The 127,820-nt window shown below is 52.3% G+C and overlaps 1 protein-coding gene across 1 annotated transcript; it reads left to right on the top strand.

The window, feature by feature from the left end:
* Window positions 1-7,719: 7,719 nt before the first annotated feature.
* On the top strand, window positions 7,720-98,108 carry LOC144735997 (growth arrest-specific protein 7-like). The gene is given in 15 exon segments (XM_078618620.1): window positions 7,720-7,936; window positions 67,044-67,167; window positions 74,464-74,538; window positions 76,194-76,258; window positions 83,395-83,442; window positions 84,116-84,205; window positions 85,236-85,351; window positions 87,503-87,577; window positions 91,197-91,275; window positions 93,446-93,574; window positions 94,262-94,385; window positions 95,285-95,364; window positions 95,774-95,872; window positions 97,893-97,916; window positions 97,918-98,108. Coding segments are annotated over 15 exon segments (1,401 nt in total). The 5' UTR covers window positions 7,720-7,753; the 3' UTR covers window positions 98,008-98,108.
* The last annotated feature ends 29,712 nt before the right edge of the window (window positions 98,109-127,820 follow it).

The raw sequence follows: 127,820 nt of genomic DNA, 5'->3' as shown, positions 1-127,820 counted from the left end.
GGGGGTTGCAACCGCAGCGGCCGCCCTGGTTAATCATTAACCTGCTGTCTGTTAGCCGTTAACACAGGCACGCGCGTAAGTGGTAGTAGTAGTAGTGCTTTCGTTAACAATATTATTCACAATAAGAGTTTTTTTTTAAATAAATGTGTGTCGTTAAACCCGCCACCACCCGACACAGCCAATTAGTAAGGGTTTGTGTCACGTAAGGGGCCGTCCATAAATGACGTCACGCACCTAGGGGGGGGGGGTCAGACATTTGTGGCGATGTGTGACGAGGGGGGGGGGTGAGAAATGTGACGTCACATCAAAATGCGCAACTTTAAATAAATATAGACAACACGTTCTACTTAATTAAATATACTTTTAAATAACTGTTTTCTCCTACAACATTAGAGTGCAGCGCCACATTAAATACGCACTACAATGACAATAGTTTAAAGCGATTTGAAGCATGTTTTATTTTCAAAATGGAATTTTTTTTGGGGGGGTGGGGGGCAGAGCTTTGTGACGTCATTTTTAGGGGGGGGGATCTGACTTTTTGTGACGCCGTGTGATGAGGGGGGGGGTCAAAAATCGTCCAAAATCGCGTGACGTCATTTATGGACGCCCCCTTATTACAGGGCACAACGCACGCGAGACGCGACACAGCAGCAGCAGCGCGCAAGCAAAAGTCCCGGCAGTGTCCGCTAGAGGGCGCTGCACTCTTTCTATGATTTATTTTTAACTTAAAAAAATAAAATATTTTTTCTATTCTTTATTTTCTTATTTTTAACAAAAAAGTAAATAAAACATATTATTACTTTTATTTATTTTTTATTTTTTACTAAAAAAACAAAAATAAATAATAAATAGAATATTGAAATTTCTATTATTTTTATTATTTATTTTTATTTTTACCTACGTGACTTTACCGAAAAAACCTAAGAGTATGAATCATTGCAGTCACGAAAGCTTCAAATCTATAATATTATATTCTTGGTTATTTCGGTAAAGTCACGTAGAAGGGAAATAATAAAGTAATAAACGTCGTGAGAATGTTATTGTTTATATATATAAAAAATATTTCCCTTCTACGTGATGGAGGGCCACGACACATTTATACTAACGCGATCTCACCCAAACAACATTTATTGTGAATAATATTGGTCGCGAATGCCTGCAACGTGTTCAACCGATTGGGAATAAAGTTCATCGTCGATTATCAAGGTTAAATACTGGTAGTAACCTCCTGGTTACACCAGCCCACAGGGAATTATTCTGTCCGTCCGTCGTGCATCCAAAAATGGGAGGGGTGGGGCTGGGTGGAGAGGGGAGGGTGGGGAGGGGCTGGGTGGGGAGGGTCGGGCTGGGTGGGGAGGGGAGGGTGGAGAGGGGCTGGGTGGGGAGGGAAGGGGCTGGGTGGGGAGGGTGGGGCTGGGTGGGGGGTGGGAGGGGTGGGGCTGGGTGGGGAGGGGCTGGGTGGGGAGGGTGGGGCTGGGTGGGGGGTGGGAGGGGTGGGGCTGGGTGGGGAGGGGCTGGTCACCCCGTGGTGCCCTTATTTGCGGAATACACCACGCCGCCGTTGACCCTGGCCATTGACCGAGCAACCCAACGTTCCTACCAGCTCCCTCCGCAGGAATATGTTTTGGATGGGGATGGTTTCATTTATTTGCATGAGCCTGGGTGATTTTGGTTATTTCGGTAAAGTCACGTAGGTAAAATAATAATAAATAAAAATTAAAGATAAAAATAAATAAAATAAAATCACGACGTTTCGATTGCAACACAATCAATCATCAGGTGTGAACACCACAGCAAGAACATTTATACAGTATAATGATGAGTATGTAATGATGATTGCTTGTGTTGCAATCGAAACGTCGTGATTGAATTGTATTTATTTTTATCTTTTATTTTTTTTTCATTTCTAATTTTCTTTCACCTACGTGACTTTACCGAAAGACCAACAGTATGGATTCTTGCAGTCACGAAAACTTCAAATCCAGAATCTGGGTGATTTGTTTACCTTAATTGTACTTTGGAGCCGGCCATAAATGACGTCACGCACCTGGGGGGGGGGTTAGACATTTGTGACGATGTGTGACAATGGGGGGGGGGGGGGGGGGGTTGAGAAATGTGACGTCACATCAAAATGCGCAACTTTAAATAAATATAGACAACACGTTCTACTTAAATAGACTCTTTAATAAATGTTTTCTCCTACTATTGCAGCGCCGCATTAATTACGCACTACAATGACAATAGTTTAAAGCGATTTTAAGCATGTTTAATTTTTTGGGGGGGGGGGGCGGGGGCAGAGCTTTGTGACGTCATATTTGAGGGGGGGTCTGACTTCTTGTGACGCCGTGTGACGAAGGGGGGGGGTCAAAAATCGTCCAAAATCGCGTGACGTCATTTATGGACGCCCCCTTGCCCTGTATTAAACTACAACGTTGGTTCAGGCTTCTGTCCATGATGACCTCTGGATATATATTATTTGAGCTACGTTAGCTCTTTTTTTTCAGAGGAGAGCTTGGCCATCACAAGTGATGGCTCAACGAAGGTGAATTATGGTCACCACGTGGAAACATAAACGCGTGTCGTTGAACCCGCCACCACCCGACACAGCCAATCAGTGAATATCGAGTCGCGCAAAAACGAAACGTGGCCAATTCGTTACCTGCACGACAACAACCGGCTTTTATCGTCGGTAAAAGAGCGAGAGAGAGACTTTTGACTTTTAAACAACTTGTATTGCCGCCAGCAACAACAGCACTGGAGGCGATTTCGATATGAAATACACAAAGTCACCAGCAACACAAATTAAAATAAACGCGACAAATCCACGCGCTGTGGCGCTAAAAGCACCGCGCACAACACGAAAGAAAAGTCACGTGGTGGTGGTGGTTGTGGTCATCGCGCACGCCACGGTGACGAGCGAGCGCTTCAGAAGGTGAACACCACGAGGGTGCCGTCCACGCTGGTACAGAGAGGGGCTTGTCCGGCTCCCCAGCGTTCGAAGAAGACGCTCCGCACATCACCGGCATGTGTGTTGTACATGGCGTGCTCCAGCCGGAGCCGCGCCTTGAGCAGGCTTCTGAACACTGGATGCACAGAGCAGCCAGCGACATGGAGTAGGAAGAGAGGGGGTAGAGAGAGAGAGGGGGGACAGAGAGGGGGGTAGAGAGAGAGAGGGATGGGGTAAGGAGAGCAGAGCGAGAAATATGAGGACGGCTGCTTGCGTTGTGGCCGAAACGTCGTGAGAATTGCATTTTATTATGTTTTATTTTTATTATTTTATTATTTCCCTTCTACGTGACTTTACCGAAAAAACCAAGAAGAAGAGAAATATTTTGTAAAATATTTCATTTAAAAAGGGGGAGGGGGGGGTACATGAAGCAAAGCATTAAAAAAAACGAAATGATGAACGAAGCAAAGTGCCGACTACACCGAGCATCTTCTTGTTTCCTCTGATCGTAAAACAATACAACAGTGAACTCACGTGGTGTCAATCGCCGGGCTGGTTACCACACCGTGTCAACCCCCACGGCTTAACCCGGTCGTCTTGTACAGGGACATTGAGTTGTCATGTCTATACGGCGTACAGCCGTTTCAATACGGGCAACAACACAAAACTGAATGTGTGTATATTGTTTGTGGTTCTCCCTTGTGATGGGACTTTTGTAGGATGAACGTCGACACACACAGAGACCAATAGACTCACACAGAGACCCATAGACTCACACAGAGATCCATAGACTCACACAGAGACCCATAGACTCACACAGAGATCCATAGACTCACACAGAGACACATAGACTCACACAAAGACACATAGACTCACACAGAGACCCATAGACTCACACAGAGACCCATAGACTCACACAGAGACCCATAGACTCACGCAGAGACCCATAGACTCACACAGAGACCCATAGACTCACACTTAGACCCATAGACTCACACAGAGACCCATAAACTCACACAGAGACCCATAGACTCACACAGAGACCCATAGACTCACACAGAGACCCATAAGCTTGATGTCCTTCCCCCGCACCTCCGGTTAGCCACGCTTGCCTACGTACGGTGCGAAAGAAGTTCAACAAGCACACAATAGTTCATTTGGCGGGGCGAGTTTTCCCTTGCACGCACGTGGCTGGCTACTCGATTGCGGTGTGGTCAGTGGTTCGTTTCCGTGCCCACGGTTCGGGAGCTCTGGGGGGGGGCGGGGGGGGGCCCTGCTGCCCCCTCCTGCTGCTGTTGCTGATCCACTGCCCCCCCCCCCAACGGTGGGGCAGATTTTTGTCATCACGGATGGGGTGGGGGGGGTTGGAGGAGGGGACGCAAACATGACGGGGATGGGTAGGAGAGAGAGAGGGAGGGAGGCAGTAGGACTGCGAGAGGGGCTGGGTGCAGATGCAGCACTTGTCGTAGTAAACAAAAATTACGTAGAAAACAGGGGGAACATAATCATAGACTAGGGAGGGGGGGGTAGAGAGAGAGGGGGTAGAGAGAGGGGGGGTAGAGAGAGGGGGTAGAGGGGGGGTAGAGAGAGAGGGGGGGGGGGAAGAGAGAGGGGGTAGAGAGAGGGGGGGCGGGTAGAGAGAGGGGGGTAGAGAGAGGGGGTAGAGAGAGAGGGGGGTAGAGAGAGGGGGTAGAGAGAGAGGGGGGTAGATAGAGAGGGTAGAGAGAGAGAGGGGGGTAGAGAGAGAGGGTAGAGGGAGGTAGAGAGAAAGAGGGGGGGTAGAGAGAGAGGGGGAGAAGAGAGAGGGGGTAGAGAGGGGGGGGGGGTTAGATAGAGGGGGGGAAGAGAGAGGGGGTAGAGAGAGGGGGGGGTAGAGAGAGAGGGTAGAGAGAGAGGGTAGAGGGAGGTAGAGAGAAACAGGGGGGGGGGGGGTAGAGAGAGAGGGGGAGAAGAGAGAGGGGGTAGAGAGGGGGGGGTTAGATAGAGGGGGGGAAGAGAGAGGGGGTAGAGAGAGGGGGGTAGAGAGAGAGAGGGTAGAGAGAGGGGGTAGAGGGGGGGTAGAGAGAGGGGGTAGAGAGGGGGGGTAGAGAGAGAGAGGGGGGTAGAGATAGAGGGAAGGGGTAAGATGAAGGAGCAGAGCTTGACATTTTTCGTGAAATATTTCGTTTAAACACGAGGGAGGGGGGGGGCACATAAAGCAAAGCATTGAACAAAAAAACGAAATGATGAACGAAGCAAAGTGCCGACTACACCGAGCATCTTCTTGTTTCCTCTGATCGTAAAAAAAGAGAGAGATAGGGAGAGAGAGAGTGGGAGAGTGGAAATAAGACATGCTTCAAATCGCTTTAGACTATTGTCATTGTGGTGCGTGTTTGATGTGGCGGCGCTGCGCTCTGTTTTTGTAGGTAGAAAACATTTATTAAAAAGTATATTTAATAAAAAAAAGAGAGAGAGTGGGAGATAGGGATAGAGGGAGAGAGTGATAGATAGATAGTGTCAGATAGAGAGAGAGAGAGAGAAAAAAAGAATAAAAAAACGAAAATAAAAAAATAAAAAGATAGAGTGGGCGTAATCTCTGTAAAGGAGGGGCCGGGTTTGCAAAAGGCGGTCTTGCGTGAATTTGTTTTGGGCACGTCACAGACGCGTGTAGAGGGCAGAGCGAGAGGGAGGGAGGGAGGGGAGAGAGCGAGAGAGAGGGAGGGAGGGAGAGAGAGAGGGAGGCGAGGTGAGAGGCGGAGTTGAATTTTCATTGCGCTCTGCGCTGCCGATGTGGGTGAGGAGGAGGATGATGACGACGAGTCGTCTGGGTGGATGTGGATTGGAACGCGTGCCGGGAAGACGCAGAGCTGCGTGCTGCTAAGGCTACTCACTACTACAACTGCTGCTGCTGCTGCTGATACTACAACTGCTGCTGCTGCTCCGGCTGGATGTATACACTGAGAGAACGTCTCGGCAAGCCGCACGGTTCGAGAGGAGGGAGCGAAAACACGACAACAACATTGACCAGCAGCGGCAGCGGATAACACGCTGCGGGGCAGAAGAAGAAGATCCAGACGCGATTTCTCTTCTTTGGGATTATTATCATCGAAGTGGCGATGCGTGGACTGCAGGCGCCTTCCGGCTGATGTGTGTCGCTGTGTGCGCGCACCATCACACACACCACCATCATCACACAAACCACCACCATCATCACACACACCACCACCAACATCATCACGCACACCATCATCGCCATCGCGCAGACGTGAGCGGACGCTGATCACAGCGAGCATCGCAACGCGTTCGCCGGACATCATCACCATCATCACGCTCGGCACGACATCACCATCATCACGCTCGGCACGACATCACCATCATCACGCTCGGCACAAACATCACCATCATCACGCGCAGCGAGTGGGAGCGCACAGCGCATCGCGTGACACCACCAGCAGCAGCAGCATCACGACGCCACGCGCGCACGCAGAGACCACATCACACCCGCAGCACACACACCACACACACCACCCACACACACCACACACACACACACCACACACACCACACACACCACACAAACACAAACCACACACAAACCACACACGAAACACACACACACACAAACCACACACACACCACACACACACCCCACACACACACACCACACACACAAACACAAACCACACACAAACCACACACGAAACACACACACACGTGTACATACCACATCATACCCGCAGCACACACCACACACACAAACCACACACACAAACCACACACACACGTGTACATACCACATCATACCCGCAGCACACACCACACACGCGTAAATACCACATCACACACACGCAGATACCACATCACACCCGCAGCACATACACACGCGTAAATACCACATCACACACGCATCATATCACACACATACACCAAACTAACCATACACACCAGCTACCACCAAAGACAAAGACCCCCCTATAGCCTTCACAGATCGTCGTGGCGGCGGGCAAGTGCTGCTAGCGGAGAATCTAATCGCACACAACCCACCCCCACACACACACAGAGCTAACCACCCACATAGTCACCCACCCACCAACACACCCACCAACACATCCACCCACACAGTCACCCACCAACCAACACAGTCACCCAGCCACCCACACAGTCACCCACCCACACAGCCACACACCCACCCACACAGCCACACACCCACCCACACAGCCACCCACCCACACAGCCACCCACCCACACAGCCACCCACCCACACAGCCACACACCCACCCACCCACACACCCACCAACACAGCCACCAACACACCCACCCACACACCCATCCACACACCCACCCACACACCCATCCACACACCTACCAACACACCCACCCACACAGCCAGCCAGCCAGCCACCCACCCACCAACACATCCACCAACACACCCACCCACACACCTAGCAACACACCCACCCACACAGCGACCCAGCCAGCCAGCCAGCCACCCACCTCCCCACACACAGAGTCACCCACCCACCCACACATCCACCAACACACCCACCCACACATCCACCAACACACACATCCACCAACACACCCACCCACACATCCACCAACACACACATCCACCAACACACCCACCCAGCCACCCACCTCCCCACACACACAGTCACCCACCCACCTCCCCACCACCCAGCCACCCACCCACCTCCCCACCCACCTCCCCACCCACCTCCCCACCACCCAGCCACCCACCCACCCACCCACCCACCTCCCCACCACCCAGCCACCCACCCACCCACCCACCTCCCCACCACCCAGCCACCCACCCACCACCTCCCCATGGAGGCGGGCTCGCTGTGCCGCGCCGTCTACGCGTTCGCGGGCGACGGCCACCCGAGCGGTCTGCGCTTTGACGCGGGTGACACGATCCGCGTGCTGCAGGCGCTCGCAGACGGCTGGTGCGAGGGCGAGAGGGGCGACGACAAGGGATGGTTCCCCGCCGCCTACGTACGTCTCGTGGAGGTGAGGAGGAGGAGGGGAGGGGTGGGTGGGTGGAGAGAGATGTTGACTCCTTCGCCTGGTACACAGGAGGTCGTGGGTTCGACCCCGACCCTGACGATGCCTGCTGCTGCTGCTGTATAGTTGGAGTTTGCGGGTCTCTCTCTTATCATGGTCATCACGGTGGCTAGGGGATGTTGACTCCGTCGCCTGGTACACAGGAGGTCGTGGGTTCGAACCCGACCCTGACGCCTGCTGCTGCTGTATATTTGGAGTTTGCGTGTCTCGGTGGTCGAGTGGATTTTTCTCCGGGTCCTCCAGTTTTTTTTTGTTGCCTCCACATTTAGAATCACGCGTTTAGAATCGGAATATTTATTCATACTGGAGGAATCCGGTGAGCTAAAAATATTTTTTCCCCACAGATGTCCATTTGGGGCGGTTTCGACTATTTTTCTGCTGCGATCAATTCCCACCCGATAAGCTACTTTTGTTGAGCTGTCATTTGTGGCCACATGCCGCTTCTGAAACAGAACAAAAAACATAGTTTAGTTTTAGTAGCAACTAGCGAGGAGGCAGGGGGGGGGGCCTTGGCCCTACCCATCCACGTGGCCAAAGCTACGAATTGGGGCTCCCCGTGACAACCACGATGAGGCTTTCATATCTCAACAAAATATTGAAAACGCGGTTAAATGATTAATATGGAAGTGATTTAATTTACGTTTTACGTTTTTTTTTTCTTGCAATGCAATTGTAGCAGTAACGTAATCTTTCAATGGGGTTAACTACTCGGAGCTGGTAGTGGCTGCATTGTTGCGAGGATTGGCGCGTGCTCCCCCTACAGCGTTCAATGTTCGAGACCGTGAGAGCGTAACGACGATGTGGTTAGGGCCAAGATGAGCCCACGATGTATAAATAATAGCCTCTAGGTGCCACCGTGCGAAGAGACATCACAATATTGGGGGTTGGGGGGCATCCTGATCCCACCCTGACTGATTGCCGGACCCCCTGAACTGATCATGTAGTGACTAGGCCACTGATAGTGTAGTTACTATGCCACTGATGTAGTTACTACACCACTGATAATGTAGTTACTACACCACTGATGATGTAGTTACTACACCACTGATAATGTAGTTACTACACCACTGATGATGTAGTTACTACACCACTGATAATGTAGTTACTACACCACTGATGATGTAGTTACTACACCACTGATAATGTAGTCACTACACCACTGATAATGTAGTTACTAGGCCACTGATAATGTAGTTACTACACCACTGATAATGTAGTTACTATGCCACTGATGATGTAGTTACTAGGCCACTGATAATGTAGTTACTAGGCCACTGATAATGTAGTTACTATGCCTCTGATGATGTAGTTACTAGGCCACTGATAATGTAGTTACTAGGCCACTGATGATGTAGTTACTAGGCCATTGATAATGTAGTTACTAGGCCACTGATGATGTAGTTACTACACCACTGATAATGTAGTTACTATGCCACTGATAATGTAGTTACTACACCACTGATAATGTAGTTACTACACCACTGATAATGTAGTTAGTACACCACTGATAATGTAGTTACTAGGCCACTGATAATGTAGTTACTAGGCCACTGATAATGTAGTCACTACGCCACTGATAATGTAGTTACTACACCACTGATAATGTAGTTACTACACCACTGATAATGTAGTTACTACACCACTGATAATGTAGTTACTACGCCACTGATAATGTAGTTACTAGGCCACTGATAATGTCGTTACTACGCCACTGATGATGTAGTCACTAGGCCACTGATTATGTAGTTACTACACCACTGATAATGTAGTTACTAGGCCACTGATAATGTAGTCACTACACCACTGATAATGTAGTCACTACACTACTGATAATATAGTTACTAGGCCATTGATAATGCAGTTACTAGGCCACTACTCTCCCTCCCCCGGTCCAAAGGAATGTCACATTGTTCAGGCCCATTGTACGCTCATCTCCTGTTTACAGCCCCCACAGCCAGTGCAGGAATAGCCACATTGCCACGGTAGGGGGGGACGGGAGTCATTTGATGCCACCACTGTTGACATCCCTACAAATTCATTGCTGCTTGTCGTTTTATCGACCTCGGGAGGGAGAAAGGATGATGATAGGCTGAGCCCCCCACCCCCCCCCGCAACCAGGACTTGAACTCGCCCTAGCTCTGCTGTGCCCGTGTGTTTGTGTGTCGAAATAGCTTCGCACCGTACGTGTAAGCCAGCCGTGCCAATTGGAGGTTACCTGGCCTTGAGCCCAGAGAAGATATTTCACAAATTAACCACGAGCTTCTCGCATGTAACTGGGACCCCACGTGTGTAGCAGGGAGGGGTTCCTCGCTTACGTACAACATCTGGCAGTTCGCCGGCATTGATTCGAGCAGCCAGACTGCTGATGAGACGCTAAATGTGGAAACCGGTCCACGCACGCACAGTCTTGCTTGTGTTGAACTAACGCTGCTGGAATTATGCGCTCCCAAAAGGCCGTCTTGCCGATGGGATGAGGGACAGATACGGGGAAGGAGGCGACTTGTCTTATTTTTTGTTGCGTATTTTACCTGTCAGAGCCATCTCAGGTGGGATAGCCACGTGACCTACGGTGGCGAGATGTTAACTACCTCCCCTGGTATGCAGGTTGTCGTGGGTTCGATCCCAACCATGACGCCTGAATATTTGGAGTTTGCGGTGTCTCTCTCCCAATGGTGGCGTGGATTTTTCTCCAGGTCCTCCGGTTTTTTCCGTCACGTTTAGAAACATCGCGCGTTTAGAGAATTCGTCTGCTATAAATGCCCACGTGATGAAACGCCGCTTCGTTGGGCTATCAAGTGTGCCCAGGTTCGCATCTGAGAAAGAAGCTAATATCTTTTTGGTTCTTTTGGTAAAGTCACGTAGAAGGGAAATAATAAAATAATACAAATAAAACATAATAATTCATATTTTGTTATATAATATTATTATATTATTTTATTATGGTTTATTATTATTATTTTTTATTTTATTTTATTATTTCCCTTCTACGTGACTTTACCGTAAGAACCAAGAAGATGAATCCCTGCAGTCACGAAAGCTTTAAATCGAAAAAAAGAAGCTAATAGTTCAGTGGGCCTTACCTGGTGAAAATAAAAAAATATATTGTTTAGTTTAGAGTCGTTCTGTTGTGTTCGTGAGGACAATAACAGCGGACGATCGAATACCCCGCTTGAAATGAGCCGAGTGGCCATACACATCGCTACAACTGAAGTTGCTCGGACCACGCACACAGGCGTGTGTGCCTTGCCAGGGCCCCGTGGTGCATGAGTGCAGTCTCCCAACTATTATTCACTCTGTCTCTCTTTACGCCCACGTGCGTATGTGTGATGTGTGTCGAACTTTCTTTCGCGCCGTACGGAACCGACCGCGCTGATCGGACATGCGGGGGACGGACAACTAAACACAACAAGCGGTTCTGAAATAAAACACATTCCTCCTGCGGAGGGAGCTGGTAGGAACGTTGGGTTGCTCGGTCAATGGCCAGGGTCAACGGCGGCGTGGTGTATTCCGCAAATATGGCCGACTGTGAGGGTGGGCACAAGCCGGCGTGAGTAGGTTAAACGTTGAGTTTTATAAGGGCACCACGGGGTGACCAGCCCCTCCCCTCCCCACCCAGCCCCACCCCTCTCACCCCCCACCCTCCCCACCCAGCCCCTCCCTCCCCACCCAGCCCCTCCCCACCCTCCCCTCCCCACCCAGCCCCTCCCCACTCTCCCCTCTCCACCCAGCCCCTCCCCACCCTCCCCTCTCCACCCAGCCCCACCCCTCCCATTTTTGGATGCACGACGGACGGACGGACACAATAATCCCCTGTGGGCTGGTGTAACCAGGAGGTTCCTACCCAGTATGAGTTTTCAATCTAGATTTTTTAAATCAAGTGCATAGCTCCAGTGGCTTCCTAATACCACCACCATGGGCCAGAGGTCGCAACCGGGTACCCGATACCCGTACCCTACCCGATACCCGGCTACCCGTACCCGGCCGGGTACGGGTACCCGTTTGCGACCCTGGTGCGGCCGGGTACGGGTACGGGTAACGAATCAAAACCCGTTTGCGACCGCCCTCCGGCTATTTCTCGCCGCGTCTCTCTGGCTCTCGATCTATCGACCCAGGCCTATCCTCGGTGCTGGGAAATCAAGACCATCGCCCGACAAATCGTTGCCCCTTTCACGCGTCGTCTTCCCTTTCAAGGTGACGGGGCGTTTGTTGTTGGCGAACGTGTTAAGTTGATTGATTGTTGTGCCGTTGTGCTTGTGCACTGCCGGCAAACCAGCGGGATCGCCACGCGCTGGCGTTTGATGTTAAACACATTTGGTCTCTGACAAAAAAAACAAAGATCCCCTCCCCCCCCCCGTGTAGCCTTAACAGACTGTTGGGGCAAGTGCTGTTAGCGATCACCTATGAAGGCCGACACGGCACACGAAGGGGTGGGTGGCCAGCACCACGCCCGACCGCCTTTGTCTCTCCCCGGTGGCGATGTTTACTACACACCGCAGCAGGTACTCATTTGAGGCCGAGTTGACCAAGGGGAGGCCCATGACCAATTCAGATAATCGTCACCGGTGTTGGCCGCGAGTGGGAATCGCCGGGTTCGCAGCGCGGCGTGCTGACTGATGCACACCTGCGGGATTAGAAGATACAAAGATAAAAACAAAGATAGCCTTAACAGACTGTAGGGGCAAGTGCTGTTAGCGAGCACCTATGAAGGCCGGAACGGTACACGAGGGGGTGGGTGGCCAGCACCACGCCCGACCGCCTTTGTCTCCCCAGTGGCGATGTTTACACACCGCACCAGGTACTCATTTAAGGCTGAGTCGACCTAGGGGAGGCCCAGGACCGGTTCAGATAATCGTCACTGGTGTTAGCCGTGAGCGGGAATCGAACCCGGGTCGCCAGGTTCATAGCGCAGCGTGCTAACCGCTGCACTACCGCTCCCCACACACACAGACACACGCACACATGCAGGATTAGAAGACACACACACCCAACTTTTGCTTTCACATCCAGCACCCTTTGGGTGTCAGTCACTCCCATCCCTGGTGCTGGGTAGTCTTGAGTCACCTGGCGCCTTGTATATGCCGCAGGTATTGCCACTGCACGTTGCTGAATCAGGAGAGCCTCACGGAGTCTCAAGGCTCGGTGAGGTTCCTGCCAGATCTTCGCAATAGAGTCAATTAGAGGTATATTTTCAGCATCGAGATGTATCAGCCAATACCAGTTTACACTGTGTGTGTATATGTGTGCGGTGTATATCTGCATTGGCTTCCGTTTGCCGAATGATAGGGGAGGACGCATTCGTCGCACACAAAGTGCTCGCCACAAATGAGCCGCAATTACCTTGGCCGATCTTGTCGAGGAGCGATAAACCATCGCGCAAACTCCGGTCATCCTCGCTGCAGCAGCAGCAGCAGTAGCAGCAGCAGCAACAGCAGCAGCAGTAGCAGCAACAGCAGCAGCAGCAGTAGCAGCAACAGCAGCAGCAGCAGTAGCAGCAACAGCAGCAGCAGTAGCAGCAGCAGTAGCAGCAACAGCAGCAGCAGTAGCAGCAACAGCAGCAGCAGTAGCAGCAGTAGCAGCAACAGCAACAGCAGCAGTAGCAGCAGTAGCAGCAACAGCAGCAGCAGCAGTAGCAGCAGCAGCAGTAGCAGCAACAGCAGCAGCAGCAGCAACAGTAGCAGCAGCAGCAACAGTAGCAGCAACAGCAGCAGCAGCAGTAGCAGCAGCAGCAGTAGCAGCAACAGCAGCAGCAGCAGCAACAGTAGCAGCAGCAGCAGTAGCAGCAGTAGCAGCAGCAGCAGTAGCAGCAACAGCAGCAGCAGCAGCAGCGGCGGGTTTTGGCTCAGCCGTCGAACAAAGACGGTGGTCACCGCATCAGGCGTGCTGCTTCTGTGGCCGTCTGGAACGCTCTTCCCTTCCGATATTAGGAAGCAACTGGGAGCTGCCCAACTTTTAAATCATCGTCTCGATTGACAAACGCATTTAATTAGAACTGCTTGGTTTGTCTTCTTGGTTCTTTCGGTAAAGTCACGTAGAAGGGAGGTAATAAAATGATAAAAATAAAACATAATAAAATAATTCTCACGACGTTTCGGCCACAACGCAAGCAGCCGTCCTCAGGTGAAGACCAGGTCTGTCGGGGAGACAGTGTCTGTGTTGAGTTTGCCGTCCTTCCCCCTCCGCACCTCCGGTTAGCGCGCGGTGCGAAAGAAGTTCAACATACAGAGCTGTTTAGCTGTGGCTGCGACACGGTTGTAGGAATTCCGTACCTTTGGAAAATTCGTTTATCCGATAATGTGGATACTTTAAAGTCACGTCTTGAAACACATTTTTTTAAAGGCAGGTGATTTAATCGTAATCATTTTTTTTGGGTTAGATCGCGTAAGTATGTGTCGTGAAACCCGCCACCACCCGACACAGCCAATTGCCCGATGAAGCTGGTTGTAATTACTGGCGAAACGTCGTACTACTCGCATTGTAAATGTTGTGGATTTACTCTCCAACACAGCGGTGGGCTGTACTAGTATACTACATTATACACTACACTATACACTACACACTAGTACTGTACTAGTATACTACACTATACACTACATTATACACTACACTATACACTAGTGCTGTACTAGTATACTACACTATACACTACACTATACACTAGTGCTGTACTAGTATACTACACTATACACTACACTATACACTAGTGCTGTACTAGTATACTACACTATACACTACACTATACACTACACACTAGTACTGCACTAGTGCTGTATTAGTGACGATATAGCACCTTCTGTTTACGTGACGAACCTCACTAATTGGCTATGTCGTGTGTTGGCGGGTTTAACGACACATTTACATATTTACGCGAAAAAATCTTGACTTAAAGCTTCCGTGAGTGCAGGAATGAATATTCTTTGGGTCAAAGATTACGCGATAGAACGTAAAAAAATTACCTGTATTGTGGCTCAGTTTATTCTATTTAACTCCTCATTCTCTCTTGGCCCGTCCTTATTCTTACAGGGCGCCTTGAGACATTAGCGGAAGGCGCCTTACAAAAAATGTAAATTATAATTAATACACCAACGCTACATGGAGAAGGGGTCCGAGTTGGAAATCGAACCCAGGCCCTCGTTTGCTGCGAGACGCAGCCACGATCCACTGTGCCACCGCTCCCCATGTGTATACACACGTGTTCCGTATTTAAAACGCAGACGCGTACACCAATAGCCGCCGTTCGCCACCAAAGTGATGGTGACGACGGTGCTTGTGCCAGGCTAGGTGCGCTCCGAGGCTATTGTGGAAGGCTTCAGTTGATGGCAGGAGGTCACGGGACAGAGCCAGGTGCTCCGGGTTGACTGATATTGGTGGGCAGATGCACCACCTGTGCTACCCGCTGTGCAAACAGTTACACGCGCGAGCACACACACACACTCACACGCGGGACGCATTCGAACAATAACGTTTCTGTCCCAACCTTTGGTGTTCTCAAAGCGAGCAAACTGTAGCGGTGGGAATATTTACAAACAAACACATTCCTCGGATGACATGTGGCCCCTGCCATTGCACAGCGCCACGATTTTCATCGTCATCATCATCGGTCAGCTGACTGACAGGTGACCGATGATGACGGGGGGGGGGTGTCTGTTGTCCGTGCATCGAGTCCAGAGCCACACCGTGTGATTGGCACGTGTTCAACCCTGTCCACGGATTTGTGTCCGGGCGATCCACGCACAGACAGCCCACTCCGTGAGAACAAATTGTCGAGAACAGAGCGACATCGTTCGATTTTGATGCCCCTGCAAGTCACCCGGAATTTCGATGAGCTGTAAAGTATTGTTTTTCACAGGTGCGTAGTAGGGGCACAGGGTTAGAACGTTGAAACAACAACAACAACGCACAGTACAACAACACGATAGGAGTGTCACGTATCGGAAAGGGCAGTACAAATCGTTCGAAACATCCACGACGCAACAATAAACTGATTTAATTTCACCAAGGTCAAAGCCCACTGAGCTACGAGCTCGTCTTTCAGAAGCGACTTGGTCACCCATTGATCGCTCAACGAAGCTGCTTATCACCACGTGGAAATTCCTAGGCAGCAGCCAGATATAAATCCGAGTAATAATGGTAGGAACTCACTGGTTCCACCAGCCTACAGGGGATTATTGTGTCCGTTCGTTTGTCGTGCAGGGAGGGGCTGGGTGGGGAGGGAGGGGCTGAGGGGAGGATGAGGAGGATGGGGAGGGGCTGGGTGGGGAGGGTGGGGAGGGGCTGGGTGGGGCTGGGTGGGGAGGGGCTGGTCACCCCGTGGTGCCCTTACAAAACTCAACGTTTCTCCTACTCACGCCGGCTTGTGCCCGCCCTCACAGTCGGCCATATTTGCGGAATACACCACGCCGCCGTTGACCCTGGCCATTGACCGAGCAACCCGACGTTCCTACCAGCTCCCTCCGCAGGAGGAATGTGTTAATCTTGACACTGCCTGCGACGGAACGCCCAGCGGGGCACCGGCCTTGCAATCCGGGGGTCGTCGGTTCCACTCCATCTCCCCCCCGAGCGGTACCATGGGACAACGAGGGCGAGCGTATTCAATCTCGCGACTCTAAATCTCATAGGCTATCCGGGGGATCTTTGTCTTTGTATGTACGTACGTCAAGCTTCTTCCGCACCGCACGTAGAACAACCGTGCTGATTGTATCGGAGGTGCATTGGTTGGTCCCTGCGATCCTGACTGCTGCGAATGAGACCCTGGATGACCAAAGCTCGGTCGCTCCAGAGTTTGCTTGTATTGAGTCAATGCTCCTGACAAGATGATGGGTTGTACAAAAGACACGTACGCGTGTGCGTCGAACTTCTTTCGCACCGTACCAACTGCGCTAATTGGAGGCGCGGAGTTAAGGACAACAAACTTGACTTAAAGCTTTCGTGACTGCAGGAATTCATATTCTTTGGGTCTTTCGGTAAAGTCAGGAAGATGACTACCGCTTGTGTTGCGATCGAAACGTCGTAGTTTTTTTGTTATTTTTGTTATTTTCTTTGAACCTATCCACGTGACTTTACCGAAAGACCCAAAGAATATAACAACAAACTGAACACGAAAAGCAGTTTCTAAAGAAATGAGTTCTCAATCTCGACGATGATTTCAAAGTGTGCAGCTCCCGGCGGCTTCCTCGTATCGGGAGGAAAGATCTCGCGTCCCAGAGCAGAGCGGGGAATCATCGCCTACGCGCAGAGAGCGTGGTGGGGGAGATGGGGTGGCAACTACAACAACGACGACGATGATGATGATCGCAACGGCGGTCGGCCGGCTGAGTCATGTAACACCAATCGGTGCGTGGGCGGATAATCCCGTACCGCTCCCGCCGCGTGCCCACCCACAGTCGTGGCGACATCCACAGCCAGAAGAAAACTCCCCACCACCTCCCCACTAAACCGGAGCCGCTCACAAGACCACGGGGAGGGGGGGTTGGGGGGGGGGCCCGGCTTGCGGCAATGATCAAGATCCGCCGCTGCGAAGCGACGGACTGGGACAAAGAAAATCGGGCAATTTTGTAAACGCGGCGGCCACCAACCCCCCCCTACCCCTCCCCCCCCGTCCTTAAATTGCCGTGCAATCCTCGTTGGGCCAATTTGGGGCTGGCTCCAAGCAACAAATTGGGGGGGGGGGGGGGTGCCGTGTGGAAGAATATTTGGGGCGAAAATAAGCAACGGAATTTACACATCGGCGGTAATGAAATATCTGGATAAAAACACTTAAAAAAAAAAGCTCTGATCACATTTCCAATTTCCCCCACGCACCACCGGCCCTCGCAAATGGAGCCGGCCCACCGGGGATTCGGCCCACGGACTGCTGCCCTATGACCCCGGACCGGAGCTTGCCGCTGCAGCTCAACGCCCCCACACCCCCCCCCCCCACGGGTAGGCCGGGACAAATTGCGGCGGCGTTTCAAAAGCCAGAGCCAGAGCCAGGCTGTTAGTGGAGAACACTTAACAACCGGATCCCCCGCGTCTCGGGCGCACGCCAGAGGTCGCCAACGGGTTTTGATTCCTTACCCGTACCCGTACCCGGCCGCACCAGGGTCGCAAACGGATATCCGTACCCTACCCGTACCCAGCCGGGTACGGGTAGGGTACGGGTATCGGGTACCTGATTGCGACCTCTGGGATGAAGCCATGTTGCAGGCGCGGGTGTGTTGATTCTAGGAACTTGAATTGTGAGAAGAGACAAGACGTTGGGAAATGAGTGACAAACAGTTACTCACCAGTGACTCACGGTCTACCCGTACCCGGCCGCACCAGGGTCGCAAACGGTTAGCCGGGTATCGGGTAGGGTACGGGTATCGGGTACCCGGTTGCGACCTCTGGCGCACGCCGGCCCCGTGACCCCCCCCCCGCCCCCCCCCCCCCTCGGCGATGGCCCGGGGGCTGCCGACGCGCCACGGACGTTGGCGGTTCGAGCGCCCGGGGGCCGCCCCGGTTAACGCTCCGGGGGAGGGGGGTGCGTCTCGGCGCGGCCTAGCGTCGCGACAGACGCGGCGGGGAGATGTTAAACGCCTCGCTTGGTGCGCGGGAGGTCGTGGGTGCGATCCCGACCCACACTTGACCGCAACCGCACGCGACCTGCTGGGCGGAGAGTCGGGTTTGCGGCGGCGGCAGGTTTTGAGAAACTTTTGCCAGCTGGTTCCCTCTGGATTGGCTTGCTCGGGGGGTGGGGGGGGGGCTTTGACCACGAGGGACCCTGGGGGGTTGGTGCTACGCCACCTTGCGTGTGACCCTCTAACCCTGGGGGGGGGGGGGGCAATCGGTGAATGTGGCCGAGATCAGGAGGATGAACTTGAGATGCACGCTGTCACCGGGTGAAGTGTTCCTCGACATAATACACCGTGCGCGTTCATTGCTTTTCATTCGCCAGAGGAAGCGACCCAACTGAACCGGCCGCAGGATTTCCTTTCGAAGCCGCAGGTTCTTCTATAACAAAACCCTCCCCCCCCCTCCACATAGCCAACGTCGCATCAGAGGCCGGCTTGAAACTCTGGCCGTGCATTTGCAAACGCTAACACCGAGATCACCACGAAGATGTAAGTGAATATAAGTTAATATTGACTTGAAAACGACAAACTCGTCAGGCGGGTATCCCTTGGGCTGTGCCCGCATTGATGATGGTCAGCGTCAGTGAGAAATATCACAAAGACTGCTCGTCCTGGAACACAAATAAACAGTCATCTGTGGCAAATCACCCAAAACTGCAGGCATGGACATAAGTGGGGGGAGGAGGTGGAGGGGAGGTGGTGAATGTGTGAGATTCATCTTCTTGGTTCTTTCGGTAAAGTCACGTAGAAGGGAAATAATAAAATAAAAAAAATTAAACATTATAAAATACAATTCTCACGACGTTTCGGCCACAACGCAAGCAGCCGTCCTCAGGTGACGCTGTCTTTCCGACAGACCTGTTCTTCACCTGAGGACAGCTGCTTGCGTTGTGGCCGAAACGCCGTGAGAATTGTATTTTATTATGTTTTATTTTTATTATTTTATTATTTCCCTTCTACGTGACTTTACCGAAAGAACCAAGAAGATTAATCCCTGCAGTCACGAAAGCTTTAAATCGAAATGTGAGATTATTATTTCATGTTATTATTTTTTATAAATGTTTCAATTTATCCTTTTTTTTCAAACTATTCATTAACATTGATTTTCCAAAATGTATTTGTAATGTAAAACATTTATTACATTTTTATATTCTTTTATTTAATGACATTATTTTAATGTTATTATTTATGAATTCAATGTTCCTCATCAAAGCGTTGAAAGTGTGGCGGGGCACGTCCGGTCATGTGGGCCGATCGGGAGAAGATCTGGACCCATTCTTCAGCAGCGCTGTGGGCCACGCAAAAAACAGAAATTACGAGAAGCGGCAAAGCGATACAAACGCGCCCCTTTGAAAGCCCTCTTGGCATTGCGAGCAGGCCGCGACGCTGGAGTTCATCTCCCGAATGCATCGCCTTGAACGAAAGGGCGCTTTAGAATAAAAAAAATGTATGATTACAATGACACCGTGGCCTTAACGAGAGAAGCTTACGACACACACATCTGAGCGATAAAGATTAAAAACTTATACTGGTAGGAACCTCCTGGTTACACCAGCCCACAGGGGATTAGTCCGTCCGTCGTGCATCCAAAAATGGGAGGGGTGGGGCTGGGTGGAGAGGGGAGGGTGGGGAGGGGCTGGGTGGGGAGGGTGGGGAGGGGCTGGGTGGGGAGGGGAGGGTGGGGAGGGGCTGGGTGGGGAGGGTGGGGTTGGGTCGGGGGTGGGAGGGGTGGGGCTGGGTGGGGAGGGGCTGGTCACCCCGTGGTGCCCTTATAAAACTCAACGTTTAACCTACTCACGCCGGCTTGTGACTGCCCTCACAGTCGGGCATATTTGCGGAATACACCACGCCGCCATTAACCCTGGCCATTGACCGAGCAACCCAACGTTCCTACCAGCTCCCTCCGCCGAAATGTGTTTTTATTACAATGAAACTGTGGCCTTAACGTGAGAAGCTTACGAGAGATGATGTCCCGGGCAATGACCACCCCTTCTTCGTAAACACGCACATCTGAGCGATAAAGATTAAAAACGTATATTTTTTTAATTTGCACATTTCCTTTTACCCAAGAAAGCCTCAAGAGTCCTGTTATGTTATGTTGAATTTTTAATATTTTATTATTTCCCTTCTACGTGACTTTACCGAAAGAACCAAAGAGTATACGACTCCGCAGTAGGGGAGGGCGCCGTTGCACCCGTGTGTGATCCCAGGCGCAGGTGATGTTTTCATCACTGCGACGTTTGGTCAACAGGGCAAGTCGCTCGCTGCGTGTTTGGCTCTGCCGCTGAACCGCAGAGTCTCGGAGGAAGCCCTCGCAGAACGCGGAGAGAGAGAAACCTGCACAGCGCACACCCCACGCGGGGTGCCGCCACTCCGCGTGGGGTGCAAGCCGCACCGTGACAAGCCACGCGGTTTAACCCCGTATGGGGCCGTCCATAAATGACGTCGCGCGATTTTGTACGATTTTTGACCACCCCCCCCCCACCAACCCCATCGTCACATGGCGTCACAAAAAGTCAGACCCCCCCCCTCCCTCCCTCAAATATGACGTCACAAAGCTCTGCCCCCCCCCAAAAAAAAACATGCTTCAAATCGCTTTAAACTATTGTCATTGTAGTGCGTATTTAATGTGGCGCTGCACTCTGATGTTGTAGGAGAAAACATTTATTTAAAAGTTAATTTAATTAAGTAGAACGTGTTGTCTATATTAATTTAAAGTTGCGCATTTTGATGTGACGTCACATTTCTCACCCCCCCCCCCCCCTCGTCACACATCGTCACAAATGTCTGACCCCCCCCCCCCCAGGTGCGTGACGTCATTTATGGATGGCCCCCCCAGAAACACAGAAGAGAAATCTCGCTGCGTCGCTGTGGGGGCACGGGGGAGGGGGGGGGGTGGTGCGTTAATTCTAGATTTGAAGCTTTCGTGACTGCAAGGATTCATACTCTTAGGTTTTTTCGGTAAAGTCACGTAGGTAAAGAAATAATATTAAAAAAAAAAATGAAAATAACTCAATTAAATCACGACGTTTCGGAGGCAACACAAGTCTCCGTCTTCAGGTGGGACCGTCACAGCCAAATTTACTGTATCAATCACAACCAAATTTACTGTATCAATCACCGCCAAATTTACTGTATCAATCACAACCAAATTTACTGTATCAATCACCGCCAAATTTACTGTATCAATCACAACCAAATTTACTGTATCAATCACCGCCAAATTTACCGTATCAATCACCGCCAAATTTACCGTATCAATCACCGCCAAATTTACTGTATCAATTTGACTGTGACTGCCCCACCTGAAGACGGAAACTTGCGTTGCCTCCGACACGTCGTGATTTAATTGAGTTATTTTCATTTATTATTATTTATTTTAATATTATTTTTTTACCTACGTGACTTTACCGAAAACAACCTAAGAGTAGGTGGTTGGGGGGAGCGTTCTTGGAATTTTCCGAGAAGCGAGAAATCTCGACGCGTGACGCCTCCTAATTAGGCCGCTGTGTCTCTAAGACGCAGTCCCCCCGGGGAGAAGAAGGGGGTGGGGGGGGGAGTTCGTATGAAATCATAATTCATCAACGCCACCTCCCCCCCTCCAGCCCAATGGACTCACGGCCGCTGTCTTTTGCACGGCCGAGTGTCATCGCTTCCCCGGGATGTTTTTTTCCGCCCGGGAGGTTTCCCCTCTCTCTCGCCGGGCGCGGCGTCCCGACGTTTCGCTGGCAATGGTTCTCTCCGCTTGGGAGCGGAACGTCGGACGTGTTGCGGTATGTGTGTGTGTGTACGTGCATTGAACTTCTTTCGCACAGTACGTAGGCAACCGCGCTAATCGGAGGTGCGGGCGGGGGGCGGGTAAGGCCAACAAACTATGGGTCTTTGTGAGGATCTATGGGTCTCTGCGTGGGTCTGTGTGGGTCTCTGTGTGAGTCCATGTTTGTACGTGTGTTGAACTTCTTTCGCACCGTACGTAGGCTACTGCCGGGGGATGGACAACAAACCAAACAAATAAAGCAGTTGTCAAGAGATAATTAAATCCTTTATATTAATTTCGCTTGCTTGCGTGCTTGCGTGCTTGCTTGCTTAGGACCGTGCACATTTTTCGGTCGTGTTTTAACCCACTTCCCGTGATCCAATCGAGCTGACATTTTCCACACAGACTCGTTGTGCGTGACAATTAATTTTCGTGAATTTTTTTTTCAACATTTTACACTGTTTAGGGAATTTTTTAAAAATATTTAATTACCAATTGCTTAATGCTGGCAGACAATCATCTGACCCATAGGTGGCAGCCATCTCAAGCCAGAGGACGAGAGGACTCTAGCCGCCACGCATATAAAGGATTTAGAGTGAAAAACTTTGTTTTTACGGGTTAATTTTTTTTTCAATCTAGATTTAGCTTCCTAACAGCTCCAGTGGCTTCTTAATATATCCAGCGGCTCTCCAGTACGTACGTACGTATGGTGAACTTCTTTCGCACCGTACGTGGCGAACCGTGCCAATCGTAGGCGCGCGGAAGGACAACATGAGTGTTAACACGCAGGCTTTCGCGACCGGTGCTATCCATGATGAGGACAGCGTGCCGAACGACGCGCCGTGGTGCCAACGGCACGGTCGGGAGAGAACCGGGAGGGCAGAAGGAAAATAAGTATAACCCGTAAAAAAAAGTTTTTCACTATAAATCCTTTATATGCGTGGCGGCTAGAGTCCTCTCGTCCTCTTGCTTGAGATGGCTGCCACCTATGGGTCAGATGATTGCATGGCAGCATTAAGCAATTGGTAATTAAATATAATATTTTTGTCCTAAACAGTGTAAAGTTATGGAAAAAAATTTTCACGAAAATAAATTGTCACGCACAACGAGTCTGTGTGCAAAATGTCAGCTCGATTGGATCACGGGAAGTGGGTTAAAAAACGACCGAAAGATTTGCACGGTCCTAAGCAAGCAAGTGAACTTAATATTAAGGATTTTAAAAAAAGAAAAAAAAACAGCCTTCGATTTCAAAATGTAACCATGGATGCAACTTGACAAACGGAGAATGCGCTGTAGCCCTTATAGCGGCGGGGACGGGCGGCTGCGTGAGCACATTGGTTCGAATGTTACGCGGTTTTAACTCGCGATCGGGAAAAGGAGACTTTCCAGCTCTTCGGAATTCTTCCGGTAGAAACAAACATTCTCGCCCTCATTCGGGGGCGACTCGTGAGGGCATGGGAAGTCGAACGCCGTCGCTCTGTTCTCGACAATTTCGGGTGTCTGAGCGTGGATCACCCTGACAAATCCGTGGACAGGGTTGAACATGTGTCAATCACCCTCCCCCCCGATCGGCACAGCTGTCAGTCAGCTGACCGATGATGATGATGATGATTATCAAGGCGTGGGGCTGTTCTGTTGCAGGGAGCACATGTCATCCGAGGAATGGGTTTGTTTATAAACATTCCCCAGCAGCACACTCTGCTGATTCTCCGCCCTCGCCCCTCCTCCCAAGACCAGCTGATCGGTGGCCACTTAAAAAAATAAATAGTCGGACGTCTCCGTATGTCCCTTTCCCCGAATAAAAATAAATAAAACGTTTTCTCTCACAGTCCATCAGCCACACACGCGGCCTTCTGGGAGTGCGGTGGCTATGAGATGTTAACTACCTCGCCTGGTATGCAGGAGGTCGTGGGTTCGATCCCCACACTGACGCCTGCGTTGCATGTTCTCCCCGTGATCACGTGGATTTTTCTCCCGGGTCCTCCACGTTTAGAGCATTTGGCTGCTGGTAAATTTCCACGTGGTTAGCAACTCCGCTGGGCTATCACTTGTGGCCAGGTCGCTTGTGACAATGAGCTACATAGCTCAGTTGTGCCTTACCTGGTAAAATACAAAATAGTTTTTATAGTATTTTAATCTGCACAGTAACTCTGGCTGTTAAAACCACGACCCGGTAACCGCGTTCAGGATTAGTTACCGCATCCCAGAGTCTGTAACGGTGGCCTATTGCGTTGGAGCGTGAGCAATGGACGCACCGATAGACACGCGCGTGGACGGACGGACGGACGATCCGCACGGTGACCTGAGGGTCACCGCGTGTCAAAACTTGCACCCCCCCCCCCCCCCCCGGTCCCTCTCAGTTACAAGATAAAGGTGCAGCACCTGCAATTGCTCGCTCACGCCAACGCTTGCGCCACCGCTTGCCAAGAAGGGCCTCCACTACAGGCAGCTCCAGAGGGTATTTGGTCTACTCTTCCACGCTGCCGAGACATATTGGAAGTGGTGGGTGGCATTCCACACTTTACCCCAGCCCACGCGGCCTGTTGGGTGTCGAGTTGGGTTTAGTATGGTGGGGGGGGGGGGCGGAGGGGCAGATTCGAGGAAGGTTTTTCCATCGTTTCGACTGCCACGCCGTGAGATGGAGTCCAGCTGGTTGCCTCTGGATTTGTAAGTCCAGTGAGCTAACCACGGCCGCGACACACGCCAACAGGAGAAGCGACGTCACGTCTTTCGGGGGCCAAATTACGAAATGTGACACAAGTTTTTTTTGGGTTATTCCCGGACCGTCCTGAATTTTGTCACCTAAGCGGCAAATCGTTCAGATGACGAAAAAAAAATCTTTCGGAAAAGATTGATCCCGAAAATCCGGGCGACGCATCGCAAACTCGCGGACAGCGCGGAAGGCGCCGTCTTGCAGCGTGGCCGCTGTTCCAGCGCGCCGAGCGAACAAGCCGAGCGAGCGCAAGTGGAGCGGCGGTAGCAGCGGCGCTGGCGCGCGGTGGCTTTCAGGACGCCGCTCGTTTAATTGGGCTCCTTATCTGCCGCTGCAAGTGCACTCTTGGCCCAATGGGTCAATAAATCGACTCGCCCGCGATATTTAAAGACAAAAACAACCGCCCCTCCTCCTCCCCCCGAGTATGTTCATGGGGGAGCGGGGGGGGGGGTGTTGATTCCATCTCCCAGCAGAGGCAGATGCCTCCCCAGCGGCGATGTTTTTACTCACCGAGCCAGGTAATCATTTGAGGCCGAGTCGACCTAGGGGAGGCCCAGGACCGGTTCCGACAATCGCCGCCGGGTGTCGGCCGTGAGCGGGAGTCGAACTCGGCGGTGGCAGCGGCGGGGGGAGCGCCGGGTTCTTGGCGTAGCTTCTCGCTAACCCGCTTACACCACCGCCTCTCCCACCTCTCTGTGAACGCCATGGCCAGCGAGAAATACAATCGGGGGGGGGGGGGGGCCTCTCCAAAGGGCCTTCGATGGGAGGGCCCCCATCTGCCAGCAGTGGTGTTGGGCGAGCGATTGCAGGGCTGCCCCTGAATCTCTTTACGGAGGACAAGCGGCGGCGGTGTTGATGTTGATGCCGCTTGTTTAAATGCCGCAGATGAAATGTCGCGGAAACGTTGAACAGGATATGCATTGTATGAATCTTGTATTTGGGAGCGGTGGCACAGTGGTTTGCGCACTTCGCAAACTTCTACGCCACGCGCCTTCGTCATCGTCCACTGATCAGAATCTGAATATTATTTGAAACTGGAGGAATCCGATGAGCTATAAAGCTGGGCGCGAGATAAGAACGTTGCAACAAAAACACGATCGGAGTGCAAAGTACAATGAAGGTAAATAAATTACCCAAACACATACAAATTAAACGAAACCATCCCCCATCCCAGCAGACAAAGCCCACCGATGCATTAACTTATTTTTCAAAAGCGACCTGGCCACAAATGATAGTCCAACAAAGTTGGCCAATCATTTGGACATTTGTCGCGGCAAAAAACAATCGATATAGTCTAAATGCACGTTTCTGAATGTGGAAGGGGTAAAACGGGAGGATGTGGCGGGAAAAACCGGAGGAATGCACAGTGTGGTCGATCAGCCTCCAACAACCAATATTGCATGTGGGGGGCCTTTGCATTGACAAAAGGGCCATGAATTTATATCAATTATAGTATGCCAAAACGGTCATGCTTTATAGCCCTTTATCAATCCACTGCTGGATAAAAACCTCTCCACGCCACACCTGCTGAAGGAATGTTTAAACCATACTTCACCATTCTGGTCAATGCAGGATAGCGATGGAGGAGAGGGGGGGGGGCATGCTGCCAGCTCGCAAGCGATGCTATAGCCGTGGCCTGAAACCCAACTCAGGCCGTTGGGTTCACAGTGCAGCGCGCTAACCACTGCGCCACCGCTCCCACAACTAATGTCGCCCATACGGCAGCAGTATATCGCATCATACTGCCGCTGCCGCTAATCACCCTGCTGAGATTAATTGCGGCGTGGGGGGGGGGGTGCGGGTGGGGATACACTGCCTCATTAATTTGTTGGATAGGAAACTAAAATTCACAAATAGGGTCCCGGTGGTTTACGGGGGAATATGAACAACATTGACCGGTGCGGAGTTCATGTCTTTAATAAAATAAACGCGCTGGGCCAATTTAAAATCGCCCACGCGGCTTCGGCTGCGTTTCCGCTCTCACTAAATCACTGTCTCACTCTAAGCCGCAGAGATGTGTGCAGTAAATTAACGGTAACTGCGCACGCACACATGCATTTGCGAATAAACTAGAGCTAAACAATTATTTTTTTATTTTACCAGGTAAGCCAGGTAAGGGCAACGTGAGCCATGAAGCTCTTTGCCAGAAGCGAGCTGAACACGAATGATCGCTCGATGAAGTGGCTTAACCTGTGGACATTTATAGCAGCCCAATACTCTAAACGCGTGTTTCTAAATGTGGCGTGAATAACCGGAGGACCCGGAGAAAAATCCACGCGACCACGGGTAGAACACGCAAACTCCAAATATACAGCAGCAGGTGTCAGGGTTGGGATCGAACCCACGACCTCCTGTATACCAGGCGAGGGAGTTAACATCTCATAGCCACCGTGATGATGATGAGAGAGAGAGACACACAAACTCCAAATATACAGCAGCAGGTGTCAGGGTTGGGATCGAACCCACGACCTCCTGTATACCAGGCGAGGTAGTTAACGTCTCATAGCCACCGTGATGATGATGATGAGAGAGAGAGACACGCAAACTCCAAATATACAGCAGCAGGTGTCAGGGTTGGGATCGAACCCACGACCTCCTGTAGACCAGGCGAGGGAGTTAACATCTCATAGCCACCGTGATGATGATGATGAGAGAGAGAGACACGCAAACTCCAAATATACAGCAGCAGGTGTCAGGGTTGGGATCGAACCCACGACCTCCTGTACACCAGGCGAGGGAGTTAACATCTTCTAGCCACCGTGATGATGATGATGAGAGAGAGAGAGACACGCAAACTCCAAATATACAGCAGCAGGTGTCAGGGTTGGGATCTAGCCCACGACCTCCTGTATACCAGGCGAGGGAGTTAACATCTCGCCACACGTTTTGTCGCTGGTTCGTGGCCTTTCTATCACTTCAGCAGTTGTTTCTTACTGTGGTTGTCCCACCTGCTGACGGACGCTTGTGTTGCGCCCGAAACGTCGCAATTTAATTTATTTAATTTTCTACCCACGTGACTTTACCGAAAGAACCAAAGAGTATGGATCCCTGCAGTCACGAAAACTTAAAGTTGCTTCCTCTGACATGGCATGTGACCCATACGGTCCATTGCTGGACGAGGGGTCTCCCCGTACCGTTCTGGCCGGGGGCTTTATACGGCCATACTTCACCGTGCTGGTCAGTGCGGGTGACTGGAAGGTCCGAGGGCTTGAACAGGCACAGGTCGAATCCAGGTTTCCGTCGCCCGTGTTTAGACCGGGTCCTCCCCCAAACGACAGAGTCCTCTCGTCCTCTGGCTTGAGATGGCTGCCACCTATGGGTCAGATGATTGCCTGCCACCATTAAGCAATTGGTAATTAAATATCATATTTTTGTCCTAAAAAGTGTAAAATTTTGGAAATTGTTTTTTCACGAAAATTAATTGTCACGCACAACGAGTTTGTGTGGAAAATGTCAGCTCGATTGGATCACGGGAAGTGGGTTAAAAAACGACCGAAAGATTTGCACGGTCGTAAGCAAGCAAGCGAACTTAATATAAAGGATTTAAAAAAAGAAACCCATCACGTAAAATTGGCTTTTGCATTTAATTGGGCCGATTTGCAACGTTGAGAATTTAAAAAAGAAAAATCCGTTTCACACGTAGGATTTTTATGAGATCGCGTAAATACAAATGTGTTGTTAAACCCATTTGACAATAAATATATGAATGTGTTGTTGGCTGTCGCCTCATGAGCCCAATTGTACTCGAACTGTAAATGTTGTGGGATTACTCTCCAATACACGGGTGTGATTTACTCGCAACAAATCTCCACGTTTTGATTGCGTGACAAACCTTGCTGTTTTGACGTGCCGTGTGGCGGCGGGTTTAATGACACTTTTATAATGAACGCGATCTAACCCAGAAACCTCTGTTATGGAAAAAAAAACATACATATCCTCTTCTTAGTTCTTTCGGTAAAGTCACGTAGGTAAAAAATGAAAAAAAAAATGAAATTAAAATTAATTAATTTATTATGAAATAAATGAAATTAAATGAAATTTTTTTTTATTAATTTTTTTTTATTTCATTTTTTACCTGCGTGACTTTACCGAAAGAACCAAGAGTATGAATCCTTGCAGTCACGAAAGCTTCAAATCTAGAATAAATATACATATCCGTTCGACTGCGTGCAACAAACAATGGGATAATTTAGCGATAAAATCTCGGCAAAAGTCGCGACGCGATTTCCATGGCGAATAAATGCGACCGCATTTCACGAGCAGGTGGGGGCGGGCGGGGGGGGGGGTGAGAAAGTGCCAAGACGTTGAGTCGTCTTCCTCTTATTGATTCTTCTTCTTTCGCGCCGCTGATGTAGACGCAGAGCACAGGTCGCAAACGGGTTTTGATTCCTTACCCGTACCCGGCCGCACCAGGGTCGCAAACGGGTACCCGTACCCGTACCCGGCCGTACCTGTACCCTACCCGTACCCGGCCGGGTACGGGTAGGGTACGGGTGTCGAGTACCCGATTGCGACCTCTGGGATGAAGCCATGTTGCAGGCGCGGGTGGGTTGATTCTAGGAACTTGAATTGTGAGAAGAGACAAGACGTTGGGAAATGAGTGACAAACAGTTACTCACCAGTGACTCACGGCCTACCCGTACCCGGCCGCACCAGGGTCGCAAACGGGTACCCGCACCAGGGTCGCAAACGGGTACCCGTACCCGGCCGGGTACGGGTAGCCGGGTATCGGGTAGGGTACGGGTATCGGGTACCCGGTTGCGACCTCTGACGCAGACCAGCAACTTAGTTTCACATTCAGGTGGGTCAAGCCAGACAACGGCGCTAGATTCAGCGGAGCTGCAGTGTATCCCCTTCGTATTTGTGGATCGGGGCATTGCGTCGTCATACGTTGTTACTACGGCCCATTCTGGATGACCCAGAGAGTTTTTCTTTCCTACTCATTTGTGCATCGGGTATCATCCGGATCTACTGCCATGGCCTGGTGCAGTGGGTTGCTGCTCAGGCTTTGGAGGCACCAGATTTGAAGCTTTCGTGACTGCAAGGATTCATACGCTTAGTTTTTTCGGTAAAGTCACCATGTAGGCAAAAAATGAAATAAAAATTAATAAAAATAAAATAATAAAAAATCACGACGTTTCGGAGGCAACACAAGTCTCCGTCATCAGGTGGGACCGTCACAGCCAGATTTGCTGCATCAAGTGAGGCAGAGATTCCAAGATGCAAGTTCTTAAATACAAGTTAAGGGGGAGGAGAGGAGGGGGGGAGTTTATCAAAGAGACCTCAGAAGTAGTTCTGCGTTAGACACTTCCGCGGACCGCTTCGTCGCACGACTTGACACCACGGGACCGCGATGACGTTCGGGTTGAGGTGGTGGTGGTGGGGGGGGGTTGTAACAAAATCACGCACGGACAAAGCGGCTTCAAGCGGTGGCGAGCCGGACAGACCCGCGTCGTTACGTAACGGGAGGAAGCCGCGTGCCGGGTGATGGCGCGTGATTTTTTGTTACGAGAACGGAGCCTTTCGCAACGCCGGCGTGGAATAGTGCCCGGGGGGTTAGGGGGGGGGATATTGTATTTCGTAGCAGTTGTGTGGGTGGCTGTAGCTGTAAATCGCAGTGGGGGCGCGTGCGTCGCGTGCCCGTGCCTTGCCAAGGGACACAGGACGTCCCTGACACACGGCAGGGCCAGCTGTCTGTCCCAGGGTGCCCTCGCGTTCGCGTTGGGAACGAATTCAGTTGTGCCACGCACGCGCGGGCCAGGCGCCGTGTCACGACGTTTCGCTACCGCGCGCTCTTCGCGAAACCGAAGATTTCGCGTGCCGGGAGCGGGAGAACGTGGGAACATCGGCGATTACGTTTCCGCGGCACGCCGATGCCGCCGCTAGGAGCGAACGGTGGTGCGGGCGCGTGGCGCGGCAAGGATGATGGGTGCAGCATCTCATTGTTCGTCGCGACGAGGGATACGTTCCGGAGATGCTCGTCGATATCAAATTTCGTGGACAGTGATACTGGCCTTTTTGAATTTCCTGAAATAAATACGTAAATAAGCTATTAATTCAATGAAGATGGTTATATTTGTATTATTTTGGGTCTTTTTCGGTAAAGTCACGTAGATAGGTTGTTATTTTCTTTGAAACTATCTACGTGATTTGATCGAACGACCCAAAGAATGTGAATTTCTGCAGTCACGAAAGCTTTAAGTTGAGATGAAAATATTTCGCAATATTTTATCTAATCACATGCCCTCTCATCACTTTCTCTCATTACTTTATCCGATCAGTTTCTTTCTCTCTCTCTCGATGCAGTAGCCATGTAGAGTTCCAGATGCGATTCACGGCTAGCCAGAAATCGTGGATGGCGAGTTTGCGAATAACGACGGAATGCTGGAATTGTAATGGCGTGTGGCGTGCGTCACGCTCGAACGCACTGGGATGATTGTCAGAACCGTTCACTCAACAGTCGTTAGCGCTGGACCCAAACGTGTGCCCTTCGGGCGCTCACAGCGATGCATTTCTCAAATGTTTCTGCCACCGTTTGCAATTCCAGTCATCCGTCATCAAACTTCAAGGCCGTCATCATCAACACCACCATCATCATCACCGCCGCTGCCTGCGTCACTGTCATTTCCATCATTCGCATAAACCATCATCACGCAAACTCCGGTCATCTTCGCAGCGGCTTTTGGCTAAGCCGTCGAACAAAGACGGTGGGTCACCCCGGCGCGTGGCGCTTTCAGATGCGCTTCTGCGGCCGTCTGGAACGCTCTTGCCTTCCGAGATTAGGAAGCCACTGGAGCTATGCACTTTTAAATCGAACTCGATTAAAAACGAATTTTTTTGCAGCTGCTTTTTGCGTTTAGTTTGTTGTCCTTCCCCCGCACCTCTGATTAGCACGGTCGGCTACGTACGGTGCAAAAGAAGTTAAACGTACGTACATGATCAGTGTCTTCGTGGGTTTCACGACCGGCATCGTCGCGATTGTTGTTTAAAGCTTTTTTAGCAAAATAAAAACAATCGATATCATGGGACCTTTTTGCCAGTATCAAAGTGTGCAAAATAATAAAAAGTTTTACCCTTTCTAGCAATAAAACAGGAGGTGTAACGATGTTCAAATACCACGTGGAAACCTTTTGTAAGGAATAGAGTCTGCATTAACCACACACTCCTTGTGGTGAGCATGCAGACAAACACGTGGGTCTGATAACACTGGTCAACACACTTTTTCTGGCATAAGGTATTCCAACGGTTTTAAGGTAATTTTGATGATTCCAAATCTGGCATCAGTTTTTGTCCATCAAATATTGCATTTTCAATAAAAACTGCAGAAGAAAAATATGAAATAAATGTGGATATCTACATAAAATGATATTATAAACACACTATCCAAAAAATACAGCACCATATTGTAACACTAAAGCAGTCACCGACTCGCAATAACTTGCAATCATAAGTGACAGAGTTAATTTCGGGTAAAATCAATTAAAATGGGGTATACCGATAGCATAAAAATGATATGTGATAGAGCAAATCTGAGATCAGATTTGGAATCGGCACTCTGAAATTAGTCTAAAACAGCTGCAAAAGTCCAGGCCAGAAAAAAATGAAATTGTTTTTGTTGACCAGTGTAATCATCTATGGCATTGTCTTTGAAACTGATTGGCCCACACCAGAGACGGCAGCCTTGTTCATGGCCTAGCCTCCCCACCAGTGTCAGACCAGAGAACATCGCCAAAATGCGAACAGCACGCAGACAACGCCACGCGTAGCAGAGCATTTCGAGCTGCAGGGCGAGCAGCTGCATCATGGGATACCTTTTTTTGCCAGTATCAACGTGTGAAAAACAACAATTAGGTTTTACTCTTGGTACCTATTCGGATGCTTTTCCATCGCGACAAAGCGGGCGCGTCTACGTATCGGCCCCGCGGGGCCTTGCAAGGAGTTCGTCACGAAGGACGACGGATGGGCCGCTGTAGTTTCACGGTGGGGGGATGGGGGGGGGAGAGGCGGTGTTGCTGCCGTGCGCGGGATCCCAATCGAGTAATTTGCCGGTACGTTGTTCGAGCTTTTTGGCGAATTTTGAACCGTGACGGCGGCGGATGTCCACAGGTGTCCAGTTGGGGTGAGTCGGGAAGTCATGGCAGTTAACGCTCCATATTCAAGTCTTCGTTGCTGAGTTCAGATCGCGTAAGTGTCAATGCGTCGCTAAACCCGCCGCCACCCGACACGGCCAACTTGGCGAGGTTTGTCACGTAAACAGAACGTGGCAATTTAGACGCGGCTCCAGCGCACACACACACACCGGTGGTGTTAAACACGTAGGCTTTCGCGACCAATATTATTCATAATCAACGTTTTTGGGTTTAGATCGCGTTATTTATAAATGTGTCGTAACCCTCCACCACCCGACACGGCCAATCGGTAAAAAAGTGTCACGTTGACAAAAGACAAATAGTTCACTGCTTTAGCCCACCGGTGTGTTGAAGCGTGAAACCACAACATTTACAATTTGAGTAGTACAACGTTTCGCTGGTAATTGCATCCAGCATCACCGGTGGTGTGTTGGAGAGTAAACCCACAACGTTGACAATTCGAGCACAGCGACGTTCTGCCGGCGATCACAACAACCAGCCTCACGAGGCGATGGCCAGAATTGTTCATTCTCCTCCGGTTCTAACCCGGGGCGGCCTGCTGGATTCGCACCACGGACCTCGGCAAAGGCTGCACCGCTGGGCCCCGTCACCGCCACCAACCACGAGGGAAGGCCGATGCCTGCGGGGACGCCTTAGTCCAGCAGTGGCTTGACCGTGGCTGGTGATGATGCGTGACCACAGTCAGACATGAAAGCCACCGTGAATTTCCTAATCCCTGCTGCTGCTGCTGGGAGGAGAAGCCCCCTCCGGCGATGATGCATCGTCGTAATTGTGCGTTCGGCCGCCTCGGTTTAAAGGGTGAAAAGGCGCAGAGCCTGCAATCGCTCACTCGCACCGCTGCTGGAAGAAGGATGCTCGAGTTGAAGTGGCGCTTTAGCCGATGTGGGGTGGAGGGGGTGAGTTGGTAAAAAATGAACCCGTAAAAACAAAGTTTTTTACTATAAATCCTTTATATGCGGGGCGGCTAGAGTCTTCTCGTCCTCTGGCTTGAGATGACTGCCACCTATGGGTCAGATGATTGCATGGCACCATTAAGCAATTGGTAATTAAATATTATATTTTTGTCCTAAAAAGTGTAAAATTTTCGAAAAAAATGTTCACGAACATTAATTGTCACGCACAACGAGTCTGTGTGGAAAATGTCAGCTCGATTGGATCACGGGAAGTGGGTTAAAAAACGACCGAAAGATTTGCACGGTTGTAAGCAAGCAAGCAAGCGCGCAAGTGAACTTAATATAAAGGATTTAAAAAGAAACGAACCCGATGCAGCGATGGGATTCCTGCTCAGCTTCTTCTCATGCTCTCCGCGACGGCTCCGTCACGCAGTAGCCGCTCGTTTATTACGGTTTGGAGGCGAGATGTTAACTACCTCGCCTGGTATACAGGAGGTTGTGGGTTCGATTCCGACCCTGATGCCCGCTGTATATTTGGAATATGAATGTCTGTCTCTCTCCGTGGTGAGATGTTAACTACCTCGCCTGGTATACAGGAGGCCGTGGGTTCGATCCCAACCCTGACGCCCGCTGTATAATTGGAATATGAATGTCTGTCTCTCTCTGTCGTGAGATGTTTACTACCTCGCCTGGTATACAGGAGGTTGTGGGTTCGATCCCGACCCTGATGCCCGCTGTATATTTGGAGTATGAATGTCTGTCTCTCTCCGTGGTGAGATGTTTACTACCTCGCCTGGTATACAGGAGGTTGTGAGTTTGATCCCGATCCTGATGCCCGCTGTATATTTGGAGTATGAATGTCTGTCTCTCTCCGTGGTGAGATGTTTACTACCTCGCCTGGTATACAGGAGGTCGTGGGTTCGATCCCGACCCTGACGCCCATTGTATATTTGGAATTTGCGTGTTCTCCCCATGGTCGCGTGAATTTTTCTCCGGGTCCTCTGGTTTTTCCCTGAACATTTTAGCATCACCGTGTGTTCAGAGTATTTGGCTGCAATACAGTGGGCCTTATCTAGTAAAATAATTTTTTTTGTTTAGTTTCAGTATGGGTCGCGATGAATATCATTCAAAACGAGTCTCTGGCTATCCGTGGCTCATTTTGAGTCTCTATGAGTATGAGTCTCTGTTGTTCTCCATGATTGTGGGTCTCTGTAATCCTATGGGTCTTCACGAGTCTGCAGAAACGTGCTTTTCGAGCACGCGGCTGCTGTAAATGCCCACGTGATCAGGATAAGCCACTTGGTGGAGCTTCCATTTGTTCCTATGATTACTGTTTCATTGCTTTTATGGCTTTATTTTGGTGATTTTCGAAAAGTTTTTTTGGTTTGGCCATGTTTGTTGTAGTAGTTTCATTTTATTATGTTTTATTTTTATTTTTATTATTTTATTACTTCCCTTCTACGTGACGTTACCGAAAAAAAACCAAGAAGATGAATCCCTGCAGTCACGAAAGCTTTAAATCGAAATGTAGTACAGAGTTAGACTGATGGCCTTAATCTAAGTTGTCTTGTGGTTGTTGTTGTTTGACTTGCATCCCACTGGGATATTTGCACAGGGTTGGTGTACGGTGATTTTTTCTGCAATATTTTTCTGTCTTTTTTTGGATTTTCTGTTTGCACATAGTCACTTTAAGATGTTTTCTTGTTCATGTTTTTGTTTTTTGTTTGTTGCGGTTGCACCCCCGATTCAAGAGCCGAATGGCTCACAGGGCTATACCTAATAAATGAACTTTGAACTTTGTGATGGGCAGTGTCGCCTCTGAAAAAAGAACTACAAAGCTCGGTAGGGGCCTTCCCTGGTAAAATAAAAAAAATTGTTTATGGTGTGCAGTAGGATGGGTAGAATAATACATAGTGTAATATTACATAAATATGTTAAAATTCCTCTTGATATGCAAATTATTTTGTCAAGGCGCTCTTCCTCCTCCCTCCCAGCTTAAATAGACGCTCCAAGCCCAGGACGTGTCATTAAGACTCTGTCTTATCGACAGACCTGTTCTTCACCTGAGGACGGCTGCTTGCGTTGTGGCCGAAACGTCGTGAGAATTATTTTATGTTTTATTTTTATTATTTTATTATTTCCATTCTACGTGACTTTACCGAAAGAACCAAGAAGATGAATCCCTGCAGTCACGAAAGCTTTAAATCGAAAAATGTTTATTTAATATCGATTTAAAGCTTTCGTGACTGCAGGGATTCATCTTCTTGGATCTTTCGGTAAAGTCACGTAGAAGGAAATAATAAAATAATAAAAATAAAACATAATAAACGTCGTGAGAATTATTTAACGATGTTTTATTTTTATTATTTTATTATTTCCTTCTACGTGACTTTACCGAAAGAACCAAGCAGATGTTTATTTAATAGTTGGCGAGTTAGCCCGGGCTGCTCCGCTTCATGTCCGTGGCCCCAAACTCGGGTGAGACACCGCGGTCGGGGAGCTGTCACCGCTGGGGGTGGGGAGGGCGGTCGCATTCCTCGCGTGGCAGACGTAGCGGGCCACGTGGTCCCCGTGCCCAGCGAGGCGCGGACAATCCCCAAATCTCCCGTTAATCGCCCGGCCACCGCTCGCGCCCACGGTGACAGGGGGTGGGGGGGCGAGGGGGCTGGCGGAATTCCGCGCCGGTTGAGGCTCGCTACTACATGTGTAGTAGCTGCACGTGTAGTAGCAGCTGCACGTGTAGTAGCAGCTGCACGTGTAGTAGCTACTACACGTGCAGTAGCAGCTGCACGTGTAGTAGCAGCTGCATGTGTAGTAGCTGCACGTGTAGTAGCAGCTGCACGTGTAGTAGCAGCTGCACGTGTAGTAGCTACTACACGTGTAGTAGCTGCTGCACGTGTAGTAGCAGCTGCACGTGTAGTAGCATCTGCACGTGTAGTAGCAGCTGCACGTGTAGTAGCAGCTGCACGTGTAGTAGCAGCTGCACGTGTAGTAGCAGCTGCACGTGCAGTAGCAGCTGCACGTGCAGTAGCATCTGCACGTGTAGTAGCTACTACACGTGTAGTAGCATCTGCACGTGTAGTAGCAGCTGCACGTGTAGCAGCTACTACACGTGCAGTAACAGCTGCACGTGCAGTAACAGCTGCACGTGTAGTAGCTGCTGCACGTGTAGTAGCAGCTGCACGTGTAGTAGCAGCTGCACGTGTAGTAGCAGCTGCACGTGTAGTAGCAGCTGCACGTGTAGTAGTAGCTGCACGTGTAGTAGTAGCTGCACGTGTAGTAGTAGCTGCACGTGCAGTAGCATCTGCACGTGTAGTAGCTACTACACGTGTAGTAGCATCTGCACGTGTAGTAGCAGCTGCACGTGTAGCAGCTACTACACGTGCAGTAACAGCTGCACGTGCAGTAGCAGCTGCACGTGCAGTAGCAGCTGCACGTGTAGTAGCAGCTGCACGTGCAGTAGCATCTGCACGTGTAGTAGCAGCTGCACGTGTAGTAGCAGCTGCACGTGTAGTAGCAGCTGCACGTGTAGTAGCAGCTGCACGTGTAGTAGTAGCTGCACGTGTAGTAGTAGCTGCACGTGTAGTAGTAGCTGCACGTGTAGTAGCATCTGCACGTGTAGTAGCAGCTGCACGTGTAGTAGCAGCTGCACGTGTAGTAGCAGCTGCACGTGTAGTAGCAGCTGCACGTGCAGTAGCATCTGCACGTGTAGTAGCTACTACACGTGTAGTAGCATCTGCACGTGTAGTAGCAGCTGCACGTGTAGTAGCAGCTGCACGTGCAGTAACAGCTGCACGTGCAGTAGCAGCTGCACGTGCAGTAGCATCTGCACGTGTAGTAGCTGCTGCACGTGCAGTAGCTGCTGCACGTGCAGTAGCTACTACACGTGCAGTAGCTGCTGCACGTGCAGTAGCATCTGCACGTGCAGTAGCAGCTGCACGTGCAGCTGCTACTGCACATGTAGTAACAGCTGCACGTGTAGTAGCATCTGCACGTGCGGTAGCAGCTGCACGTGTAGTAGCATCTGCACGTGTAGTAACAGCTGCACGTGCAGTAGCAGCTGCACGTGCAGTAGCAGCTGCACGTGCAGTAGCAGCTGCACGTGCAGTAGCAGCTGCACGTGCGGTAGCAGCTGCACGTGCAGTAGCAGCTGCACGTGCAGCTGCTACCGCACGTGCAGTAACAGCTACATGTGTATCAGCTACACATGTGTAGTAGCTACACATGTGCAGTAGCTACTACATGTGTATCAGCTACATGTGTAGTAGCTACACATGCTACGGTCCCCGCACTTTCAAGGGCCCCGCGCTAAATGCTTTCAAGCTATCAATTCCAGTTTAGTGATTAATGCACTTGCTCTTACTATAGTACTATACCGCCTTCAACTTTTACGAACGACCGGGTGTTTAAGGTTAGCGCTTTGTCGTATTATCCGGCTGTATAGCAAATGAAAAAAATACAATTACTTTACTGTGCAATTATTCTTTGGTTCTTTCGGTTAAGTCACGTCTAAAAATAAAATAATAAATTAAAATAATAGCGACGTTTCGATTGCAACACAAGCAATCATCATCAGGCATAAAAGAAATAGCAATAAAAATCTAACTAGAAAACTATAGACAGACATAAGCAGACAGACATCACAAGGACACACAGAGAGAGGACACATATCGGCACAGAGAGAGGGGTCGTTTCTGTGACGGTCCCTTAAATATAGAGAGGGGGGGCGGGGACGGAGAGAGGGAGGGGGCAGAGACAATTAGCATATCAATGAGTGTACGGCAACGTGTTGCTGCTGCGCAAGTAAGATGACGACGTGGCACGGCACACAAGCTTGAAATTAGGAGAAAGGCACACTAAAATTAAATAACCTCGCAAAATATCGAAATGTGATGTAATACAACACAGAGAGTCGGTCAACACACAATTAACGCATAGCCTGGTTGATTACTTAGCAATCTTTGAAATACGTAATCAACCAGGCTATGCGTTAATTGTGTGTTGACCGACTCTCTGTGTTGTATTACATCACATTTCGATATTTTGCGAGGTTATTTAATTTTAGTGTGCCTTTCTCCTAATTTCAAGCTTGTGTGCCGTGCCACGTCGTCATCTTACTTGCGCAGCAGCAACACGTTGCCGTACACTCATTGATATGCTAATTGTCTCTGCCCCCTCCCTCTCTCCGTCCCCGCCCCCCCTCTCTATATTTAAGGGACCGTCACAGAAACGACCCCTCTCTCTGTGCCGATATGTGTCCTCTCTCTGTGTGTCCTTGTGATGTCTGTCTGCTTATGTCTGTCTATAGTTTTCTAGTCAGATTTTTATTGCTATTTCTTTTATTCCTGATGATGATTGCTTGTGTTGCAATCGAAACGTCGCTATTATTTTAATTTATTATTTTATTTTTAGACGTGACTTAACCGAAAGAACCAAAGAATAATTCCTGCAGTCACGAAAGCTCCAAATTAAGATTTTACTGTGCAAGTTAAAAATGAATGTGTTTTAATAGTTAAGTGTTTTATTTTAATTTTATTTAGGGCCCCTTCATAACATATGCTACAGGCCCCGCACTAGATTCATCCCACACTGCCACGGACCCGCTCTCGAGCACTAAGTCCAACACGCTCGCTCTGCGTGATGCTCGCGAATGTAATTGGGTGAAAAGAGACATGCAGAGGGGGAGGAGCCTGGGACGTAGTCTTCTCTGTGTGTGCCTTAGCCTCTCCGTGAACTCTCTCCACCTGATGAATTCTTAATCATTTATGCCACTCGTAAGGCAATCATCAACCCAGCAGCAAGGCATTGTTTTTAAATGTCTCCTGGCTGCGCGGTTTGGGTCTGCAGTGGTAACGTGTGAAGGCTTGCGTCTGGGGTTTATCGACCAGAACTTTGCGAAAATAGGAATAGCTGCGTCCAGGCTGTTGTCAATCCACTGCTGGATGAAGGCTACACTGTGTACCCTGTTGGCCATGGGGGTTAAACTATAAACTATAGAAATATTTTTTTTTATAAAAAAAAAAGTTTTATCGGGTAAGGCCCAAAAATGACAGTAGGTCAATCAAGTGGCCTTTCACGTGGACATTCATAGCGGCCAAAATTCTCTTCAAGACGCGTGATGTTGATTCTAAATGTGGAGCAAAAAAAATCCGGAGGACCCCGGATAAAAATCCACGCGACCCACAGCAAGAGAGAACATGCAAATTTCAAATGTACAACAGGCGTCGGGGTCTGGATGGAACCCATGACCCCCTGCATACCAGGAATGGTTTTGGCATCGCTCACCGTGGCTGGCAATCAAACTCGGTTCGCCGATAGGGAGTGAGATAGACACTGCCGCCGCCACCACTACACCATGCTGGCTGTACCCACAGTTAAGCGCTGTTAATCACATGGTGGCTATCCCGTGTTGCTCAGTCAACAGATTCATGTTTTGCAAGCAAATAGACACTGGTATCCAATTGCTATGTTTTGTTATTGCTATTTATTTTGTTTCACCAGGCAAGGCCGCATTGAGCTGCGTTGCTCTTTTACAGAAGCGACCTGGCCACATTTGATAGCTCCACGAAGTGGCTTCTCGTGCCAAAATCGGTAGCAGACAAATACTGTAAACGCGTGACGTTGATTCTGAATGTGTGGTGAAAAACCGGAGGAACCGGAGAACAATCCACGCGACCACGGGAAGAGAGAGAGATACACCGCAAACTCCAAATACAGCAGCAGGTGTCAGGGTCGGGATTGAACCCACGACCTCCTGTAGACCAGGCGAGGTAGTCAACATCTCCTAGCCACCGTGATGATGATGAGAGAGAGAGACGTGCAAACCAAAAATATACAGCAGGTTCCAAGATCGAGATTGAACCCACGCTCTCTTGTACACCAGGCGAGATAGTTAACATCTCCTAGCCGTGGCGCCGCTGCCACAGCGGTGGCGTCGTCGGTTCGTGCTGCGTGTCGATCGGCACGACGTCCGACGTTTCGCCACCGCGAGCTTCTTCGTTTCGGTTCCCGAAGATCCCCCGGCACGTGGAGCGACAAATCTTGGGACGCAACGACGGATCCACTGTGGGCGCGACGCGAACTGGCGGCGGACAAACACGCAGCGTTGACCGCGTTCGATCGAACCTTTGATTCCGCTTCCTCGAGAAGTTCTCACGGCCCCTTGGAGCGAAACGTCGGACAATGGCGCCGAACGGCGCGTATCGGTGCCAGCCAAAGAAAACCTCGCGCGGCGCGATTGCCGTAACAACGCGGGGGGGGGGGGGGGGGACGACGTTCCGCGTTTGGCTTTCGCAGCCGTACTGCTTCGTACCAATCGTTTACGTCGATTCATTTCGTCCGGCCTTCACCCAGCATACACGGCTGCCACGTGTGTGTGTGTGCTGGACCACGTGTGTGTGTGTTGGGTCACGTGTGTGTGTGTGTTGGGTCACGCGTGTGTGTGTTGGGTCACGTGTGTGTGTGTGCTAGGCCACGTGTGTGTGTGTTGGGTCACGTGTGTGTGTGCTGGGCCGTGTGTGTGTGTGTGTTGGGCCACGTGTGTGTGTGCTGGGCCGTGTGTGTGTGTGTTGGGCCGTGTGTGTGTGTGTGTTGGGCCGTGTGTGTGTGTGTGTGTTGGGTCACGTGTGTGTGTGTGTGTGTTGGACCACGTGTGTGTGTGCTGGGCCACGTGTGTGTGTGTGCTGGGCCACGTGTGTGTGTGTGTGTGCTTGGCCGTGTGTGTGTGTGTGTGTGCTGGACCACGTGTGTGTGTGTGTGCTGGGCCACGTGTGTGTGTGTGCCGGGTCACGTGTGTGTGTGTGTGTGTGCTGGGCCACGTGTGTGTGTGCTGGGCCACGTGTGTGTGTGTGTGCTGGGCCGTGTGTGTGTGTGTGTGCTGGACCACGTGTGTGTGTGTGTGTGCTGGGCCACGTGTGTGTGTGTGCCGGGTCACGTGTGTGTGTGTGTGCTGGGCCACGTGTGTGTGTGCTGGGCCACGTGTGTGTGTGTGTGCTGGGCCGTGTGTGTGTGTGTGCTGGACCACGTGTGTGTGTGTGTGTGCTGGGACGTGTGTGTGTGTGTGTTGGGACACGTGTGAGTGTGTGTGTGTGCTGGGTCACGTGTGTGTATGTGTGCTGGGTCACGTGTGTGTGTGTGTGTTGGGTCACGTGTGTGTGTGTGCTGGACCACGTGTGCGCGTGTGCTGGGCCACGTGTAAAGCGGTGGAGACCGGCGTGGTCAGATCTGCCCAGTTGGGTGTTTGAAGCAAGCGGCGGTTGCAGCTGCAGCCGGCGAGATGTTAACGCCCTCGCCTGGTGCGCAGGAAGTCGTGGGTTCGATTCCGGACCCTTGGCACCTGAGTTTGCGTTGTTCTCACCGTGATTTTTCCCTCCGGGTCCGCCGGTTTTTCCGGTTTTACCCTCCTCCTACCCCCCGCATTTTATGAACGCGCCGTTCCGCTGGCTGTAGATTTCCACGCGATGATAAGTCCCCAAACTATCGTCAGCGGTAAACAGATCCGTCTCTGAAAGAAGAGAAAAAAAGAGCTACAGTCTATACAGCTCAGCGGAGGGGCCTCACCTGGTTAGATAAAACAACAAAAAATGGTTTGTAGTTGACGCTCTGGAGCTAATGTACACCATGTGTGTGTGTGTGCTGACATTTATACGGAACGATGTGCTAATGAGAGCGTGAAGCAGAGGTCGCAAACGGGTTTTGATTCCTTACCCGTACCCGGCCGGGTACGGGTAGCCGGGTATCGGGTAGGGTACGGGTATCGGGTACCCGGTTGCGACCTCTGGCGTGATGGCATCTGATTGCTGCTGGAACGTTCTCACGCCGAGCCCAGACTGGACGGCTGTGAGAACAAGAGCTTTGTAGCTCCTCGGATTCCTCCTCCAGTATAGGGACCGTCCATAAATGACGTCACGCATCTGGGGGGTGGGGGGGGGGAGTCAGACGTTTGTGACGATGTGTGACGAGGGGGGGGGGGGTTGAGAAATGTGACGTCGCATCAAAATGCGCAACTTTAAATAAATAGACTTAATTAAATAGGCTTTTAAATACATTTTTCTCCTACAACATCAGAGTGCAGCGCCACATTAAATACGCACTACAATGACGATAGTTTAAAGCGATTTGAAGCATGTTTTATTTTCAAAATGGAAATATGGTTTTGTGGGAGGGGTGGGGCAGAGCTTTGTGACGTCATATTTGAGGGGGGGGGTCTGTTTGTGACGCCGTGTGACGAGGAGGGGGGGTCAAAAATCGTTCAAAATCGCGTGACGTCATTTATGGACGGCCCCATAGATACATATTCTGATGCTGCGAGGTTGTCCATGCAAGTTGCCTGCAAGCCCCCCGCCCCTCCCCCGCTACTCTAAAATACTTTAATGCATCGCGCGGATACAAAACCCGTGAAGACGGAGATTCGTTTTTGGTGACTCCCCTCGCTGCTACTGTCGACTGCGATGGTGGCCACTCGCTGTGATGTCGACGCCTTGTGGTGGAACCAACACAGTGGGGAAGTCGAGAGAGTCAGGGGAGAGTCTCATTGGCAAGAGTGACCCTCCCACCCACCAACACCCCCACTCCGACCGCCACCACTACCACCCTCAGCACCACCACCACCACCACCCACCCACCCACCACCACCCCCACCAAACCACCCACTACCACACCACCCACTACCACCCCCAGCACCACCACCACCACCCACCACCACCCACTACCACCCACTACCACCCATCACCACCAGCACCCCTACCACACCACCCCTACCACCACTACCACCCCTACCACCCCCACCACCACTACCACCACCCACACCACCCACCACCACCACCCACCACCACCACCCACCACCACCCATCACTACCACCACCACCACCACCACTACCACCACCCACGACCCCCACCACCCCCCCGTACCACACCACCCCCTACCACCCCCAGCACCACCCCTACCACACCACCCACTACCACCTCCAGCACCACCACCCCCACCAGCCGACACAGCCAATTAGGAGTACGGTTCGTGACGTAAACAGAACGTGGCCAATTCGTTACTAGTACAGCAACACCGCTTGTGTGTTGGAGAGCAAATCCACAACATTCACAATCCGAGTACGACGTTTCGCCAGTAATTACAACCGGCATCACGAATTGGCCACGTTCTGTTCACGTGACAAACCTCGCTGATCGGCTGCGTTGGGTGGTGGCGGGTTCAACGACACATTCATAATCACGTGATCGAACCCAAAACAAGAAAAAGCTCCCCTCTATTGTGGACGATATTGGTCGCGAAAGCCTACTTACTTACTCGGTGTTAAACTCCGTAACAGAGGTCGCAACCGGGTAACCGATACCCGTACCCTACCCGATACCCGGCTACCCGTACCCGGCCGGGTACGGGTACCCGTTTGCGACCCTGGTGCGGGTACCCGTTTGCGACCCTGGTGCGGCCGGGTACGGGTAGGCCGTGAGTCACTGGTGAGTAACTGTTTGTCACTCATTTCCCAACGTCTTGTCTCTTCTCACAATTCAAGTTCATAGAATCAACACACCCGCGCCTGCAACATGGCTTCATCCCAGAGGTCGCAATCAGGTACCCGACACTCGTACCATACCCGTACCCGGCCGGGTACGGGTAGGGTACGGGTACGGCCGGGTACGGGTACCCGTTTGCGACCCTGGTGCAGCCGGGTACGGGTAAGGAATCAAAACCCGTTTGCGAGCTCTGCTCAGTAATATCTGCACACATTGGGGGAGGCGGAGGGATGGGGGGGGGGAGGACATCAGTGGGGGATGACGTACGAGGAGGCCAATGGCTCAGAAGCCCTCGGCAGGAGTAATAACAAGACAGACGTTATGAGACTTGAGGCCGCCGAAATTCTAGTTGGATCAAATTTACATGTCTCTCTCTTTCTCCGTGCCCCCACACACAACAACAAACAAGAATTTCGATTTTAAGCTTTCGTGACTGCAGGGATTCATCTTCTTGGTTCTTTTGGTAAAGTCACGTAGAAGGGAAGTAATAAAATAATAAAATAAAATAAAAATGTTTTATTTTTATTATTTTATTATTATTTTATTACTTCCCTTCTACGTGACTTTACCGAAAGAACCAAGACTAAACAAACAAGAATATTTATTTTATTTTTGTACATCACCAGCCCCACAAGCCATTTTGTCCAGTTCAGCACTCTCTGTGTTTTTTTTGTGTGTTCTGGAAGATTAAAAAACAAGAGAGAGAGAGAGGAAAATGGGGGGGGGGTGGGGGTGGTCTCGCTGTTGTCCCGAGCTACGGATTAGACCCCGAGTAAGAAATGTCAGGAATTTGGGAAGTCAATAATGTAATCATCGTGTTGAACTGGAGGGGCTTTGTCAGTGAACCTCTCCCCTCTCCTGTCACTTCCCGTACGCACAAGACACCCAGAGCCACTGCCTGACCCCATATCCTCCTCCAGCACCCCCACCCCCCCATCTCCTAGCAACACGAGGGTGGGGGGGGGTATGAATGTGTGTGTACGTATGAGTGTGGGTGTAAGTATGAGTGTGTGTGTAAGTACGATTTTGTGTGTAAGTACGGATGTGTGTGTAAGTACGGATGTGTGTGTATGTATGAATGTGTGTGTAAGTATGAACGTGTGTGTGTGTATGTATGAATGTGTGTAAGTACGGATGTGTGTGTACGTATGAATGTGTGTGTAAGTACGGATGTGTGTGTATGTATGAATGTGTGTGTAAGTACGATTGTGTGTAAGTATGAACGTGTGTGTGTAAGTACGGATGTGTGTGTACGTATGAATGTGTGCAAGTACGGATATGTGTGTAAAAATGAATGTGTGTATGAATGTGTGCGTCAGTATGTGTGCAAGTATGAATATATGTAAGTATGAATGTGTGTAAGTATGCATGTCTTTGTTATGCATCTGTGTATGAAAGTGTGTGTGTGTGAGTGTGCATGTGTTCATGTGGGTGGGGAGCGGTGGTGCAGCAGTTAGCGAGCTGCGCTACGAACCTGACGATTCCCGCTAATGGCCAACCCCAGTGATGATTATCTGAATCAGTCCTGGGCCTCCCCTAGGTCGACTCGGCATCAAATGAGTATCTGGCACGGTGTGTAAACATCGCTACTGGGAAGACAAAGGCGATCGGGCATGGTGCTGGTCACCCATCCTCTCGTGTGCTGTGCCGGTCTTCATAGGTGCTACTCGCTAACAACACTTGCCCCAACACTCTGTTGAGGCTATACAGGAGAGCTTTGTCTTTGGACATGTGTCCATGTGTGAATGACTGTGTATGTATGCATAGGGGAGATCTTTGTATGTATGTTTAACTTCTTTCACATCGTACGCAGCCAAGCGTGCTAATCGGAGATGTGTGGGGGAGTGTTGCTGTGGAGGGGGAGGCTCGTGAAGGACGCTGCTACTGGGCAGTTGGAGGCAGTCGCCCTCCAGCAACAACGGAGGGCAGAGGAGCGACGCTCACAACAACGAGCGGAGCGCCGGGTGGCTAAAGCGCAGAGAGTTGACACAGCTGGTGCATCTGCCAGCCATCTCAGTGGGTCAACCCATGGCACTTTGGGTCTGTTCCGTTGAGCTCCTGCCAGCGGGCGTTCGACACTTCACGCGGCCTCAAAGTGTGCCTAGCCTGACATGAGCGCTGTGCTGATGTCACTGCCACTTAGTGGTGAACGGCGGTTGTTGTTGTTGTTGCTGTGTTCCTGGCCACACCGTCCGCTCGTGTGCAGTGCCGGTTGCCTTCATAGGTGGTCTCTACCAACACTTGTCCAAAAGGCTGTTAATAGCTATGCAGTGGCGGGTCTTAGTGTGCGGTGGGGGGGGGGGTTGGGGGCGTACTAGCACAATGGCTAGCGCAATGTGATGCCGTGAGCTCGAAAAAGAAATAATACGATTACGCTTGTTTACGCTCACAACCACAAAGAGCCTCATGGCATTTTTTTCGGTGGGGTTCCTGCCAAGTTGCTTTGCAATCGGTATCAATAATGGCCACGTACTCCAACATCGCGATGGAGCGATCTGCATGTGGCAATGTTGTTCAACGTTGGAAAATTCGGACAGTGACGCTCAGTGGCTTCTATATTCTTCTTGGTTCTTCATAGGTTCAGATTCAGAATTCAGACTCTGTCTCCTCGACAGACCTGTTCTCCACCTGAGGACGGCTGCTTGCGTTGTGGCCGAAACGTCATGAGAATTATTTTATAATGTTTTATTTTTATTATTTTATTATTTACATTCTACGTGACTTTACCGAAAGAACCAAGCAGATGAATCCCTGCAGTCACGAAAGCTTTAAATCGGCTTCTATATTCTTTGCTAATGAGGCCACGGCAGCTTGAACGTCCTCTGTGAAGCGGGACTGCGCGTAGCGGTCAGTACATTTTTGTTACGGATAACAAAAAACGGCAGGTATTAACCAGAGCGGCCGCTGGACTCGAACTGTTTAAACTTCTGTAACGGGGGCGGCAAACGTTCTGCCCACTAACCGACTTATCGGTGTGTCCCGCAAGTGGCCACGGCTGACAACCACACCGGCACGTGGGGTGTTAGCCACAAAACAGACAAAGACAAAGATCCCGTACAGCCTTAGCAGACTGTTGACAAAGATCCAATAGGCATGTGACTATTAACTCGCTGCTGCCCCCGTTCCCCCCCCCATGAAATTTTAATTCCGTCAATTTTTTAGATTTGAGGTCAAGATTAGAATCATGAATCAACACGTTTCTTGAGTCTCATTTCCATTGTCTCGTTTGTTCTGCCTCGGGGTTTCCATTCGCCTCGGTTCTACAGGGCCTAAGTTCTACAGGATTGTAGGTTATACAGGATTGTAGGTTATACAAGGCCTAGGTTCTACACGATTGTAGGTTATACAAGGCCTAGGTTCTACACGATTGTAGGTTATACAAGGCCTAGGTTCTAGAGGATTGTAGGTTATACAAGGCCTAGGTTCTAGAGGATTGTAGGTTATACAAGGCCTAGGTTCTAGAGGATTGTAGGTTATACAAGGCCTAGGTTCTAGAGGATTGTAGGTTATACAAGGCCTAGGTTCTACACGATTGTAGGTTATACAAGGCCTAGGTTCTAGAGGATTGTAGGTTATACAAGGCCTAGGTTCTAGAGGATTGTAGGTTATACAAGGCCTAGGTTCTAGAGGATTGTAGGTTATACAAGGCCTAGGTTCTAGAGGATTGTAGGTTATACAAGGCCTAGGTTCTACACGATTGTAGGTTATACAAGGCCTAGGTTCTACACGATTGTAGGTTATACAAGGCCTAGGTTCTACAGGATTGTAGGTTATACAAGGCCTAGGTTCTACACGATTGTAGGTTATACAAGGCCTAGGTTCTACACGATTGTAGGTTAGACAAGTCCTAGGTTCTACACGATTGTAGGCTATACAAGGCCTAGGTTCTACACGATTGTAGGCTATACAAGGCCTAGGTTCTACAGGATTGTAGGTTATACAGGACTGTAGGTTCTACAGGGCCTGAGTTCTACAGGATTGTAGGTTATACAGGGCCTCGGGTTTTCCATTATCCTAGGCGCTCATCCAATGTTTACATCCCCTCTGCCAGTGATGGAAATTCCACTTTCAGCCAGTGATGAAATTCCGTCCCCTGGCTGCCGCTCCATTATTATATTTGACCATCGCTCCTTCTCGCCGTGCCGTTCCCTGCCGAAAGGCCCCCATCCGCTCCTCCGAGCAACTTTGAGTCTCGCGTGCCTCTGACCTGCCTGCGTGGAGGCTCTGTAAATAAATGCACGCGTGGCTTGCGGTTGTGCCGCCGCTAAAGAAACGCGTACGAGTCGCCACTCCGTCGCCACTCCGGTGCCCGTCATCGTGGCACCCTTTGCGAGAGCGTGGCGTTGCCACCCGAGAGATTCAAACGCACTGGAACATATCGTGAGAATAGTAAAACTAACACCGTGGTATCTCACAATGCCGGAAAAGCCATTGTCTTTGGACGGTGTTATGATGATTATTCCCCGCAACTCTCAACGTTCCAGGAAGACAGATTTACCCCAGAAGGACGACCGCTGGGAAAACCGGGACCGGCATGCCGGTCAATCCACACGGTTTACCCCGTATTCTTGTACAGGGAAATTGAGTTTTCAGGTCCATACGGCGTACAGCCGTTTCAATACGGGCATCAAAAATGAATTTGTTTGTGTTTCTCCTCTTGCGGTGGCACTTTGTAGGATGAACGTTGAGATTTATTAGGGCACGGAGTGACCAATAAGGTCTGACTTGTCTTCTTGGTTCTTTCGGTAAAGTCACGTAGAAGGGAAATAATAAAATAATGAAAATAATAAAACATAATAAAATAATTCTCACGACGTTTCGGCCACAACACAAGCAGCCGTCCTCAGGTGAAGACCAGGTCTGTCTTTTTTTTCGGCCACAACGCAAGCAGCCATCCTCAGGTGAAGACCAGGTCTGTCTTCACCTGAGGACGGCTGCTTGCGTTGTGGCCGAAACGTCGTGAGAATTAGTTTATTATGTTTTATTATTTTTATTATTTTATCATTTCCCTTCTACGTGACTTTACCGAAAGAACCAAGAAGATGAATCCCTGCAGTCATGAAAGCTTTAAATCGAAAGGTCTGACTTGGTCTGCAATAAGGTACGGAACTGGACAAGGGGGTTGACAGGTGTGGGCAGGTGGCAGCCCAGTCTGTGCACACAGCGACGAATCATCTCTCGTTTGCCAGGGTGGCACACGCGTCGGGGACATCAATGGGCGGCATCCATTCAAGGGGCAGAGACGACCGCTTCCTTTGTGCCGCTGTACAACCGCGCCCAGGTCACAGGTGGGCGGCGGCGGTGGTGGTGGTGGTGCAACTCCTGTCCCTTAACGGTGCTGTCACGTGGCTGCACCCATTTTTTTCACCGCCAATTGTGCCGCGGGGGATGCACGCCTCGCTTTGAAAGCCGACACTCGCTCCGTGTCACCTTTGAGAGGCCCTCCATCCATCCATTCACTCGTTTGTTCGTTCGTGGGCGGTGATTGCAAGGTCCTGCCATACGACCCCCGGCAGGGCGGCAAAGTCTGCGGTGGCGGCTCTCGGTCAGAACGACTTGGGTTCGATTGCAGGACTCGGGCCCATGTCTGCGCGGAGTTTGTTACGCTCTCTCTTTCTCCTCCTCACCGATCTGCGTGGGTTTTGCTCCGAGATCTCCGTTTCTCGGCCAAAGCCAGCAACAACGACGGCGACAACAACAAGGACATCGCAAAACGTTGCCGTGTATCGGCCGAATTTTCTCCGAATGCTGGAAAAGTTGCTTGCAAATTACTCATTTGGGAATCGCAGCAGAAGCAGCAGCAGCAGCAACATCGGCCCCTCCTGCGGGAAACTTGGCAGGAACCTCCTGAAAAGTTTCGAGAGCAGTGATTGTCAAACCTGTTTATAGCCCGCGGACCACCCAGCCCCACACCCCTGGAGACATTTCTCTCTCTGAATGCCACTTCAAACAAAATGACTTGTATTACAGGAACATTAGAAATGTATTTTAACGCAGCTATAAGATTTTCATGTTTATGTATTCTAGATTTGAAGCTTTCGTGACTGCAAGGATTCATACTCTTAGTTCTTTCGGTAAAGTCATGTAAGTAAAAAATGAAATTAAAATAGATAAAAATAAAATAAAAATCACGACGTTTCGGAGGCAACACAAGTCTCCGTCATCAGGTGGCACCGTCACAGCCAGATTTGCTGCATCAAGATCTGGCTGTGACGGTCCCACCTGATGATGGAGACTTGTGTTGCCTCCGAAACGTCGTGATTTTTATTTTATTTTTATTAATTTTAATTTAATTTTTTACCTACGTGACTTTACCCAAAAACTAAGAGTAGTATGTTTATGTATGTTGAACTTCTATTGCACCGTGCGATTGCACTGTACGTAACCGACCGTACCAATCGGGTGGCATTTAGATCTCAGATGTTAGGGTGGTTTAAACCGGTTTGTTTACCTCGCGAGTTAAATATGAATTTAGTGTCCGGAACAAAAAAAACGTACAATTAACTTTTTGTCATCATTGTCCGGTTCAAACCCCACGTTTGCATCGCAGCCACAGCAGGACTACACGTAGAGGATGCCAGAGCTCATCTTCTTGGTTCTTTCGATAAAGTCACGTAGAAGGGAAGTAATAAAATAATAAAAATTAAAACATTATAAAATATTTCTCACGACGTTTCGGCCACAACGTAAGCAGCCGTCCTCAGGTGAAGACCAGGTCTGTCGGGGAGACCTGGTCTTCACCTGAGGACGGCTGCTTGCGTTGTGGCCGAAACGTCGTGAGAATTAAATTAAATAGTTTTTATTTTATTATTTTCCTTCTATGTGACTTAACCGAAAGAACCAAGAAGATGAATCCCTGCAGTCACGAAAGCTTTAAATCGAAAGATGCCAGAGCTGTCAACCCCTTATCAGTGCCCCTACTTGATTACAGACCAAACCAGACCTTATTGGTCACCCCGTGCTCCTTATAAATCTCAGCGTTCATCCTACAAAGTCCCATCACAAGGGAGAAACACAAACAAATAGACACAATTATTATTGTTTTGCCCGTATTGAAACGGCTGTACACCGTATGGAACTGACGGCTCAATTTCCCTGTACAAGACTACGGGGTAAACCGTGTGGGTTGACACGGTATGGTAGTATATTGTGTATAGTAGTGTATAGTGTAGTGTATATCAAACCTGTCAACCCCTTATCAGTGCCTATCTTATTACAGACCAATTCAGACCTTGTTGGTCACCCCGTGGTGCCCTTATGAATCTCAGCGTTCATCCTACAAAGTCCCATCATGACACGGCTGTACGGCGTACGGATCTGAAAACTCTATTTCCCTGTACAAGAATCCGGGGTAAGCCATGTGGGTTGACAGGGTGTGGTATCGTCACGGACTGCCTGCTGGTCACCAGGCACCGCACTCTGAGAATCACCGCAAATCCAGAGACTCAGTGAGGGTTTCCTGGGTAAAGCAAGCATATTTATCATCATGATAATAACAATAAGCGATGAAGTATCGTTATATCATAATGATTATTTCCATATTCTTAGGTTTTTTCGGTAAAGTCACGTAGGTAAAAAATTCAAATAAAATTTTTAATTTTAATTAAATTTTTTACCTACGTGACTTTACCGAAAAAACCTAAGAATATGAATCCTTGCAGTCACGAAAGCTTCAAATCTAGAAATGATATTCGTAGGTTTTTTCACGTAGGTTAAAAATAAAAAAATAAATTTTAATTTTTTACCTACGTGACTTTACCGAAAAAACCTAAGAATATGAATCCTTGCAGTCACGAAAGCTTCAAATCTAGAAATGATTATTTCCTCCCGCTGCTACTGCCACGTGGAAAGGTCGCACGTTCGACGAGGAATTTGTCACGCCCGATATTCGTCTGTCGTACGATTTGGGAGATCGCCCCGCAGCGAAATGCGATTTTCTTTCGACGGAGCTCACTCGTTAATAATTCATCACTCGCTTTCGGCAATTAAGCGCGAGACCGCTGGAAGAGAACGAGCGGCCCGGTAAAAATAACAACCGCGTGCGGCAGACAGAGTCGTGTGAATCACCGGCTTCGTCGTGAACGCGCTGCCCCTTTTACAAATATGCTAGCTGTACTACCCGGCTTTGCCAGGGACTTGGATCCACCACGCCCGGCCGCCTTTGTCTCCCCAGTGGCGATGTTCACACAGCAGAGCAATTACTCGTTTTGAGGTTGGGTCGACCTAGGGGAGGCCCAGGAGCGGTTAAAATAATCGTCACCAGTGGTGGCCGTGAGCGGGAATCGAACTCGGGGTCGCCGGATTCGTTGCGCGGCGCGTTAAACCGCTACACTACAATGCGCCACGCTTCCACATGCGGGGGTCACGTGACAGATGTGACGTCACAGCTCACTTGCCGTGCAAAAAAATTCTGCATTATTGAGCTCCCCCCCCCCCCCCCCAAAAAAAAACAGAAGTGTATTTTCAGAATGTTTGCATGGTGTACAGTCTGGAAAGTACCCACATGGCAAATTTCAAGTTTGTTACATGTCGGGAAGTACGCTAAATATTTATTTTGAACAGACACACATAATCACAACTTTGCCTTTTATATATACGGAGACGAGATTTTTCTTTCGAAATCTACAATCGGCACCATGTCTTAGTGCAGAACGGCAGAGGGCAAGCAACGTTTACTGGCAAGAATCGGCGCAGAGGGGATGTCGCAGCTGCGTGAACCTTCAGCGCACACGACTCGCCTCCCCAGAGGTCGCCGGGTTTGACTCCCATCTCGCGGCGTGGCAGAGTGAAGCAAACAGTGGAAGCGTCTCAAATGTGGAATCTTTATTCAGGCCGGAGGAATCCGATGAGCTGTGAAGCTCTTCGAAGCTCCGCAAAGCCTCTACGAAGCGTCTCGTCCGCCCAGCGGTGTCGATCGGTTCAAGCGCAGCGAGTGCGGTGGGGTAAGGAGTGGGTACCCCGAGCTCTTACGAGACGTCTTGCCAACTTGGAAGAGTAGGCCAACTACCCTCTAGAGCTCTCTCTGGTGGATGTCCTTCTGACAGCAGTGCCGTTACCAAGCATGCATGTGGGTATGGATGTTGAACTTCTTTTGCGCAGTACGTAGCTAACCGTGCTGATCCGAGTGTATCGTAGTGCAGTGTATAGTCGTGTAGTGTGTAGTGGTGTATAGTAGTTTGTATTTATGTTTAACTTCTTTCGCACCGTACCAAGCCAACCGTGCTAATCGGAGGCGCGGTAAATCGGAGGTAATTGCAGGGCTGCGCCTTCGCCTACCGCACCGCCGCCAGTGCCAGCGCCGGTCCCGACTTGAACCGAAAACGAAGTGAGCGTCAAAGTGCGACGTGGCGTGGGCGACGATTGCGAGTGCCGGGAAGGGAAGGGGGGCGCTGGACTGGCCGGTCTCTGCCCGCTGCGGGCTGCGTGTTCCACTTTTTAACAAAAAATTATCATCAAAAATAAAAAATTAACCCGTAAAAACAAAGTTTTTCACTGTAAATCCTTTATATGCGTGGCATCGGTTTTATTTGTATTATTCATTTCTGTTTTTCTTGAGTAAGAGTTTCATTTTTATCACATTGGTATTTTAAATTAAATATGAATTTTTTTTTCCTAAAAAGTGGAAAATTTAGGAATTTTTTTTCATGAAAATAAATTGTCACGCACAACGAGTCTGTGTGCAAAATGTCAGCTCGATTAGATCACGGGAAGTGGGTTAAAAAACGACCGAAAGATTTGCACGGTCGTAAGCGCGCAAGCAAGCAAGCAAGTGAACTTAATATAAAGGATTTAAAAACCCTCTCGAGTCCGAGCGTCCAGCTTCCTGCGAGGGCGCACGCAGTGAACCACGGGGCCATCTGGACACGGCCTTGCGAGGAGGAAGGGCCCAGGATGCCACCCGCCACCCGAACGCGCAGCGGTCAGACCGGGACACCAATGGGGTGGAGACGTGGGGGAGACGTGGGGGAGATGCGGGTGAGACGCGGGGGAGATGTGGGTGAGACGTGGGTGAGACGCGGGGGAGGCGTGGGGGAGATGAGGGAGAGACGAGAGGGAGATGTGTGGGGGAGATGGGGGGGGGGGGCGTGGGAGAGACGTGGGGGAGAAGTAGGGGCGATGAGGGGGAGGCATGGGGGAGATGCGGGGGGAGGCGACATAACTGGGTGCAACCACAGGTCATCTATGATCGGCAGGTCGTGAGTGGTGTGGTCAAGTGAAGGTTATCGCGTGGGGAGCGGTGGTGCAGCGGTTAGCACGCTGAGCTACGAACCCAGTGACCCGAGTTCGATTCCCGCTCACGGCCAACACCGGTGACGATTATCTAAACCGGACCTTGGACCTCCCCTAGGTCGACTCGGCCTCAAATGAATTACTCGGTGCTGTGGTGCGCTTTGCGTCGCCGAGGCGATATTTACGCTCTTGCGGCCCCCCCCCCTCCATTAGCATGTGGTAGTATTTCTATTGGGGAAAAGTCCCCCGTTATACCTTGTTTCGTTATACGTCGCAAGCTATCCAGTCCCCCAACCCCGACGTAGATCGGGGGGACCCCCCCCCCCCCCGGGTACCCGGTTGCGACCTCTGACCTCTCCTATGCTTCTGTCCGCCGGTGGACGGCCGTGGGGCGACACGTCAGCGCAGAGACTTCCCCGGCGGCGAAGCCGATCCCCTTTCCAGATCTGGGACGAGTGATCCCCTCTGGTAGCGGTCCCATCTCCACCCCCGCCCCCCCCCCCCCGCACAGACGAAGCGCCATCGGCCACAGTGCTCCCTTGTCTCCTCGTCTGCGTCTCTCTCTCGACGGGGGCAAACCTCGCAGGAAACACAAAGGGGCCACAGTCTTCGCCCCGGAACCTTCGCATGAGGGATCTGCGCTGTTGCTGTTGCCGCTGCCGCCGTGATTTCGTGCTCCCAGCGTGGGCGGGGGCTGCCTTGGGATCGGCTTTCTCCGGCCGGCCGCGGCTGGCATCGGTGGCGAGTCGTATTGGAACTGGTCCCGTGGACCCCTCTCTGTCTCCGCTGACTCGTTACATCCGAGGGCCGCTGTCACCCTACGTCTGTTTCGTGCCAATTGTACCACGATTGGTCTGAAATAATATTCCCCGGGGTTAACTTACGAGACACGTGGGGGGGGGGGGGGTTAATTATATAAACGTTCGTTGATGGTTGTGCAATGTTTTCCATTCTTCTCCTTATTTTGTCGTGTGGCATTTCTGGGGATTGCAACAGATTACAAATTCACGTCGGGATTTTGACAGCCATTCAACTGCTTCGGGGGTAGCCGCGTGGCTTTGTTTCAGATCGCCGCTGATGCTTCCCATTTCTCAATGATGCTTCATCACCGTAGCATTTCTTTATTTTTAAATCCTTTATATTAAGTTCACTTGCTTGCTTGCTTGCGCGCTTACGACCGTGCAAATCTTTCGGTCGTTTTTTAACCCACTTCCCGTGATCCAATCGAGCTGACATTTTGCACACAGACTCGTTGTGCGTGACAATTTCTTTTCGTGAAAATTTTTTTCCAAAATTTTACACTTTTTAGGTAATTTTTTTTTATATTTAATTACCAATTGCTTAATGGTGGCAGGCAATCATCTGACCCATAGGTGGCAGCCATCTCAAGCCAGAGGACGAGAGGACTCTAGCCGCCCGTTTCAAAGACCAATGTGGGCTGGGTTGTGGCCCATTGAACACGCATATAAAGGATTTATAGTGAAAAACTTTGTTTTTACGGGTTAATTTTTTAATGTTTTATTCGCCTTTTGTCATTTCTGTTACCCAGGCCCACACCACCCCCCCGCTCGGCACAAATGAGGCCCCCTGTCCCGGTCTCTTGAGCTGTCCCCGACCCGTTAAAACAGAAGTCAACTTGAGCTTTTGCAGCGAGACTGCCAGTCGCTCATCACAGGAGCCAAGGCCAGCCAAGCCAAGCCAAACCACCAAGCCAAGCCGTGGCTCCAGAATCCATCAGTCCATGCCGCGGGGTCCGCTCAGCCGCCACGCTTATCTCCGCCACCACATAATTGCAAAGCCAAGGCCCTCCTTTGAAACATATAAAAAAATATCTTTCAGCAGCTTCCCCCCCCCCACCCTGACCCTTATCTGTTCGAACATTACCCAAGCAAGCGGCCCCGTGGTCTTTACCCGAGCAGTGACGGTTCCGTGGGCTTGGCGGGGGATGCGTGTGTGGGGTGAGTGGGGCGCAGGGCTTGTGCTACCAGTGGGGTGCCATTGTTGGTGAGATGTTAACTACTTCGCCTGCTATACAGGAGGTCGTGGGTTCGATCCCGACCCTGTGACGCTTTCTGTATATTTGAAGTTTGCGTGTTTCTCTCTCTCCCTGTAGCCGCGTGGATTTTTCTCCAGGTGCCCTGGTTTTTCCCTCCCACGTTTAGACTCAACAGTGTCTGGCTGCTGTAAATGTCCACGTGAGGTCAAGCCAATTAGTCGAGCTATCTTCTTGCGATAAGCCGGTCACTTCTGAAAAAGAACCAAATAGCTCAGTGGGGGTCTTGGCTGGTAAAATATTTTTTTTTACATTTTAGTTTTAGATTGCCATCGTGAGACACCTCTGCCCCGCCCACCACAGTAACGGGGAATTTCCACCACTCGTCCAGGGCTGTAAGCACGAGATAAGCGTCAACCCCCGTCCCCCCCCATCATGCCCATTAGAGAAGGAACTCACCACGGAGTCCCATGCGGACACAGAGACAAACACCGCCCAAGCAGCAGAACGTTACTCGCAACGGGCAGACAACCTCGGCATCACGTGATGCTTTTTTTCTTTTCCGGAAGATTTGCTGGTTTTTCCAGGATGTTTCTGTTTTGCGCGTCGTCGCTTTAAGATGTTCTCCGTTCATATTTTGTTTGTTGCGGTTGCACCCGACTCAAGAGCCACATGGTTCACAGGGCTAGTACCTAATCAATGAACCTTGAAAACTTGAAACTTGAAACGTAACCATTGCAACTGACCGTTGTTAAGGATTCTATTTAGGATTATATTCATTTAGGACCGAAACAGGAGGATTTCTCCACAAATCTGTCAGGTGCCTGATGATGCTGGATTTTGTAATTGCCTGCTAAACGTCACGGTTCACTCGAATTGTAGATGTTGTAGTGGGTTTACTCTCCAACACGCCACCAGTGTGCTGGACTAGCAACTAAATGACCACGTTTTGTTTATGCGACAAACCTCACGAATTGGCCGTGTCGGGCGGTGGCGGGTTTAACGACACATTTATACCATTGGAACCTCATTTGCCAGTATATTTTTTTACTGGCAAATGAGGTTGCAATGGTGTAAATGCTTACCCCGAGCTCTCATACTCTGATGGTGCATCGTCTTTGAGTTGTGCGCCTTTTGGCGTCATCTGGTCCAACACCATGTGAGACTAGGCTCTAAGGAAAGCTGTCTCGGGTGTGGACCAATCAACTTCAAGGACAAGTGCGTACATTATCAGAGTTATGTTTTTTGTTTGCATTCCGACCGCAGGTATTGTGGTCTATGCAAACATGACTCCTTGTAAAAAAAGGTGTCAGTTTTGTCGCCAGATAGAAGGGTAAAAAAAACCAATTATGACGCATTTATTTTTACGCGATCTCACCCAAACGCCTCTGTTATGGATTATTTTTTATACGGGCCATACTTCACCATTGCGGTCAGTCCGGGTTGTGGAAGGGGCCCCCCGGGGTGGGGGTCAGGAGATCGCTCGCCAGTGAAGTTAGCCGTGGCCAGGAAGTGATCGGAGGGCTTGCCGCTCCACCGCTGAACGTGCGATAAGGTTTGCACGCAATGGATCCTCGCAATGCACGACGTAGCGGCATGCATCTACGATTAGTACGGTTGACTACAGAATAAGTTCAACATACATACTACACACTACACTACTGTGAGCTACAATTCACACGACACTTTACACTACATTACATTTCTATACATTACTATACACTACACTATACACTACACTATACACTACACTATACACTACACTATACACTACACTATACACTATGCACACCACGCTATACACTATACTTTACAGAACAATACATTTCTATGCATTACTATACACTACACTATACGCTACTATACACTACACTATACACTACACTATACACTACACTATACACTACACTATACACTACACTATACACTACTATACACTATACACTACTATACAATATACTCTATGCACACCACGCTATACACTACACTTGTACACTACAATACATTACTATACACTACTATACACTACACTATACCACTATACACTATACTCTACTCTACACACTACACTATACACTACTCTACACTACAATATACACTATGCACACTACGCTATACACGACAATAAATTCTTATTCACACCACGACTAAACATTACACTATACACTACACCACTATGCTCGATTGAACACACATTTTTTTGAGGTTAGTGTTGTTGTCCTTCCCCCGCACCTCCGATTTGCGCGGTCGGCTTAATGGTACACATGTAGAATTACATTTTAACACACGTGCGAATGAGTCATTACACCCGCGGACAATGACATAAGAACGCGTGATTATGCTCAAGTGTGTGCTCAGTTTTTTAAAAAATGGAACGGAATTGTAATGTGTTACAATATTCCCAAAAGTGGTGGCTGCAGTTCGTGTTTTTCGTACATTATCTTCTTTATCAAAAAGGACGGGGTGGGGGGGGGGGAGTGGAAGTCAAGGCGACGTGACATTTGCAATAACAACGAGTCATTCAAGGAACACTTCTCCGAACTGCAAAGCCGTATTGCAGCCCAAGTGCATCGGCGGTTGACGGTCATCACCATCATCGCCATCATCATCATCATCATCGCCATCATCATCACCATCATCGCCATCATCATCATCATCATCGCCATCATCATCATCATCATCGCCATCATCATCATCATCATCGCCATCATCATCATCATCATCGCCATCATCATCACCATCATCGCCATCATCATCATCATCATCGCCATCATCATCACCATCATCGCCATCATCATCATCATCATCGCCATCATCATCATCATCATCGCCATCATCATCACCATCATCGCCATCATCATCATCATCATCGCCATCATCATCATCATCACCATCATCATCATCATCGCCATCATCATCGACTGCGTGTACAGCACGCCATCAGATTCTCACACAATGGCATGGCACGTGTTCGAGCACTGGACCGAAGGCCCACGGTTGCGTTGCCGCGGCCATTCGATGTACGCTGAACTTCTTTCGCGCCGTGCGTAGACACAACCGCGCTAACCCGAGGTGCAGGGGAAGGTCAACAGGCGAAACGCAAAAAGCAGTTCTAACGAAAGTAGTTTTTGTAAATCTGGATGATTTGAAAGTGTCATTGCTCCCGGTGTCTTCCTAATATCGGAAGGGAAGAGCGTTCCAGACGGCCGCAGAAGCGCATCTGAGAGCGCTGCGCGATGTGCTGACCGCCGTGTTTGTTTGACGGCTTAGCCAAAAGCCTCTGCTGCTGCCGCTGCCGCTGCCGCTGCCGCTGCCGCTGCCGCTGCCGCTGCCGCTGCCGCTGCCGCTGCCGCTGCCGCTGCCGCTGCCGCTGCCGCTGCCGCTGCCGCTGCCGCTGCCGCTGCTGCTGCTGCTGCTGCGAGGTTGACCTGATTTCGGTTTTATTTCTCCTTGAAAGATCAGCTTTTTTTTCGTGCAATTTTGAGGCTAGGTCGACCTAGGGGAGGCCCAGGACCACACACACATTAACACAGACGCATTGATACACGCACGGTGACACATACACAGTAACACACACAAAGACAAAGATCCACCGTATAGCCTTACCAGACTGTAGGTGCAAGTGCTGTTAGCGAGCACCTATGAAGGCCGGAACGGTACACGAGGAGGTGGGTGGCCAGCACCACGCCCGACCGCCTTTGTCTCCCTAGTGGCGATGTTCACACACCGCACCAGGTACTCATTTGAGGCTGAGTCGACCTAGGAGAGGCCCAGGACCGGTTCAGATAATCCCCACTGGTGTTTGCCGTGAGCGCGAATCGAACCCGGGTCGCCGGGTTCGTAGCGCAGCGTGGCGCTAACCGCTACACCACCGCTCCCCACTGAGTGGGGCGGTGACGTCACTGCAGGCTTGGTGCCAGGCCAGGTGCATGGAGTTTTCAGTGTTCACCGTGCGCGAGCTACGGGATGGAGCAGGCGGACCACGTGGGGTGGAGCCGGTGTGTGGTGGCATTCAGATCTCTCTCCCGGGTGAGCAACTTCAAGTTCATTTATTAGGTATAGCCCTGTGAGCCATTCGGCTCTTGAAACGGGTGCAACCGTAACAAACAAAAAACAAAAACACGAACAAAAAACATCTCAAAGTGATATATGTGACTTAAGTGCAAACAGAAAATCCAAGAAAAGACAGCAAAATATTGCAGAAAAAATAACACCGTACACCAACGCTGTGTGCACAAATCCCAGTGGCGTGAGGGGATGGCACCGCCACCGAAACGGACATCACGGAGGATTGCCTCTTGAGAAGCCAATCCTTCGATTGGCGTCTGGTCCGTGCGCGGTGGAAGGGGCAGCACTTTCCCGCTGAGCCCTGCCGTACGAGAGCAAATGTAGCGCGACGGAGGTTGTTTTTGGCTTTGCTGCGCACGTGCGTGTGCGTGTGTGTGTGTGCGCAATTATTATTATTATTCACTAGGCTGAGACCATCACCTCGCCCACACTTTAACTACAGGCCTCTGGAACGTGGGATTTGAACCCACAATCCCATGCGGTGTCAGCTCAGCGCTCTGATCTTTCAGCCGCCCGGCCCCTCCCCGTGAACCCTGAACTTGACACCAGCAATGACCACGTCCTGACCCCGCTGAGTACTTTCTGGCATCTGTCGCAGCCAACTTGTCGGGGTGGCGTGTCATTGGGGTGCCGCAGTGGCTATGAGATGTTGACTACCTCGCCCGGTACACAGGAGGTCGTGGGTTCGATCCTAACCCTGATGCCTGCTGTATATTTGGAGTTTATGGTGTCTCTCTCTCTCATCATCATTACCGTCGCTATGAGATGTTAACTACCTCGCCTGGTATGCTGGAGGTCGTGAGTTTGATCTCAACCCTGATGCCTACTGTATATTTGGAGTTTGCGGTGTCTCTCTCTCATCATCATCATTACCGTGGCTATAAGATGTTAACTACCTTGCCTGGTATACAGGAGGTCGTGGTTTCGATCCCGACCCTGACGCCTGCTGCTGTATATTTACAGCTTGTATGTCTCTCTCTCCCCGTGGTCGCTTGGATTTTACTCCGGGTCCTCCAGTTTTTCCCTTCAACATTTAGAAACATCCATTTGGAGTGTTTGGCTCCTGTGAATCTCCACATGATAAGCCACTTCACCGGGCTTTCATTTGTGACAGCCAGGTACCTTCTCATAAAGAGTCACGTAGCTCAGTGGGGCCTTATCTGTTAAAGAATAAAAAGTTCAGTTTTGGTTTTGGGGCCAGCGGATTTGGCCCCAAGGATATCCATCGAGTCGAATTCTCCTGGGCTGCCCTGCTGAGATTTGCGAGTCACGGGACGCAGGCTACTTTGAAGTTCACCGCCTTTGGAGAATCTCCGAGACCAGCTGTGGCAACAGCACGAAGCCGGAATGCGCCAGGGGGAGCAATCATCGCGACGGGCCGCGGAAGCCTTGCAAGCGCTTGCCCACGCGGCGTCGGTGGCCGGGGTCGATGGCCGGGGTCGCGGTCGATGGCCATGGTCCGTCCGCTGCTGGATGAATGTCTTGACATGGCCGTCAGCGTCTCTAGCGTAAAATTGCGTTGGGGGTTGGTGGGAGGGAAATGCGTTTTTTTAATGAAAGAAACAATGAATGCACCTAAATTTCGATTTAAAGGTTGTGAGAATGATTTAATTATGTTTTACTTTTATTATTTTATTATTTCCATTCTACGTGACTTTAACGAAAGAACGAAGAAAATGAATGCACCTCTCCATGATGGAGGTTTTTGTTGGTTTAACATGCAGTAGGGCTTTCGCGAACAATATCATCCAGAAGAGAGTTTTTTTGGGTTGGATCGCGTAAATATATAAATGTGTCGTTAAACCCGCCACCACCCGAAACAGGCAATTATTCTAGATTTGAAGTTTTCGTGACTGCAAGGATCCATACTCTTTGGTTCATTCGGTAAAGTCACGTAGGTGAAGAGAAAAAAAAATCATATACGTGACTTTACCGAAAGAACCAAAGAGTAACAGCCATCTTCATGGTTCTTTCGGTAAAGTCACGTAGAAGGGAAATAATAAAATAATAAAAATACAACATAATAAAATACAATTCTCAAGACGTTTCGGCCACAACACAAGCAGCCGTCCTCAGGTTAAATATACGCTGCCAAGCTTGGTGGTGTTTCATTCAGATGCTGTCTTTCCGACAGACCTGTTCTTCACCTGAGGACGGCTGCTTTACCGAAAGAACCAAGAAGATGAATCCCTGCAGTCACGAAAGCTTTAAATCGAAAAGTAACAGCCAATTAGTAATGCTTGTCACGTGAACAAAATTAGTGACTCGCACAGCACACACCGGTGGTGCGTTGGAGAGTAAAACCCACCCACAACAACATTGACAATCAATGTGCCGTGGCGTTTCCACCGGTAAAGTCACAGCCTCGTCAGGCGACGGCCGGAGTTGCATGCTGTGGATGGCGTTGGTTAAAAACCCCTTCACACCTCGGCCCGAGTTCTTGACACCGGCCGAAGCGTCGATTGGCGGGTGAAAGAGCAGGGCCCTTTTCGTACGGCAGCCCTCGCTCGCTCGCTCGCTCCACGCTGCTCCATGCGCATCCCTCACCGCCTCCTGTTGGCACCGAGATGGAAAAAGAAAAATTCGCAAATCCGAAAGAATAAAAACCACCGCGAACATTAAATGAGCCGGGAATGAATCCGGTTGGAGTGGAACCCAGGACGGCGCAAATCCATGACGTCAAAGGGGAAGCAAGACGTCTTCGAAATCCGCCAAGGGTTTGCGGTAAGAGGGGGGAGGAAAAAAATATGTCAACAACGGCGATGGATCTCGGCCGGGGCGAACAGACGTCATCGTTTACGGAGGAATTTGGTTTCTCTGCCACTCGTCGGCAGTCATGGAGGAGGAGGGCGGTTTGGAATGTTTGCAGCGTTCCCACGACGATTAACACCCGGGACCCAAGCCGTGCCGACCCTGTGTGTGTGTGTGCGTTGAACTTCTTTCGCTCCCGTAGGTAGACAAGCACGCTAATCGGAGGTGCGGGGGGGGGAAACGACAACAAACTGAACGAACGAAGCAGTTCTAAAGAAATGAGTGTATATTATTGGTTCTTTCGGTAAAGCCACGTAGAAGGGAAACAATGAAATTTAAAAAAATATAAAACAAAAGAAAAAACACCTCGAACATTAATAGCCGAGAATATCAAACAATTTTGTTTTATATTTTTATCATTTTATTGTTTCCCTTCTCCGTGACTTTACCGAAAGAACCAAGAATATGAATCCTTGCAGTCACGAAAGCTTTAAATAAAAAAGAAACGAGTGTGTCAATGTAGATGCTTTAAAAATCGCTTAGCTCCCAGTGACTTCCTGATATATCGCAAGGGAGAGCGTTCCAGACGGCCACGGAAGCTCACCTCATCCGAAAGCGGCGCTTTCGGATGAGGTGACGGCCCAAGACAGCCGTGCCGGCCGTCGGCTGACGCGTTTGCCGTACGGCCACACACGTGACCACGCACATGCGTGTCGCCGCGCACGCGATCGGACGCGCGTGATCGCCGCGTGAACGCGCTCGGCGTGGCGAGGCGGCTCCGCCACAGCCGGCTGAAGACGGCGGGCGCCGCACGGCCGCCGAGTTCGTCCCGGCCGCCGCCGGTAAGGGCCGCACGCACGCGAGCGTCACGCCGGGTGAACGTTCTTCGCGTGACGGGCGGCGAGTCGACGCGACGGTCCTCAGCTGCGCGACGTCCGGCTCTCCCCGCCGCTCGTTTCTGCTTTCTGTGTTCAGTTCGTTGTCATTAACTAGTGGGAACTGATATTGTTGGTTCTTTCGGTAAAGTCACGTAGAAGGGAAGCTATGAAATAAGAAAAATATAAAACAATAAAATTCTCACGACGTTATTTCAATTCTTTAGGACTACTTTTTAGTGTTTAGTTTGTTATCCCTGCTTGCGTACCTCCAATTAGCAACGGTTGGCTACGTACGGTGCGATAGAAGTTCAACATAGGCAAAGATCCCCCGTATAGCCCTAACAGACTGTTGGGGCAAGTGCTGTTAGCGAGTAGCACCTATGAAGGCCGGCACGGCACACGAGGCGGTGGGTGGCCAACACCACGCCCGGCCGCCTTTGTCTCCCCAGTGACGATGTTTACACACCGCACCAGTTACTCATTTGAGGCTGAGTCGACCTAGGGGGAGGCCCAGGAGCGATTCAGAATATTGTCACTGGTGTTGGCCGTGAGCGAGTATTACACTCGGGTCACCGGGTTCGCAGCGCGCTAACCTTCTACGCTGCCCGCTCGCCACATTTTAACACACAACCACAACAACCGCCATTCACCGCCAAGTGGCCGTGACATCACCACGACGCTTGTGCCAGGCTACGTGCACTCTGAGGCCACGTGAAGTGTCGAACGCCCGCCGGCAGGAGGTCACGGGGCAGACCCAGCAGGTGCCGTGGGTTTGACTGACTGAGACGACTGCCCGATGCACCGCCTGTGCCCTCCTCCTATGCCAACTATACATCCACGCACACACGTACACACGTACACACGCACACACGCACACACGTACACACGCACACACGTACACACGCACACACGCACACACGCACACACGTACACACACGTGCACACGCACACACGCACACACGTGCACACATTCTCTGGCAGGTGGCGTGGGTTCACACACCCACTAACGCGTGGCCGGAGTTTGCGTTCTTTTTTGTCGTAAAACAAACAAACTGCGAGCCAGGAAGTCGGCTTGACCCTCAAGTTAATCTGTGTGTGACCTCGTGTTAAGCATTTACCGAGATTACACATTTACAGTTGGCAAGGCGGTGCCACCGGCCGTCGTAATGCTTGGCACCACGATGGCTAGGAGATGTTAACTACCTCGCCTGGTGTACAGGAGGTCGCGGGTTCAATCCCGACCCTGACGACGCCTGCTGCTGTATATTTGGAGTTTGCGTGTCTCTCTCTGTCATCATCACGGTGGCTAGGAGATGTTAACTACCTTGCCTGGTGTACAGAAGGTCACGGGTTCAATCCCGACCCTAACGCCTGCTGTATATTAGGAGTTTGCGTGTCTCTCTCTCTCATCATCATCACGGTGGCTAGGAGATGTTAACTACCTCGCCTGGTGTACAGAAGGTCACGGGTTCAATCCCGACCCTGACGCCTGCTGTATATTAGGAGTTTGCGTATCTCTCTCTTTCTCATCATCATCACGGTGGCTAGAAGATGTTAACTACCTCGCCTGGTATACAGGAGGTTGCGGGTTCAATCCCGACCCTGACGCCTGCTGCTGTATACGCGGTTGGCTACGCGCTGCGCGAAAGAAGCCCTACACACGCACAGCCGTACACGCCGAGCAAATGAAAACCCCGACTCCTACTACCGAGCAAAATAAAAAAAATGAATAAACGCATTTAGATATTACACCGAAACAAAACAAAGCAGCGCAAACGACGGCAAATAAATTCTCGCAGCAAAGAAACGTAGCCCACGATGGTTTACTGCCACATCCCACGGTGGTCTACCTCAACATCCCAGAGCGCAATCACCAACTTCCCAGCCAAGCCAGGCAACCTTCACAGGGAGCGGCAGCGGTGGCCGAGTGGCCAAGAAAGTTACGCAGAATTCGTAGCAAACGATCCAGTGACCAAAAAGCGACCGCCTGTTATTCAGCGTACGCTTCGGATGAATGAACGAATAACAAAAATGAGAAGGGCTTCAGTTCAGACTTGTCGAGTACTGCGCTATCGATACGCGTCCGGCAAACGTCATCGTAACGAATCGCCTGTCCCCCTCTCTCTCAGTCTCTCTCTCTGTGTCTCCGCTGGGGAGCCGGTAAAGCCCCTCTCTGTACCAGCGTGGACGGCACCCTCGTGGTGTTCACCTTCTGAAGCGCTCGCTCGTCACCGTGGCGTGCGCGATGACCACCACCACCACCACGTGCCTTTTCTTTCGTGTTGTGCGCGGTGCTTTTAGCGCCACGGCGCGTCGATTTGTAGCGAGTATTTTCATTTGTGTTTGCTGGTGACTTTGTGTGTTTCATATCGAAATCGCCTCCAGTGCTTTTGCTGCTGGCGGAAATAAAAGTTGTTTGAAAGTCAAAAGTCTCTTTCTTGTCCCTCTCTCTCTGTGTGTCCCTCTCTCTCTCTCTCTCGCTCTGGACGCACGCTGGGCCACAGATGTCAGCTCCGGGGAGTCCGCAGGGCGGAGGCGAGGAGCGATGCAGCACGCCGCTGCCCCAAGGCTGGCAGTGCTACATCAGCCCGCAGGGACAAAAGTACTACGTCAACACCTTCACGCACGGTGACCTCATTGCTACCACCACCACCACCACCGCTATTTGATTACTAATAGGGGTTTTCCCCTTTTTTCTGGCAACAAAACTGACACCTTTTGCAAGGAATCATGGTTACATCAACTGCAATACTTGCAGTCAAATGCAAACAAAAAAGGTGTCGGTTTTGTTGCCAGAAAAAAGGGGAAAACCCTATTAGTATAATTCTAGATTTGAAGCTTTCGTGACTGCAAGGATTCATATTCTTAGGTTTTTTCGGTAAAGTCACGTCGGTAAAAACATTAAAATTAATAAAATAATAATTTTATTTTATTTTACTTTTATTAATTTTAATGTTTTTACCTACGTGACTTTACTGAAAAAAACCTAAGAATATGAATACCTATTAGTATATTTTGGTACTGGCAAAGAAGGTCCCATGATGTAGCCACTATTTGATTGTTAACTAGCTCTACAACCTGGCTCCGCCCCGGGACTTCGGGACTTGGATTCTTGTCTTGGATGAACACGCGGCCTACGCGGAGGGTGGGGGGAGGGGGGGATGCGTGACGTCAGCAGGCACCCTGCGTGACGCTGCAGCATGCGGGTGACGTCACAGGTGTGTGACGTCACCCGTCACAGGTGTGACGTCACCGCTCACTTGTCTTGCAAAATATTACATCCATTATTGCGCCCCCCCCCCACCCCCCCCCAAAATACAAAAGTCTATTGTTATACTTTTTGCATTGTGTACAGTCTGGAAGCTACCCACATGCCAAATTTCAAGTTTTTTGCATGTTGGGAAGTACACTAAACATTTCGAACAGACACACATATTCACAAATTTCCCTTTTACATATATATAGAGATGGGGGGAAAAACCTCTCCAATGGTATGCGACTGTGGGCCATCCAGAGCAGACCGTAGTCACAACGTGCGTGGGTGGAGGGGGGTTAATGAATGCATATGAGTGACTACGGGTATCCATTGCCGTTTTAATAATTTTTTAAAGTAAACTTTAATTTTTATTGTTCACGTTTTCACCAAAGCGGCCGCTGTGGTGAAAGTTAGATTTCATTTGAACTCTCGGACTCCCGAAACGTTTCTCCGTCGCAAGCTGGCGCTCACCGCACCCCTCGTGAATGCCGCGTGTTACGATCGCGGCAGAAGACTTTAAACTCTGTCGCGGAAGTTTGAATTAAACTCGCGAAACAAACGGCTATTATGGGGATAATGTTAGCATTCATTGGGTGCTTGAATGCACCCGCTTCTTCACAGAGCCGGTGACATCTCATCTCAGGCATTCCGGGGGACGGCACCCCCTGACGGAGATTTAGAGAGAACGGAGAGATAAGAAAGGTCAGAGACAGAGAGAGAGAGAGGTCAGAGAGGTTAGAGACAGAGACATAGAGACACAGAGACACAGAGAGACAGAGAGACAGAGAAAGACAGAGAAAGACAGAGAGAGACAGAGAGAGACAGAGAGACAGAGTGAGACAGAGACAGAGAGAGACAGAGTGAGACAGAGTGAGACAGAGAGAGACACAGAGAGACACAGAGAGACACAGAGACACAGACAGACAGAGACACGCAGACACGGAGACACGCAGAGAAGCAGAGACAGATAGAGAGACAGAGAGACACAGACACAGAGAGACAGAGAGACAGAGACACGCAGACACGGAGACACGCAGAGAAGCAGAGACAGATAGAGAGACAGAGAGACACAGACACAGAGAGACACAGAGACAGAGAGAGACACAGAGAGAGAGACATAGAGAGAGAGAGGCAGAGACACAGAGACAGAGAGACAGAGAGACACAGAGAGAGAGAGAGACAGAGAGAGAGGGAGGCAGAGACACAGAGACACAGAGACAGATAGACAGAGAGACACAGAGACAGACAGAGAGACACAGAGACAGACAGAGAGACACAGAGAGACAGAGAGGCAGAGAGACAGAGAGGCAGAGAGAAAGAGTGAATCATCATTGGGGGCTGCACGATGCACCATATGCACCATTGGGGCCCTAATACGAAGAATGTTGTTCGGTGAACTGCCCCTACACGGGCACGTAAACATTCACCAAAGTTGAAAGAAGCATTCTTCAAAGGAGGCGACTGTTTGCGAGATTACTGATTTCTATCAGGGCCACATCGTGTGCACCGTGCAGTCTCCAAATATTATTCACCGCCAACCCTGTGGACTCTGTCTCATTTTTTTTTAGATGAAGAATTCCCATTGCCCTACCGAACTCAACATCACCTATGACCTATATTCTCCCAGCACCGCCGGTGGTTAGAAGATGTTAACTACCTCGCCTGGTATGCAGGAGGTCGTGGGTTAGATTCCGACCCTGACGCCTGCTGTACATTTGGAGTTTGCGGTGTCTCTCTCTCTTTCTCCGTGATGAGATGTTAACTACCTCGTCTGGTACGCAGGAGGTCGTGTGGATTTTTCTCCGGGTCCTCCGATTTTTTTCCTCCACGTTTAGAATCAACATCACGTGTTTTTAGAGTGCTCGGCTGCTAGAAATGTCCACGTGACGATGATCATCCTCTTCGTTGAGCTATCATTAGTGATAGCCAGGCCGCTTCTGAAAAAAATCTACACAGCTCAGGGGGCCTTACCTGGTAAAATAAAAAAATCGTTAAGTTTCATCCATAACAGAAGTTGTATTTCTTGGGTTGGATCGCTTAAATATAAATGCATCTCGATTTAAAGCTTTCGTGACTGCAGGGATTCATCGTCTTGGTTCTTTTGGTAAAGTCACGTAGAATGGAAATAATAAAGTAATAAATAAAACATAGTAAAATAATTCTCACGACGTTTCGGCCATAACGCAAGCAGCCGTCCTCAGGTGAAGAACAGGTCTGTCGGAAAGACGCTGTCTTTCCGAAACGTCGTGAGAATTGTGTTTTATTATGTTTAATTTATTTTATTTTATTATTTCCCTTCTACGTGACTTTACCGAAAGAACCAAGAAGATATAAATGCATCGTTAAACCTGCCACCACTTGACACGGACAATTAGTAAGGTTTATCACGTGAACAAAACGTGCCAAATCGTTACTGGCACAGCAAAAACGGCGCGTTGCAGAGGAAAACCCCACAACATTTACAATTCGAGCGCCGAGCCGTTTCGCCGGTAATTGCAACCGGCGTCGTGCATTCATATTTTACGCGACCAAGGCCACTCCGTGTTAGTTTAGATGAAGTTCATTGCAGTGCTCCGGACGACTTTCCTTCCACTCGTTGGCGCTCGTCCCGAGGAAGCCGTCCGTCCGTGCCGACGGCGGCTGCCAGGAACGGCGGCGGTGGCGGAGTTTCTGGCCGGAGTGACCCGAGTTTACGTTCCAGAAATGATTCACATTTTCCGTGAGACCGTCCAAGCGGCTGTTGTGGGGTGCATCCCTGCCAGCGATGCTGCCCCGGGGGGTGGTGGAGGGCAGGGGGAGGGGGTAGGGGGGGCAGCTTGGGGCATCGGCGCAGCGCTGTAAATCATTGCCTGTAGGGATGAGGCCGTACATTTTATTTTTTCCTCTCTTCCCTGGATTTCCAACACGAGGCGGCGAGTTGAAGTGAGCAAACCCTTGTGGGGGTACGGTCAATCGCAGTTAGTCTTGTGTGGTCCGTTTACTACTTCTCATTCAATAACCCGGGTCACAAGCACCGCGTGACCTGGCTCCAGTTGATCTCGGATGGGGGGGGGGGGGTGCAGTGTGGGGCAGTGGGCCCCTCGTGCCCGAGCTAACTCAACATCATCCGTGGCGTATTTTCTATTCTCGTAGCGCCACGGTGGCTCGGAGATTTTTGACTCCTTCGCCTGGTACGCAGGAGGTCGTGGGTTCGATCCCGACCCTGCCGCCTGCTGCTGTATATTTGGAGTTTGCGTGTCTCTCTCTCTCCTCGTGGTTCGCGTGGATTTTTTTCTCCGGGTCCTCCGCTTTTTTTTTTTCCGTGTCCCCTCCAAACACATTTAGAGTGTTTCGAGGGCTGTGCCACGAACTTCCACACGACGCCGACGATGATGATGTGGACACCTGCGTGGGCGCAGCAGAGACAACGGCGATTGCTTTACCATCACGTGTCCGTTTCCTGGCTCGGGGGATGGGCCCTCGCTGGGAATACTTGGGCCCTCGTGTTCGTTCTCGAGCCGAAACGTCCGGTGCGTCTTGTTCACGCGTCGTCGGCATCGTTACGGTGCACTTGCCCCCGCGCGTCTTGTTTGGGGGGGGGGGTGGTGGGGCCGGTGGTGGGGCGGTCGATTTCCTCCGGGTTTTATCGCGGTCGCGTGACGGGGAATCCGTTCGGAGCTCTGGCGGAGGAATGCGAGATGCTGCGCGCGTTAACGGAGGGAGCCCGCCCCGCGGAAAGTCTGGAATCACGGAGCTGATTTAGAAAATGTGACCTCGAGCTTAACCTCTTGACGGTCAAACCGATGTGGTGGTGGTTTTGTTTTTAAATCCTTTATATTAAGTTCACTTGCTTGCTTGCTTGCGCGCTTACGACCGTGCAAATCTTTCGGTCGTTTTTTAACCCACTTCCCGTGATCCAATCGAGCTGACATTTTGCACACAGACTCGTTGTGCGTGACAATTTATTTTCGTGAAAAATTTTGTCCAAAATTTTACACTTTTTAGGATTTTTTTGTTATTATATTTAATTACCAATTGCTTAATGGTGGCAGGCAATCATCTGACCCATAGGTGGCAGCCATCTCAAGCCAGAGGACGAGAGGACTCTAGCCGCCACGCATATAAAGGATTTGTTTTTACGGGTTAATTTTTTTGACTCACTCTGGAGATGCTGGAAATTAGCCGAATTGAGCGCGGGACAAAATTCGCAGATGACCCGGAGTCAAAAATCCGCGTGACCATGCACGGTGGAGAGAGAGAGAGAGACACGCAAACTCCAAATATACAGCAGCAGCAGCAGGCGTCAGGGTCGGGATCGAACCCACACGAAGCACACCGCCCTCTGTCTGCATCGCGTGAGTGACCTCATCAGGATTCGGCCTCCGCCGGGAGGTGGTCAACGTGAAATCTGTAGCGCGGTTTGCTACGCACGGTTGCAGAAGAAGTTGAACGAACATACATACAACCGCGTCAGGAGCTAGTTGCGGAGTGGATCACCGCCGTGATGTCGTTTTTACTGATAATTGTTTTTTTTACCCTTCTATCTGGCAACAAAACTGACACCTTTTTACAAGGAGTCATGTTTGCATAGACCGCAATACCTGCAGCCATAATACGAACAAAAGACATAACTCTGATAATGTGCACTGTCCTTGAAGTTGATTGGTCCACACCCGAGACAGCTTTCCTTAGAGCCTAGTCTCACATGGTGTTGGACCAGATGACGCCAAAAGGCGTACAACTCAAAGACAATGCACCATCAGAGTATGAGAGCTCGGGGCAAGCATCTACACTATGGGAACCTCATTTGCCAGTAAAAATATGATAATTAGTTAATTTTTAAAAAATGTTTTACTGTTGAACGGTTTTCCCGTCGTACGCGAGCTTACTCTGCTGCTTCGGAGCTGTGACCCCCCCCCCCCGATTCGGCTTCCCCCACGATTTGCCCCACCACGGCCTGGCCACTGCTGCCCTCTAGTGGTGCTGAAGTCATCAAGTTTCAAGTTTTCAAGTTCATTTATTAGGTATAGCCCCTGTGAAGCCATTCGGCTCTTGAATCGGGTGCAACCGCAACAAACAAAAAAAACAAAACATGAACAAGAAAACATCTTGTAGTGACTAAGTGCGAACAGAAAATCCAAGAAAAGACAGCTGAATATTGCAGAAAAAGCACCGTACACCAACGCTGTGTGCAGTGTACGTCGTCATCCGCTGCTGGATTAAGGCCTCCCTAAGTCGTAGGCGTCTCTCTCACGGTCCTGGGCGTTATCCCAGGCGCCGTGGTGGCTCGGCGATGTTAACTCCCTCGCCTGGTGTGCAGGAGGTCGTGGGTTCAATCCCAACTCTTGACGCCTGCTGCTGCTGTATATTTGGAGTTTGCGTGTCTCTCTCTCTTTCTCTCATCATCATCACGGTGACTAGGAGATGTTGACTACCTCGCCTGGTGTACAGGAGGTCGTGGGTTCAATCCCAACCCTGACGCCTGCTGCTGCTGTATATTTGGAGTTTGCGTGTCTCTCTCTCGCTCTCATCATCACGGTGGCTAGGAGATGTTGACTACCTCGCCTGGTGTGCGGGAGGTCGTGGGTTCAATCCCAACCCTGACGCCTGCTGCTGTATATTTGGAGTTTGCGTGTCTCTCTCTCTCATCATCATCATGGTGGCTAGGAGATGTTAACTATCTCGCCTGGTGTGCAGGAGGTCGTGGGTTCAATCCCAACCCTGACGCCTGCTGCTGTATATTTGGAGTTTGCGTGTCTCTCTCTCATCATCATCACGGTGGCTAGGAGATGTTGACTACCTCGCCTGGTATGAAGGAGGTCGTGGGTTCAATCCCAACTCTGACGGCTGCTGCTGTATATTTTGAGTTTGCGTGTCTCTCTCTCTCCCCGTGTGCGGTCATGTGCATTTTTCTCCGGGTCCTCCGGTTTTTCCCTCAACATTTCCAAGCAACGTGATGCGTTGAGAGTTACGCGGCTGCTGCTCTACATTTCCACGTGATGATGATGAGCCACTTTGTTGAGCTATCATTCGTGCGGCCTTACCTGCTGAAATTAAACTAGTGATAGTGATACTAGAGGAAGCTCTAGAGCCGTGGTTCTTAACCTTTACTGCACCCTCGCACCCTTTAGTTCTCAGTCGTTATATTTTTTATCACGCTAATCAATACAAACAAAGTAGTTGTATTCTTGGTTCTTTCGGTAAAGTCACGTAGAAGGGAAATAATAAAATAAAGAACCAAGAATATGAATCCCTGCAGTCGCGAAAGCTTTAAATCGAAATTAAAAAAGTAGTTGTACTTACGCGCTCGTGCTAAATTTGTGTTTTCCATGCTTTACCTTCTAAAAAAATCTGGCCAATACCTCGCTTACCCCCCCAGAAAGGTCATCTCGCACGCCGGGTTAAGAAGAACCACTGCTGTAGACAGCCCCTTGAGAGACAATAACTCGCCGACTCTTCCACACTGTGCCAGACTTCTCGGACGAGGTGGCAGGACCCACACTTTTTAACCACCAAACCCCGTGACCTTTTTGACCCTGCCGGGCGGACGGACGCGGATGGGGGCTGCAGGTCCGGTGCTCTGCTCCCGTCCCGCCCGCTTACCCCACGGCCCCGACCCCCCCTCTGTGATGGTCCGGCCGCACGGACCACGCCCCGACCGTTCCGCTTATTTTTTTTTCCCGTCGCAGAGACGACCTGGGAGAGGCCGACGGGCGAAGCCTCCAACCGGTCCGTGTCGACGCCCTCCACGCCGTCTCCCACCGGTGAGTCGTGGGGAGGGCAATCACGTGATGGGGGGGGGGGCGAGTGGATTTAACCCTTTCCCGTTCCGATGACGTGCGTCACATCCGTTTTTTCTTCCGATTGCGTTTTCCGATGACGTGGGCGTTCGTCATCGCAACGGAACCAGAAGAAAAATGACAGAACTTTAACGGTGCCGAGGCTCCCACGAGGTCACGCGGGAGGGTTACGTGCGGCACAGTTTGACGCCGGCTTATTGATCGTTGAGCGTGGCGGTCGTGTCGCTACGGTTCTCTGCGGTGAGTAACGATGTCTTTTAAAAAACGACGGCGCTGCTCAATAAAATTGACGCGGAGCCGCTTGTGTGTTCCGAGATTCAGCGGTGAACGGGACATCCGTCCACGATGTGACTTGCAGATGTCTCAGAATTCTAAACGGTTACGGAGCCGCCTGATTGTGACCACGTGAAGTGCGATCCGTCAATCGCGTTGCACCGTATGGCGCGGCTCTCTTACGTGAGTCTGTGAGTCTCTACGCGAGTCTGTCGGTCTCTTCGAGTCTGCGTGAGTCTACGGATGATCCGTGCGAGCCTACGGGTCTGCGCGTCCCCATGTGAGTTCGTGGTGTCTCTCGGTGATTCTTTGGGTCTCTGTAAGCCTTTGGGTCTCTACGTCCGTCTCTGGGGGAACGGGCAATTCGCGGTGGATCGGCACGTCGCGTATGGTGGTGCAGTGCGCGGGCGGGTACTGTCACCGCTACCAAGACGTCTGGCCGGCTTGGCAGAGGAGGCCCACGTACCCTCGACGGGCTCCTTTCAGCGGAGGCCGCTCGCGGCTTGAGGAGTACAGCGGAGGCCGCTGCCCCTTTGACCCCACAAAAGGGCGGTGGCCGCGCTCCAAGATGGGCCGGGGCTCGGCTGATCTCACCCACCCCGGGCTCGCGGGAAGTTTCCCACCGGCGCACGAGGCCCGGCGCGAGCAATTCAAGAGCCGCTCCCCCTGCCCTTGCGTAACCGCGGTGACTTAACGGGCTCCCGGCCAAGACCCAACCGCGATCAACCGTTCCGTCCTTAATTGTCGGCGTTAGGGATGGTAATGATGGCGATGACGACGTAATTATTGGGCGCGTGCGGTGCTCGCGCCGATCCCGTGACCGCGAGGTCCTTGCCCGTGCGCTCCGCAGAGCGGGACGCCGGCGTGCATCAGGGTCGGCACGCCCCGGCGGTTGTTAACCGGGGCGGCCTGCCGAGGTCGAACCGCAAGAGTTGTGGATAAATCCTCCTCCTGTTTCGGTCTTAAATAGACGGAAGGACAAATGTGACGTCGTCATTTGTTAGCCAATCATCTGCGAAGACCAGAGGCGGGGGGCGGGTGGTTAATGTGCGCATATCAAGTACAATGGATATCGATATAATATTGGTCGCGCAAGCCTACGTGTTAAAATAACCACACAGATTTGCCCAAACAGTCTCCCACATTCGATCTTAGGGGTTCCCCTTGGCCGCTGGGCTGGGTGGTGACCACTCCACCGCCCGTGTTGGCAGTCAGCCCCCCTCGCCCATCCGGCGACAACTGCGTGGGGCAGTCTCTTGGCGTGGAGGCGGAATGAGTGGGCGAGCGAATGAGCGAGCGGATTATTTTAAATTGCCTGGCAGGTGAACCGGCTCTCTTGTTTGCAGGTGAGGCTTCCTTGTCGCCCACCCCATCGCAGAAGAACATGAGGAAGTCCAGCAGCGACATACAGGCAAGAGAAAAAAACTTGAGACAAATGTCATTCATTATGGTGCGTGTGTGTGTGTGCGTGTGTTTGTGTACATGGGGAGCGGTGGTGTAGCGGTTAGCGCTACGCTGCGCTACGAAGCTGGCCAGCCGGGTTCGATTCCCGCTCACGGCCAACACCGGTGACGATTATCTGAACCGGTCCTGGGCCTCCCCTATGCCGACTCAACCTCAAATGAGTACCTGGTGCGGTGTGTAAACATCGCCACTGGGGGAGACAAAGGCGGTCGGGAGTGGTGCTGGCCACCCACCCCCTCGTGTGCCGTGCCGGCCTTCATAGGTGCTGTTAGGCCTCGGCAAGGTAAGGTAATTGTACCATTTTTACCGGGTAAAAGGGTAAAGGGTAAAGGTGTCGACATGCCAAGGGGTAAGGGTAAAGGGTAGGGTAAAGTTAGGCTCGTTGTTTTTACACTTTTACCTTACCTTGCCGAGGCCTAGGCGCTGCTAGCGGCATTAGTCTGTGAAGGCTACACGGTGGGGGTCTTGTGTACGTGATCCTGGCACGAGTGTTTGATATTAAGCGCCGATTCACCAACAAACATGCTCTTGGCGAGTAATGAACTCGAGTTGCCGGGATGACCTCTGGGCCGGGGAGGGTATTCATTGATTGGTGACCTTGCCGGAGCAGCACAGCGTTCGGCACGTTCACTCCCACGCCCAGAGTCATCTGCATTGCACACGCACACACACTCATGCACCACCAGTGTTACACACACACACACACCACCAGTGTTACACACACACACACACCACCAGTGTCACACACACACTCACTCACGCACCACCAGTGTTACACACACACACACCACCAGTGTCACACACACACTCACTCACGCACCACCAGTGTTACACACACACCACCAGTGTTACACACACTCACACCACCAGTGTTACACACACTCACACCACCAGTGTTACACACACACACCACCAGTGTTACACACACTCACACCACCAGTGTTACACACACACTCACACCACCAGTGTCACACACACTCACACCACCAGTGTTACACACACTCACACCACCAGTGTTACACACACTCACACCACCAGTGTTACACACACTCACACCACCAGTGTTACACACACACACCACCAGTGTTACACACACTCACACCACCAGTGTTACACACACACACCACCAGTGTTACACACACACACACCACCAGTGTTACACACACACTCACACCACCAGTGTTACACATACACACCACCAGTGTTACACACACACACACACCACCAGTGTTACACACACTCACCACCAGTGTTACACACACACACCACCAGTGTTACACACACTCACCACCAGTGTTACACACACACACACCACCAGTGTTACACACACACACCACCAGTGTTACACACACACACACCACCAGTGTTACACACACACCACCAGTGTTACACACACACACACCACCAGTGTTACACTCACACCACCAGTGTTACACACACACCACCAGTGTTACACACTCACACCACCAGTGTTACACACACTCACACCACCAGTGTTACACACACTCACACACCACCAGTGTTACACACACACCACCAGTGTTACACACACACACACCACCAGTGTTACACACACTCACACCACCAGTGTTACACACACACACCACCAGTGTTACACACACACACCACCAGTGTTACACTCACACACCACCAGTGTTACACACACACCACCAGTGTTACACACACACACCACCAGTGTTACACACACTCACACCACCAGTGTTACACACACACCACCAGTGTTACACACACACCACCAGTGTTACACACACACACCACCAGTGTTACACACACACCACCAGTGTTACACACACACACCACCAGTGTTACACACACACCACCAGTGTTACACACACTCACACCACCAGTGTTACACACACTCACACCACCAGTGTTACACACACTCACGCACCACCAGTGTTACACACACACACACCACCAGTGTTACACACACTCACACCACCAGTGTTACACACACACCACCAGTGTTACACACACACCACCAGTGTTACACACACACACACACCACCAGTGTTACACACACACCACCAGTGTTACACACACACACACCACCAGTGTTACACACACACCACCAGTGTTACACACACACCACCAGTGTTACACACACACACACCACCAGTGTTACACACACTCACACCACCAGTGTTACACACACTCACGCACCACCAGTGTTACACTCACACCACCAGTGTTACACACACACACACCACCAGTGTTACACACACACACACCACCAGTGTTACACACACACCACCAGTGTTACACACACACACACCACCAGTGTTACACACACACCACCAGTGTTACACACACTCACACCACCAGTGTTACACACACACACACACCACCAGTGTTACACTCACACCACCAGTGTTACACACACACACACCACCAGTGTTACACACACACACCACCAGTGTTACACACACACCACCAGTGTTACACACACTCACACCACCAGTGTTACACACACTCACACCACCAGTGTTACACACACTCACGCACCACCAGTGTTACACACACACACACCACCAGTGTTACACACACTCACACCACCAGTGTTACACACTCACACCACCAGTGTTACACACACTCACACCACCAGTGTTACACACTCACACCACCAGTGTTACACACACACTCACACCGCCAGTGTTACACACACACACACACCACCAGTGTTACACACACACACACACACCACCAGTGTTACACACACACCACCAGTGTTACACACACACACACACCACCAGTGTTACACACACACACACCACCAGTGTTACACACACACACTCACACCGCCAGTGTTACACACTCACACCACCAGTGTTACACACACTCACACACCACCAGTGTTACACACACACACACACCACCAGTGTTACACACACTCACACCACCAGTGTTACACACACACACACACCACCAGTGTTACACACACTCACACCACCAGTGTTACACACACACACCACCAGTGTTACACACACACACCACCAGTGTTACACACACACACCACCAGTGTTACACACACACACACACCACCAGTGTTACACACACTCACACACCACCAGTGTTACACACACACACACACCACCAGTGTTACACACACTCACACACCACCAGTGTTACACACACTCACACACCACCAGTGTTACACACACACACACCACCAGTGTTACACACACTCACACACCACCAGTGTTACACACACACACACACCACCAGTGTTACACACACTCACACACCACCAGTGTTACACACACACACACACCACCAGTGTTACACACACTCACACACCACCAGTGTTACACACACTCACACACCACCAGTGTTACACACACTCACACACCACCAGTGTTACACACACACACACACCACCAGTGTTACACACACACACACACCACCAGTGTTACACACACACACACACCACCAGTGTTACACACACACCACCAGTGTTACACACACTCACACCAGTGTTACACACACACACACACCACCAGTGTTACACACACACACACCACCAGTGTTACACACACTCACACACCACCAGTGTTACACACACACACACACCACCAGTGTTACACACACACACACACCACCAGTGTTACACACACACCACCAGTGTTACACACACTCACACACTCACACCAGTGTTACACACACACACTCACACCAGTGTTACACACACACACACACCACCAGTGTTACACACACACCACCAGTGTTACACACACTCACACACCACCAGTGTTACACACACTCACACCACCAGTGTTACACACACACACACCACCAGTGTTACACACACTCACACCACCAGTGTTACACACACTCACACCACCAGTGTTACACACACACACACCACCAGTGTTACACACACTCACACCACCAGTGTTACACACACTCACACCACCAGTGTTACACACACACACACACCACCAGTGTTACACACACTCACACACCACCAGTGTTACACACACACACACACCACCAGTGTTACACACACTCACACACCACCAGTGTTACACACACACTCACACCACCAGTGTTACACACACACACACACCACCAGTGTTACACACACTCACACCACCAGTGTTACACACACACACACACCACCAGTGTTACACACACTCACACACCACCAGTGTTACACACACACACACACCACCAGTGTTACACACACTCACACACCACCAGTGTTACACACACACACACACCACCAGTGTTACACACACTCACACACCACCAGTGTTACACACACTCACACACCACCAGTGTTACACACACTCACACACCACCAGTGTTACACACACACTCACACCACCAGTGTTACACACACACACACACCACCAGTGTTACACACACTCACACCACCAGTGTTACACACACACACACACCACCAGTGTTACACACACTCACACACCACCAGTGTTACACACACACACACACCACCAGTGTTACACACACTCACACACCACCAGTGTTACACACACACACACACCACCAGTGTTACACACACACACACCACCAGTGTTACACACACTCACACACCACCAGTGTTACACACACACTCACACCACCAGTGTTACACACACACTCACACCACCAGTGTTACACACACACTCACACCACCAGTGTTACACACACACACACCACCAGTGTTACACACACTCACACCACCAGTGTTACACACACTCACACCACCAGTGTTACACACACACACACCACCAGTGTTACACACACACACACACCACCAGTGTTACACACACTCACACCACCAGTGTTACACACACTCACACCACCAGTGTTACACACACACACACACCACCAGTGTTACACACACACACACACCACCAGTGTTACACACACTCACACCACCAGTGTTACACACACTCACACCACCAGTGTTACACACACACACACCACCAGTGTTACACACACACACACACCACCAGTGTTACACACACACACACCACCAGTGTTACACTCACACCACCAGTGTTACACACACTCACACCACCAGTGTTACACACACACACACCACCAGTGTTACACACACACTCACACCACCAGTGTTACACACACTCACACCACCAGTGTTACACACACACACACCACCAGTGTTACACACACACACACCACCAGTGTTACACACACACTCACACCACCAGTGTTACACTCACACCACCAGTGTTACACACACTCACACCACCAGTGTTACACACACACCACCAGTGTTACACACACACCACCAGTGTTACACACACTCACACCACCAGTGTTACACACACACACACCACCAGTGTTACACACACTCACACCACCAGTGTTACACACACACCACCAGTGTTACACTCACACCACCAGTGTTACACACACTCACACCACCAGTGTTACACACACACCACCAGTGTTACACACACACCACCAGTGTTACACACACTCACACCACCAGTGTTACACACACACACACCACCAGTGTTACACACACTCACACCACCAGTGTTACACACACACACCACCAGTGTTACACACACACACCACCAGTGTTACACACACTCACACCACCAGTGTTACACACACTCACACCACCAGTGTTACACACACACACACCACCAGTGTTACACACACTCACACCACCAGTGTTACACACACACACCACCAGTGTTACACACACTCACACCACCAGTGTTACACACACACACACCACCAGTGTTACACACACTCACACCACCAGTGTTACACACACACACACCACCAGTGTTACACACACTCACCACCAGTGTTACACACACACACACACCACCAGTGTTACACACACTCACACCACCAGTGTTACACACACACCACCAGTGTTACACACACACACCACCAGTGTTACACACACTCACACCACCAGTGTTACACTCACACCACCAGTGTTACACACACACACCACCAGTGTTACACACACTCACACCACCAGTGTTACACACACACACCACCAGTGTTACACACACTCACACCACCAGTGTTACACACACACACCACCAGTGTTACACACACACACCACCAGTGTTACACACACACACCACCAGTGTTACACACACACACCACCAGTGTTACACACACACACCACCAGTGTTACACACACACACACCACCAGTGTTACACACACACACCACCAGTGTTACACACACACACCACCAGTGTTACACACACACACACCACCAGTGTTACACTCACACCACCAGTGTTACACACACACACACCACCAGTGTTACACTCACACCACCAGTGTTACACACACACACACACCACCAGTGTTACACACACACACCACCAGTGTTACACACACACACCACCAGTGTTACACTCACACCGCCAGTGCTGTAACCAGCACCGCACGCTGGCGGTGGGGTAAAGAGAGGGTAATTTCCACCTTTTCCTAAAACAATATTTGATTTATTTTTACGGGTAAAGGCCCCAATGAGCTTTCCAGCTCTTTTTCCAAAGCGACCTGGCCATCAGCAATGAGAGCTCAACCATGTGGGCTTATCTTCATCCCTGCCAAATACTCTAAACGCACGTCGATTCTAAACGTTGAGGTAAAACCGGAGGACCTGGAGAAAAGTCCACGCGACCACCGGGAGAGAGAGACGCGCAAACTCCAAATATACAGCAGCAAGGCGTCAGGGTCGGGATCGAACCCACGACCTCCTGTATACCAGGCGAGGTAGTTAACATCTCCCGACGGAGAGACACGCAAACTCCAAATATACAGCAGCAGGCTTCAGGGTCAGGATCGAACCCACGACCTCCAGTATACCAGGCGAGGTAGTTAACATCTCCCAGCCACCGTGGCACCCAACCGCTTCACGCGAGTCGGAGTGAACGGTCGCGCTGCAACCAGCAATGGCCTTGCCGATGTGGAAGAGTAGGCCAAAAACAGACTCCGGAAGGGGCTCCCTTGAGTTCCCTCTGGCGGAGGCCCTTGCCGGCAGCAGCGGTGGCGTGAGCGAGGCATTTCGGCGCTGCGCCTTGGCTCGCCGCGACTGACCTCCGCTCCGTCTCCTCCAGGGCTCGCAACTGGAATCTCCGTCGAAAAAGTCAACCACGACGCTCACGGTAAGTGCCACGGCCCCCCCCCCCCCCGCGGCTTCCGTCTGCTCCCACGGCCGCCCACGATGCCCGGCGTTTGCGCTCCGCCAAACTCGGTGGGCCGAACGCCGAGAGCCCGTCACCGAATTCCGTCACCCCCCTCCCCGCCGCCCCCCCCCCCCCCGAAAGGAACGCCGAGTGAGCGCGCGGCACGACCCGGACGCAAGCGCGAGTCGTTTGTCCGATTTTCACGGAAACAACTGCAAACTCCCCCCCCCCCCCCCCCCCGAACGTGTCTGTGGGCGTCCGTGGGCCTCTCCGTTAGCCTCTTAGGGGGGGGCCTATCCGTGAGTCAAATACAGAATCAGAATATGTATTTGTACGGGAGGAATCCGATGAGCTATGAAGCGCTTTTTCGCAGATGTCCAATAAGGGGGGTGGGTAAGAAAGTACAAGAAAATTAAACAAAGCACCCAAACTCTTTGGTTTTTTCGGTAAAGTCACGTAGGTAAAAAAAGGAAAATATTTTCGTCACCGGTGTTGGCCGCGAACGGAAGGTTGCCGGGTTGGTAGCGCAGCGCCGCCGCTCCCCAACGCAACCGTGAACTCGAGCGTGGGCAACGCGAAAAACCTCGCCGGGGGAAGAGGAGCGACGTTGATCGGGATGCTCGTCCTTCCCCCCCCCGCCCCCCCCGTGCAGATCAACGGGGTCACCTTCCCCCACCCGGACGCGCTCTGCGAGCAGACGCTGCTCAAGCCCGGAGAGTGGAGCTACTGCGACTACTTCTGGGTGAGTTGCCCACCCCCCCGCCCCCCCCGCCCTGCCCCACCCCCCCCGCCCCGCCCCCCCGGCCCCCTCTGCCCCCTCTCGCCCCCCCCGCCCCGCCCCGCCTCCTCCACCCCCCACACCCCTCCGCTCCCCCCCCCTGCCCCCTGCCGCCCCTTCCGCCCCCCCGATTCCCCCCGCCCCCCCGACCCCCGCTCCCCCGACTCTCCGAGCCCCCTCCACCTCCCGCCCCGCCCCCCCCCTGCTCCTCCCCCCACTCCCTTCGCACCGCCACGTATCCCGCTCATCGGAGGTGCGGGGGGGGGGGAAGGACAACAAGCTGAAGAAGCGAGTTTTAAATTTAGATCACTTAAAAGTTGCAAAGCCACAGTGGCTCCTAACATCGGAAGCGAGAGCGTTCCAGACGGCCGCAGGAGCGCATCTGAAAGCGCCGCGCGATGCGGTGACCACCGCCTTTGTTCGATGCTTGGCCAAAATCCGCGTGATGGTGGTTGATGCTCCTTGGGTGAGATCGGCAGGGCGACGTCGTTCATTTGCGTCAAGCGCTTTGTGTGTGTGTGTACCGAGCGCGAGCTGGCAACGTGTTCGTTCGGTGACCGGAAGCCAACGGCAGCTTCGGCGAACACCGGACGGACGCGCTCGGATCCTGCAGTCCCCCGTCACGAACGCGTGCTGCTGTCAATGTCCACGCTACGACGATCCACTGCGCTGAGCTCTGTGCGTGATATCCAGGCCAATTCTGAAAAACGGCAGTACAGGGACTGCTCTACTTACGAACGAGTTCGTTTCCAGAGGCCTGTTCGTAAGTCGATTTGTTCGCAAGTCCAACATTAGCTCCTGTCGATTCCAAACGTGTCGAACGTTGCACACGCCGCAGCCCGCTAACGTGTTTACCAGACGTCCCGTAGAGTTGCTTGCGATGAAAAACCGCTCGCTTCGAGGCGCTTTCCCCCGCCCCCCCCCCCCCCCCCGCCTCCCCCCCCCCCTACGGCCACGCGCGGTGACTTGTCTGCCGCCCGTCGCGTGCGTCCAGTCGGACAGGAAGGACGCCCAGGGCAACGCGGGGCCCAGCGGCTTCGAGGTGATCGTCTCCAAGCAGCTCAAGGGGCGCCAGATGTCCAAGGAGATGGCCGAGTTCGTCAGAGACCGGTAATGGTCCATGAGTGTGTCTGTGGGTCTCTGTGTGTGGGTCTCTGTGTGTGTCTGTGTGTGTGTCTGTGGGTGTCTGTGTGTCTCTGTGTGTGTCTGTGTGTCTCTGTGTGTGTCTGTGGGTCTTTGTGTGTGTCTGTGGGTCTCTGTGTGAGTCTGTGGGTCTCTGTGTGTGTCTGTGGGTCTCTGTGTGTGTCTGTGGGTCTCTGTGTGTGTCTGTGGGTCTCTGTGTGTGTCTGTGGGTCTCTGTGTGTGTCTGTGTGTCTCTGTGTGTGTCTGTGGGTCTCTGTGTGAGTCTGTGGGTCTCTGTGTGTGTCTGTAGGTCTCTGTGTGTGTCTGTGTGTCTCTGTGTGTGTCTGTGTGTCTCTGTGTGTGTCTGTGGGTCTCTGTGTGTGTCTGTGTGTCTCTGTGTGTGTCTGTGGGTCTCTCTGTTAGTCTAGAGGGGTCTTATCTGTGAGTGACTTAAATATATAAAAACGTCTAATCCCTCATTGCTTCAGGCTCATTTCCACCACTCGCTAAGAGGCACATTGTGTGCTTGTCGTTGGCAATTTTAATTAACGAGATCAAAACGTCTATTTTGGTCGGTTCGACGCCAAGGAACAAATCAAATTCGCTCTCTCTCCTCTCAACATCATCGCGTGGTGACAGCGGCGTGCCTACATCTGGTGACAGGATGTCATCTGCCTCGCCTGGTGTGCAGGAGGTCGTGGGTTCGATCCCGACCCCTGACGCCTCCTGTATATTTGACGTGCGCGTGTTTTCTCTCTCCCCTGTGGTCGCGTGGATTTTTTTCCTCCGGGTCGTGCGGTTTTCCCCTCCACTTTTAGAATCGACGTCAGCGCGTTCCGAGTCTTTGGCTGCTATCTGTAAATGTCCACAATGCGCTCAGCTCTGTGTGATAGCCAGGCCACTTCTGAAAGATTGGCAGTACAGGCACTGCTTTACTTACGAACGAGTTAGGTTTCAGAGGTCTGTTCGTAAGTTTTCTCCTGTCGATTCGACACATGTCGTATGACATGTGCACTAAACACGGCGGAATGGCTTTAAACATTGTATAGTCTCCTGTAGATGTAGATGCCACTGGTTCTTCACGATTTGCAGATGTTGATTCCACTGGTTCTTCACGTTCTGCAGATGTAGATGCCACTGGTTCTTCACGTTTTGCAGATGTAGATGCCACTGGTTCTTCACGTTCTGCAGATGTCGATGCCACTGGTTCTTCACGTTCTGTAGATGTAGATGCCATCACCGCTATCTATCGCACGGCGGTTAAACTTACGACTCTCGGTCCGAACAGGCAACTGGACATACGGACAAGGGTTTGTTCGAATCTCTGAAAGTTCGTAAGTCGAATGTTCGTAAGTCAAGGAGTTCCTGTACAGCTCAGTGGGCCTTACCCGGCAAAATAAACAATCGTTTAGTTTTAGTTTCCATCTGCTGCTGCTGTTGCCCCATGGCGAGCGATTAATTGTTTGTAACGGCTCGTCGTTACGTAACGCTCATCCTGAGCTTCCGTCAGTTGCCCGAGATCAAGATCACCCCGAGTAGCCTTCACCAGGCTGCTGGGGCAAGTGTCCGCTAGCGAGTATCTGCGCCTACGAAGGCCGGCACGGTGCCACACGAGGGGGTGGGCGGCTGGCCGGCGCCGTGCCCGGCCACGACTTGTCTTCCCGGCGGCGATGTTTTTAACACACCGCACCAGGTACTCATTTGAGGCCGAGTCGACCTAGGGGGAGGACTAGGGACCGGTTCGGGATAATCGTCGCTGGTGTTGGTGGCCGTGAGCGGGAATCGAACTGGGGCAGTCGGGGTCGGGGGGGGGTTCGTGGCGTGGCACGCTGACCGCTGTGTTGGCGCTCTCTGCTTACACAGTCGGCCTGTAACAAACAGTACAGGCACATCCGCCTCGCTGGACGAGCGAGATATGTTCCGAGAAAACGTCGCTCGGTCGGCTGAAAAAATCTCGGCGAGCGACGGCCCTTAAAAGCCGCGCGACGTTTCTTCTACTAGAAATGTTTCGAATCGATTCCGTCGGCAAGCGATGAGCGGGTCTCGCGATCCCATTGGTTGGTAGAGCGTCGTGCGGCTAATGTCTTGCGCGATTCGTTTCTCCCCCCCCCCCCCCCCCCCCGTGAAACACGCGCGCAGGATACGGATCGAGGAGGAATACGCCAAGAATTTGTCCAAGATGTCACAGAGCCCCCTTGCACTGCAGGAGGAGGGGTAAGGGCACCCCCAACCAACCACCACCGCCGCCACCACCACCACCACCACCACCGCCACCACCACCACCTCCACCGCCACCACCACCAGGGCCTTCAACCCCCCTGCACCATCGCCTCATTCCCCTGCTGCCACATCTCATTCCTTTTCCGAACCCGATGAACTAAGGGCCGTACTACCGCGCCCCCCAAACCTTCCCTTATTTTTGCCGTTTTGCACCGTGGTCAGTAAGCATTGTCAGGCGCCTAGGCGAAGGGCGCCTTTATAAATGCGGCAGAGACTAGAACAGGGCCCCGTCCGGAGTGGGGAGTGCGGCGAGACCAGGGACAAACCACGCCATGCGGGCCCTCCCCCCACCTCCCCCGACACCTTCTGACTGACGCCGTGACGTCGAACCACGGGGGGCCCCCCGAAGCGCGGGGCCTGGGGCTGACTACCTTAATCGTCGTAACCCTTGTGACGGCTCTGCTCACCACGACCACCACCGCCCTATGAGTTTTATTGTTACGATTGTAACAATACCGCTTGTTTACACAGGAAATGCTCGCTGAGTCTCGATGCTCTGGTGAGCACCACCGTGGTGAGATGTTTACCGCCTCGCCTGGTGCACAGGAGGTCGTGGGTTCGATCCCGACCCTGCCTGCTGTACATTTGGAGTTGCGTCTCTCTCTCTCTGTCTCTCCCCGTCGTCTCGTGGATTTTTTTTCTCCGGGTCCTCCGGTTTTTCCCTCCACATTTAGAATAAGCATGTGTTCAGAGTTATTTGGCCGCTATAAATGTCCACGTGATGATAATCCGCTTGGTTGAGCTCTCATTCGTGGCCAGGTCGCTCCTGAAAAAAAGAGCTACATAGCTCTGTGGGTCTTACCTTGTAAAGTAAATTCAGTGGTATAATAATAGGGGTTTTTCCCCTTTTTTCTGACAGTTCGACCGAGATGGAGAAAAATTAACCCGTAAAAACAAAGTTTTTCACTATAAATCCTTTATATGCGTGGCGGCTAGAATCCTCTCGTCCTCTGGCTTGAGATGGCTGCCACCTATGGGTCAAATGATTGCCTGCCACCATTAAGCAATTGGTAATTAAATATAATTTATTTTTTCCTAAAAAGTGTAAAATTTTGGAAAAAAAATTTCACGAAAATAAATTGTCACGCACAACGAGTCTGTGTGCAAAATGTCAGCTCGATTGGATCACTGGAAGTGGGTTAAAAAACGACCGAAAGATTTGCATGGTCGTAAGCGCGCAAGCAAGCAAGCAAGTGAACTTAATATAAAGTATTTAATAATGAAAAGGGACGTCCCTTGGTGTGGACCAATCAGTTTCAAGGACAATGCATATATTATCAGAGTGTGTTTTTCGTTTGCATTTGACTGCAGGTATTGTGCTTAATGGAGACATGAATCCTTGTAAAAAGGTTTCAGTTTTGTTGCCAGAAAAAAGGGGAATAATCCTATTATTATATTTTGGTACTGGCAAAGGAGGTCCAATGATATAAATTCAGTGTTGTTTTCTAGGGCAGGCTTTTGCCACGTTTTCGCAGCAGGGGGCGATCCCAATTGAGTGGAATTTGCAGGTGACTTTTCAGCGTTTGGGTTCGTTCTTGGCCAATGCCGGCTACGTTGTTTTGACTTTCGCGATGGGAGGGAAAAACGGAGAACGTGCAGGAAACCCCACGCAGAACAGGGGGAGAGAGAATCTGAATCGGAAATCTGTATTCAGCCTCGAGGAATCCAATGGGCTGTGAAGATCTTTTTCACAGACGTCCAAACTCCACGCGGAAAGGCGCCCGGCTCGGCAATCAAACCCCGGGGCGGCCAAATGAGACGGAACGTAGGGGGGGATGGTCAATAGGCCGATGAGACAAAACCGAACGAGGTAGCAGGCGCGAAAACAAACGGGCAGTACAAACGAGACGTAATGGTATGAACACAGGGCGGGTGCGGATGAGGAGGACTGCACCGAGGACACGGCTTACACCAGGTGGACAATTCGACCGGGACGGAGATAATGAATTGGACAGAACCAACCAGGTAGACAGAACAAATGGCCACCCACCCTCTCGCCTGGCACGCAGGAGGTCGTGGGTTCGATCCCAACCCTTGACGCCTGCTGCTGTATATTTTGAGTTTTCCGTGTCTACTCTCCCCGTGGTCGCGTGGATTTCTTTTTCCGGGTCCTCCGGTTTCTCCCTCCACGTTCAGAATCAACGTTGCGCGCTTAAAGTATTCGGCCGCTCTAAATTCCCGCGCGATGAGCCACTTCTTTGAGCCGCCATTTGTGTCGGCCCAGGTCGTTTATGACAAGGAGCTACGTAGCTCAGTGAGGCCTGACCTGGTGAAAAAAAAAAATTGTGCAGTAGGAAATTAGTGCTGGAGTGGGTACAGACGGGGTGGACAGGACCAGTGCCCTTCATTGCGTGGTCACTGGTGGGCCCCCGGTGGTCTTTAGTGCAGGGGACCCCTGACGTGCTTCCCCCCCCCCTCCCCGACAAATACTACAACTTGTGACACCCCTCCCCCATCATCGTCATCGTGCTGCTGTCACAAACCCCCAATTGTTTCAAATGTGTGTCGGCCTCCTCCTCCTCCTCACACTGCTGCTCGCTAACATCACTTGTCCCAACAGTCTGTTGCAGGCTATACGTCGCATCTTTGTCTTTGTAGTTGCAGGAGCATGCTGCACTCCAGCCTACCGGCTTGTAACCCCAGGGTGGCGGCACAGAGACGAGAGGCCTGGGTTCAAGGCCGTAGCCGTGGAGTCAACATTGGGGGGGACCAAATCTTCCAGGGGGTCTGGGGGTCCCGCTCCCAGAAAAAAAAACTAAATTTGAAAACTAATTTATTGCCATTTCCTGCCTAAAATATTTTAAAAATTCACTAACACTTAGGATGGACTTTATTTTTACCAGTAATGTCTAATAGTGTATTTTATTACATTGCTCTGTTTGATCTTTTTTTACCTTTTCTTGTTTCATTGTATGTAATGGCAGAGATTAGGGATTTATAAATTACAACCATAACCACAATCATATATACAGAAATCTATTTTATAGCAATATATTGGGGGGGACATTTTGAGCATATTGGAATATTGGTGGGGGGGATGTGTCCCCCCCCCAATATATATTATAATTACGGCCTTGCCTGGGTTCAATTCCCGACTGGGGCGTGTTTCTGCGTGCATTCTCTCAATTCGCCCCCCCTTTAACTAAATGTTTATTTTATTTTACCATGCCCAGTGTGATGGCTCAACGAGGTGGGCTCATCATCATCATCGCGTGCAAATTTATCGCGGCCAAATCACTCTGAACGCACGCCGATTCTAAACGTGGGGGGGAAAAACGAGAGGACCCGGATATAAATCCACACGACCACGAGGAGAGGTCGATAGAGACACCGCAAACTCCAAATATACAGCGGGTGTCTTCAGGGTCAGGATCGAACCCACGACCTCCTGTATACCAGGCGAGGTAGTTCACATCTCAAAGCCACCACGGCGCTTGCTCCCCGCGTCTGTGGCAGCAGCTGGGCGGCTCGTGCCCGTGCCACGGCCGAGGCCGGGAGCCGAGCTGCGGCTCTGACTAACGGCGACCTCCGTGGTCTCCTCTTGTGCGTGCAGGACCCTGGGGGAGGCGTGGTCTCAGCTCAAGAAGAGTTTGTCTGACGAGGCGGAGGTCCATCTCAAGTTTGCCGCCAAGGTTTGTTGTTGTTGTTGCTTTGCAGTCACGTGACCATGCGCTCAGTGGAGGTGGTCGGGGGGGTGGGGGGTCAGGGGGTCAGGGGGGTGGTGTGATCAAGGGGTGCCCAGTTTGTTGAGATTTTATTAGCGGCGGCAGTAGCAGCCGTGGTCTATCCACTGCGGGATGAAGGCCCCTCCCCAAGTCACAGCCATCTCGCTCGCGTATCCCGCGGTGTGACGATGCACTGAGCGGCTTCTGCGCGCCGGCCGATGAGTCCCCGATGCGGCGTGTGGTAAACACCGCCACCGGGCGGTTGAGGCGTGGTGCCAGCCACCCACCCACTCACCCCCTCGTGTGCCACGGCGCCGGCCTTCGTAGGCGCTGCTACTCGCGAACGGCACTTGCCCCAGCAAGGCCACCGGCGGAAGCTCACGATCAGCTGGCACGGGCGGAGCCCACGCGTGAACAAGCCCCCCACACACAGCGTTACGTAACGACGAGCCGTTACAAATAATCGCCCACGCCCTCGCGATGGGGCAACAACAGCAGCAGCAGATGGAAACTAAAACTCAATTTTTTTACAAATTATTTTACCAAGTAAAGCCCAGTGAGCTGCCGTGTAGCTCTTTGTCAGAAGCGACCTGGCCATCACAAATGACAGCTCAACGAAGTGGCTTATCATCATCATCATCATCACTTGGATTCTAAATGTGGACGGGAAAACCGGGGGACTCTGAGAAAAATCCACGTGACCACCACGGGGAGAGAGAGAGAGACAGAGACACGCAAACTCCAAACATACAGCAGGCGTCAGGGTCTTGTTAGAACCCACGACCTCCCGCATACCCAGGCGAGGTAGTTAACATCTCGCCACGGCACTCCCAACCGCCGTGTCAATGATTGACCAGAGCGGGCAGACGGCGCGTGGGAAGCTGCGTCCACCGCTGGGATTTTTCTCATGGAGACGCCAAATGTTTCCCGTGGGGGGCGTTCGTTACAAAGACGAGGGAGTGGCAACTTTCCTCCTTTTAATCTTGATTTGAGGCTCCTCCTTTTGCAGCGCTGCTCGGAGGTCAAGTGGCTTCAAATGCGGGTTGCGGTCGCCCGTGGCGTGCGTTATTTAGGGTTGTTTGGCTGCTTGCTGTCAATTTCCACGCGGCGTTGATGATGAGCCACTTCTTTGAGCATTTGTGGTGGCCGGGGGGTCGCTTCTGAAAACGAATTACGTAGCTCAGTGATGGGGGCCTCACCTGTTAATTTTTTTTATAGTTGTAGAGTGAAGAGACGTACAGCCGGCAGCCATGGATCTTTCCGCCGTCAATATCCAACAAACAAACAAACAAGAAAATCGAATTCAACGTGTGCACATTCACCCACCACGTGCTTGGCAGAAACCCACCCCACCAGGTGTGACCTAGCCACCGAGCGACCTTGCCACTGAATTTTCTCAGTGAAGCAGTCGCTTAGAAATCCTCGAAAGCGTTTTTCCCGCTAAACTCTTGCCGCTCGGCGGACGCGGAGAGATCGGTGGGGACGCGTCCGTCGGCACGGCTTACACCGTAACCGAGATCCGGGCGCGTGGGTGGAGGCGTTCTCCCCCAGGCTTTGCTCGTGGCGAGCTGCGACTGATGGACTGCCGGCTGTTGCAGCTCCACGGGACCGGTGCGGCCCGGCAGACGTAATTCAGCGTCGTGTTTTACGGCCGCTCTTCACTCCCTCCTCGCATTTATTCACCGCGCGCACTCGGCGAAGGGTCCGCACCCGCAACAGCGTTCGCTTCGGTCGACACACGGATCGCGGTGGGGCGGGGAGGAGGAGGGGATGGGGGGGGGCAGTCACGGAGCGGGCGGCGCCATTCATTTGAGGGCGGTCGCGGTCCTCGATTTGGGAACGTTGACCGCCAACCGAAGTGACCGCGGTTCGCTCAGCAGTGGTGATGTGGGGGGGGGGGGGGGGGCTCAGTGGGGATAGGGGGGGGGGCGACGTCGTCCTCCGACCTGAAGACGTACCGATGAAATTACTTTAGTTTAGCGATGACGTACGTGCGTGCGTGCGCGTCATCGGGATGGGGAAAGGTTTAATCGCGGCTGAAAACCTCAGCATCTCTGACCCTTGGAGTGTGATCATCGCCAACTTGACTCCGCCCACCCTGGCATCTCGCCCCTCCCCCCCCCCCGTCCCTCCGCAGCTGCACACGGAAGTGGAGAAGCCGCTGCTGAGCTACCGAGAGAACCTCAAGAAGGAGCTCAAGAAGTTCGAGCACCACATATCGGAGCACCGCAAGCAGCTGCTTGGGCGGCTCGCCAACGTGGACAAGGTGAGGTCTTGGGGCCACGGCCCGGCCCGGCAAGCCACGCCGGTTAACGCCACGGGGGGGGGAGGGGGTGGGTGGGAGGGTGTGGGGGGGGTGAGTGGGGGTGTGTGGGGGGGGGCGGTGTATTCACAGGGGACGTTGGATTATACCGCGAAGTTAGCCGGCGGTTGACGCAACGGCCTAACTGGGGGGCAAAGCCGCTTGGCTACGTCGCCCCCCTCGCTCAGCAGTAGGGATGGGGGGGGGGTGCTCGGCAGTTGGGATGGGGGGGGCGGGCTCGGCAGTTGGGATGGGGGAGGGGCTCGGCAGTTGGGATGGGGGGAGGGGCTCGGCAGCTGGGATGGGGGGGGGCCTCGGCAGTTGGGATGGGGGGGGGGCTCGGCAGTTTGGATGGGGGGGGGCTCGGCAGTTGGGATGGGGGGGGAGGCTCGGAAGTTGGGATGGGGGGGGCTCGGCAGTTGGGATGAGGGGGGGGGGGGCTCGGCAGTTGGGATGAGGGGGGGTCTCGGCAGTTGGGATGGGGGGGGGCTCAGCAGTTGGGATGGGGGGGGGCTCAGCAGTTGGGGTGGGGGGGGGCTCGGCAGTTGGGATGGGGGGGGGCTCGGCAGTTGGGATGGGTGGGGGGTGTGCCCATCACCCCCTCCGCATGTCTTCCACGAGTGACCTCCTCCTCCTCCTCCGGTTGTCCAGGCCAAGAAGGTTCTGGCGGAGCGGCAGCGTGACCTGGAGGTGAAGTCGCAGCAGCTGGAGATCAAGCCCACCAACAAGACGGAGGAGGACATCAAGAAGGCGCGACGCAAGTCCACCCAGGCTGGTACGGCGACGGTGGGGGGGGGGGTGCGGTGGGGTGAAACGGCACCTAACATCATACAAAGATCCCCCGTGTAGCCTTGACGGGCTGTAGGGGGCGAGTGCCGTTAGCGAGCAGCGCCTACGAAGGCCGGCACGGCACACGAGGGGGTGGGTGGTCAGCACCGCGCCCGGCAGCCTTTGTCTTCCCGGTGGCGATGTTCTTCTCGCATCGCGCCAGGTGCTCATTGGAGGCTGGGTCGACCCAGGGGGAGGCCCGTGACCGGTTCAGATAATCGTCACCGGGTGTTGGTGGCCGTGAGCGGGAATCGAACTCGGGTCCCGCCGGGTCCGTAGCGCGGCGGCGCTGTGCCGCTAACGCTGCGTACACAAGCACGTGCATTGCGCTCTGTTGCTCTCCATTCGCTAGAAATACGCTGGTCGGGTCAATCCTGTTTGCAACACGGACGCACGCACACTCGCGCAATCCGCTAAACAAAGCAAAAAAATCATCCCCTTCGCAAAAAATTCCAGTGAGCCGTTCGTTCGTTTTCTTTGAGAGGGGTTTGTGGATTGAGCCCCGGGGGGGGAGCGCTGTGACCACGGCGATGCTCAGCCGGCGGCAACAGGGGGGGCCGTGCAGGTGCCATCGCCGGGCATTAGCAGGGGCAGTTGGCGTGCCCGGCAGTCATCTCAGTGGGTCAACACACGGGCACGTGGGGCCTCGTCCCGTCCCCCCCCCCCCCCCCCCGTGACCCCGCCGTCAGCGAAGCCCTTCGACGCTTCCACGCGGCAGCCTAAAAGCGCGCCCGGCCTGGCGCAGGCGTTACGGTGACGTCACCGTCGCTTGGGGGCGGACCTCGGGGTGTTGCCGGGAGCATTCCACGTCTCTCGGGCCTGACCGGGCCCGTCCCTCTCTCGCAGGAGATGACCTCATGAAGTGCGTGGACCTCTACAACCAGACGCAGTCCAAGTGGTTCGAGGAGGTGGTCACCACCAGCCTGGTAAGGCGCCGCTAGACCGGCACACCCCCCTCACCGCCACCCCCCCCCCCGCACCGCCTTTTTCACCGGCGCATGAATGCCGTGCCAGTGCCGAGGTGGTTTTCCAACAGCGACTTTAGAATTTTTTTATTTATCCTGGATTTGAAAACTCACTTTCTTGACAACCGCCTGTTGTTGCGTTTAGTTTATTGTCCTTTGCCCGGCATGTATGTTCAACTTCTTTCGCACCGTACATAGCCGACCGCGCTAATCAGAGGTGGCGGGAAGTGGGGGGGGTGGAAGGACTGTGAAACTAAAGACGATGACAACAACAAGCAGTCCCGTAAAGAAACGAGTTCTCAAATCCAGGTGACTTCACACTGCGTAGCTTCGCCGTTGGCTTCCCAATTATCGTCCCTGCCGCCCGCAGGAGCTGGAGCGGATGGAGAGTAGCAGGATCGAGATGGTGCAGGAGCACCTCTGCCGATACGCCCAGCTTCGCCACGAGACGGACATGTTCAACCAGAGCGTGAGTGCTCGCGCGGGCGGGCGAGCGGGCGAGCGGGCGGGCGAGCGAGCGGGCGGCGAATATCGACGGCGATCCTCAGGCTCGCGATGTCCGCCGTCGATGTCGCCGCCCGTCTTATTCGAGAATCGCTGCGTTTTCAATTCGTGTGTAGGCAGTCGGTTCGACTTCAACTAAAAATAAACGTATATTTTTTATTTTATTTAAAGCTTTCGTGACTGCAGGGATTCATATTCTTGGTTCTTTCGGTAAAGTCACGTAGAAGGGAAATAATAAAATAATATTGATATAAAGCAATACAAATTCTCACGACGTTTCGACTGCAACACAAGCAATCATCAGGTGTGAAATCCACGGCAAGAAAATTTGCTGTGGAATGCACACCTGATGATGAGAAAATTTGCTATGGATTTCACATCTGATGATGGTTGCTTGTATTGCAGTCGAAACGTCGTGAGAATTTTTTTTTTATATTTATATTATTTTATTATTTCCCTTCTACATGACTTTACCGAAAGAACCTAAGAATATTATATATATATAAAAAAAAAAATTTTACCAGTTAAGGCCCTGCTGAGCCAAGTGACCTGGCCATCACAAACGATTGCTTAACGAAGCCGCTCATCGCTTGGAAAATGTATCGCAGCCAAATCCTAATCACCTGCAAATTACTCGCTTGGCATCGCACAGCAGCAGCAGCAGCAACATCGCCCCCTCTGCTGTGAAAACTTGGCCATGACCCTCCTGCAAAAAAGGGGTTTGAGACTCACCGAGCCTTTCCTGAGATCATGAACAACAACAGCAGCAATAATAACAACAATATCCATGACCACTGTTTACCTCCGTGACAAAATGGCAACATTAACCCTTTAGAGCAGGGGGTGAGGAACCTTTTTTCTGCCAAGGGCCATTTGGATATTTATCACATCATTCGCGGGCCATACAAAATTATCAACTTAAAAATTAGCCCGTTATATTTGGTCAAACATTTAATTAACTCGCCCCTAACGCGATGGCTGGAACTGCTTCTCTTTGGCGAGGCGTGTGATGTTAGCTGGTATTGATGATGTTGCTACTCGCAACTGCTTTTCCAGGTTTGCTCCGAGATTTATTGAATTTCGAGTCCCGCCTGCGGTTGCTTTGGCAGGGCCACACCAAATGATTTTGCGGGCCTCATACGGCCCGCGGGCCGGACGTTCCCCACCCCTGCCTTAGAGACTGCCTGCGAGTTTGCAGGGTCGGTGCCCCGTTCGCCGCTGAATCTCGGAACGCTCAATCGGCTCGCCCTTAATTTTATTTAGAGACGCGAAGCAGCAGCGCCGTCGTTTTTAAAGACGCCGTTACTCACCGCGGAGAACCGACCGATCGATCGCCGGCGTCAAACTGTGCCACACGCCCTCCCGCAAGGCCTTGCGGGAGCCTCGGCGCCGACGAAGTTGATTTGATTTTAGTTTTTTCTTCCGGCTTCGTTCCGATGACGTAAGCGTCAATAATCGCAGGCAGCGGCTCAAACCTGGACTTGAACCCGGGATATCTCGGCGCTGCCGGCTGAGCGTCTCTGACCCTCTTGAGTGCGATCATCGCCACTCGACTCCCCCGACCGTGGCACCTCACCGCCCACACAGCTGCGCACGTACGTCATTGGAACGGAATAAAAAAAAACGACGATGACGATGATGATGATGATGCACAGTACGTCATCAGAATGGAATAAATAAAACGATGATGATGATGCACGCGTACGTCATCAGAACGGGTACGTGTTTACGAATCAGAATATTGATTCACACTGGAGGAATCCGATGAGCTATGAAGCTCTTTTTCACGGATGTCCAGTAGGGGCACGGGGGTAAGAACGTGACAACAACGAAACAATAAACAAACACGGAAGGAGTGCAAAGTACAAGAAAGGTAAACAAACCACCCAAACACATACAAACAAAACGAAACCATCCGCATCCTCGCGGAGAGACAGAGAGACGAGATCAAAGTTCCCCGTCGTTCTCCCCACTCTCGTTGCCAGACGATGGAACCCGTGGACCAGTCCCCTGCAGAAGGTGGACCCCACGAAGGATCGCGAGCTCTGGATCAAGGACCACAAGACCGGTCACGTGCAGCCCATCAACATGGAAGTCTGACGCCTCCTTGTTCACCAGCGACGCCGTGCACAGCGAGCAACGCTCAGCGGCCGCCGGTGCCCGGCGCGTGCGTGCCGATCGTCGGCGTGTCGCACCCCTCCCCTCCCCCCGCCCCACCTCCTCCCTCGTTACGCTTTGATGGCGGCAAAGTGACTTGGTGCCGTTGTGAGCCGTCGTGTTTTTTTCCTTCCCCCCCCCCGCCCCCCCTTCTTCTGTTCGTCGTCTCTCGACCGGGGGCGTCGTCGTCGCCTCGTCACTCTCGCCACTGTTTTTGGCTCCTCGCGCGATTTTTTGGGCCGTCCGCGAATCGCGTCTGGAAGTCTACGAGGCTCCCCGCTGCTGCTGCTGCCGCTGCGTCGTCGTCGAGAGAGAGAGATAAAGTGACGAGGGGGTAAAGCGATGAGAGGTAAACGGGTGAAAGATGAAGCGATCAGAGATGAAGCGATCAGAGGTAAAGTGATGAGAGGGAAACTGATGAGATAAAGCGATGAGAGGTAAAGCGACGAGAGGTAAAGGGATGAGAGAGAAAGCGATGAGAGATCAAGCGATGAGAGATGAAGCGATGAGAGAGAAAGTGATGAGAGATCAAGTGATGAGAGATCAAGTGATGAGAGATAAAGGGATTAGAGAGATCAAGCGATGAGAGAGATCAAGCGATGAGAGATAAAGCGATGAGATAAAGCGATGAGAGAGAATGCTTCTTTACGTATTCATTCAAGGTGCTTCATCGTAGGCCGACGTCATTATCCGCGTGCTAGTCACGCGCATCTCCAGAACGTATCCCGCATCTCCAATCCAAGGGGTCGCCAAACTTACGTTAACCCCCCCCCCCCCCGCTTCACCCCTCCCCCCCACCACCAATGCCTTTTGCAGGGCCCCAAGGCATTTAAACATTTTTTGCCGGCGACCGACCGATCGTCACCGGACGGAGGCGGTGCGATCGCTTCACCGCCACCGCCGCCGCCACCACCACTACCTGGGCCGGTGGGAGGGTGCAGGCACCACTTGGCGACAAGGAGGAGGGGGGAGGAGGAGAGAGGAGGGGGGAGGAGGGAAGGAGGGAGGGAGAGAAGGCGGGAGGGAGGGAGGGGGGGGGGAGGAGAGAGGAGGGAGGGGGGAGGAGGGAGAGAAGGCGGGAGGGAGGGAGGGGGGGGAGGGGGAGAGCAGGGAGGGGGGGAGGAGGGAGGGAGGGAGGGTTGGACAGGGAGTGGGGCCCAAGTCATCCGTTGTACCGACCGACGGACCTACGAGACTGGTCGGCTGAGTCGTGACCCTTGCCCCGGGGGGCGGCGTGTGAGCCAGGGGCGCAGCGTGGCAGCTAGAGACCACGGCAAGCAGCAACCGCAGCCGCGTTGAGCTCGCGGTTGCCACCTTTTGATGTACAAACAACCCCGGGGGCATGTCGTTACGGGGGAGAGTATCTCACAACATACGGGGAGAGCGGAGGGACTGCTTTAATGCATCGTGTTGAACGGATTTTTTGTATCGTGATTATCGCGCAACTGGCAAAACCGACACCTTATTAAATGTCCTGGGAGAGACTCGCTTATTTCCCCGGACAGCAGCTGCCCTGAGTGGGGCAGACGATCCTGCCGAAAGCCAGGAGTGGTGGCAACCCCCCATAACAGGTTCCGTGGGTTAGATCGTGTAAATATAAATGTGTCGTTACGCCCGCCGCCACCAACACGCAGCCGATTGGTCAGGGTTTGTTCAGCACACCGGTTGTGTGTCGGAGAGTAAACCCACCGCAACGTTTACAGTTATAGTGCCGTGACGTTTCGCCGGTAATTACAACAAGAACAACCTCCTGCTGGGGGGGGGGGGGGATAAATGTGACGTCATCACTTGTGAGCCAATCAGGTGCGAAGGCCAGAAGGGTGGGGGCGGCGGGGGGGGGGATTAATGTTCGCATATTCTCTTATGGATAATATTGGTCGTGAAATGCGTACCCGGTGTTAATTTGCTAAATACTTTCGGGGTGCTACGGTTGAATGTCCTATTCGGGGCCGTCACCCTCGCAATAGATCTTCTATCGAATGTCCGCCGTGCGTGGCCGTCCTGCGCGTGTGCCCGTGGCACCACCACCCCGAGGCAAAGACTCGATCGTTTTGGCGCACGTTTTTTAATCGGTGGGCCTATCGATCGGACGATTTCGCCCGACCTAGCCCGACCTCGCCCGATCTCACCCCCACCACTCGCCCGATCTCAGAAGCTGAGCAGGGCAGAGCCTGGCTAGCGCTCGTGTGGGTGAGCTCCGGCGTTTGCCGGGTGCTGCGGGCGCGGGACCGCGAGCCTTAGCCAGGAGGTGGCGGTTCCAGGGGGTCGCCTGTCTTCTCAGCGTGGAGGGTTTTCAGCGGATTCTAAACCACTGTTTGAACTAAAACCGATTTATTTTCTGTTTTACCAGGTAAGGCCCGTCCGAGCTGTATAGCTCATTTTCAGAAGCGACCTGGCTTGATTACTCAACACAGCGGCTTTTTATCACTGTGTGGAGATTTATAGCAGCTACATAATCTACATGTGGAGGGAGAAACTGGAGGACCCGGAGAAAAACCCACGCGACCACGGAGCGAGCGAGAGAGAGAGAGACACGCAAACTCCAAATGTACGGACGTCAGAGTTGGGATCAAACCCACGACCTTCTGCATACTAGGCGAGGGAGATAACATCTCGCCAGATTAGTACAGTTTTACACACTCGTTTGTCCTAAGCTTAGCCTTAGCATAATCATTTTCATACACTTTGCACAAATCTCAGATGATCGACTCCTGCGTGCATGCACCGTGAGCATCAGAACCAATTTTAATTGTTGCATGCCGAGCAGTAGGCTCTACCTTACATTGTGTCTTAACCAGCCATGGCAGGGTCTCTGTGTGAGTTTATGGGTCTCTGTGTTGAGTTTATGGGTCTCTGTGTTGAGTCTATGGGTCTCTGTGTTGAGTGTATGGATCTCTGTGTTGAGTCTATGGGTCTCTGTGTTGAGTGTATGGGTCTCTATGTGAGTCTATGGGTCTCTGTGTTGAATCCTTGGCTCTGTATGAGTCTATTGGTATCTGAGTCTATGGGTCTCTTAGTTTATGGCTCTCTTTATGAGTCTATGGCTCTCTGAGTCTATGGGTCTCTGAGTCTATGGGTCTCTGTGTGAGTCTTTGGATCGGTGCGTCTTACTTTCGGGAACGTCTTATAATCTTGAGAAGAGGGGTGGCACTCTCAGCTGTTGTGGGCGGTAGCCGCAGTGCAGTGGTTCGTGCATTGTGCCACGAACTCGCCGACCCGAGTTCGATTCCTGGACTTGGCTAACGTTGACGGACAGCGATGACAGAACTTGTCCTGGCCTCTCCGTTCACCAAACTCGCGTTGACCGGCGCGGTGAAGAGCGATCAAACAAACCCCCGCCCCGCGCGACGGGCACGGCGGTGTCGGGAGGCCTTCATCCGTAGCGGCGCGATTGCCAAAAAGGGCTGTGAATTTGTCAAGCGGCCGCTTCGGGTGACCAGGGTGGGCGTGTGACGGTTTGGCACGCACCCATCGTCGGAATCGCCGACTTTTAAATGTTGCAGGGAGGCTCACGCTGCATCTCTCTCGACGCTTTCGTCGGCGGGAATTTTTCTCTCCGAGCAGCGGAGCCAGCGCCGATGCCTCTCAAAGAGATTTGAAGACTTTGACATTCCAGTTTGTGCGCGTGTGTGTGTGTGCGTGTGTGCGTGTGTGTGTGTGTGCGTGCGTGTGTGTGTGTGCGTGTGTGTGTGTGTATGTGTGTGGGTGAGTGGGCGAGTGGGGAGCAGTCGTGCAGCGGTTAGCGCGCTCCGCTACGAACCCGGCAACCCGAGTTCGATTCCCGCTCACGGCCAACACCGGTGACGATTATCTGAACCGGTCCCGAGCCTCCCCTAGGTCGACTCGGCCTCAAATGAGTACCCGGTGCGGTGCGTAAAAACATCGCCACTGGGGGAGACAAAGGCGGCCGGGCGTGGTGTTCGCCACCCAGGTGCTCACTAACCGCACTTGCCCCAACAGTCTGTTCGGCCTATACGGGGGATCTTTGTCTTTGTGTGTGTGTGTCAAAGCGGACCAAACGATATAATCATCAAGACAGGGTCACATGACGAGGTGCACGGACGGGAGCTGCGATCGTCCGTTGCCGTACGTATGCACAGAAAGACGTACTCCGAACTTGTTTCGCCAAGCGCGCGTAGCCGGCCGTGTTGCTAATTAATCGGAGGAGCGGCAATACAAATGTGCAAATCCTGCCTGGCGGTGCGGAGCGGTTGGGGGCCCTGCCAGGGGTCTCGAGCACGAGAAGGGAAGGCACGGGCCCTGCCAAACGTCGTGCCGTCGATGGGCACGAGAACAGCGAATAACATTTAGTTTTTCTCTTCTCTCTTCTTCAGTAGGAGCCCGGTACAGAGCACAAACCGAGACGTAGGGGCGGGCGGGCCGGGCGGGCGGGGAGGGGGGTCCAGGGATGGGGGGGAGGGGCACAGAACCTCCATGGAGAGAAGTCCAGATAAGCTGCCGCTGCTGAGTTTAGAGGAGGTGGGAGGGGTGGAGGGAGATTTTGGCGAACGTAAATATTGGACGTGCACGTAACGTACGAAAAATACGTTCGGGTACTCTGCAAATTTGATTCGGTCATCCGTGCCCCCCCCTCGCCCCCCCCCCCGCTGGCTGAGCGTGGGCGTGAATTATCCGACGGTCGTAGTGAGAATATTGCGGTAAATATAGATACATGTATAGTAAACTCTTGACGTCCTTTCGTGGGGCGTACCTCCAAAGCACAGCGAGTCGTTGGGCACGTCGCCCGCATGGTGTGAGGTGAAGTGTGGGTTATCGGCACCTCTCCCAGGGCGTCTGGCCGGCGTGCGGATAGAGTAGGCCAATTACCCTGAGATCTGGGTTCGAATCCAGGTTCCAGCCACCCATGGTCAAAGCACGGTTCCGAAGTGTATTTTGAATGATAATTGGTTCTTTACCCTTCTATCTGGCAACAAAACTGACACCTTTTTACAAGGAGTCATGTTTGCATAGACCGCAATACCTGCAGTCATAATAAAACAAAAGAACATAACTCTGATAATGTTATGTTCTTTTGTTTGTATTATGACTGCAGGTATTGCGGTCTATGCAAACATGACTCTTTGTAAAAAGGTGTCAGTTTTGTTGCCAGATAGAAGGGTAAAGAACCAATTATCATATTTTTACTGGCAAATGAGGTTCCCATAGTGTATTTTGAATGTTGGCTATGTGGGGGTCGCTAGCCCCCGAGATCCCTCCCTCGATAATACTAACGGCCGGACTAACATCATCAATCGCCCCCCCGCTGCTAAGCGAACCGCCGCTAGGCTCCTCACCCAGGGTGTGGGAGCCGTCACCCGAGGATTCCCCTCCACCGCGGGTCCGCGTAGCAGGCATGGATAACCACGCACGCGCACACCCACACACAGCTCTGCACGGCACTCACCCAACCCTGACCACTCACGTTAGGATCGCGCACCTGTGTTACACACGTCGTGAACGTGCGCGCACACACGCATACAGCTCCACACGCGATACCCACTCCTGCGCCGCTCTGCGCCGCGCTGGCCGCCCACGTTACGATCGCGCACCTTGGGCACGCCGATTACGCACGCCGAGAGCTTACGCAAGTAACGAGCGCACGCAAGCGGGGCACACGCCGACACGACGACTCGTCCCCTCCCCCACTCGCGCGTGCACGTCAACACAAATATCGTACAAGGACGATTCTCCTCTCACACGGCTGCGTAGTCACGCCAACACACCAAAAGTGCTCTCCCCGGGCGTTAACGCACACACCTCCGTACCCGCACAATCGTACAGAGACCACGGCCTTTATGCGTACAACGACCACACACTCGCGAATGCAGTGCACGCTAATACCACGTTCCAAAAACACCCAACAACACGGTTTTGTTACTACGCTCGAGATTTTATTAGCCCTTGCTAACCAACCGAGCCACCCGTGTGTGTGTGCGGGACAGCAAGGCGCTTCTAACCCACACTCTGGTGCCGTGTAGCCCTATTCTATGCTGCGCTCTCTGCTAAACCGCTTTCCTACTCGTCCTTACCCCGAACTAACCCTCTCCTACGGATCCTACCCTCCGCTCTGAGGTGTTGTAAGGCGCGCAACACGATACCGTCTGTAGTCCTTGGTGACCTTGCGGCGCTCAGATCGTCCTGCAGACAATCTAGCGGCTCGCCCGATGACTCCTTCGTCGCTGACCCCGTGTCCAAACTCCAGAAGAAGAGAGTTCCCTACTGCCCCTGCGTTTTCTTTTAAACTATTCACATCAAAGGCTAGGCGCCCCCGTCCCGACCGCCTTGGTCTCTCGACCAATCCTGAGCCTAGGATTTCCCGCTCTTTTGCGATCCCGCCGGCCTTTGAACTTTCGACCAATCAGTCGTCCCGGGTCCTGATCCCAGCTATCTGCCTTGCTGACCCGTGTTTGTGTTTGTATGCGTTTCTAACTGCGGGGCTCTCTGAGCTCGCCGTGGTCGTGCGATCTCAAATCCGCCCACGGCGCCGCAGTGTTACTTGGCCTGGGAAGGGTCCTGTCCAATTCCCTGGCCCTGAGAAACCGTGGGGTAACCCCCCTAGGGGGCCCTCGGGTGAAAACTCAGGGTAGGTGACCCGACCACGAGGCCCTACGTGGGTGCGGGTGCGTGTTTATGTGGGGGGGGTGATGGGGGGCAGTGCGGCGGTGGAAGCCGGGCGGCTCCCTGGCTCGGCCGAGCGGCCCCGTCGCTGTGGCACCACATAGCCCCCCGGGGTGCCAGTCCCCGTCCCGGGTTGACTGGAGCACCTCGCCTGGGTTGCCCCCACGAGGTATCGCCGCGGGGTCCGCGGGATTCGCCCGGCCCTTGTGGCTGGCCTCGGGGGTGGCGGCTCCGTCTCCTGGGGCTCCGGCGGTGGTCTCCTCCTCCATTCCAACGGCTCCCCTCGGTCTCCGGCACCTGCGGGCTGGGGGACAAACTCAGAGGCGGTGGGGTTTAAGGGTCGCCGTCCTCGTCGCCCCCGGCCCCGCCCGGGGCCCCTCGGAGCCCGGGGCTCCGTGGGGCCCATATACTGCGCGAGGCCCCCGGGCACGGGGGGTGGGGGGACCCCGGGGTTTCGGGGTACTTGGACGGCGGGGCTCCCCCCCTCGGGGGCTGCTCGCCACGGCTTCAGTCGGCGGATGTTGACCACCATCTCCCGGCCCCTCTCTCCTCCCTGAATCAGCACCGTCCATGGTGAGATCTGCCGTCTCACAATCCAGGGTCCTCGCCAGTAGGTGGTCAGCTTCCCCACCTGTCCGGCACCGACGCGGGGAGTGTACAGCCACACCTCGGAGCCCGCAGTGTAGAAGGGGGGCTCCATACGGGGTCGGGCGCCCTGCTCTTGCCGCTGGTGCGCGGCCTCTCCGTGCGGGTAGGCTCGGCCCCTGGCCTCTCGCAGGGTCTCCAGCAAGTGCTCCATGGGGTGGCTCCCTTCCTCCCGTTGCGGCGGAGGGACACCGAACAGCAGATCTGCGGGCAGGCGAGACTCGCGACCAAACATCATTAGGAACGGGGTCTGTCCTGTAGATGTGTGAACGGCGGTGGTGTAGGCGAACAGGGCATAGGGGAGGTGTTCGTCCCAGTCCTGTTGATTCGCGGCCGCCATGCGTTTAAGCTTCCCGGCCAGAGTCTGGTTCATCCTCTCTACCATCCCGTTCGCCTGGGGGTGATATGCCGTGGTTCGGTCCTTCTGGATCCCGAACTCTCGGCACAGCGCCTGGAATAGTTCGGCCTCGAATTCACTACCCTGGTCGGTAATGACTCGTTCGGGGATCCCGCACTTAAGTACGTAGTTTTCCACGAAGGCCCGGGCCACTACGAGGGCTGTTTTATCCGGGATAGCCACCGCCACGGGGTAGCGGGTGAAGTACTCCACCGCTACAAGAATATATCGGTTGCCCCGGTGGGATCGTGGAAAGGGCCCCTGCAGGTCGATTCCGACCAACTGATTCGTCCGACTGACTCGGAACGGCCTCAGGGGTACCTGGTACCTCGCCGGCTTTTGCCCACACTGCTGACAGGCCCGGCAGCCCTGCACCCAGGCGGCCACATCTTGCGCTAATTTAGGCCAGAGATACTGGCGACGCAGAGTCTCCCGGGTGCGCCGTTCCCCATCATGGCCCCCGAGCGGGTGGTCGTGTACCAGTCGTAGTAGTTGGGGCCGCACATGGGCGGGAACGCAGATGCACCCCGGCTGCCCAGCGTCGGCCAGTTCCCTCACCACCCCGTTTTCTACACACAACCGGGCATACAAACCGCTCCAGGGCCCTGGTAGTGCATCCTTCCTCTCTCGCAGTGCCGCCTCCACCGCCGCCAGATCCGGATCCCGCTGCTGGGTTTGTCGCAGCTGCTCGTCGTCCAAGCCCGGGAAGGCGCAGCCGACATCCTCTTGGATCCGCCCGGTTGGGGTGGGATGATCCGTCTGTCCCCGGGCTCCTTCTGCAGGGGTTCCTGCGGCGCACACTGCACTCTCTCTCGGGGGGGGGAGTTTAGTTTCCGCGCGCTCCTTGGGTTCTGCTGCCTGGCGGCAGCGTCCCCCCGTGAAGCATGGGCAGGCGTCTCCCTCCCTCGTCTCAGCGCGCACCGCGGGCCGTCTTGACAAGGCGTCCGCGTTCGCGTGTGTTCGCCCCGCTCGGTACTCGATCTGCAGGTTGTACTCCTGCAGCTGCGCCAGCCATCGAGCCATCTGCCCTCGCGGTTCCTTGAATGTAAGGAGGAACTGCAGTGCATAATGATCGGTGCGCACACGACATTTCCTGCCGTACAAGTACGGTCGGAACTGTTTACACGCGAAAATTACAGCATACAGTTCCTGACGGGTTACACAATAGTTCAGTTCGGCCCCGCTCAGGGTCCGACTGGCGTATGCGATGACCCGCTCCGTCCCACCCTGCACTTGCGACAGCACCGCGCCCAGCCCACTGCTGCAGGCGTCAGTGTCCAAAATAAAATCGGTGGTGAAATCTGGGAAAGCCAAGGTGGGGGTGTGGGTGAGGTGGTCTTTGAGTGTGGTGAAAGCCGTCTGGCAGGCCTCCGACCACTGATAGGGGTTCTTAGGGGAGGTGAGTTGGGTGAGGGGGCGTGCAATCTCACTGAATCCCTTTACAAATCGACGGTAATAAGTGGCGAGTCCCAAGAATGACCTGATCTCCGTCAGGTTCCTCGGCCGCGGCCAATCCACTACGGCACGCACCTTCTCGGGATCGGTGCTCACCCCTGCCTCGCTGACTCGGTGTCCGAGGTACCCCACCTCGCGTTGCGCAATGTAACACTTACGTGGCTTGAGCTTGAGATGGGCTGCTCGCAGTCGCTGGAATACTTCCCGCAGCCTGGACCAGTGTTCGGACAGCGACCTACTGAACACTATTACGTCGTCCAGGTAAATCAGGCACTGTTCCCACTGCAAGCCCCGCATCACCAACTCCATCAACCGCTGGAACGTCGCGGGCGCGTTAGTGAGTCCGAACGGCAACACTCGAAACTCAAACAGGCCCATCGGGGTGGTGAATGCTGTTTTTGGCCGATCCTCCTCCGTCATCTCCACCTGCCAGTAACCGGACGCCAGATCGAGGGTGGAAAAATACCGCGCTCCTGCGAGACTGTCGAAGGTGTCGTCGATGCGTGGGATGGGAAAAGCGTCGCCGAGGGTGACTGCGTTCAATTTTCGGTAATCAACGCAGAACCGAGTCGATCCGTCCTTTTTCGTTACCAGTACCACCGGGGCAGACCAAGGGCTCGCGGAGGGCTGGATTATGTTATCGCGTAGCATATCCGTGACTGCCTCTTTGATCTGGGTCCGTTCAGGCGCGCCCACTCGGTATGCGGGGAGTTTGATGGGTCGGGCTGCACCTGTGTCAATTTGGTGCTTGACCAGGTCGGTCCGGCCCACGTCCGAATCGTGCTCACTGAACACGTCGGCGTACTCCCGCAATAACCCGCGCAGCTGATCGGCCTCCCCCTTAGGTAAGGCTGCCCAAGGCACATGTAACGCATCCTGCAGGGGAACAATCTCGGCTCGGGGGGTCGGGCCGACCCGCCAGGCCAGATCCTGGCTGTCCTCGGGGCGGCCAGGGTCCTCCGCCCAGAGTGCGAACACCGAGTCGTTCGAGTGGCGAGCGTGCAGGGGGTGTACGGTGGCTACCGGGGTGCGTCGTCGTATCATTGCCGGGGTACTGTGTGGGTTAAACACACGTATAAACAGCCGGCCCCCATCTGCGTTTACCAGTGTGGCTGACCCTACCACCCCGTACCGCGATGCCAACTCCGGGTGAGGAGTCAGCATTACCTCGCCCGATGGTCGGTGGGTTGGGTCGGTGGAGAGGGTTGCCACTGGCACCAGCATCTCGGCGAGAGGCCCGATGGTGACGGCCGACACCAGCGTAGCGGCCACGGGTGTGAAGCGTGGGCGATTCGGCTCCTGTCCTAGGAACGGAATCCGCTCCCCGCTGCCCTCCACCGTAGCGCATCGTTGCCGGGGCTGTACGTTAAGTCCCAACTTTTCCAGGAGGTCCGTTCCTGCAATGCACTCGTGGCACAACACACTCGAAACGTAGAATTCCTGTGTGCACACCTGGTTTCCTATGCGGACCTCTAGGGTGGCTCTCCCCAGCAGCCCCATTCCGGCTCCGCTCGCCGTGTGCAGCGCGCGGTCCGGTGCCTGCAGGTGACGCACGTCGACCCCGATCGCGCTGCAGTGCGCTGCGCTCATGAGCGAGGCCACCGCCCCCGTGTCCAGCAGAATTCGGGTACGCACTCCGTGTACCTCCCCTTCCACCAGCGACGTGGCCCCCGTGATCCCCGCCACCAGCTCCCGTAGCCAGTCGCCAGGAGTCACCGTTTCCGTGGGCGTTGTTGTTGGAACCTGTGTGGAGATCACTCGCTCGCCATTATTACCATTACCGTCTATTTGTATCGGGACCGCGTCGATTGCACCCCTAGTTGGTCCGCTCACTAGGAGGCGTTGGAGTTTAACCCGCGCCTGCCTAGCTCGGGTGATTTCAGGACAGTCTCTCACTAGATGCCCTCGGCGATCGCACATATAACATGCCCGGGGAGGGGGGGCGGCTCCGTAGTGGGCCCCCCGCCCACTCCCTCCCCCCCCATTACGCCGCTGTCCACCCTCCGCCTCTAGTCGGGCTACCCTCCCAGATAACCCTCCCACCGTGGCGCGTAGGTCCCCCATTTCAGATCGGATGGTCTCAACGGAGGATTGCAATTGGGTCATATTTTTGTTCGTTTCCTCGCGTACCTGGGTTACCTGGCCGGAGACATCCTTTATACCCGTTTGTATACCGGCAACCCATCCCGGGGTTGTCTCGCGGGACACTGGAGGTTCTCTTTCTCGGCCCCTTACCGTCCTCGCGAGCTCCTGTTCCTCCTCCTCGTCTTCCGAGAGCAGGCTCGCAATGGCGCGCTCTCGTCCCAGCCCCCGGAGCTGCGCGCGTTCGCTGTGAATTCTTTCACACTTACGTGCGCGCTCGACAAGGGTGTTAAAGGGAAGACGTGGGCAGCTCATGTCTGGCTGCCACCACGCCGTGCGAGACAGGTACCGCTGGATTTTCTCGGCAGCCAGTTCCTCAATAACCTCAGTTGCGTACCCCGGGCGTGCGATCTTTGTTAACTCGCGCACATCCTCGGCGTAATCACGGAGATCTTCGCCAGGTTGGCGACGGCGCGCCTCTAAGGCCGATTTTGCTTCCTCGTCACGCGTGCCAAAACGCTGATCGAGTCGGCGCATCAGCTCCTCTAGCTGTGTCTGTGCGCTCGCGGGTAACGCTTCTACAAAATCGGCTGCCCGCCCATCAAGATTCATATTAAGTTGACGTACTGCCTGCGCGTCCGTCCATCCATTAATTTCCTTGGCCCCTAAGAGATTGCGGGCGAATGCCTTCCACGAAGGGGCCCCCCGGCCGGTAAATATCAGTCTTATTTTAGCGTGAGGTAACGCGGGGGTCCGTACCGCTTCCGACACCAATTTGTGGGGGTCGCTAGCCCCCGAGATCCCTCCCTCGATAATACTAACGGCCGGACTAACATCATCAATCGCCCCCCCGCTGCTAAGCGAACCGCCGCTAGGCTCCTCACCCAGGGTGTGGGAGCCGTCACCCGAGGATTCCCCTCCACCGCGGGTCCGCGTAGCAGGCATGGATAACCACGCACGCGCACACCCACACACAGCTCTGCACGGCACTCACCCAACCCTGACCACTCACGTTAGGATCGCGCACCTGTGTTACACACGTCGTGAACGTGCGCGCACACACGCATACAGCTCCACACGCGATACCCACTCCTGCGCCGCTCTGCGCCGCGCTGGCCGCCCACGTTACGATCGCGCACCTTGGGCACGCCGATTACGCACGCCGAGAGCTTACGCAAGTAACGAGCGCACGCAAGCGGGGCACACGCCGACACGACGACTCGTCCCCTCCCCCACTCGCGCGTGCACGTCAACACAAATATCGTACAAGGACGATTCTCCTCTCACACGGCTGCGTAGTCACGCCAACACACCAAAAGTGCTCTCCCCGGGCGTTAACGCACACACCTCCGTACCCGCACAATCGTACAGAGACCACGGCCTTTATGCGTACAACGACCACACACTCGCGAATGCAGTGCACGCTAATACCACGTTCCAAAAACACCCAACAACACGGTTTTGTTACTACGCTCGAGATTTTATTAGCCCTTGCTAACCAACCGAGCCACCCGTGTGTGTGTGCGGGACAGCAAGGCGCTTCTAACCCACACTCTGGTGCCGTGTAGCCCTATTCTATGCTGCGCTCTCTGCTAAACCGCTTTCCTACTCGTCCTTACCCCGAACTAACCCTCTCCTACGGATCCTACCCTCCGCTCTGAGGTGTTGTAAGGCGCGCAACACGATACCGTCTGTAGTCCTTGGTGACCTTGCGGCGCTCAGATCGTCCTGCAGACAATCTAGCGGCTCGCCCGATGACTCCTTCGTCGCTGACCCCGTGTCCAAACTCCAGAAGAAGAGAGTTCCCTACTGCCCCTGCGTTTTCTTTTAAACTATTCACATCAAAGGCTAGGCGCCCCCGTCCCGACCGCCTTGGTCTCTCGACCAATCCTGAGCCTAGGATTTCCCGCTCTTTTGCGATCCCGCCGGCCTTTGAACTTTCGACCAATCAGTCGTCCCGGGTCCTGATCCCAGCTATCTGCCTTGCTGACCCGTGTTTGTGTTTGTATGCGTTTCTAACTGCGGGGCTCTCTGAGCTCGCCGTGGTCGTGCGATCTCAAATCCGCCCACGGCGCCGCAGTGTTACTTGGCCTGGGAAGGGTCCTGTCCAATTCCCTGGCCCTGAGAAACCGTGGGGTAACCCCCCTAGGGGGCCCTCGGGTGAAAACTCAGGGTAGGTGACCCGACCACGAGGCCCTACGTGGGTGCGGGTGCGTGTTTATGTGGGGGGGGTGATGGGGGGCAGTGCGGCGGTGGAAGCCGGGCGGCTCCCTGGCTCGGCCGAGCGGCCCCGTCGCTGTGGCACCACAGCTACGACCGGCAGGGTAAAGTGTGTGGGTGCTGCCGGCGTGTCGAAGAGTAGGCCAAAATCCCGTGGGTTGGAGGGGGTTTGCTTGCGAGCTCCCTCTCGCGGAAGCACTTAGGCGAGCAGTGGAAGGAGCGGGGCAATTGCAGGGTTGCGCCTTTAGCCTTGACTCTGACGCACAGGTATTGCTGCTCCGTCGTTTGTGACTGCGGGTTCTCCTGCCGTGCAAATGCAACGATAACGTCACGGGGTTGGACACGACCGCAAAATATAATCAAACATATCAACTATTCAAACCTAGCAACTATTTTTTTTACTTTGCCAGGTAAAGGCCCCACTATCTCTTTTTCCAGAAGCGACCCATGGCCCATCACAAATGATCGCTCAAAGAAGTGGCTCATCATCATTACCACGTGTAAATTCATCGCAGCCAAATACTCTGAAACGCGTGGTGATGTCGATTCGAAATGTGGAGGGGGAAAAAAAACGGAGGACCTGGAGACAAATCCACGCGACCACGTGGAGAGAGAGAGACACGCAAACTCCAAATATACAGCAAGCGTCAGGGTCGGGATTGAACCCACCACCTCCTGTACACCAGGCGAGGTAGTTAACATCTCCTAGCCACCGTGATGATAACGAGAGAGAGAGACACGCAAACTCCAAATATCCAGCAGGCGTTAGGGCCAGGATCGAACCGACAATCTCCTGCATACCAGGCGAGGTAGCTAACATCTCCTTAGCCACCGTGGCGATTTAACGGAGACGGCTCAAGAGGAGCCCAGAGAGCGGCCCTGGCAGAGCTGCCGAGGGTTGATCCCTTTCACGTTTTACTCATTTCCTCATCCTGGGAGTGCTTGATGACCGCCGCAGGGGTGGAGGCACGCGGCCTGGCGTGTCCGGCGTGTGCGGCATCGCGCGCGCGACCGAAAGTCGGAGCGAGAGACTTCTGCGCGTTTGGCATAAACGTGGCGTCTATCGCGATTAAATGTTATGATTGATATCGTTGTTGTTATGATTATGCTGTTTCGATCAGTGGCTGTCGTCGTAACGGTAAGGCCGCTGCGTGCGTTTTCGCGGTTGCCCTGCGCGCTTCCCTCCGACGTGACTTCGGGTCCTTTGTTTGGGCAACGATGTCCGACGTTTCGCTCCCATACTGCCCAGGGCGGGGGGGGGGGGGCCCTCTTCGGTTTCTGAACGCGGCGCCCGGTACAATCCCTGGAGACGCATCGTGGAGCGTCGTCGTCGTCGCTACAGTTGTTCAGCGGGGTGGTGGGGGATGGGGGGGGGGCCTGTTACAGGGTCACTTTACGTCGTTCATCGGTGCCACGTGTGTGCGAGCGAGGGGTTAAAGCGGCTTCCGCGCCGAGTCGCTGAGTGACGTGGGCGAAAGAAATCTCGACGATGCAAAGATATCTTATTGGTTCTTTCGGAAAAGTCACGTAGAAGGGAAAAAAAAAATTCCCTTCTACGTGACTTTACCGAAAGAACCAAGAAGATTAATCCCTGCAGTCACGAAAGCTTTAAATCGAAAGATGCAAAGAGAGCGAATGAAGGGTGCGCCAGCGATACACGTCATCGCGCACCGGCGCCCGTGGTGGGGCCGAGAAGTCGCCCGAATGGGACCTCAATACTAGTTCCGTGACATCTCCTTCCACGGGCCGTTGTCGAGCCCGCGGTGGGGAGGAAGGGGGGGGGGGGGGGTGACGCGCCGCTTCTGGGTCCTCTCCGAAATGGGCAACGATCACTCATCCCAACCCCCGGGGTTCACCTGCCGTGCCATTTTCGGCTGCGGCAGATTTCGGGGCCCCCGACGCCGAACCGCGGCGGCCTCCTCTTGGCGAGCGAGGGTGAGGATTCTTTATAACTCGTTTTCTTAGGTTTTTTCGGTAAAGTCACGTAGGTAAAAAAATTTAAATTAATAAAAGTAAAATAAAAATAAAATAAAAATCACGACGTTTCGGAGGCAACACAAGCTTCCGTCTTCAGGTGGAACCGTCACAAGTGAGAGTCAAATCTAGAATTCTTTAGAACGTCCGCTGCGTAAGGGGGTGGTGGGTGGTGCAAAGGTCGAGGTTGTTCGCACCGCAGCGACAACCCCGGTGGGTGTTGCCGTTGGATTCCAACCGCGGGACCCCCCCCCCCCCCCTCTGCGAGATGGCAACGGAGCAGTTGACGTTGTTGAACGTCGGAGCCTGGGCTCGGAGTGTAAGAGGAACGCTGCCGTATTTCACGAAATGCAACGCTCAGACTTCCGATCAATCCGTCTGTGCGCAGTCCGAATGCGACGGTGCTGCGTTTCCACGGCCGTTCGAAAGCAGGCCGTTCGAAAGCAGGCCCCCCGGGGCGTTCCATTCCGTTCTGTCCCCCGCTCCCGATGCATCTTGAACTTATCTCGCACCGTGATAATCGGAGGTGCTGGGGAAGGACAACAAACTAAAACACGACGACAGCAACAACAGAAAGCAGTTCTAAAGAAATGAGTTTGTCAATCTAGACGATGATTTCAAAGTGCGTAGCTCCCAGTGACTTCCTAATATCGGAAGGGACACACTCACCCACTCATCCACCCACCCACCCACCCACTCACCCACTCATCCACCCAGCCACCCAGTCACCCAGCGACACACCCACCCACCCACTCATCCACCCACCCACTCACCCACCCAGCCACCCACTCACCCACCCACTCACCCACCCACCCACTCACTCACTCACTCACCCACCCAGCCACCCACCCACCCACTCATCCCACCCACCCACCCACTCATCCCACCCACCCACCCACTCATCCCACCCACCCACCCAGCCACCCACTCGCCCACCAAGGCCGTATTATCCAATAGGCCATAGTGAGGCACTGTACCCAGGGCCTACGAAAGCTCAAGGACCTACGGAAGAAAAACAATGTGACCATGTTTTGTTGTTTTTGTATGAAAATAAAATGAGCGGCATCCTTTTAAAGCTGCGTCATTCGATACGATCATCAAAGTAACAAAAACATGAGAATACGCTTTCCCCCTCTTATCTGGCAAACAAAACAGGTGTTAAGTTGTTAAAACACCAAACTGAAACCTTTTACGAGGAATCATGTCTGCATTAAGCACACTACTTGCGGTCAAAATGCAAACCAAAAAATACTCTGATAATATATGCATCGTCTTTGAAACTGATTGGTCCACACCAGAGACAGCTTTCTTTTGAGCGTCGTCTCAAAACGGCGTTAGACCAGAGGACGCCAAAAGGCGTACAGCACAAAGACAAAAAATAGTCAATTAAATTTTCGCTTCAAATATTTTTAGGCTAACCTTGTTTTTTTCTTCTTTAATAATTTCAAATTAAATCTGCTTATCTGCGGCACACACAGCACTCGCCCCTATCGGTTTAGGGGCACAGGCTGAAACACATTCCTGTGGAGGGAGCTGGTAGGAACGTTGGGTTGCTCGGTCAATGGCCAGGGTCAACGGCGGCGTGGTGTATTCCGCAAATATGCCCGACTGTGAGGGCGGGCACAAGCCGGCGTGAGTAGGTTAAACGTTGAGTTTTATAAGGGCACCACGGGGTGACCAGCCCCTCCCCACCCAGCCCCACCCCTCCCACCCAGCCCCTCCCCGCCCTCCCCACCCAGCCCCTCCCCACCCTCCCCACCCAGCCCCTCCCCACCCAGCCCCTCCCCACCCTCCCCTCCCCACCCAGCCCCTCCCTGCACGACGGACACAATAATCCCCTTTATCGAGCGCGCGGCGGTACAATTATTTATCTGGGCGTTGTGTAAGTAAAAAAAAGAAACCCCATTAACTCGCGCGCGTGCGTTCCTTTTGTAAAAAAAGAAAAAATCGCTTGACTTTCTCCTTTTTCATTTTCGCCTGTGAAGTGTTTCGGTTTTTGATCGGCGGCCGTCTAAAGTGTGATTCGTTTTTTTCCTGGAGGTATCTGAATAAAATCTGGAATCAATCTGAATGTGAACAACAAAGAAGTGAAGGGGAAAATGAAAACGCGCGCCGGATTTGTCACTCGCCCAACGCACAAGTCGGGCATGCGTGACCAATATCCATAATCGAGGTGTTTGAGGTTAGATCGCGTAAATACAAATGTGTCGTCGCTCAACCCTCCACCACCCGACACAGCCAATTTAGTAGGGGTTGTCACGTTAACAACGGGCCGATTCGTTACGAGTTTCAGCAACGCCGGTGGTGTGTTGGAGAGTAAACCCACGATTGTAAATGTTGTAGTGGGTTTATTTTCCAACACAACCGGTGTCGTGCTGTACTAGTATACTACACTATACACTACACTATACACTACACTATACACTACACTATACACTACACTATACACTACACTATACACTACACTACAATAGTAAATGTTGCTGTGGGTTTACTCTCCAACTCACAACCGGTGAGTACTGAACTAGTATACTACACTATACACTACACTATGCACTACACATTACACTACACTATACACTACACATTACACTACCCATTACACTACACTATACACTACACTACACACTACACTACAATAGTAAATATTGTAGTGGGTTTACTCTCCAACACACAGCCGGTGTCGTGCTGGACTAGTATACTACACTATACACTACACATTACACTACCCATTACACTACACTATACACTACACTACACACTACACTATAATAGTAAATGTTGTAGTCGGTTTACTCTCCAACATAGGGGGGGGGGGGGGTCCACTGACAATGTTCGTACGCATAAGAAACAGGGGGGGGGGGGTGAAGCCTCGATAATAATTTGTCTACATTGGCCTTCAAATGAGTTAAGATAGTCCGGCAGTGGACTATCTGTTTGCTTAAACACGTTAACATTATTAATCCTTGATCGTTTCTGCGTGGATTAAAGATCGGCCGTTCTATAGGATTCGGGGGGGGGGGGGGGGGGGCGTGGGGTCAAGCGTACGTACACAGGTGGGGGGGGGGGTGCAAATGTACGTGTGCGTATAGGGGGGGTCAAGTTTTGACAGATTTTTTGCGTACCTACTAAATGGATGGCCCCTTACTCGTTGGCTGTGTCGGGTGGTGGCGGGTTTAGGGACGACACATTGATATTTACGAGATCTAACCCACACACACAAAAAACCTCTGCTATGGACTCGCCCCCTTTGTTTGACCCCCCCCCCCTCTCCCCCGTTTCCTTTGTGGTGGTCACGTGACGGTCACGTGACGGTGCACGCGGTCTTTGCTTCACGGCCATGCAAAGCGACGCCCTCCAGGTTGGTGACGCTCAGATGTCCCCCACCCCGCTCCTCCTCCGGTGGTCAAGGGCGCTGGGCTTGCAACCGTCGGGAAGGTTCCTGCCTTCGAAATCCCACCAAGTTGGCAAACTGCCTACGACTAGTTTGCTCTTCCCAGTCCACGAGTAGACGACGACGATGGTGGTGGTGGTGGTTATGGTTAAATCTTTGACTTAAAGCTTTCGTGGCTGCAGGAATTCATATTTTTGGGTCTTTCGGTATTTTATTATTGTTTTGATTCACTTTATAATTTTTATTATTATTTTATTATTTAACATTCCTTCGGAGGGAGCTGGTAGGAACGTTGGGTTGCTCGGTCAATGGCCAGGGTCAACGGCGGCGTGGTGTATTCCGCAAATATGGCCGACTGTGAGGGCGGGCACAAGCCTTACAGCACACGTGTGTACAGTGCGTGGCCAAACCGTCACGAGTAAAGCAACACCGGTGTGTTGGAGAGCCAAGCCACAACATTTACAATCGGAGCACGACGTTTCGCCAGTAATTACAACCAGCTTAATCAGGCGACAGCCAGATTTGTGGAGAAGTCCACCTGTTTCGTTCCTTATATAGAGTCGTAGATGTGGTGACCACGCTTCTGCGCTATTCTTGTGTAAAGTGTGGGGGTGGGGGGGTTAATTAATCAACGTACATTATGCATGCGTATTATGCGAGCCCATTGATCTTGACGACATCTATTTACGCGATCTAATCCCACAAAAACCCTGTATTATGGATGATATTGGTCGTGTTCAACTGAACTAACGCAGCGTGTGCATTCGACGGGACTCATGGGAAGACGGCCCCGCCTCTCCCATTTAGACTCTCTAATGGAGCATTCATTAATTGGTCATCAATTAGCAGTGGCTATCACGTGTTACTGGTGAACACCCAATACACTATGGCAACCAACTCTGCCAAAAATACAAAAAATAATATTTTTACATTTTTTGGCAATGAACCTTCTTCATAAAAACTAAATTAAACTACTTATTTGTTTTAAACTAAACTATAATTTTTATGGTTACCAGATAAGGCCCGCTGAGCTATCAAAAGCGACCTGGCCATCACGTGATAACTGAACGAAGTTGCTTATCATCGCGTGGAAATGTATTGCAGCCATACAACTCGAAACGCGTGATGTTGTATTTACACGTGGAGGGATAAAACCGGAGGACCCGGAGAAAAATCCATGCCACCACAGAGAGAGCGAGAGAGACGCAAATTCCAAATATACAGCAACAGGCGTCGGTGTCTGGATCGAACCGACGACATCATGCATACCAGGCGAGGTAGTTAACATCTCACTACCGTGGCACCCCATGGTGGTGAGATGTGGTGTCTCCCCCCTCCCCTTCCGGGGCGCAACATTTTCTTACCTCGCTTCATACACACAAAGACAAACATCCCTCGTATAGCCTTCACAGACTGTAGGGGCAAGTGCTGTTAGCGAGCACCTATAAAGACCGGCACGGCACACAAGGGGGTGGGTGGCCAACACCACGCCCGGCCGCCTTTGTCTTCCTAGTGGCGATGTTTACACATCGCACCAGATACTTATTCGAGGCTGAGTCGACCTAGGGGAGGCCCAGGACCGGTTCAGATAATCGTCACTGGTGTTTGCCGTGAGCGGGAATCGAACCCGGGTCGCCAGGTTCGTAGCGCAGCGCACTAACCGCTGCACTACCGCTCCCAACGACGTACCGACGTTTCGCTGCACGCCTCTTGAATATGCCGCGTGAGTCCGCACAGCACGTGGCCCTGTGTGACAGCAGAGGGCACTGCCACGTCACGGACTGTCGGCACGCCACCCGACTAAGAGACGAGCTGCCTGAATCTAAAATCATCTTCGTGGGTTGTCTTGGAAAGGAAAATTGTCACGCAATCGTAAGTGGGATGTGGGGAGGGGGGAGGGGTCTACACGCGCACGGAATTGCCGTCTTGAATGAATAAAGAAACGTAGACAATAAAATCTAATAATAGTGGAACATGACGTTTCGGTTGCAACACGAGGAACCATCATCGGGTAAGAATGAATGATAAAACACAGACACGGGAACAGCCTAGGCAGACACACACGCAGTGAGAGACACACACAAAGACACGCAGAGAGAGACTTTACCGAAAGAACCAAAGAGTCATTCCTGCAGTCACGAACGCTTCGAATCTAGTTAAAACAAATACATGTTTATTACTGGCAGGAACCTCCTGGTTACACCAGCCCACAGGGGATTATTGTGTCCGTCCGTCGTGCAGGGAGGGGCTGGGTGGGGAGGAACTGGGTGGGGAGGGGAGGGTGGGGAGGGGCTGGTCACCCGTGGTGCCCTTATAAAACTCAACGTTTAACCTACTCACGCCGGCTTGTGCCCGCCCTCAGAGTCGGGCACATTTGCGGAATACACCACGCCGCCGTTGACCCTGCAGGCCATTGACCGAGCAACCCAACGTTCCTACCAGCTCCCTCCGCAGGAATGTGTTTCTGTATCCCTATCGGAAGGTCGCAAGTCCACATTTGTTTTTGTCCGGGGATTCACTCGACCCGTCGTCTCTCCAGGATGTCATCAATCCTGGAGGAACTAAAACCACCAAGTGAAAGGTAGTCAACCCACGGATAGTCTCGCACCCCCCTCCCGCCATGAGAACGTGGAATTTCCACCCCTGGCTCAGGGCCCGCAAGCAAGAGACGAGCACGAATTCCTCGATGCTCATTCGAGCGGGGAATTGCTTTTCTTTTTTTAATGAATTTATAATTCCATAACCAGACGTACACAACTGTTTGGGGAGACGCAGCTGGGTTTGGCCGATGATGTTCATTCCTCCGAAACGAGGCCAGAAATTCCACTCCCTTCTGCTTCCTACCCCTCCCCCTCCTCCTCCGTATTATTTCAATTTGCTCCGTCTGGGTGGCTCGCAATGCCGACGCCGCAGTCAAGCCTGGCTCACGCTCGGCCGCCCGCATCATGCCCTTGGGGGGCCGCCCATAAATGACGCCACGCACCTAAGAGGGGGGCGGGGGGTCAGACATTTGTGACGATGTGTGACGAGGGGGGTGGGAGTTTGAGAAATGTGACGTCACATCAAAATACGCAACTTTAAATAAATATAGACGACACGTTCTACTGAATTAAATAGACTTTTTGATGTTTTCTCCTACAACATCAGAGTGCAGCGCCACATTAAATACGCACTACAACGACAATAGTTTAAAGCGATTTGAAGCATGTTTTATTTTGGGGGGGGGGGGGGTGGGGGGCAGAGCTTTGTGACGTCATATTTGAGGAGGGGGGGGGGGTCTGATTTTTTGTGACGCCGTGTGACGAGGGGGAGGGGGTCAAAAATCGTCCAAAATCGCGTGACGTCATTTATGGACGGCCCCTTGCCCGGCCCGCCCGCTTGCTCGCCACCTCACGCCCGCCCGGCCGCACCGCCCGCTCGCCTGGCCGGCCGGCCGGTCCCAGGCCGGTCCCAGGCCGGTCCCAGGCTCACCGCTGTTGACTCATCTCAGCGCCGCCAGTGCCCTTTTCTCGGCCAAGCGAATTGCTTCAAGGGAGGCTGATCCTACCGGTGAAACGACTCACGTCCACACCGGTTCCTAGAGCTTTGTTCCTGTTCAACCGATGCCGCCGCCGCCGCCGCTGCTGCTGCTATTACAAACACATTCCAGCGGAGGGAGCTGGTAGGAACGTTGGGTTGCTCGGTCAATGGCCTGCAGGGTCAACGGCGGCGTGGTGTATTCTGCAAATATGCCCGACTGTGAGGGCGTGCACAAGCCGGCGTGAGTAGGTGAAACGTTGAGTTTTATAAGGGCAAAACGTGGTGACCAGCCCTTCAGCACCCAGCCCCACCCCTCCCACTTCCCACCCAGCCCCACCCTCCCCACCCAGCCCCTCCCTCCCCACACAGTCCCTTCCTGCAAGACGGACACAATAATCCCCTGTGGGCTTGTGTAACCAGGAGGTTCCTACCAGTATTGATATGAAATACACAAAGTCACCAGCAAACAAATGAAAATAAACGCTACAAATCGACGCGCTGTGGCGCTAAAAGCACCGCGCACAACACGAAAGAAAAGTCACGTGGTGGTGGTGGTGGTCATCGCGCACGCCACGGTGACGAGCGAGCGCTTCAGAAGGTGAACACCACGAGGGTGCCGTCCACGCTGGTACAGAGAGGGGCTTGTCCGGCTCCCCAGCGTTTGAAGAAGACGTGCACATCACCGGCACGTGTGTGGTACATGGCGTGCTCCAGCCGGAGCCGCGCCTTGAGCAGGCCCCTGAACACTGGAAGCAGCACAGAGCAGCCGCCAGTGTCACCTTGCAGCATCTTGTATCCTTGTTCTGTACACCGCCATCTGTGCCTGAGCACAGGCGAAGTTGGCGAGGTCATGGCGCTCGTTAGCAAGGTAAGGCACCAGCCCATGTACGAAGCTGCTGTTGTCGAATGGCACAGAGAGAAAGAGAGAGAGAGACAGAGAGAAAGATAAAATACGTAAAATCTTTCATTCAAACAGTGGGGGGGGGGGGGGGGCACATAAAACAAAGCAATGAAAAAAACCCAGTGATGAACGAAGCAAAGTGCCGACTACACCGAGCATCTTCTTGTTTCCTCTGATCGTAAAAAAAAGAGAGAGAACTGCCGACGTGACTAAGAGGAGAAGGAACAACGGGCACGTGACGAAGGGCCGTGGCCACGTGCAGTATGGTGCGCTGCAACAATTGGGCGCGCTGCTTGCCCAAGGATAAGGCGATTAAAAAAGTTTGCCATCAGGAACATTGTGGAGGCTGTAGCTGTGCGTGACATCTCCGAGGCCCGGCATCTTGGAGTCTTACGCCCTTCCCAAGCTGTATGCCAAGCTGCACTGCCATGTGTGAGCTGTGCCATCCATAGGAAGGTGGCGAGGAAGAGGTTCGAGAGAGGCACGCAAGGACCGACCTCCACCAAGGTTCCGTGCTGCTGGGGTCAAAGGGCTCCTCGTGTGTGCCACCGCCTCCGAAGCCTGTGACCACGGAACTGTGTGGAAGCAAAGCCACGTTCAAATAAACGTTGGAAGATCCGAACAAAAGAGAGTGAGCGAGAGAGTGAGCGAGAGAGTGACCGAGAGAGTGAGCGAGAGAGTGACCGAGAGAGTGAGCGAGAGAGTGACCGAGAGAGTGAGTGAGAGGTGGGGGTTGACATAAAGCAAAGTTATTATTAAAAAAAGAAAGAGAGAGGGAGAGAGAGAGCGATCTTCTCTCTCTCTGTCTTTCGAAGCAAAGCCAAACTTTCGTCCATCATCTTCAAAACGGCTGCGGGTCCCAGCCGGGGTGCAAGGAAGTCGATAGCCAATTAATTTTAAACGCCGGCCCGAGTGACCGCCGGCCCCGGGGGGGTGGGGGGGGGGCACCGGGGGGGATCGAACCCCCCCCCCTCCCCCCCTCCCCCCATCCTCGACCTATGGAACCCCTTGGCGACGCCACGACGCCAACTAACGGGGACGTGGGGGGCTCGCGGGGGGCTTGCGAGCGGCGATGAGCGATGGTTGGCACGACGCGCTCGGGCGGACGTCCGCCAAACTTGGTGGCGATCACGGGGGGTGGGGGGGTGTTGGGGGGTGGAGGGGTGGAGGTAGGGGGTGGGGGGTGGATGTGCCGTGAAACCAGTGTCTGTTTCGTTTTAAAGCTTTCGTGACTGCAGGGATTCATCTTCTTGGTTCTTTCAGTAAAGTCACGTAGAAGGGAAGTAATAAAATAATAAAAATAAAACATAATAAAGTAATTCTCACGACGTTTCGGCCACAACGCAAGCAGCCGTCCTCAGGTGAAAAACAGGTCTGTCGGGGAGTCATTCAGATGCTGTCTCCTCGACAGACCTGGTCTTCACCTGAGGACGGCTGCTTGCGTTGTGGCCGAAACGTCGTGAGAATTATTCTATTATGTTTTATTTTTATTATTTTATTACTGCCCTTCTACGTGACTTTACCGAAAGAACCAAGAAGATGAATCCCTGCAGTCACGAAAGCTTTAAAATAATTTTATTATGTTTTATTTTTATTATTTTATTACTTCCCTTCTACGTGACTTTACCGAAAGAACCAAGAAGATGAACCAGTGTCTGTGTTGGCGAATCGCAGCAGGCGAAGCGAGCCGGTGGGTCACACGAGGGTGCGGCGACACACAGCACCCTCCCCTCCCCCTCTCGCTCGGGTCGTTCTGCGTGTGGTTCACCAGTGATGCCTGACGTTTCGGTCCACATACCAGCAGCTTCTCCGGTAAAGCTACGACAATTCCTATTGCCGTAGCTTTACCAACTACAACACTCAGCAATTCCACCATTGCCTCCGTCCTTCTACCCAGCGAGCCGACTGGAATGTACGTTCTGTACGTTGAACTTCTTTCGCGCCGTACGTAGCCAACCGCGCCAATCGTAGGTGCGGGAGGGGGGGGGACAACAATCTAAACGTAAAAAGCAGTTCTCAATAAATGAGATTTTAATCTCGGCGATTTCAAAGTGCAAAGCTCCAGTGGCTTCCTAATATCGGCGGGACGAAGGAACGTTCCAGACGGCCAGCAGAAGCGCATCTGAAAGCGCCGCGCGATGATGACCGCTCAGGATAAATAAAAAAGCAAACACTGTCATGATAAAAAAAAAACCGGGGAAGAAATATAAAAACGGGCTCGCGTGGGTTTATTGGCAGCAAAACTTGAAGAAAAAAAACCCCAACACGGAGGCACCGGGGGGTGGCTTGAGATGGCTGCCACCATTAAGCAATTGGTAATTAAATATACATTTTTTTTTTCTAAAAGTGTAAAGTTATGGAATTTTTGTTTCACGAAAATAAATTGTCACGCACAACGAGTCTGTGTGCAAAATGTCAGCTCGATTGGATCACGGGAAGTGGGTTAAAAAACGCCCGAAATATTTGCACGGTCGTAAGCGCGCAAGCAAGCAAGCAAGTGAACTTAATATAAAGGATTTAAAAAAACCGCGTGGCTCAAACCCAGCTCGCTCAGCTCCCCTCCCCCCCAAGCCTGGAATCAGCTCCGCGGCTCTTTGGCAAAAAAAAAAAATCTCGTACGTCCGCCGGCAGCGGCTGTCCTGACGATGTAAGATTATCGATCCGGCTAGCGCGCATCTATAGCGGCCCGTGTTAATTCACCGATATCGGATTTCCTCTCGCCCCCTAGATATTTGCGGAACAAGTAGTCTTCTTCTTCTTTTTTTAAACGAGACACATTTGTGTTCTCTCCTCCCCCTCTCCCTCTGTTGCGTTGCACAGTCACAGTGGAAAGCTGTGGGCGCAGTCGTTGCGCAAGCCTGGCGAGCCGGGCTTATATCCAACGCGGTGCGCTGGTATCCAGCCAAGGTGGCTCAGCCGTAGAGCGACAGTAGCTCGCAATCCAGAGGCTCGTGAGTGCAAATCCCGGTGGAGGAGGGTGGGGGATAGGGTTGGGGGGGGTGGGTGACTCGACTCATCTGTCCCTCCGGGGTCAATAAAATAAGTTTCGCGAGCACGTGGGAGTCGTGCAAACGACACGTTCAGAGCGGGGCGCCTGAAAGCAAAGTCATCATCGATGTGCGCGTCTTGGCGGGCACGCGGCCACGGCCCGCTGACGATGACGAACACAGCTGATCCGCTTGGCTAAAGAGAGAAACCATCCATCCCATCAGCGGGCAGCTGCCCTCTCGGCAAGGCAATTTATATTTTTATTTTATCGGGCAAGGCCCGCTGACAAGAGCTTGCAAGCTCAGTGGACCTTACCTGGTATATATATTTTTTCATAAATTTTTTGTTAAAATTTAATATATTTTTTTTGGACGAGAGGCTTGTTCGGATCGGAGGGTACATCCGCCACGCCGTGGCACTGCCAAAGCACGCGGCCTGCGTCCCCCAGATCGAGACTCAAAAGACGTCGATATCACGAGAGGTATCAGATTATTGTGTGAGGGTCCGATTACACACCAGTCAACCCCTTAGCAATGCCTACCCTATCGCAAACTAACTTAGACCTTATTGGCCACCTGGTGGTGCCCTTATAAATCTCAACGTTCATCCTACAAAGTCCCATCACGAGGGAGAAACACAAACAAATCGACGGAAAAAATGTGCCCGTATTGCAACGGCTGTACGCCGCCGTATGGACCTGCAAACTCGATTTCCCTGTACAAGAATACGGGGCAAACCGTGTGGGTAGACACGGTTTGCGATTACTCCATTGCAGGACCAATACTGTCATGGAGCGGTCAAGATATCCCCCGCTTACTGATGTTAGCCGTGGCCAGCAAGCAAACTCAGGTCGCCGGGTTCGTAGCAGCGCGCTCAAACCTCAAGCCTCCATCCCCCTCTTACCGCAGAGATGTCCATTGGCTAGAGGTCGCGCTCGCGGGAAAATAAAATAAAAAGATTCAAGGAAATTAAACACGTGCGGAGCCACTCACTCATCCCACCCACCCATCCATCCCAGAAACCCACCCACCCACTCACGTGGCCGAGTGTGAGGGGGGGGGGCAGGAGAACTCGGAGAAAACCCAAACTATTTTTTTTTATCTTCTTGGTTCTTTCGGTAAAGTCACGTAGAATGGAAATAAAAAAATAATATAATTAAAACATAATAAAATAATTCTCACGACGTTTCGGCCACAACGCAAGCAGCCGTCCTCAGGTGAAGACCAGGTCTGTCAGACTCTGCCTTCTCGACAGACCTGGTCTTCACCTGAGGACGGCTGCTTGCGTTGTGGCCGAAACGTCGTGAGAATAATTTTATGTTTAATTTTTATTATTTTATTATTTCCATTCTACGTGACTTTACCCAAAGAACCAAGAAGATGAATCCCTGCAGTCACGAAAGCTTTTAATCGAATTGTTTTTGTATTGTACCAGGTAAGGCCCCGCTGAGGTGTTTCAACTCTTCTTCAGGAGCGAGCTTGGCGATCACAAATGACAGCTCGACGAAGTGGCTCATCGTCGTCGTCATCATCGTCATCATCGCGTGGAAATGTAGAGCAGCAGCCAAAGACTCCGAACACGCGACGTCGATTCGAAATGTGGAGGTGAAAACCGGAGGACCCGGAGAAAAATCCACGCGACCACGGGGGGAGAGAGAGAGAGAGAAAACTGAGTCAGGGTGAGGGATAGAACCCTCGAAACCGACGGCCTCCTGCATACCAGACGAGGGAAACATCATCCCCAAGCGCGCTGCGCTACGGGCCGACGCGACATCGGCGTGCCACGAGGTCAATGGGAACGTTGCGACGATCGCGAGCGACTGGGCAAGAACATATTCACGACATTAGCAGACCCCCCCTCCCCCGCACTCGTCACCCACCCCCCCCCACTCTCCTCCTCTTCCTCCTCTGCGATGCACTGAACGGCCTTTAATTAAAGCGACTGACGCTACGGGGAGTGATGGAGCGGACGTTCTACTTTGCATGGCTGCTCAATCGCAGTAGGAGAGGCAAACAATGTAAGTTGTCTTGCGATTGTTGTTGTTGTTGTTTGACTTGCATCCCACTGGGATTTTTGCACAGCGTTGGTGTACGGTGCTTTTTTTCTGGAAGACTTTGCAGTTTTTTCCTGGATTTTTCTGTTTGCGCATAGTCACTTTAAGATGTTTTCTTGTTCATATTTTAGATTTTTTTGTTTGTTGCGGTTGCACCCGATTCAAGAGCCTAATGGCGCACAGGGCTATACCAAATAAATGAAACTGAAACACAAAAAAAAATATGCGTCGTGGTGTTTTTTTTTTATTTCGCTTCGGCCCCCTAAAAAAATTGCCGAGAGAAACCCGCGTGTTTACGTTTTTACAATGGCAGAGAAACGAACGCGTTTTTAGCAAACGAACGCGACAAGGGCGACCGCAATTTATGATCACGTGCAGTTTTTTTTTTTACAGAGGAGTGTTTTAAAAACATACGCCACATTTCGCAGGCCAAATGTTGTGAATGTTAAATGTATTTATTCATTGGGGGTTCGTCCCACGTAATGTTGTACCACCGCTGATTGTAGGCTCAGATGGGTGGACGGACGGATGAATAGAGTGCAAGAATATATTCAACTAAACTGTAAACTTCGATTTACAGCTTTCGTGACTGCAGGGATTCATCTTCTTGGTTCTTTCGGTAAAGTCACGTGGAAGGGAAATAATAAGAGAATAAAAATAAAAGATAATAAAATACAATTCTCACGACGTTTCGGCCACAACGCAAGCAGCCGTCCTCAGGTGAAGAACAGGTCTGTCGGAAAGACTTGGAAGCTGTCTTGCGAACAGGGCTGTCTTTCCGACAGCCATGTTCTTCACCTGAGGACGGCTGCTTGCATTGTGGCCGAAACGTCGTGAAAATTGTATTTTATGTTTCATTTGTATTATTTTATTATTTCCCTTCTACGTGACTTTACCGAAATAACCAAGAAGATACCATTTTTTTATTGTTTTATATTTCTATTATTTTTGTATTTCCCTTCTACGTGACTTTACCGAAAGAATCAAGAGGATAAACTGTAAACTTCATATTTTTTCCAGGTAAGGCCCCACCGAACTGTGTAGCTCTTTTTCAGAAGCGACTTCGCCCGCTAAAGTGACAGCGAAGTGGCTTATCACGTGCAAATGTATAGCAGCCGCATTCTCTCAAGGGACGTTCATTTTAAATGTGGAGGCAAAAAGCCGAAGGACCCAGAGAAAAATCCATTCAACAACCGGCAGAAAGACACCACAGACTCCAAATATACAGCAGCAGGCAGCAGGTGTCGGAATCAAACCCACGACCTCCTGTACACCAGGCGAGGTAGTTAACATCTCACCACGGAGAGAGACACGCAAACTCCAAATATACAGCAGCAGGCGCCAGGGTCGGGATCAGGATCAGGATCGAACCCACGACCTCCTGTATACCAGGCGAGGTAGTTAACATCTCGCCGCGGAGAGAGACGCAAACTCCAAATATACAGCAGCAGGCGCCAGGGTCGGGATCGAACCCACGACCTCCTGTATACCAGGCGAGGTAGTTAACATC

The sequence above is a fragment of the Lampetra planeri genome, chromosome 58, assembly GCF_965212315.1.
Source record: "Lampetra planeri chromosome 58, kcLamPlan1.2.h2, whole genome shotgun sequence".
In the NCBI taxonomy this organism is placed as follows: domain Eukaryota; kingdom Metazoa; phylum Chordata; class Hyperoartia; order Petromyzontiformes; family Petromyzontidae; genus Lampetra; species Lampetra planeri.
The sequence above is the reverse complement of the archived record's forward strand: the minus strand, read 5'-3'. Positions and strand labels throughout refer to the sequence as shown.